The following is a 144179-nucleotide window of genomic DNA, read 5'->3' on the forward strand; positions in this document are numbered from 1 at the left end:
TAGCCAAGACACCTTAGCCAAGACACCTTAGCCAAGACACATTAGCCAAGACACCTTAGCCAAGACACATTAGCCAAGACACCTTAGCCAAGACACCTTAGCCAAGACACCTTAGCCAAGACACATTAGCCAAAACACCTTAGCCAAGACACCTTAGCCAAGACACATTAGCCAAGACACCTTAGCCAAGACACCTTAGCCAAGACACTTTAGCCAAGACACTTTAGCCAAGACACCTTAGCCAAGACACCTTAGCCACGACACATTAGCCAAGACACCTTAGCCGAGACACATTACCCAAGACACCTTAGCCAAGACACCTTAGCCAAGACACCTTAGCCAAGACACCTTAGCCAAGACACATTAGCCAAGACACATTAGCCAAGACACATTAGCCAAGACACATTAGCCAAGACACATTAGCCAAGACACCTTAGCCAAGACACCTTAGCCAAGACACCTTAGCCAAGACACCTTAGCCAAGACACCTTAGCCAAGACACCTTAGCCGAGACACATTAGCCAAGACACCTTAGCCAAGACACCTTAGCCAAGACACCTTAGCCAAGACACCTTAGCCAAGACACCTTAGCCAAGACACATCAGCCGAGACACCTTAGCCAAGACACATCAGCCGAGACACATTAGCCAAGACACATTAGCCGAGACACATTAGCCAAGACACCTTAGCCAAGACACCTTAGCCAAGACACCTTAGCCAAGACACCTTAGCCAAGACACCTTAGCCAAGACACCTTAGCCAAGACACATTAGCCAAGACACCTTAGCCAAGACACTTTAGCCAAGACACTTTAGCCAAGATACATTAGCCAAGACACCTTAGCCGAGACACATTAGCCAAGACACCTTAGCCAAGACACCTTAGCCAAGACACATTAGCCAAGACACCTTAGCCGAGACACATTAGCCAAGACACATTAGCCAAGACACCTTAGCCGAGACACTTTGGCCGAGACACATTAGCCAAGACACCTTAGCCAAGACACCTTAGCCAATACACCTTAGCCAAGACACATTAGCCAAGACACCTTAGCCAAGACACCTTAGCCAAGACACCTTAGCCAAGACACCTTAGCCAAGACACCTTAGCCGAAACACCTTAGCCAAGACACATTAGCCAAGACACATTAGCCAAGACACCTTAGCCAAGACACCTTAGCCAAGACACCTTAGCCGAGACACATTAGCCAAGACACCTTAGCCAAGACACATTAGCCAAGACACATTAGCCAAGACACATTAGCCAAGACACATTAGCCAAGACACATTACCCAAGACACATTACCCAAGACACCTTAGCCAAGAAACCTTAGCCAAGACACCTTAGCCAAGACACCTTAGAAAAGACACATTAGCCAAGACACCTTAGCCAAGACACATTAGCCAAGACACATTAGCCAAGACACCTTAGCCAAGACACCTTAGCCAAGACACCTTAGCCAAGACACCTTAGCCAAGACACATTAGCCAAGACACCTTAGCCAAGACACCTTAGCCAAGACACCTTAGCCAAGACACCTTAGCCAAGACACATTAGCCAAGACACCTTAGCCAAGACACATTAGCCAAGACACCTTAGCCAAGACACATTAGCCAAGACACCTTAGCCAAGACACCTTAACCAAGACACCTTAGCCAAGACACATTAGCCAAGACACCTTAGCCAAGACACCTTAGCCAAGACACCTTAGCCGAAACACCGTAGCCAAGACACATTAGCCAAGACACATTAGCCAAGACACCTTAGCCAAGACACCTTAGCCAAGACACCTTAGCCGAGACACATTAGCCAAGACACCTTAGCCAAGACACATAAGCCAAGACACATTAGCCAAGACACATTAGCCAAGACACCTTAGCCAAGACACCTTAGCCAAGACACTTTAGCCAAGACACATTAGCCAAGACACCTTAGCCGAGACACATTAGCCAAGACACATTAGCCAAGACACCTTAGCCAAGACACCTTAGCCAAGACACCTTAGCCAAGACACATTAGCCAAGACACCTTAGCCAAGACACATTAGCCAAGACACCTTAGCCAAGACACATTAGCCAAGACACCTTAGCCAAGACACCTTAACCAAGACACATTAGCCAAGACACCTTAGCCAAGACACATTAGCCAAGACACCTTAGCCAAGACACCTTAACCAAGACACCTTAGCCAAGACACATTAGCCAAGACACCTTAGCCAAGACACCTTAGCCAAGACACCTTAGCCGAAACACCGTAGCCAAGACACATTAGCCAAGACACATTAGCCAAGACACCTTAGCCAAGACACCTTAGCCAAGACACCTTAGCCGAGACACATTAGCCAAGACACCTTAGCCAAGACACATAAGCCAAGACACATTAGCCAAGACACATTAGCCAAGACACCTTAGCCAAGACACCTTAGCCAAGACACTTTAGCCAAGACACATTAGCCAAGACACCTTAGCCAAGACACCTTAGCCGAGACACATTAGCCAAGACACATTAGCCAAGACACCTTAGCCAAGACACCTTAGCCAAGACACCTTAGCCAAGACACATTAGCCAAGACACCTTAGCCAAGACACATTAGCCAAGACACCTTAGCCAAGACACATTAGCCAAGACACCTTAGCCAAGACACCTTAGCCAAGACACCTTAGCCAAGACACATTAGCCAAGACACATTAGCCAAGACACATTAGCCAAGACACATTAGCCAAGACACCTTAGCCAAGACACATTAGCCAAGACACCTTAGCCAAGACACATAAGCCAAGACACCTTAGCCAAGACACATTAGCCAAGACACCTTAGCCGAGACACATTAGCCGAGACACATTAGCCAAGACACCTTAGCCAAGACACCTTAGCCAAGACACCTTAGCCAAGACACATTAGCCGAGACACATTAGCCAAGACACCTTAGCCAAGACACATTAGCCAAGACACATTAGCCAAGACACCTTAGCCAAGACACCTTAGCCAAGACACCTTAGCCGAGACACATTAGCCGAGACACATTAGCCAAGACACCTAAGCCAAGACACCTTAGCCAAGACACATTAGCCAAGACACATTAGCCAAGACACCTTAGCCGAGACACATTAGCCAAGACACCTTAGCCAAGACACATTAGTCAAGACACTTTAGCCGAGACACATTAGCCAAGACACCTTAGCCAAGACACCTTAGCCAAGACACCTTAGCCAAGACACCTTAGCCAAGACACCTTAGCCAAGACACATTAGCCAAGACACATTAGCCAAGACACATTAGCCAAGACACCTTAGCCAAGACACCTTAGCCAAGACACCTTAGCCGAGACACATTAGCCGAGACACATTAGCCAAGACACCTAAGCCAAGACACCTTAGCCAAGACATCTTAGCCAAGACACAATAGCCAAGACACCTTAGCCGAGACACATTAGCCAAGACACCTTAGCCAAGACACATTAGCCAAGACACTTTAGCCGAGACACATTGGCCAAGACACCTTAGCCAAGACACCTTAGCCAAGACACCTTAGCCAAGACACCTTAGCCAAGACACCTTAGCCAAGACACCTTAGCCAAGACACATTAGCCAAGACACATTAGCCAAGACACCTTAGCCTAGACACATTAGCCAAGACACATTAGCCAAGACACCTTAGCCAAGACACATTAGCCAAGACACTTTAGCCGAGACACATTAGCCAAGACACATTAGCCAAGACACCTTAGCCAAGACACCTTAGCCAAGACACCTTAGCCTAGACACATTAGCCAAGACACATTAGCCGAGACACCTTAGCCAAGACACATTAGCCAAGACACTTTAGCCGAGACACATTAGCCAAGACACATTAGCCAAGACACCTTAGCCAAGACACCTTAGCCAAGACACCTTAGCCAAGACACCTTAGCCAAGACACATTAGCCAAGACACATTAGCCAAGACACCTTAGCCAAGACACCTTAGCCAAGACACCTTAGCCAAGACACCTTAGCCAAGACACATTAGCCAAGACACTTTAGCCAAGACACCTTAGCCAAGACACATTAGCCAAGACACCTTAGCCAAGACACCTTAACCAAGACACCTTAGCCAAGACACATTAGCCAAGACACCTTAGCCTAGACACATTAGCCAAGACACATTAGCCAAGACACCTTAGCCTAACACCTTAGCCAAGACACATTAGCCAAGACACCTTAGCCAAGACACCTTAGCCAAGACACCTTAGCCGAAACACCTTAGCCAAGACACATTAGCCAAGACACATTAGCCAAGACACCTTAGCCAAGACACCTTAGCCAAGACACCTTAGCCGAGACACATTAGCCAAGACACCTTAGCCAAGACACATTAGCCAAGACACATTAGCCAAGACACATTAGCCAAGACACCTTAGCCAAGACACTTTAGCCAAGACACATTAGCCGAGACACATTAGCCAAGACACCTTAGCCAAGACACCTTTACCAAGACACCTTAGCCAAGACACATTAGCCAAGACACCTTAGCCTAGACACATTAGCCAAGACACCTTAGCCTAGACACCTTAGCCAAGACACATTAGCCAAGACACCTTAGCCAAGACACCTTAGCCAAGACACCTTAGCCAAGACACCTTAGCCGAAACACCTTAGCCAAGACACATTAGCCAAGACACATTAGCCAAGACACCTTAGCCAAGACACCTTAGCCAAGACACCTTAGCCGAGACACATTAGCCAAGACACCTTAGCCAAGACACATTAGCCAAGACACATTAGCCAAGACACATTAGCCAAGACACCTTAGCCAAGACACTTTAGCCAAGACACATTGGCCGAGACACATAAGCCAAGACACCTTAGCCAAGACACCTTAGCCAAGACACCTTAGCCGAGACACATTAGCCAAGACACCTTAGCCAAGACACCTTAGCCAAGACACCTTAGCCAAGACACCTTAGCCGAGACACATTAGCCAAGACACCTTAGCCAAGACACCTTAGCCGAGACACATTAGCCGAGACACCTTAGCCAAGACACCTTAGCCAAGACACCTTAGCCAAGACACATTAGCCAAGACACCTTAGCCAAGACACCTTAGCCAAGACACTTTAGCCAAGACACATTAGCCAAGACACCTTAGCCAAGACACCTTAGCCGAGACACATTAGCCAAGACACCTTAGCCAAGACACCTTAGCCAAGACACCTTAGCCAAGACACCTTAGCCGAGACACATTAGCCAAGACACCTTAGCCAAGACACATTAGCCAAGACACATTAGCCAAGACACATTAGAAAAGACACCTTAGCCAAGACACTTTAGCCAAGACACTTTAGCCAAGACACATTAGCCAAGACACCTTAGCCAAGACACCTTAGCCAAGACACATTAGCCAAGACACATTAGCCAAGACACCTTAGCCGAGACACATTAGCCAAGACACTTTAGCCAAGACACCTTAGCCAAGACACATTAGCCAAGACACCTTAGCCAAGACACCTTAGCCAAGACACCTTAGCCAAGATACATTAGCCAAGACACCTTAGCCAAGACACCCTAGCCAAGACACCTTAGCCAAGACACATTAGCCAAGACACCTTAGCCAAGACACCTTAGCCAAGACACCTTAGCCAAGACACCTTAGCCAAGACACATTAGCCAAGACACATTAGCCAAGACACATTAGCCAAGACACCTTAGCCAAGACACATTAGCCGAGACACCTTAGCCAAGACACATAAGCCAAGACACCTTAGCCAAGACACATTAGCCAAGACACATTAGCCAAGACACCTTAGCCAAGACACATTAGCCAAGACACATTAGCCAAGACACCTTAGCCAAGACACATTAGCCAAGACACATTAGCCAAGACACATTAGTCAGGATACATAAGCCAAGACACATAAACCAAGACACATTAGCCAAGACACCTTAGCCAAGACACCTTCGCCAAGACACCTTAGCCGAGACACATTAGCCAAGACACATTAGCCGAGACACTTTAGCCAAGACACATTAGCCAAGACACCTTAGCCAAGACACCTTAGCCAAGACACCTTAGCCAAGACACATTAGCCAAGACACATTATCCAAGACACCTTAGCCAAGACACCTTAGCCAAGACACATTAGCCGAGACACATTAGCCAAGACACCTTAGCCAAGACACATTAGCCAAGACACCTTAGCCAATACACCTTAGCCAAGACACATTAGCCAAGACACCTTAGCCAAGACACCTTAGCCAAGACACCTTAGCCGAGACACATTAGCCAAGACACCTTAGCCAAGACACATTAGCCAAGACACCTTAGCCAAGACACCTTAGCCAAGACACCTTAGCCGAGACACTTTAGCCAAGACATTTTAGCCAAGACACATTAGCCAAGACACCTTAGCCAAGACACATTAGCCGAGACACCTTAGCCAAGACACCTTAGCCGAGACACCTTAGCCAAGACACATTAGCCGAGACACCTTAGCCAAGACACATTAGCCAAGACACATTAGCCAAGACACCTTAGCCAAGACACCTTAGCCAAGACACCTTAGCCAAGACACTTTGGCCGAGACACATTAGCCAAGACACCTTAGCCAAGACACATTAGCCAAGACACCTTAGCCGAGACACATTAGCCAAGACACCTTAGCCAAGACACCTTAGCCAAGACACCTTAGCCAAGACACCTTAGCCAAGACACCTTAGCCGAGACACATTAGCCAAGACACCTTAGCCAAGACACATTAGCCAAGACACCTTAGCCAAGACACCTTAGCCGAGACACCTTAGCCAAGACACATTAGCCGAGACACATTAGCCAAGACACATTAGCCGAGACACATTAGCCAAGACACCTTAGCCAAGACACATTAGCCAAGACACCTTAGCCAAGACACCTTAGCCAAGACACATTAGCCAAAACACCTTAGCCAAGACACCTTAGCCAAGACACATTAGCCAAGACACCTTAGCCAAGACACCTTAGCCAAGACACTTTAGCCAAGACACTTTAGCCAAGACACATTAGCCAAGACACCTTAGCCAAGACACATTAGCCGAGACACATTAGCCAAGACACCTTAGCCAAGACACATTAGCCAAGACACCTTAGCCAAGACAACTTAGCCAAGACACCTTAGCCAAGACACCTTAGCCGAGACACATTAGTCAAGACACCTTAGCCAAGACACCTTAGCCAAGACACCTTAGCCAAGACACCTTAGCCAAGACACATTAGCCAAGACACATTAGCCAAGACACATTAGCCAAGACACCTTAGCCAAGACACCTTAGCCAAGACACCTTAGCCAAGACACATTAGCCAAGACACCTTAGCCAAGACACATTAGCCAAGACACCTTAGCCAAGACACCTTAGCCGAGACACCTTAGCCAAGACGCATTAGCCAAGACACCTTAGCCAAGACACATTAGCCGAGACACATTAGCCAAGACACCTTAGCCAAGACACATTAGCCAAGACACCTTAGCCAAGACACCTTAGCCAAGACACCTTAGCCAAGACACATTAGCCAAAACACCTTAGCCAAGACACATTAGCCAAGACACATTAGCCAAGACACCTTAGCCAAGACACCTTAGCCAAGACACTTTAGCCAAGACACTTTAGCCAAGACACATTAGCCAAGACACCTTAGCCAAGACACATTAGCCGAGACACATTAGCCAAGACACCTTAGCCAAGACACATTAGCCAAGACACCTTAGCCAAGACACCTTAGCCAAGACACCTTAGCCGAGACACATTAGCCAAGACACCTTAGCCAAGACACCTTAGCCAAGACACCTTAGCCAAGACACCTTAGCCAAGACACATTAGCCAAGACACATTAGCCAAGACACATTAGCCAAGACACCTTAGCCAAGACACCTTAGCCAAGACACCTTAGCCAAGACACCTTAGCCAAGACACCTTAGCCGAGACACATTAGCCAAGACACCTTAGCCAAGACACATTAGCCAAGACACCTTAGCCAAGACACCTTAGCCGAGACACCTTAGCCAAGACACATTAGCCGAGACACATTAGCCAAGACACATTAGCCGAGACACATTAGCCAAGACACCTTAGCCAAGACACATTAGCCAAGACACCTTAGCCAAGACACCTTAGCCAAGACACATTAGCCAAGACACATTAGCCAAAACACCTTAGCCAAGACACCTTAGCCAAGACACCTTAGCCAAGACACATTAGCCAAGACACCTTAGCCAAGACACTTTAGCCAAGACACTTTAGCCAAGACACATTAGCCAAGACACCTTAGCCAAGACACATTAGCCGAGACACATTAGCCAAGACACCTTAGCCAAGACACATTAGCCAAGACACCTTAGCCAAGACACCTTAGCCAAGACACCTTAGCCAAGACACCTTAGCCGAGACACATTAGCCAAGACACCTTAGCCAAGACACATTAGCCAAGACACCTTAGCCAAGACACCTTAGCCAAGACACATTAGCCAAGACACATTAGCCAAGACACATTAGCCAAGACACCTTAGCCAAGACACCTTAGCCAAGACACATTAGCCAAGACACCTTAGCCAAGACACATTAGCCAAAACACCTTAGCCAAGACACCTTAGCCAAGACACATTAGCCAAGACACCTTAGCCAAGACACCTTAGCCAAGACACCCTAGCCAAGACACTTTAGCCAAGACACATTAGCCAAGACACCTTAGCCAAGACACATTAGCCGAGACACATTAGCCGAGACACATTAGCCAAGACACCTTAGCCAAGACACATTAGCCAAGACACCTTAGCCAAGACACCTTAGCCAAGACACCTTAGCCGAGACACATTAGCCAAGACACCTTAGCCAAGACACCTTAGCCAAGACACCTTAGCCAAGACACCTTAGCCAAGACACATTAGCCAAGACACATTAGCCAAGACACATTAGCCAAGACACCTTAGCCAAGACACCTTAGCCAAGACACCTTAGCCAAGACACATTAGCCAAGACACCTTAGCCAAGACACCTTAGCCAAGACACATTAGCCAAGACACATTAGCCAAGACACATTAGCCAAGACACCTTAGCCAAGACACCTCAGCCAAGACACAGTAGCCAAGACACCTTAGCCGAGACACATTAGCCAAGACACCTTAGCCAAGACACCTTAGCCAAGACACCTTAGCCAAGACACATTAGCCAAGACACCTTAGCCAAGACACATTAGCCAAGACACCTTAGCCGAGACACATTAGCCAAGACAACCAAGCCAAGACACCTTAGCCAAGACACCTTAGCCAAAACACCTTAGCCAAGACACCTTAGCCAAGACACCTTAGCCAAGACACATCAGCCGAGACACCTTAGCCAAGACACATTAACCGAGACACATTAGCCAAGACACCTTAGCCAAGACACATTAGCCAAGACACCTTAGCCAAGACACCTTAGCCAAGACACCTTAGCCAAGACACCTTAGCCAAGACACTTTGGCCGAGACACATTAGCCAAGACACCTTAGCCAAGACACCTTAGCCAAGACACCTTAGCCAAGACACCTTAGCCAAGACACCTTAGCCGTGACACATTAGCCAAGACACCTTAGCCAAGACACCTTAGCCAAGACACATTAGCCAAGACACCTTAGCCAAGACACCTTAGCCAAGACACCTTAGCCAAGACACATTAGCCAAGACACCTTAGCCAAGACACCTTAGCCAAGACACCTTGGCCAAGACACCTTAGCCAAGACACATTAGCCAAGACACCTTAGCCAAGACACTTTAGCCAAGATACTTTAGCCAAGATACATTAGCCAAGACACCTTAGCCGAGACACATTAGCCAAGACACCTTAGCCAAGACACCTTAGCCAAGACACATTAGCCAAGACACCTTAGCCAAGACACCTTAGCCAAGACACCTTAGCCAAGACACATTAGCCAAGACACCTTAGCCAAGACACATTAGCCAAGACACCTTAGCCAAGACACCTTAGCCAAGACACCTTAGCCAAGACACATTAGCCAAAACACCTTAGCCAAGACACCTTAGCCAAGACACATTAGCCAAGACACCTTAGCCAAGACACCTTAGCCAAGACACTTTAGCCAAGACACTTTAGCCAAGACACCTTAGCCAAGACACCTTAGCCACGACACATTAGCCAAGACACCTTAGCCGAGACACATTACCCAAGACACCTTAGCCAAGACACCTTAGCCGAGACACATTAGCCAAGACACCTTAGCCAAGACACCTTAGCCAAGACACCTTAGCCAAGACACCTTAGCCGAGACACATTAGCCAAGACACCTTAGCCGAGACACATTAGCCAAGACACCTTAGCCAAGACACCTTAGCCAAGACACCTTAGCCGAGACACATTAGCCAAGACACCTTAGCCAAGACACCTTAGCCAAGACACCTTAGCCAAGACACTTTAGCCAAGACACTTTAGCCAAGACACATTAGCCAAGACACCTTAGCCAAGACACATTAGCCGAGACACATTAGCCAAGACACCTTAGCCGAGACACATTAGCCAAGACACCTTAGCCAAGACACCTTAGCCAAGACACCTTAGCCAAGACACCTTAGCCAAGACACCTTAGCCGAGGCACATTAGCCAAGACACCTTAGCCGAGACACATTAGCCAAGACACCTTAGCCAAGACACCTTAGCCAAGACACCTTAGCCAAGACACCTTAGCCGAGACACATTAGCCAAGACACCTTAGCCAAGACACCTTAGCCAAGACACCTTAGCCAAGACACTTTAGCCAAGACACTTTAGCCAAGACACATTAGCCAAGACACCTTAGCCAAGACACATTAGCCGAGACACATTAGCCAAGACACCTTAGCCAAGACACATTAGCCAAGACACCTTAGCCAAGACACCTTAGCCAAGACACCTTAGCCAAGACACCTTAGCCGAGACACATTAGCCAAGACACCTTAGCCAAGACACCTTAGCCAAGACACCTTAGCCAAGACACCTTAGCCAAGACACCTTAGCCAAGACACATTAGCCAAGACACATTAGCCAAGACACCTTAGCCAAGACACCTTAGCCAAGACACATTAGCCAAGACACATTAGCCAAGACACATTAGCCAAGACAAATTAGCCAAGACACATTAGCCAAGACACATTAGCCAAGACACCTTAGCCAAGACACCTTAGCCAAGACACAGTAGCCAAGACACCTTAGCCGAGACACATTAGCCAAGACACCTTAGCCAAGACACCTTAGCCAAGACACCTTAGCCAAGACACATTAGCCAAGACACCTTAGCCAAGACACATTAGCCAAGACACCTTAGCCGAGACACATTAGCCAAGACAACCAAGCCAAGACACCTTAGCCAAGACACCTTAGCCAAGACACCTTAGCCAAGACACCTTAGCCAAGACACCTTAGCCAAGACATTTTAGCCAAGACACATTAGCCAAGACGCATTAGCCAAGACACCTTAGCCAAGACACATTAGCCGAGACACATTAGCCAAGACACCTTAGCCAAGACACATTAGCCAAGACACCTTAGCCAAGACACATTAGCCAAGACACCTTAGCCAAGACACCTTAGCCAAGACACATTAGCCAAGACACCTTAGCCAAGACACCTTAGCCAAGACACTTTAGCCAAGACACTTTAGCCAAGACACATTAGCCAAGACACATTAGCCGAGACACATTAGCCAAGACACCTTAGCCAAGACACATTAGCCAAGACACCTTAGCCAAGACACCTTAGCCAAGACACCTTAGCCAAGACACATTAGCCAAGACACATTAGCCAAGACACCTTAGCCAAGACACCTTAGCCAAGACACCTTAGCCAAGACTTATTAGCCAAGACACATTAGCCAAGACACCTTAGCCAAGACACCTTAGCCAAGACACCTTAGCCAAGACACATTAGCCAAGACACATTAGCCAAGACACATTAGCCAAGACACATTAGCCAAGACACATTAGCCAAGACACATTAGCCAAGACACCTTAGCCAAGACACCTAAGCCAAGACACCTTAGCCAAGACACAGTAGCCAAGACACCTTAGCCGAGACACATTAGCCAAGACACCTTAGCCAAGACACCTTAGCCAAGACACCTTAGCCAAGACACATTAGCCAAGACACCTTAGCCAAGACACATTAGCCAAGACACCTTAGCCGAGACACATTAGCCAAGACAACCAAGCCAAGACATCTTAGCCAAGACACCTTAGCCAAGACACCTTAGCCAAGACACCTTAGCCAAGACACCTTAGCCAAGACACCTTAGCCAAGACACCTTAGTCAAGACACATCAGCCGAGACACCTTAGCCAAGACACATTAGCCGAGACACATTAGCCAAGACACCTTAGCCAAGACACATTAGCCAAGACACCTTAGCCAAGACACCTTAGCCAAGACACCTTAGCCAAGACACTTTGGCCGAGACACATTAGCCAAGACACCTTAGCCAAGACACCTTAGCCAAGACACCTTAGCCAAGACACCTTAGCCAAGACACCTTAGCCGAGACACATTAGCCAAGACACCTTAGCCAAGACACCTTAGCCAAGACACATTAGTAAAGACACCTTAGCCAAGACACCTTAGCCAAGACACCTTAGCCAAGACACATTAGCCAAGACACCTTAGCCAAGACACATTAGCCAAGACACCTTAGCCAAGACACCTTAGCCAAGACACATTAGCCAAGACACCTTAGCCAAGACACCTTAGCCAAGACACTTTGGCCGAGACACATTAGCCAAGACACCTTAGCCAAGACACCTTAGCCAAGACACCTTAGCCAAGACACCTTAGCCAAGACACCTTAGCCAAGACACCTTAGCCAAGACACATTAGCCAAGACACCTTAGCCAAGACACCTTAGCCAAGACACCTTAGCCAAGACACCTTAGCTAAGACACATTAGCCGAGACACCTTAGCCAAGACACATTAGCCGAGACACATTAGCCAATACACCTTAGCCAAGACACCTTAGCCAAGACACCTTAGCCAAGACACATTAGCCAAGACACATTAGCCAAGACACATTAGCCAAGACACCTTAGCCAAGACACATTAGCCAAGACACATTAGCCAAGACACATTACCCAAGACACCTTAGCCAAGACACCTTAGCCAAGACACCTTAGCCAAGACACATTAGCCAAGACACCTTAGCCAAGACACCTTAGCCAAGACACCTTAGCCAAGACACATTAGCCAAGACACCTTAGCCAAGACACCTTAGCCAAGACACCTTAGCCAAGACACATTAGCCAAGACACCTTAGCCAAGACACCTTAGCCAAGACACCTTAGCCAAGACACCTTAGCCAAGACACCTTAGCCAAGACACATTAGCCGAGACAACTTAGCCAAGACACCTTAGCCAAGACACTTTGGCCGAGACACATTAGCCAAGACACCTTAGCCAAGACACCTTAGCCAAGACACCTTAGCCAAGACACCTTAGCCAAGACACCTTAGCCAAGACACCTTAGCCAAGACACCTTAGCCAAGACACATTAGCCAAGACACATTAGCCAAGACACCTTAGCCAAGACACCTTAGCCAAGACACCTTAGCCGAGACACATTAGCCGAGACACCTTAGCCAAGACACATTAGCCGAGACACATTAGTCAATACACCTTAGCCAAGACACCTTAGCCAAGACACCTTAGCCAAGACACATTAGCCAAGACACATTAGCCAAGACACATTAGCCAAGACACCTTAGCCAAGACACATTAGCCAAGACACATTAGCCAAGACACATTACCCAAGACACCTTAGCCAAGACACCTTAGCCAAGACACCTTAGCCAAGACACCTTAGCCAAGACACATTAGCCAAGACACCTTAGCCAAGACACCTTAGCCAAGACACCTTAGCCAAGACACCTTAGCCAAGACACATTAACCAAGACACCTTAGCCAAGACACCTTAGCCAAGACACCTTAGCCAAGACACATTAGCCAAGACACCTTAGCCAAGACACCTTAGCCAAGACACCTTAGCCAAGACACCTTAGCCGAGACACATTAGCCAAGACACCTTAGCCAAGACACATTAGCCAAGACACATTAGCCAAGACACCTTAGCCAAGACACCTTAGCCAAGACACCTTAGCCGAGACACATTAGCCAAGACACCTTAGCCAAGACACATTAGCCAAGACACCTTAGCCAAGACACCATAGCCAAGACACCTTAGCCAAGACACATTAGCCAAGACACCTTAGCCAAGACACCTTAGCCAAGACACCTTAGCCAAGACACCTTAGCCAAGACACATTAGCCGAGACACCTTAGCCAAGACACCTTAGCCAAGACACCTTAGCCAAGACACCTTAGCCAAGACACATAAGCCAATACACCTTAGCCAAGACACCTTAGCCAAGACACCTTAGCCAAGACACCTTAGCCAAGACACCTTAGCCAAGACACCTTAGCCAAGACACCTTGACCAAGACACCTTAGCCAAGACACCTTAGCCGAGACACATTAGCCGAGACACATTAGCCAAGACACCTTAGCCAAGACACCTTAGCCAAGACACCTTAGCCAAGACACCTTAGCCAAGACACATTAGCCAAGACACCTTAGCCAAGACACCTTAGCCAAGACACCTTGACCAAGACACCTTAGCCAAGACACCTTAGCCGAGACACATTAGCCGAGACACATTAGCCAAGACACCTTAGCCAAGACACCTTAGCCAAGACACCTTAGCCAAGACACCTTAGCCAAGACACCTTAGCCAAGACACCTTAGCCGAGACACATTAGCCAAGACACCTTAGCCAAGACACATTAGCCAAGACACATTAGCCAAGACACCTTAGCCAAGACACCTTAGCCAAGACACCTTAGCCGAGACACATTAGCCAAGACACCTTAGCCAAGACACATTAGCCAAGACACATTAGCCAAGACACATTAGCCAAGACACCTTAGCCAAAACACTTTTGCCAAGACACATTAGCCAAGACACCTTAGCCAAGACACCTTAGCCAAGACACCTTAGCCGAGACACATTAGCCAAGACACCTTAGCCAAGACACCTTAGCCAAGACACCTTAGCCAAGACACCTTAGCCAAGACACATTAGCCGAGACACATTAGCCAAGACACCTTAGCCAAGACACCTTAGCCAAGACACCTTAGCCAAGACACAATAGCCAAGACACCTTAGCCAAGACACCTTAGCCAAGACACCTTAGCCAAGACACCTTAGCCAAGACACATTAGCCAAGACACATTAGCCAAGACACCTTAGCCAAGACACCTTAGCCAAGACATCTTAGCCGAGACACATTAGCCAAGACACCTTAGCCAAGACACCTTAGCCAAGACACCTTAGCCAAGACATATTAGCCAAGACACATTAGCCGAGACACATTAGCCAAGACACCTTAGCCAAGACACCTTAGCCAAGACACCTTAGCCAAGACACCTAAGCCAAGACACATTAGCCAAGACACCTTAGCCAAGACACCTTAGCCAAGACACCTTAGCCAAGACACCTTAGCCAGGACACCTTAGCCGAGACACATTAGCCAAGACACCTTAGCCAAGACACCTTAGCCAAGACACCTTAGCCAAGACACATTAGCCAAGACACCTTAGCCAAGACACCTTAGCCAAGACACATTAGCCAAGACACATTAGCCAAGACACCTTAGCCAAGACACCTTAGCCGAGACACCTTAGCCAAGACACCTTAGCCAAGACACATTACCCAAGACACCTTAGCCAAGACACCTTAGCCAAGACACCTTAGCCGAGACACATTAGCCAAGACACCTTAGCCAAGACACCTTAGCCAAGACACCTTAGCCAAGACACATTAGCCAAGACACCTTAGCCAAGACACCTTAGCCAAGACACCTTAGCCAAGACACCTTAGCCGAGACACATTAGCCGAGACACATTAGCCAAGACACCTTAGCCAAGACACCTTAGCCAAGACACCTTAGCCAAGACACCTTAGCCGAGACACATTAGCCAAGACACCTTAGCCAAGACACATTAGCCAAGACAGCTTAGCCAAGACACCTTAGCCAAGACACCTTAGCCGAGACACATTAGCCGAGACACATTAGCCAAGACACCTAAGCCAAGACACCTTAGCCAAGACACCTTAGCCAAGACACCTTAGCCGAGACACATTAGCCAAGACACCTTAGCCAAGACACATTAGCCAAGACACATTAGCCAAGACACCTTAGCCAAGACACCTTAGCCAAGACACCTTAGCCGAGACACATTAGCCAAGACACCTTAGCCAAGACACATTAGCCAAGACACATTAGCCAAGACACATTAGCCAAGACACCTTAGCCAAGACACATTAGCCAAGACACTTTAGCCAAGACACCTTAGCCAAGACACCTTAGCCAAGACACCTTAGCCGAGACACATTAGCCAAGACACCTTAGCCAAGACACCTTAGCCAAGACACATTAGCCAAGACACATTAGCCAAGACACCTTAGCCAAGACACCTTAGCCAAGACACCTTAGCCAAGACACATTAGCCAAGACACCTTAGCCAAGACACCTTAGCCAAGACACCTTAGCCAAGACACCTTAGCCAAGACATCATAGCCAAGACACATTAGCCAAGACACCTTAGCCGAGACACATTAGCCAAGACACCTTAGCCAAGACACATTAGCCAAGACACTTTAGCCGAGACACATTAGCCAAGACACATTAGCCAAGACACCTTAGCCAAGACACCTTAGCCAAGACACCTTAGCCAAGACACCTTAGCCAAGACACATTAGCCAAGACACTTTAGCCAAGACACCTTAGAAAAGACACATTAGCCAAGACACCTTAGCTAAGACACCTTAACCAAGACACCTTAGCCAAGACACCTTAGCCAAGACACCTTAGCCTAGACACATTAGCCAAGACACATTAGCCAAGACACCTCAGCCTAGACACCTTAGCCAAGACACATTAGCCAAGACACCTTAGCCAAGACACATTAGCCGAGACACATTAGCCAAGACACATAAGCCAAGACACCTTAGCCTAGACACATTAGCCAAGACACATTAGCCAAGACACCTTAGCCTAGACACCTTAGCCAAGACACATTAGCCAAGACACCTTAGCCAAGACACCTTAGCCAAGACACCTTAGCCAAGACACATTAGCCAAGACACCTTAGCCAAGACACCTTAGCCAAGACACCTTAGCCAAGACACCTTAGCCAAGACATCTTAGCCAAGACACATTAGCCAAGACACCTTAGCCGAGACACATTAGCCAAGACACCTTAGCCAAGACACATTAGCCGAGACACATTAGCCAAGACACCTTAGCCAAGACACCTTAACCAAGACACCTTAGCCAAGACACATTAGCCAAGACACCTTAGCCTAGACACATTAGCCAAGACACCTTAGCCTAGACACCTTAGCCAAGACACCTTAGCCAAGACACCTTAGCCAAGACACCTTAGCCAAGACACCTTAGCCGAAACACCTTAGCCAAGACACATTAGCCAAGACACATTAGCCAAGACACCTTAGCCAAGACACCTTAGCCAAGACACCTTAGCCGAGACACATTAGCCAAGACACCTTAGCCAAGACACATTAGCCAAGACACATTAGCCAAGACACATTAGCCAAGACACCTTAGCCAAGACACTTTAGCCAAGACACATTAGCCGAGACACATAAGCCAAGACACCTTAGCCAAGACACCTTAGCCAAGACACCTTAGCCGAGACACATTAGCCAAGACACCTTAGCCAAGACACATTAGCCAAGACACATTAGCCGAGACACATTAGCCAAGACACCTTAGCCAAGACACCTTAGCCAAGACACCTTAGCCAAGACACATTAGCCAAGACACATTAGCCAAGACACATTAGCCAAGACACCTTAGCCAAGACACATTAGCCAAGACACATTAGCCAAGACACCTTAGCCAAGACACCTTAGCCAAGACACCTTAGCCAAGACACCTTAGCCAAGACACATTAGCCAAGACACTTTAGCCAAGACACCTTAGCCGAGACACATTAGCCAAGACACCTTAGCCAAGACACCTTAACCAAGACACCTTAGCCGAGACACTTTAGCCAAGACACTTTAGCCAAGACACATTAGCCAAGACACCTTAGCCAAGACACCTTAGCCAAGACACATTAGCCAAGACACCTTAGCCAAGACACATTAGCCGAGACACATTAGCCAAGACACATAAGCCAAGACACCTTAGCCAAGACACATTAGCCAAGACACCTAAGCCAAGACACCTTAGCCAAGACACCTTAGCCAAGACACATTAGCCAAAACACCTTAACCAAGACACATTAACCAAGACACATTAGCCAAGACACATTAGCCGAGACACATTAGCCAAGACATCTTAGCCAAGACACATTAGCCAAGACACATTAGCCGAGACACATTAGCCAAGACACCTTAGCCAAGACACCTTAGCCAAGACACATTAGCCAAGACACCTTAGCCAAGACACCTTAGCCAAGACACCTTAGCCAAGACACCTTAGCCAAGACACCTTAGCCAAGACACATTAGCCAAGACACATTAGCCAAGACACCTTAGCCAAGACACTTTAGCCAAGACACATTAGCCAAGACACATTAGCCAAGACACATTAGCCGAGACACCTTAGCCAAGACACATTAGCCAAGACACATTAGCCAAGACACCTTAGCCAAGACACCTTGGCCGAGACACCTTAGCCAAGACACCTTAGCCAAGACACCTTAGCCGAGACACATTAGCCAAGACACCTTAGCCAAGACACCTTAGCCAAGACACCTTAGCCAGGACACATTAGCCAAGACACCTTAGCCAAGACACTTTAGCCAAGACACATTAGCCGAGACACATAAGCCAAGACACCTTAGCCAAGACACCTTAGCCAAGACACCTTAGCCGAGACACATTAGCCAAGACACCTTAGCCAAGACACATTAGCCAAGACACATTAGCCGAGACACATTAGCCAAGACACCTTAGCCAAGACACCTTAGCCAAGACACCTTAGCCAAGACACATTAGCCAAGACACATTAGCCAAGACACATTAGCCAAGACACCTTAGCCAAGACACATTAGCCAAGACACATTAGCCAAGACACCTTAGCCAAGACACCTTAGCCAAGACACCTTAGCCAAGACACCTTAGCCAAGACACATTAGCCAAGACACTTTAGCCAAGACACCTTAGCCGAGACACATTAGCCAAGACACCTTAGCCAAGACACCTTAACCAAGACACCTTAGCCGAGACACTTTAGCCAAGACACTTTAGCCAAGACACATTAGCCAAGACACCTTAGCCAAGACACCTTAGCCAAGACACATTAGCCAAGACACCTTAGCCAAGACACATTAGCCGAGACACATTAGCCAAGACACATAAGCCAAGACACCTTAGCCAAGACACATTAGCCAAAACACCTAAGCCAAGACACCTTAGCCAAGACACCTTAGCCAAGACACATTAGCCAAAACACCTTAACCAAGACACATTAACCAAGACACATTAGCCAAGACACATTAGCCGAGACACATTAGCCAAGACATCTTAGCCAAGACACATTAGCCAAGACACATTAGCCGAGACACATTAGCCAAGACACCTTAGCCAAGACACCTTAGCCAAGACACATTAGCCAAGACACCTTAGCCAAGACACCTTAGCCAAGACACCTTAGCCAAGACACCTTAGCCAAGACACCTTAGCCAAGACACATTAGCCAAGACACATTAGCCAAGACACCTTAGCCAAGACACTTTAGCCAAGACACATTAGCCAAGACACATTAGCCAAGACACATTAGCCGAGACACCTTAGCCAAGACACATTAGCCAAGACACATTAGCCAAGACACCTTAGCCAAGACACCTTAGCCGAGACACCTTAGCCAAGACACCTTAGCCAAGACACCTTAGCCGAGACACATTAGCCAAGACACCTTAGCCAAGACACCTTAGCCAAGACACCTTAGCCAGGACACCTTAGCCGAGACACCTTAGCCAAGACACCTTAGCCAAGACACATTAGCCAAGACACCTTAGCCAAGACACCTTAGCCAAGACACCTTAGCCAAGACACCTTAGCCAAGACACATTAGCCAAGACACATTAGCCAAGACACATTAGCCAAGACACCTTAGCCAAGACACATTAGCCAAGACACCTTAGCCAAGACACATAAGCCAATACACCTTAGCCAAGACACCTTAGCCAAGACACCTAAGCCAAGACACCTTAGCCAAGACACCTTAGCCAAGACACCTTAGCCAAGACACCTAAGCCAAGACACCTTAGCCAAGACACATTAGCCAAGACACCTTAGCCAAGACACCTTAGCCAAGACACATTAGCCAAGACACATTAGCCTAGACACCTTAGCCAAGACACCTTAGCCGAGACACATTAGCCAAGACACCTTAGCCAAGACACATTAGCCAAGACACATTAGCCAAGACACATTAGCCAAGACACCTTAGCCAAGACACCTTAGCCGAGACACCTTAGCCAAGACACCTTAGCCAAGACACATTAGCCAAGACACCTTAGCCAAGACACCTTAGCCAAGACACATTAGCCAAGACACCTTAGCCAAGACACATTAGCCAAGACACATTAGCCAAGACACCTTAGCCAAGACACCTTAGCCAAGACACATTAGCCAAGACACCTTAGCCAAGACACATAAGCCAAGACACCTTAGCCAAGACACCTTAGCCAAGACACCTAAGCCAAGACACCTTAGCCAAGACACCTTAGCCAAGACACCTTAGCCAAGACACCTAAGCCAAGACACCTTAGCCAAGACACATTAGCCAAGACACCTTAGCCAAGACACCTTAGCCAAGACACATTAGCCAAGACACATTAGCCAAGACACCTTAGCCAAGACACCTTAGCCGAGACACATTAGCCAAGACACCTTAGCCAAGACACATTAGCCAAGACACATTAGCCAAGACACATTAGCCAAGACACCTTAGCCAAGACACTTTAGCCAAGACACCTTAGCTAAGACACATAAGCCAAGACACCTTAGCCAAGACACCTTAGCCAAGACTTATTAGCCAAGACACATTAGCCAAGACACCTTAGCCAAGACACCTTAGCCAAGACACCTAAGCCAAGACACCTTAGCCAAGACACCTTAGCCAAGACACATTAGCCAAGACACCTTAGCCAAGACACCTTAGCCAAGACACCTTAGCCAAGACACCTTAGCCAAGACACCTTAGCCAAGACACCTTAGCCAAGACACCTTAGCCAAGACACCTTAGCCAAGACACATTAGCCAAGACACATTAGCCGAGACAAATTAGCCAAGACACCTTAGCCAAGACACCTTAGCCAAGACACCTTAGCCAAGACACCTTAGCCGAGACACATTAGCCAAGACACCTTAGCCAAGACACATTAGCCAAGACATATTAGATAAGACACATTAGCCAAGACACCTTAGCCAAGACACCTTAGCCAAGACACCTTAGCCTAGACACCTAAGCCAAGACACCTTAGCCGAGACACTTGGGCCGAGACACATTAGCCAAGACACCTTAGCCAAGACACATTAGCCAAGACACCTTAGCCAAGACACCTTAGCCAAGACACATTAGCCGAGACACATTAGCCAAGACACCTTAGCCAAGACACATTAGCCAAGACACATTAGCCAAGACACATTAGCCAAGACACCTTAGCCAAGACACATTAGCCAAGACACCTTAGCCAAGACACCTTAGCCAAGACACCTTAGCCAAGACACCTTAGCCAAGACACATTAGCCAAGACACCTTAGCCAAGACACATTAGCCAAGACACCTTAGCCAAGACACCTTAGCCAAGACACTTTAGCCAAGACACATTATCCAAGACACCTTAGCCAAGACACATTAGCCAAGACACCTTAGCCAAGACACCTTAACCAAGACACCTTAGCCGAGACACTTCAGCCAAGACACTTTAGCCAAGACACATTAGCCAAGACACCTTAGCCAAGACACCTTAGCCAAGACACATTAGCCAAGACACCTTAGCCAAGACACCTTAGCCAAGACACCTTAGCCGAGACACATTAGCCAAGACACATTAGCACAGACACCTTAGCCAAGACACATTAGCCAAGACACCTAAGCCAAGACACCTTAGCCAAGACACCTTAGCCAAGACACATTAGCCAAGACACCTTAGCCAAGACACCTTAGCCAAGACACATTAGCCAAGACACATTAGCCGAAACACCTTAGCCAAGACACATTAGCCAAGACACCTTAGCCGAGACACATTAGCCAAGACACCTTAGCCAAGACACTTAAGATAAGACACATTAGCCGAGACACATTAGCCAAGACACTTTAGCCAAGACACCTTAGCCAAGACACTTTAGCCAAGACACCTTAGCCAAGACACCTTAGCCAAGACACATTAGCCAAGACACCTTAGCCAAGACACCTTAGCCAAGACACCTTAGCCAAGACATCTTAGCCAAGACACATTAGCCAAGACACCTTAGCCAAGACACCTTAGCCGAGACACCTTAGCCAAGACACCTTAGCCAAGACACCTTAGCCAAGACACCTTAGCCAAGACACCTTAGCCGAGACACCTTAGCCAAGACACCTTAGCCAAGACACCTTAGCCAAGACACCTTAGCCAAGACACCTTAGCCGAGACACATTAGCCAAGACACTTTAGCCAAGACACCTTAGCCAAGACACTTTGGCCGAGACTCATTAGCCAAGACACCTTAGCCAAGACACCTTAGCCAAGACACCTTAGCCAAGACACCTTAGCCAAGACACCTTAGCCAAGACACCTTAGCCAAGACACCTTAGCCAAGACACATTAGCCAAGACACCTTAGCCAAGACACCTTAGCCAAGACACCTTAGCCAAGACACATTAGCCAAGACACATTAGCCAAGACACCTTAGCCGAGACACCTTAGCCAAGACACTTTAGCCAAGACACCTTAGCCAAGACACCTTAGCCGAGACACATTAGCCAAGACACCTTAGCCAAGACACCTTAGCCAAGACACCTTAGAAAAGACACCTTAGCCGAGACACCTTAGCCAAGACACCTTAGCCAAGACACCTTAGCCGAGACACATTAGCCAAGACACTTTAGCCAAGACACCTTAGCCAAGACACCTTAGCCAAGACACCTTAGCCAAGACACCTTAGCCGAGACACCTTAGCCAAGACACCTTAGCCAAGACACCTTAGCCGAGACACATTAGCCAAGACACTTTAGCCAAGACACCTTAGCCAAGACACCTTAGCCAAGACACCTTAGCCGAGACACATTAGCCAAGACACTTTAGCCAAGACACCTTAGCCAAGACACTTTAGCCAAGACACCTTAGCCAAGACACCTTAGCCAAGACACATTAGCCGAGACACATTAGCCAAGACACATTAGCCAAGACACCTTAGCCAAGACATCTTAGCCAAGACACATTAGCCAAGACACCTTAGCCAAGACACCTTAGCCGAGACACCTTAGCCAAGACACCTTAGCCAAGACACCTTAGCCAAGACACCTTAGCCGAGACACATTAGCCAAGACACTTTAGCCAAGACACCTTAGCCAAGACACTTTGGCCGAGACTCATTAGCCAAGACACCTTAGCCAAGACCCCTTAGCCAAGACACCTTAGCCAAGACACCTTAGCCAAGACACCTTAGCCAAGACACCTTAGCCAAGACACATTAGCCAAGACACCTTAGCCAAGACACCTTAGCCAAGACACCTTAGCCAAGACACCTTAGCCAAGACAACTTATCCAAGACACCTTAGCCAAGACACTTTAGCCAAGATACATTAGCCAAGACACCTTAGCCGAGACACATTAGCCAAGACACCTTAGCCAAGACACCTTAGCCAAGACACCTTAGCCAAGACACCTTATCCAAGACACTTTAGCAAAGACACATTAGCCAAGATACATTAGCCAAGACACCTTAGCCGAGACACATTAGCCAAGACACCTTAGCCAAGACACCTTAGCCGAGACACCTTAGCCAAGACACTTTAGCCAAGACACCTTAGCCAAGACACCTTAGCCGATACACATTAGCCAAGACACCTTAGCCAAGACACCTTAGCCAAGACACCTTAGCCAAGACACCTTAGCCGAGACACCTTAGCCAAGACACCTTAGCCAAGACACCTTAGCCAAGACACATTAGCCAAGACATATTAGCCAAGACACATTAGCCAAGACACCTTAGCCAAGACACTTTAGCCAAGACACCTTAGCCAAGACACTTTAGCCAAGACACATTATCCAAGACACCTTAGAAAAGACACCTTAGCCAAGACACATTAGCCAAGACACCTTAGCCAAGACACCTTAGCCAAGACACCTTAGCCAAGACACCTTAGAAAAGACACCTTAGCCAAGACACATTAGCCAAGACACCTTAGCCAAGACACATTAGCCAAGACACATTAGCCAAGACACCTTAGCCAAGACACCTTAGCCAAGACACATTATCCAAGACACCTAAGACAAGACACCTTAGCCGAGACACCTTAGCCGAGACACCTTAGCCAAGACACATTAGCCAAGACACATTAGCCAAGACACCTTAGCCAAGACACCTTAGCCAAGACACCTTAGCCAAGACACCTTAGCCAAGACACCTTAGCCAAGACACCTTAGCCAAGACACATTAGCCAAGACACCTTAGCCAAGACACATTAGCCAAGACACCTTAGCCAAGACACATTAGCCAAGACACATTAGCCAAGACACCTTAGCCAAGACACTTTAGCCAAGACACATTATCCAAGACACCTTAGCCAAGACACCTTAGCCGAGACACCTTAGCCGAGACACCTTAGCCAAGACACATTAGCCAAGACACATTAGCCAAGACACCTTAGCCAAGACACCTTAGCCAAGACACTTTAGCCAAGACACTTTAGCCAAGACACTTTAGCCAAGACACCTTAGCCAAGACACCTTAGCCAAGACACATTAGCCGAGACACCTTAGTCAAGACACCTTAGCCGAGACACATTAGCCAAGACACATTAGCCAAGACACCTTAGCCAAGACACCTTAGCCAAGACACTTTAGCCAAGACACTTTAGCCAAGACACATTAGCCGAGACACCTTAGCCAAGACACCTTAGCCGAGACACCTTAGCCAAGACACATTAGCCAAGACACATTAGCCAAGACACCTTAGCCAAGACACTTTAGCCAAGACACATTATCCAAGACACCTTAGCCAAGACACCTTAGCCGAGACACCTTTGCCGAGACACCTTAGCCAAGACACTTTAGCCAAGACACCTTAGCCAAGACACCTTAGCCGAGACACCTTAGCCGAGACACCTTAGCGAAGACACATTATCCAAGACACCTTAGACAAGACACCTTAGCCAAGACACCTTAGCCAAGACACTTTAGCCAAGACACTTTAGCCAAGACACCTTAGCCAAGACACCTTAGCCAAGACACCTTAGCCGAGACACCTTAGCCAAGACACCTTAGCCGAGACACCTTAGCCAAGACACATTAGCCGAGACACATTAGCCAAGACACCTTAGCCAAGACACATTAGCCAAGACACCTTAGCCAAGACACATTAGCCGAGACACCTTAGCCAAGACACATTAGCCGAGACACATTAGCCAAGACACCTTAGCCAAGACACCTTAGCCAAGACACCTTAGCCAAGACACCTTAGCCAAGACACCTTAGCCAAGACACATGAGCCGAGACACCTTAGCCAAGACACCTTAGCCGAGACACCTTAGCCAAGACACATTAGCCGAGACACATTAGCCAAGACACCTTAGCCAAGACACATTAGCCAAGACACCTTAGCGAAGACACCTTAGCCAAGACACCTTAGCCGAGACACCTTAGCCAAGACACCTTAGCCAAGACACCTTAGCCAAGACACCTTAGCCAAGACACCTTAGCCGAGACACATTAGCCAAGACACTTTAGCCAAGACACCTTAGCCAAGACACTTTAGCCAAGACACCTTAGCCAAGACACCTTAGCCAAGACACATTAGCCAAGACACCTTAGCCAAGACACCTTAGCCAAGACACCTTAGCCAAGACATCTTAGCCAAGACACATTAGCCAAGACACCTTAGCCAAGACACCTTAGCCGAGACACCTTAGCCAAGACACCTTAGCCAAGACACCTTAGCCAAGACACCTTAGCCAAGACACCTTAGCCGAGACACCTTAGCCAAGACACCTTAGCCAAGACACCTTAGCCAAGACACCTTAGCCAAGACACCTTAGCCGAGACACATTAGCCAAGACACTTTAGCCAAGACACCTTAGCCAAGACACTTTGGCCGAGACTCATTAGCCAAGACACCTTAGCCAAGACACCTTAGCCAAGACACCTTAGCCAAGACACCTTAGCCAAGACACCTTAGCCAAGACACCTTAGCCAAGACACCTTAGCCAAGACACATTAGCCAAGACACCTTAGCCAAGACACCTTAGCCAAGACACCTTAGCCAAGACACATTAGCCAAGACACATTAGCCAAGACACCTTAGCCGAGACACCTTAGCCAAGACACTTTAGCCAAGACACCTTAGCCAAGACACCTTAGCCGAGACACATTAGCCAAGACACCTTAGCCAAGACACCTTAGCCAAGACACCTTAGCCAAGACACCTTAGCCGAGACACCTTAGCCAAGACACCTTAGCCAAGACACCTTAGCCGAGACACATTAGCCAAGACACTTTAGCCAAGACACCTTAGCCAAGACACCTTAGCCAAGACACCTTAGCCAAGACACCTTAGCCGAGACACCTTAGCCAAGACACCTTAGCCAAGACACCTTAGCCGAGACACATTAGCCAAGACACTTTAGCCAAGACACCTTAGCCAAGACACCTTAGCCAAGACACCTTAGCCGAGACACATTAGCCAAGACACTTTAGCCAAGACACATTAGCCGAGACACATTAGCCAAGACACCTTTGCCGAGACACCTTAGCCAAGACACTTTAGCCAAGACACCTTAGCCAAGACACCTTAGCCGAGACACCTTAGCCGAGACACCTTAGCGAAGACACATTATCCAAGACACCTTAGACAAGACACCTTAGCCAAGACACCTTAGCCAAGACACTTTAGCCAAGACACTTTAGCCAAGACACCTTAGCCAAGACACCTTAGCCAAGACACCTTAGCCGAGACACCTTAGCCAAGACACCTTAGCCGAGACACCTTAGCCAAGACACATTAGCCGAGACACATTAGCCAAGACACCTTAGCCAAGACACATTAGCCAAGACACCTTAGCCAAGACACATTAGCCGAGACACCTTAGCCAAGACACATTAGCCGAGACACATTAGCCAAGACACCTTAGCCAAGACACCTTAGCCAAGACACCTTAGCCAAGACACCTTAGCCAAGACACCTTAGCCAAGACACATGAGCCGAGACACCTTAGCCAAGACACCTTAGCCGAGACACCTTAGCCAAGACACATTAGCCGAGACACATTAGCCAAGACACCTTAGCCAAGACACATTAGCCAAGACACCTTAGCGAAGACACCTTAGCCAAGACACCTTAGCCGAGACACCTTAGCCAAGACACCTTAGCCAAGACACCTTAGCCAAGACACCTTAGCCAAGACACCTTAGCCGAGACACATTAGCCAAGACACTTTAGCCAAGACACCTTAGCCAAGACACTTTAGCCAAGACACCTTAGCCAAGACACCTTAGCCAAGACACATTAGCCAAGACACCTTAGCCAAGACACCTTAGCCAAGACACCTTAGCCAAGACATCTTAGCCAAGACACATTAGCCAAGACACCTTAGCCAAGACACCTTAGCCGAGACACCTTAGCCAAGACACCTTAGCCAAGACACCTTAGCCAAGACACCTTAGCCAAGACACCTTAGCCGAGACACCTTAGCCAAGACACCTTAGCCAAGACACCTTAGCCAAGACACCTTAGCCAAGACACCTTAGCCGAGACACATTAGCCAAGACACTTTAGCCAAGACACCTTAGCCAAGACACTTTGGCCGAGACTCATTAGCCAAGACACCTTAGCCAAGACACCTTAGCCAAGACACCTTAGCCAAGACACCTTAGCCAAGACACCTTAGCCAAGACACCTTAGCCAAGACACCTTAGCCAAGACACATTAGCCAAGACACCTTAGCCAAGACACCTTAGCCAAGACACCTTAGCCAAGACACATTAGCCAAGACACATTAGCCAAGACACCTTAGCCGAGACACCTTAGCCAAGACACTTTAGCCAAGACACCTTAGCCAAGACACCTTAGCCGAGACACATTAGCCAAGACACCTTAGCCAAGACACCTTAGCCAAGACACCTTAGCCAAGACACCTTAGCCGAGACACCTTAGCCAAGACACCTTAGCCAAGACACCTTAGCCGAGACACATTAGCCAAGACACTTTAGCCAAGACACCTTAGCCAAGACACCTTAGCCAAGACACCTTAGCCAAGACACCTTAGCCGAGACACCTTAGCCAAGACACCTTAGCCAAGACACCTTAGCCGAGACACATTAGCCAAGACACTTTAGCCAAGACACCTTAGCCAAGACACCTTAGCCAAGACACCTTAGCCGAGACACATTAGCCAAGACACTTTAGCCAAGACACATTAGCCGAGACACATTAGCCAAGACACATTAGCCAAGACACCTTAGCCAAGACATCTTAGCCAAGACACATTAGCCAAGACACCTTAGCCAAGACACCTTAGCCGAGACACCTTAGCCAAGACACCTTAGCCAAGACACCTTAGCCGAGACACATAAGCCAAGACACTTTAGCCAAGACACCTTAGCCAAGACACCTTAGCCAAGACACTTTAGCCAAGACACCTTAGCCAAGACACCTTAGCCAAGACACATTAGCCGAGACACATTAGCCAAGACACATTAGCCAAGACACCTTAGCCAAGACATCTTAGCCAAGACACATTAGCCAAGACACCTTAGCCAAGACACCTTAGCCGAGACACCTTAGCCAAGACACCTTAGCCAAGACACCTTAGCCAAGACACCTTAGCCGAGACACATTAGCCAAGACACTTTAGCCAAGACACCTTAGCCAAGACACTTTGGCCGAGACTCATTAGCCAAGACACCTTAGCCAAGACCCCTTAGCCAAGACACCTTAGCCAAGACACCTTAGCCAAGACACCTTAGCCAAGACACCTTAGCCAAGACACATTAGCCAAGACACCTTAGCCAAGACACCTTAGCCAAGACACCTTAGCCAAGACACCTTAGCCAAGACAACTTATCCAAGACACCTTAGCCAAGACACTTTAGCCAAGATACATTAGCCAAGACACCTTAGCCGAGACACATTAGCCAAGACACCTTAGCCAAGACACATTAGCCAAGACACCTTAGCCAAGACACCTTAGCCAAGACACCTTATCCAAGACACTTTAGCAAAGACACATTAGCCAAGATACATTAGCCAAGACACCTTAGCCGAGACACATTAGCCAAGACACCTTAGCCAAGACACCTTAGCCGAGACACCTTAGCCAAGACACTTTAGCCAAGACACCTTAGCCAAGACACCTTAGCCGATACACATTAGCCAAGACACCTTAGCCAAGACACCTTAGCCAAGACACCTTAGCCAAGACACCTTAGCCGAGACACCTTAGCCAAGACACCTTAGCCAAGACACCTTAGCCAAGACACATTAGCCAAGACATATTAGCCAAGACACATTAGCCAAGACACCTTAGCCAAGACACTTTAGCCAAGACACATTATCCAAGACACCTTAGCCAAGACACATTAGCCAAGACACATTAGCCAAGACACATTAGCCAAGACACATTAGCCAAGACACCTTAGCCAAGACACTTTAGCCAAGACACATTATCCAAGACACCTTAGCCAAGACACCTTAGCCAAGACACCTTAGCCAAGACAACTTAGCCAAGACACCTTAGCCAAGACACTTTAGCCAAGACACTTTAGCCAAGACACCTTAGCCAAGACACCTTAGCCAAGACACCTTAGCCAAGACACCTTAGCCAAGACACATTAGCCAAGACACCTTAGCCGAGACACATTAGCCAAGACACTTTAGCCAAGACACCTTAGCCGAGACACATTAGCCAAGACACCTTAGCCAAGACACCTTAGCCAAGACACATTAACCAAGACACATTAGCCGAGACACTTTAGCCAAGACACCTTAGCCAAGACGCCTTAGCCAAGACACATTAGCCAAGACACCTTAGCCAAGACACCTTAGCCAAGACACCTTATCCAAGACACTTTAGCCAAGACACTTTAGCCAAGATACATTAGCCAAGACACCTTAGCCGAGACACATTAGCCAAGACACCTTAGCCAAGACACCTTAGCCAACACACCTTAGCCGAGACACCTTAGCCAAGACACCTTAGCCAAGACACCTTAGCCAAGACACCTTAGCCGAGACACCTTAGCCAAGACACCTTAGCCAAGACACCTTAGCCAAGACACCTTAGCCGAGACACCTTAGCCAAGACACCTTAGCCAAGACACATTAGCCAAGACACCTTAGCCAAGACACATTAGCCAAGACACATTAGCCGAAATACCTTAGCCAAGACACATTAGCCGAGACACATTAGCCAAGACACCTTAGCTAAGACACATTAGCCAAGACACCTTAGCCAAGACACCTTAGCCAAGACACCTTAGCCAAGACACCTTAGCCAAGACACATTAGCCAAGACACCTTAGCCAAGACACCTTAGCCAAGACACCTTAGCCAAGACACATTAGCCAAGACACCTTAGCCAAGACACTTTAGCCAAGACACATAAGCCAAGACACCTTAGCCGAGACACATTAGCCAAGACACTTTAGCCAAGACACCTTAGCCGAGACACATTAGCCAAGACACCTTAGCCAAGACACCTTAGCCAAGACACATTAACCAAGACACATTAGCCGAGACACATTAGCCAAGACACCTTAGCCAAGACGCCTTAGCCAAGACACATTAGCCAAGACACCTTAGCCAAGACACCTTAGCCAAGACACCTTAGCCAAGACACATTAGCCAAGACACCTTAGCCAAGACACGTTACCCAAGACACCTTAGCCAAGACACATTAGCCAAGACACATTAGCCAAGACACTTTAGCCAAGACACATTAGCCAAGACACCTTAGCCAAGACACATTAGCCAAGACACCTTAGCCAAGACACATAAGCCAAGACACCTTAGCCGAGACACATTAGCCAAGACACTTTAGCCAAGACACCTTAGCCGAGACACATTAGCCAAGACACCTTAGCCAAGACACCTTAGCCAAGACACATTAACCAAGACACATTAGCCGAGACACATTAGCCAAGACACCTTAGCCAAGACGCCTTAGCCAAGACACATTAGCCAAGACACCTTAGCCAAGACACCTTAGCCAAGACACCTTATCCAAGACACTTTAGCCAAGACACTTTAGCCAAGATACATTAGCCAAGACACCTTAGCCGAGACACATTAGCCAAGACACCTTAGCCAAGACACCTTAGCCAACACACCTTAGCCGAGACACCTTAGCCAAGACACCTTAGCCAAGACACCTTAGCCAAGACACCTTAGCCGAGACACCTTAGCCAAGACACCTTAGCCAAGACACCTTAGCCAAGACACCTTAGCCGAGACACCTTAGCCAAGACACCTTAGCCAAGACACATTAGCCAAGACACCTTAGCCAAGACACATTAGCCAAGACACATTAGCCGAAATACCTTAGCCAAGACACATTAGCCGAGACACATTAGCCAAGACACCTTAGCCAAGACACATTAGCCAAGACACATTAGCCAAGACACATTAGCCAAGACACATTAGCCAAGACACCTTAGCCAAGACACATTAGCCAAGACACCTTAGCCAAGACACCCTAGCCAAGACACCTTAGCCAAGACACATTAGCCAAGACACCTTAGCCAAGACACCTTAGCCAAGACACCTTAGCCAAGACACCTTAGCCAAGACACATTAGCCAAGACACATTAGCCAAGACACTTTAGCCAAGACACATTAGCCAAGACACCTTAGCCAAGACACATTAGCCAAGACACCTTAGCCAAGACACATTAGCCAAGACACCTTAGCCAAGACACATTAGCCAAGACACATTAGCCGAGACACATTAGCCAAGACACCTTAGCCAAGACACCTTAGCCAAGACACATTAGCCAAGACACCTTAGCCAAGACACCTTAGCCAAGACACCTTAGCCAAGACACCTTAGCCAAGACACATTAGCCAAGACACATTAGCCAAGACACATTACCCAAGACACCTTAGCCAAGACACTTTAGCCAAGACACATTATCCAAGACACCTTAGCCAAGACACATTAGCCAAGACACATTAGCCAAGACACATTAGCCAAGACACCTTAGCCAAGACACCTTAGCCAAGACACCTTAGCCAAGACACATTAGCCGAGACACATTAGCCAAGACACCTTAGCCAAGACACCTTAGCCAAGACACCTTAGCCAAGACACCTTAGCCAAGACACCTTAGCCGAGACACATTTGCCAAGACAAATTAGAAAAGACACCTTAGCCAAGACACCTTAGCCAAGACACCTTAGCCAAGACACATTAGCCAAGACACCTTAGCCAAGACACATAAGCCAAGACACCTTAGCCAAGACACATTAGCCAAGACACATTAGCCGAGACACATTAGCCAAGACACCTTAGCCAAGACACCTTAGCCGAGACACCTTAGCCAAGACACCTTAGCCAAGACACCTTAGCCAAGACACCTTAGCCAAGACACCTTAGCCAAGACACATTAGCCAAGACACATTAGCCAAAACACATTACCCAAGACACCTTAGCCAAGACACTTTAGCCAAGACACATTATCCAAGACACCTTAGCCAAGACACATTAGCCAAGACACATTAGCCAAGACACATTAGCCAAGACACCTTAGCCAAGACACCTTAGCCAAGACACCTTAGCCAAGACACCTAAGCCAAGACACCTTAGCCAAGACACTTTAGCCAAGACACATTAGCCAAGACACCTTAGCCAAGACACATTAGCCAAGACACCTTAGCCAAGACACATAAGCCAAGACACCTTAGCCAAGACACATTAGCCAAGACACATTAGCCGAGACACATTAGCCAAGACACCTTAGCCAAGACACCTTAGCCAAGACACATTAGCCAAGACACCTTAGCCAAGACACCTTAGCCAAGACACCTTAGCCAAGACACCTTAGCCAAGACACATTAGCCAAGACACATTAGCCAAGACACATTACCCAAGACACCTTAGCCAAGACACTTTAGATAAGACACATTATCCAAGACACCTTAGCCAAGACACATTAGCCAAGACACATTAGCCAAGACACCTTAGCCAAGACACCTTAGCCAAGACACCTTAGCCAAGACACATTAGCCGAGACACATTAGCCAAGACACCTTAGCCAAGACACCTTAGCCAAGACACCTTAGCCAAGACACCTTAGCCGAGACACATTTGCCAAGACAAATTAGAAAAGACACCTTAGCCAAGACACCTTAGCCAAGACACCTTAGCCAAGACACATTAGCCAAGACACCTTAGCCAAGACACATAAGCCAAGACACCTTAGCCAAGACACATTAGCCAAGACACATTAGCCGAGACACATTAGCCAAGACACCTTAGCCAAGACACCTTAGCCAAGACACCTTAGCCAAGACACCTTAGCCAAGACACCTTAGCCAAGACACCTTAGCCAAGACACCTTAGCCAAGACACCTTAGCCAAGACACATTAGCCAAGACACATTAGCCAAAACACATTACCCAAGACACCTTAGCCAAGACACTTTAGCCAAGACACATTATCCAAGACACCTTAGCCAAGACACATTAGCCAAGACACATTAGCCAAGACACATTAGCCAAGACACCTTAGCCAAGACACCTTAGCCAAGACACCTTAGCCAAGACACCTAAGCCAAGACACCTTAGCCAAGACACCTTAGCCAAGACACCTTAGCCAAGACACCTTAGCCAAGACACCTTAGCCAAGACACCTTAGCCAAGACACATTAGCCAAGACACCTTAGCCAAGACACATTAGCCAAGACACCTTAGCCAAGACACCTTAGCCAAGACACCTTAGCCAAGACACCTTAGCCGAGACACATTAGCCAAGACACATTAGCCAAGACACATTAGCCAAGACACATTAGCCAAGACACCTTAGCCAAGACACATTAGCCAAGACATATTAGCCAAGACACATTAGCCAAGACACCTTAGCCAAGACACCTTAGCCAAGACACCTTAGCCAAGACACATTACCCAAGACACCTTAGCCAAGACACCTTAGCCAAGACACATTAGCCAAGACACCTTAGCCAAGACACCTTAGCCAAGACACCTTAGCCAAGACACATTAGCCAAGACACCTTAGCCAAGACACATTAGCCAAGACACCTTAGCCAAGACACCTTAGCCAAGACACCTTAGCCGAGACACATTAGCCAAGACACCTTAGCCAAGACACATTAGCCAAGACACCTTAGCCAAGACACATTAGCCAAGACACCTTAGCCAAGACACCTTAGCCAAGACACCTTAGCCAAGACACCTTAGCCAAGACACATTAGCCAAGACACCTTAGCCAAGACACATTAGCCAAGACACATAAGCCGAGACACCTCAGCCAAGACACTTTAGCCAAGACACATTATCCAAGACACCTTAGCCAAGACACATTAGCAAAGACACATTAGCCAAGACACATTAGCCAAGACACCTTAGCCAAGACACCTTAGCCAAGACACCTTAGCCAAGACACATTAGCCGAGACACATTAGCCAAGACACCTTAGCCAAGACACCTTAGCCAAGACACCTCAGCCAAGACACATTAGCCGAGACACATTAGCCAAGACACCTTAGCCAAGACACCTTAGCCAAGACACCTTAGCCAAGACACCTTAGCCAAGACACCTTAGCCAAAACACAATAGCCAAAACACATTAGCCAAGACACCTTAGCCAAGACACCTTAGCCAAGACACCTTAGCCAAGACACCTAAGCCAAGACACCTTAGCCAAGACACCTTAGCCAAGACACCTTAGCCAAGACACCTTAGCCGAGACACCTTAGCCAAGACACCTTAGCCAAGACACAATAGCCAAGACACCTTAGCCTAGACACATTAGCCAAGACACCTTAGCCAAGACACCTTAGCCAAGACACCTTAGCCGAGACACATTAGCCAAGACACCTTAGCCAAGACACCTTAGCCAAGACACATTAGCCAAGACACATTACCCAAGACACCTTAGCCAAGACACCTTAGCCAAGACACATTAGCCAAGACACCTTAGCCAAGACACATTAGCCAAGACACCTTAGCCAAGACACCTTAGCCAAGGCACATTACCCAAGACACCTTAGCCAAGACACCTTAGCCAAGACACATTAGCCAAGACACCTTAGCCAAGACACCCTAGCCAAGACACCTTAGCCAAGACACATTAGCCAAGACACCTTAGCCAAGACACCTTAGCCAAGACACCTTAGCCAAGACACCTTAGCCAAGACACATTAGCCAAGACACATTAGCCAAGACACATTAGCCAAGACACATTAGCCAAGACACCTTAGCCAAGACACATTAGCCAAGACACCTTAGCCAAGACACATAAGCCAAGACACCTTAGCCAAGACACATTAGCCAAGACACATTAGCCAAGACACCTTAGCCAAGACACATTAGCCAAGACACATTAGCCAAGACACCTTAGCTAAGACACATTAGCCAAGACACATTAGCCAAGACACCTTAGCCAAGACACATTAGCCAAGACACATTAGCCAAGACACCTTAGCTAAGACACCTTAGCCAAGACACATTAGCCAAGACACATTAGTCAGGATAAATAAGCCAAAACACCTAAGCCAAGACACTTTAGCCAAGACACATTAGCCAAGACACCTTAGCCAAGACACCTTAGCCAAGACACCTTAGACAAGACACATTAGCCAAGACACATTAGCCAAGACACCTTAGCCAAGACACCTTAGCCAAGACACATTAGCCGAGACACATTAGCCAAGACACCTTAGCCAAGACACACTAGCCAAGACACCTTAGCCAAGACACCTTAGCCAAGACACATTAGCCAAGACACCTTAGCCAAGACACCTTAGCCAAGACACCTTAGCCGAGACACATTAGCCAAGACACCTTAGCCAAGACACCTTAGCCAAGACACCTTAGCCAAGACACCTTAGCCAAGACACTTTAGCCAAGACACCTTAGCCAAGACACCTTAGCCAAGACACCTTAGCCAAGACACCTTAGCCAAGACACATTAGCCAAGACACCTTAGCCAAGACACCTTAGCCAAGACACATTAGCCAAGACACCTTAGCCGGGACACATTAGCCAAGACACTTTAGCCAAGACACCTTAGCCGAGACACATTAGCCAAGACACCTTAGCCAAGACACCTTAGCCAAGACACCTTAGCCAAGACACCATAGCCAAGACACCTTAGCCAAGACACCTTAGCCAAGACACATTAGCCAAGACACCTTAGCCGATACACATTAGCCAAGACACTTTTGCCAAGACACCTTAGCCAAGACACTTTGGCCGAGACACATTAGCCAAGACACCTTAGCCAAGACACATTAGCCAAGACACCTTAGCCAAGACACCTTAGCCAAGACACCTTAGCCAAGACACCTTAGCCAAGACACATTAGCCAAGACACATTAGCCAAGACACCTTAGCCAAGACACCTTAGCCAAGACACTTTAGCCAAGACACATTAGCCAAGACACCTTAGCCAAGACACATTAGCCAAGACACTTTAGCCAAGACACCTTAGCCAAGACACTTTGGCCGAGACACATTAGCCAAGACACCTTAGCCAAGACACCTTAGCCAAGACACCTTAGCCAAGACACCTTAGCCAAGACACCTTAGCCAAGACACCTTAGCCAAGACACATTAGCCAAGACACCTTAGCCAAGACACCTTAGACAAGACACATTAGCCAAGACACATTAGCCAAGACACCTTAGCCAAGACACCTTAGCCAAGACACATTAGCCGAGACACATTAGCCAAGACACCTTAGCCAAGACACACTAGCCAAGACACCTTAGCCAAGACACATTAGCCAAGACACCTTCGCTAAGACACATTAGCCAAGACACATTAGCCAAGACACCTTAGCCGATACACATTAGCCAAGACACTTTAGCCAAGACACCTTAGCCAAGACACTTTGGCCGAGACACATTAGCCAAGACACCTTAGCCAAGACACATTAGCCGAGACACATTAGCCAAGACACCTTAGCCAAGACACCTTAGCCAAGACACACTAGCCAAGACACCTTAGCCAAGACACATTAGCCAAGACACCTTAGCTAAGACACATTAGCCAAGACACATTAGCCAAGACACCTTAGCCAAGACACATTAGCCAAGACACATTAGCCAAGACACCTTAGCTAAGACACCTTAGCCAAGACACATTAGCCAAGACACATTAGTCAGGATAAATAAGCCAAGACACCTAAGCCAAGACACTTTAGCCAAGACACATTAGCCAAGACACCTTAGCCAAGACACCTTAGCCAAGACACCTTAGACAAGACACATTAGCCAAGACACATTAGCCAAGACACCTTAGCCAAGACACCTTAGCCAAGACACATTAGCCGAGACACATTAGCCAAGACACCTTAGCCAAGACACACTAGCCAAGACACCTTAGCCAAGACACCTTAGCCAAGACACATTAGCCAAGACACCTTAGCCAAGACACCTTAGCCAAGACACCTAAGCCGAGACACATTAGCCAAGACACCTTAGCCAAGACACCTTAGCCAAGACACCTTAGCCAAGACACCTTAGCCAAGACACTTTAGCCAAGACACCTTAGCCAAGACACCTTAGCCAAGACACCTTAGCCAAGACACCTTAGCCAAGACACATTAGCCAAGACACCTTAGCCAAGACACCTTAGCCAAGACACATTAGCCAAGACACCTTAGCCGAGACACATTAGCCAAGACACTTTAGCCAAGACACCTTAGCCGAGACACATTAGCCAAGACACCTTAGCCAAGACACCTTAGCCAAGACACCTTAGCCAAGACACCTTAGCCAAGACACCTTAGCCAAGACACCTTAGCCAAGACACATTAGCCAAGACACCTTAGCCGATACACATTAGCCAAGACACTTTAGCCAAGACACCTTAGCCAAGACACTTTGGCCGAGACACATTAGCCAAGACACCTTAGCCAAGACACATTAGCCGAGACACATTAGCCAAGACACCTTAGCCAAGACACCTTAGCCAAGACACCTTAGCCAAGACACATTAGCCAAGACACATTAGCCAAGACACCTTAGCCAAGACACCTTAGCCAAGACACTTTAGCCAAGACACATTAGCCAAGACACCTTAGCCAAGACACATTAGCCAAGACACTTTAGCCAAGACACCTTAGCCAAGACACTTTGGCCGAGACACATTAGCCAAGACACCTTAGCCAAGACACCTTAGCCAAGACACCTTAGCCAAGACACCTTAGCCAAGACACCTTAGCCAAGACACCTTAGCCAAGACACCTTAGCCAAGACACCTTAGCCAAGACACATTAGCCAAGACACCTTAGCCAAGACACATTAGCCAAGACACCTTAGCCGAGACACTTTAACCAAGACACCTTAACCAAGACACCTTAGCCAAGACACCTTAGCCAAGACACCTTAGCCAAGACACCTTAGCCAAGACACCTTAGCCAAGACACCTTAGCCAAGACACCTTAGCCAAGACACATTAGCCAAGACACCTTAGCCAAGACACATTAGCCAAGACACATTAGAAGAGACACCTCAGCCAAGACACATTAGCCAAGACACCTTAGCCAAGACACCTTAGCCAAGACACCTTAGCCAAGACACCTTAGCCAAGACACCTTAGCCAAGACACTTTAGCCAAGACACATTAGCCAAGACACCTTAGCCAAGACACCTTAGCCGAGACACATTAGCCAAGACACCTTAGCCAAGACACCTTAGCCAAGACACCTTAGCCAAGACACCTTAGCCGAGACACATTAGCCAAGACACCTTAGCCGAGACACATTAGCCAAGACACGTTAGCCAAGACACCTTAGCCAAGACACCTTAGCCAAGACACCTTAGCCAAGACACCTTAGCCAAGACACATTAGCCAAGACACCTTAGCCAAGACACATTAGCCGAGACACATTAGCCAAGACACCTTAGCCAAGACACATTAGCCAAGACACCTTAGCCAAGACACCTTAGCCGAGACACATTAGCCAAAACACATTAGCCAAGACACCTTAGCCAAGACACATTAGCCAAGACACCTTAGCCAAGACACCTTAGCCAAGACACTTTAGCCAAGACACTTTAGCCAAGACACATTAGCCGAGACACATTAGCCAAGACACCTTAGCCAAGACACATTAGCCAAGACACCTTAGCCAAGACACCTTAGCCAAGACACCTTAGCCGAGACACTTTAGCCAAGACATTTTAGCCAAGACACATTAGCCAAGACACCTTAGCCAAGACACATTAGCCGAGACACCTTAGCCAAGACACCTTAGCCGAGACACCTTAGCCAAGACACATTAGCCGAGACACCTTAGCCAAGACACATTAGCCGAGACACATTAGCCAAGACACATTAGCCAAGACACCTTAGCCAAGACACCTTAGCCAAGACACATTAGCCAAGACACCTTAGCCAAGACACCTTAGCCAAGACACCTTAGCCAAGACACCTTAGCCAAGACACCTTAGCCAAGACACATTAGCCAAGACACCTTAGCCAAGACACATTAGCCAAGACACATTAGCCAAGACACCTTAGCCAAGACACCTTAGCCAAGACACATTAGCCAAGACACATTAGTCAGGATACATAAGCCAAGACACATAAGCCAAGACACATTAGCCAAGACACCTTAGACAAGACACCTTAGCCAAGACACATTAGCCAAGACACATTAGCCAAGACACCTTAGCCAAGACACCTTAGCCAAGACACATTAGCCAAGACACCTTAGCCAAGACACATTAGCCAAGACACCTTAGCCAAGACACCTTAGCCAAGGCACATTACCCAAGACACCTTAGCCAAGACACCTTAGCCAAGACACATTAGCCAAGACACCTTAGCCAAGACACCCTAGCCAAGACACCTTAGCCAAGACACATTAGCCAAGACACCTTAGCCAAGACACCTTAGCCAAGACACCTTAGCCAAGACACCTTAGCCAAGACACATTAGAAAAGACACATTAGCCAAGACACATTAGCCAAGACACCTTAGCCAAGACACATTAGCCAAGACACCTTAGCCAAGACACATAAGCCAAGACACATTAGCCAATACACATTAGCCAAGACACATTAGCCAAGACACCTTAGCCAAGACACATTAGCCAAGACACATTAGCCAAGACACCTTAGCCAAGACACCTTAGCCAAGACACATTAGCCAAGACACATTAGTCAGGATACATAAGCCAAGACACATAAGCCAAGACACATTAGCCAAGACACCTTAGCCAAGACACCTTAGCCAAGACACCTTAGCCGAGACACATTAGCCAAAACACCTAAGCCAAGACACTTTAGCCAAGACACATTAGCCAAGACACCTTAGCCAAGACACCTTAGCCAAGACACCTTAGCCAAGACACATTAGCCAAGACACATTAGCCAAGACACCTTAGCCAAGACACCTTAGCCAAGACACATTAGCCGAGACACATTAGCCAAGACACCTTAGCCAAGACACATTAGCCAAGACACCTTAGCCAATACACATTAGCCGAGACACATTAGCCGAGACACCTCAGCCAAGACACATTAGCCAAGACACATTAGCCAAGACACATTAGCCAAGACACCTTAGCCAAGACACCTTAGCCAAGACACATTAGCCGAGACACATTAGCCAAGACACCTTAGCCAAGACACATTAGCCAAGACACATTAGCCAAGACACATTAGCCAAGACACATTAGCCAAGACACATTAGCCAAGACACATTAGCCAAGACACATTAGCCAAGACACCTTAGCCAAGACACCTTAGCCGAGACACATTAGCCAAGACACCTTAGCCAAGACACCTTAGCCAAGACACCTTAGCCGAGACACATTAGCCAAGACACCTTAGCCAAGACACCTTACCCAAGACACCTTAGCCAAGACACATTAGCCAAGACACCTTAGCCAAGACACCTTAGCCAAGACACCTTAGCCAAGACACCTTAGCCAAGACACCTTAGCCGATACACATTAGCCAAGACACTTTAGCCAAGACACCTTAGCCAAGACACTTTGGCCGAGACACATTAGCCAAGACACCTTAGCCAAGACACCTTAGCCAAGACACCTTAGCCAAGACACCTTAGCCAAGACACCTTAGCCAAGACACCTTAGCCAAGACACATTAGCCGAGACACATTAGCCAAGACACCTTAGCCAAGACACATTAGCCAAGACATTTTAGCCAAGACACCTTAGCCGAGACACATTAGCCAAGACACCTTAGCCAAGACACATTAGCCAAAACACATTAGCCAAGACACTTTAGCCAAGACACCTTAGCCAAGACACTTTGGCCGAGACACCTTAGCCAAGACACATTAGCCAAGACACCTTAGCCAAGACACCTTAGCCAAGACACCTTAGCCAAGACACCTTAGCCAAGACACTTTAGCAAAGACACCTTAGCCAAGACACCTTAGAAAAGACACATTAGCCAAGACACCTTAGCCAAGACACATTAGCCAAGACACCTTAGCCAAGACACCTTAGCCAAGACACATTAGCCAAGACACCTTAGCCGATACACATTAGCCAAGACACCTTAGCCAAGACACCTTAGCCAAGACACCTTAGCCAAGACACCTTAGCCAAGACACCTTAGCCAAGACACATCAGCCGAGACACCTTAGCCAAGACACATTAGCCGAGACACATTAGCCAAGACACCTTAGCCAAGACACATTAGCCAAGACACCTTAGCCAAGACACCTTAGCCAAGACACCATAGCCAAGACACCTTAGCCAAAACACTTTGGCCGAGACACATTAGCCAAGACACCTTAGCCAAGACACCTTAGCCAAGACACCTTAGCCAAGACACCTTAGCCAAGACACATTAGCCAAGACACCTTAGCCAAGACACCTTAGCCAAGACACCTTAGCCAAGACACCTTAGCCAAGACACCTTAGCCAAGACACCTTAGCCAAGACACATTAGCCAAGACACCTTAGCCGAGACACCTTAGCCAAGACACTTTAGCCAAGACACCTTAGCCAAGACACCTTAGCCAAGACACCTTAGCCAAGACACCTTAGCCAAGACACCTTAGCCAAGACACCTTAGCCAAGACACCTTAGCCAAGACACATTAGCCAAGACACCTTAGCCGAGACACCTTAGCCAAGACACATTAGCCGAGACACATTAGCCAAGACACCTTAGCCAAGACACATTAGCCAAGACACCTTAGCCAAGACACATTAGCCAAGACACTTTAGCCAAGACACCTTAGCCAAGACACTTTGGCCGAGACACATTAGCCAAGACACATTAGCCAAGACACCTTAGCCAAGACACCTTAGCCAAGACACCTTAGCCAAGACACCTTAGCCAAGACACTTTAGCCAAGACACCTTAGCCAAGACACCTTAGCCAAGACACCTTAGCCAAGACACATTAGCCAAGACACCTTAGCCGATACACATTAGCCAAGACACTTTAGCCAAGACACCTTAGCCAAGACACTTTGGCCGAGACACATTAGCCAAGACACCTTAGCCAAGACACATTAGCCGAGACACATTAGCCAGGACACCTTAGCCAAGACACCTTAGCCAAGACACCTTAGCCAAGACACATTAGCCAAGACACATTAGCCAAGACACCTTAGCCAAGACACCTTAGCCAAGACACATTAGCCAAGACACATTAGCCAAGACACCTTAGCCAAGACACCTTAGCCAAGACACCTTAGCCAAGACACCTTAGCCAAGACACCTTAGCCAAGACACCTTAGCCAAGACACCTTAGCAAAAACACATTAGCCAAGACACTTTAGCCAAGACACCTTAGCCAAGACACTTTGGCCGAGACACATTAGCCAAGACACCTTAGCCAAGACACCTTAGCCAAGACACCTTAGCCAAGACACCTTAGCCAAGACACCTTAGCCAAGACACCTTAGCCAAGACACATTAGCCAAGACACCTTAGCCAAGACACCTTAGACAAGACACCTTAGCCAAGACACATTAGCCAAGACACCTTAGCCAAGACACCTTAGCCAAGACACATTAGCCGAGACACATTAGTCAAGACACCTTAGCCAAGACACCTTAGCCAAGACACCTTAGCCAAGACACATTAGCCAAGACACCTTAGCCAAGACACCTTAGCCAAGACACCTTAGCCAAGACACCTTAGCCAAGACACCTTAGCCAAGACACCTTAGCCAAGACACCTTAGCCAAGACACCTTAGCCAAGACACATTAGCCAAGACACATTAGCCGAGACACCTCAGCCAAGACACATTAGCCGAGACACCTTAGCCAAGACACCTTAGCCAAGACACCTTAGCCAAGACACCTTAGCCAAGACACCTTAGCCAAGACACCTTAGCCAAGACACTTTAGCCAAGACACATTAGCCAAGACACCTTAGCCAAGACACCTTAGCCGAGACACATTAGCCAAGACACCTTAGCCAAGACACCTTAGCCAAGACACCTTAGCCAAGACACCTTAGCCGAGACACATTAGCCAAGACACCTTAGCCAAGACACATTAGCCAAGACACATTAGCCAAGACACATTAGCCAAGACACCTTAGCCAAGACACTTTAGCCAAGACACTTTAGCCAAGACACATTAGCCAAGACACCTTAGCCAAGACACCTTAGCCAAGACACCTTAGCCAAGACACATTAGCCAAGACACATTAGCCAAGACACCTTAGCCAAGACACATTAGCCAAGACACCTTAGCCAAGACACATTAGCCAAGACACATTAGCCAAGACACATTAGCCAAGACACATTAGCCAAGACACATTAGCCAAGACACCTAAGCCAAGACACATTAGCCAAGACACATAAGCCAAGACACCTTAGCCAAGACACCTTAGCCAAGACACCTTAGCCAAGACACATTAGCCAAGACACATTAGCCGAGACACCTCAGCCAAGACACCTTAGCCGATACACATTAGCCAAGACACTTTAGCCAAGACACCTTAGCCAAGACACATTAGCCAAGACACCTTAGCCAAGACACCTTAGCCAAGACACCTTAGCCAAGACACATTAGCCAAGACACCTTAGCCAAGACACCTTAGCCAAGACACATTAGCCAAGACACCTTAGCCAAGACACATTAGCCAAGACACCTTAGCCAAGACACATTAGCCAAGACACATTAGCCAAGACACATTAGCCAAGACACCTTAGCCAAGACACATTAGCCAAGACACCTTAGCCAAGACACATTAGCCAAGACACATTAGCCAAGACACATTAGCCAAGACACATTAGCCAAGACACCTTAGCCAAGACACATTAGCCAAGACACATTAGCCAAGACACCTTAGCCAAGACACCTTAGCCAAGACACATTAGCCAAGACACATTAGTCAGGATACATAAGCCAAGACACATAAGCCAAGACACTATAGCCAAGACACCTTAGCCAAGACACCTTCGCCAAGACACCTTAGCCGAGACACATTAGCCAAGACACCTAAGCCAAGACACTTTAGCCAAGACACATTAGCCAAGACACCTTAGCCAAGACACCTTAGCCAAGACACCTTAGCCAAGACACATTAGCCAAGACACATTAGCCAAGACACCTTAACCAAGACACCTTAGCCAAGACACATTAGCCGAGACACATTAGCCAAGACACCTTAGCCAAGACACATTAGCCAAGACACCTTAGCCAATACACCTTAGCCAAGACACATTAGCCAAGACACCTTAGCCAAGACACCTTAGCCAAGACACCTTAGCCGAGACACATTAGCCAAGACACCTTAGCCAAGACACATTAGCCAAGACACCTTAGCCAAGACACCTTAGCCAAGACACCTTAGCCGAGACACTTTAGCCAAGACATTTTAGCCAAGACACATTAGCCAAGACACCTTAGCCAAGACACATTAGCCGAGACACCTTAGCCAAGACACCTTAGCCGAGACACCTTAGCCAAGACACATTAGCCAAGACACTTTGGCCGAGACACATTAGCCAAGACACCTTAGCCAAGACACATTAGAAAAGACACCTTAGCCGAGACACATTAGCCAAGACACCTTAGCCAAGACACCTTAGCCAAGACACCTTAGCCAAGACACCTTAGCCAAGACACCTTAGCCGAGACACATTAGCCAAGACACCTTAGCCAAGACACATTAGCCAAGACACATTAGCCAAGACACATTAGCCAAGACACCTTAGCCAAGACACTTTAGCCAAGACACTTTAGCCAAGACACATTAGCCAAGACACCTTAGCCAAGACACATTAGCCGAGACACATTAGCCAAGACACCTTAGCCAAGACACATTAGCCAAGACACCTTAGCCAAGACACCTTAGCCAAGACACCTTAGACAAGACACATTAGCCAAAACACCTTAGCCAAGACACCTTAGCCAAGACACCTTAGCCAAGACACCTTAGCCAAGACACATTAGCCACGACACCTTAGCCAAGACACCTTAGCCAAGACACTTTAGCCAAGACACTTTAGCCAAGACACATTAGCCAAGACACCTTAGCCAAGACACCTTAGCCAAGACACCTTAGCCAAGACACCTTAGCCAAGACACATTAGCCACGACACCTTAGCCAAGACACACTAGCCGAGACACATTAGCCAAGACACCTTAGCCAAGACACATTAGCCAAGACACCTTAGCCAAGAAACCTTAGCCAAGACACCTTAGCCAAGACACCTTAGCCGAGACACATTAGCCAAGACACCTTAGCCAAGACACCTTAGCCAAGACACCTTAGCCAAGACACCTTAGCCAAGACACATTAGCCAAGACACATTAGCCAAGACACATTAGCCAAGACACCTTAGCCAAGACACCTTAGCCAAGACACCTTAGCCAAGACACATTAGCCAAGACACATTAGCCAAGACACATTAGCCAAGACACATTAGCCAAAACACATTAGCCAAGACACCTTAGCCAAGACACCTTAGCCAAGACACCTTAGCCAAGACACATTAGCCAAGACACCTTAGCCGAGACACCTCAGCCAAGACACCTTAGCCAAGACACCTTAGCCAAGACACCTTAGCCAAGACACATTAGCCAAGACACCTTAGCCAAGACACCTTAGCCAAGACACCTTAGCCAAGACACCTTAGCCGAGACAACCAAGCCAAGACACTTTAGCCAAGACACCTTAGCCAAGACACATTAGCCGAGACACATTAGCCAAGACACCTTAGCCAAGACACCTTAGCCAAGACACCTTAGCCAAGACACTTTGGCCGAGACACATTAGCCAAGACACCTTAGCCAAGACACATTAGAAAAGACACCTTAGCCGAGACACATTAGCCAAGACACCTTAGCCAAGACACCTTAGCCAAGACACCTTAGCCAAGACACCTTAGCCAAGACACCTTAGCCGAGACACATTAGCCAAGACACCTTAGCCAAGACACATTAGCCAAGACACATTAGCCAAGACAAATTAGCCAAGACACCTTAGCCAAGATACATTAGCCAAGACACCTTAGCCAAGACACCTTAGCCGAGACACATTAGCCAAGACACATTAGCCAAGACACCTTAGCCAAGACACATTAGCCAAGACACCTTAGCCAAGACACATTAGCCAAGACACTTTAGCCAAGACACCTTAGCCAAGACACCTTAGCCAAGACACATTAGCCAAGACACATTAGCCAAGACACATTAGCCAAGACACCTTAGCCAAGACACCTTAGCCAAGACACCTTAGCCAAGACACATTAGCCAAGACACATTAGCCAAGACACATTAGCCAAGACACATTAGCCAAGACACCTTAGCCAAGACACCTTAGCCAAGACACCTTAGCCAAGACACAGTAGCCAAGACACCTTAGCCGAGACACCTCAGCCAAGACACCTTAGCCAAGACACCTTAGCCAAGACACCTTAGCCAAGACACATTAGCCAAGACACCTTAGCCAAGACACCTTAGCCAAGACACCTTAGCCGAGACAACCAAGCCAAGACACTTTAGCCAAGACACCTTAGCCAAGACACATTAGCCGAGACACATTAGCCAAGACACCTTAGCCAAGACACCTTAGCCAAGACACCTTAGCCAAGACACTTTGGCCGAGACACATTAGTAAAGACACATTAGCCAAGACACATTAGAAAAGACACCTTAGCCGAGACACATTAGCCAAGACACCTTAGCCAAGACACCTTAGCCAAGACACCTTAGCCAAGACACCTTAGCCAAGACACCTTAGCCGAGACACATTAGCCAAGACACCTTAGCCAAGACACATTAGCCAAGACACATTAGCCAAGACACATTAGCCAAGACACCTTAGCCAAGACACTTTAGCCAAGACACTTTAGCCAAGACACATTAGCCAAGACACCTTAGCCAAGACACATTAGCCGAGACACATTAGCCAAGACACCTTAGCCAAGACACATTAGCCAAGACACCTTAGCCAAGACACCTTAGCCAAGACACCTTAGCCAAGACACCTTAGCCAAGACACCTTAGCCAAGACACCTTAGCCAAGACACCTTAGCCAAGACACCTTAGCCAAGACACATTAGCCACGACACCTTAGCCAAGACACCTTAGCCAAGACACTTTAGCCAAGACACTTTAGCCAAGACACATTAGCCAAGACACCTTAGCCAAGACACACTAGCCGAGACACATTAGCCAAGACACCTTAGCCAAGACACATTAGCCAAGACACCTTAGCCAAGACACCTTAGCCAAGACACCTTAGCCAAGACACCTTAGCCGAGACACATTAGCCAAGACACCTTAGCCAAGACACCTTAGCCAAGACACCTTAGCCAAGACACATTAGCCAAGACACATTAGCCAAGACACATTAGCCAAGACACCTTAGCCAAGACACATTAGCCAAGACACCTTAGCCAAGACACCTTAGCCAAGACACCTTAGCCAAGACACCTTAGCCAAGACACCTTAGCCAAGACACCTTAGCCAAGACACCTTAGCCAAGACACCTTAGCCAAGACACATTAGCCACGACACCTTAGCCAAGACACCTTAGCCAAGACACTTTAGCCAAGACACTTTAGCCAAGACACATTAGCCGAGACACCTCAGCCAAGACACATTAGCCGAGACACTTTAGCCAAGACACCTTAGCCAAGACACCTTAGCCAAGACACATTAGCCAAGACACATTAGCCGAGACACCTCAGCCAAGACACATTAGCCGAGACACCTTAGCCAAGACACCTTAGCCAAGACACCTTAGCCAAGACACCTTAGCCAAGACACTTTAGCCAAGACACATTAGCCAAGACACCTTAGCCAAGACACCTTAGCCGAGACACATTAGCCAAGACACCTTAGCCAAGACACCTTAGCCAAGACACCTTAGCCAAGACACCTTAGCCGAGACACATTAGCCAAGACACCTTAGCCAAGACACATTAGCCAAGACACATTAGCCAAGACACATTAGCCAAGACACCTTAGCCAAGACACTTTAGCCAAGACACTTTAGCCAAGACACATTAGCCAAGACACCTTAGCCAAGACACCTTAGCCAAGACACCTTAGCCAAGACACATTAGCCAAGACACCTTAGCCGAGACACATTAGCCAAGACACTTTAGCCAAGACACCTTAGCCAAGACACATTAGCCAAGACACCTTAGCCAAGACACCTTAGCCAAGACACCTTAGCCAAGACACATTAGCCAAGACACCTTAGCCAAGACACCTTAGCCAAGACACATTAGCCAAGACACCTTAGCCAAGACACATTAGCCAAGACACCTTAGCCAAGACACATTAGCCAAGACACATTAGCCAAGACACATTAGCCAAGACACCTTAGCCAAGACACATTAGCCAAGACACCTTAGCCAAGACACATTAGCCAAGACACATTAGCCAAGACACATTAGCCAAGACACATTAGCCAAGACACCTTAGCCAAGACACATTAGCCAAGACACATTAGCCAAGACACCTTAGCCAAGACACCTTAGCCAAGACACATTAGCCAAGACACATTAGTCAGGATACATAAGCCAAGACACATAAGCCAAGACACAATAGCCAAGACACCTTAGCCAAGACACCTTCGCCAAGACACCTTAGCCGAGACACATTAGCCAAGACACCTAAGCCAAGACACTTTAGCCAAGACACATTAGCCAAGACACCTTAGCCAAGACACCTTAGCCAAGACACCTTAGCCAAGACACATTAGCCAAGACACATTAGCCAAGACACCTTAACCAAGACACCTTAGCCAAGACACATTAGCCGAGACACATTAGTCAAGACACCTTAGCCAAGACACATTAGCCAAGACACCTTAGCCAATACACCTTAGCCAAGACACATTAGCCAAGACACCTTAGCCAAGACACCTTAGCCAAGACACCTTAGCCGAGACACATTAGCCAAGACACCTTAGCCAAGACACATTAGCCAAGACACCTTAGCCAAGACACCTTAGCCAAGACACCTTAGCCGAGACACCTTAGCCAAGACATTTAAGCCAAGACACATTAGCCAAGACACCTTAGCCAAGACACATTAGCCGAGACACCTTAGCCAAGACACCTTAGCCGAGACACCTTAGCCAAGACACATTAGCCGAGACACCTTAGCCAAGACACATTAGCCGAGACACATTAGCCAAGACACCTTAGCCAAGACACCTTAGCCAAGACACCTTAGCCAAGACACTTTGGCCGAGACACATTAGCCAAGACACCTTAGCCAAGACACATTAGAAAAGACACCTTAGCCGAGACACATTAGCCTAGACACCTTAGCCAAGACACCTTAGCCAAGACACCTTAGCCAAGACACCTTAGCCAAGACACCTTAGCCGAGACACATTAGCCAAGACACCTTAGCCAAGACACATTAGCCAAGACACATTAGCCAAGACACATTAGCCAAGACACCTTAGCCAAGACACTTTAGCCAAGACACTTTAGCCAAGATACATTAGCCAAGACACCTTAGCCAAGACACATTAGCCGAGACACATTAGCCAAGACACCTTAGCCAAGACACATTAGCCAAGACACCTTAGCCAAGACACCTTAGCCAAGACACCTTAGCCAAGACACATTAGCCAAAACACCTTAGCCAAGACACCTTAGCCAAGACACCTTAGCCAAGACACCTTAGCCAAGACACATTAGCCACGACACCTTAGCCAAGACACCTTAGCCAAGACACTTTAGCCAAGACACTTTAGCCAAGACACATTAGCCAAGACACCTTAGCCAAGACACACTAGCCGAGACACATTAGCCAAGACACCTTAGCCAAGACACATTAGCCAAGACACCTTAGCCAAGACACCTTAGCCAAGACACCTTAGCCAAGACACCTTAGCCGAGACACATTAGCCAAGACACCTTAGCCAAGACACCTTAGCCAAGACACCTTAGCCAAGACACCTTAGCCAAGACACATTAGCCAAGACACATTAGCCAAGACACATTAGCCAAGACACCTTAGCCAAGACACCTTAGCCAAGACACCTTAGCCAAGACACATTAGCCAAGACACATTAGCCAAGACACATTAGCCAAGACACATTAGCCAAGACACATTAGCCAAGACACCTTAGCCAAGACACCTTAGCCAAGACACCTTAGCCAAGACACAGTAGCCAAGACACCTTAGCCGAGACACCTCAGCCAAGACACCTTAGCCAAGACACCTTAGCCAAGACACCTTAGCCAAGACACATTAGCCAAGACACCTTAGCCAAGACACCTTAGCCGAGACAACCAAGCCAAGACACTTTAGCCAAGACACCTTAGCCAAGACACATTAGCCGAGACACATTAGCCAAGACACCTTAGCCAAGACACCTTAGCCAAGACACCTTAGCCAAGACACATTAGCCAAGACACATTAGCCAAGACACATTAGCCAAGACACCTTAGCCAAGACACCTTAGCCAAGACACCTTAGCCAAGACACATTAGCCAAGACACATTAGCCAAGACACATTAGCCAAGACACATTAGCCAAGACACATTAGCCAAGACACCTTAGCCAAGACACCTTAGCCAAGACACCTTAGCCAAGACACAGTAGCCAAGACACCTTAGCCGAGACACCTCAGCCAAGACACCTTAGCCAAGACACCTTAGCCAAGACACCTTAGCCAAGACACCTTAGCCAAGACACCTTAGCCAAGACACCTTAGCCGAGACAACCAAGCCAAGACACTTTAGCCAAGACACCTTAGCCAAGACACATTAGCCGAGACACATTAGCCAAGACACCTTAGCCAAGACACCTTAGCCAAGACACCTTAGCCAAGACACTTTGGCCGAGACACATTAGCCAAGACACCTTAGCCAAGACACATTAGAAAAGACACCTTAGCCGAGACACATTAGCCAAGACACCTTAGCCAAGACACCTTAGCCAAGACACCTTAGCCAAGACACCTTAGCCAAGACACCTTAGCCGAGACACAATAGCCAAGACACCTTAGCCAAGACACATTAGCCAAGACACATTAGCCAAGACACATTAGCCAAGACACCTTAGCCAAGACACTTTAGCCAAGACACTTTAGCCAAGACACATTAGCCAAGACACCTTAGCCAAGACACATTAGCCGAGACACATTAGCCAAGACACCTTAGCCAAGACACATTAGCCAAGACACCTTAGCCAAGACACCTTAGCCAAGACACCTTAGCCAAGACACCTTAGCCAAGACACCTTAGCCAAGACACCTTAGCCAAGACACCGTAGCCAAGACACCTTAGCCAAGACACATTAGCCACGACACCTTAGCCAAGACACCTTAGCCAAGACACTTTAGCCAAGACACTTTAGCCAAGACACATTAGCCAAGACACCTTAGCCAAGACACACTAGCCGAGACACATTAGCCAAGACACCTTAGCCAAGACACATTAGCCAAGACACCTTAGCCAAGACACCTTAGCCAAGACACCTTAGCCAAGACACCTTAGCCGAGACACATTAGCCAAGACACCTTAGCCAAGACACCTTAGCCAAGACACCTTAGCCAAGACACCTTAGCCAAGACACATTAGCCAAGACACATTAGCCAAGACACATTAGCCAAGACACCTTAGCCAAGACACCTTAGCCAAGACACCTTAGCCAAGACACATTAGCCAAGACACATTAGCCAAGACACATTAGCCAAGACACATTAGCCAAGACACATTAGCCAAGACACCTTAGCCAAGACACCTTAGCCAAGACACAGTAGCCAAGACACCTTAGCCGAGACACCTCAGCCAAGACACCTTAGAAAAGACACCTTAGCCAAGACACATTAGCCAAGACACCTTAGCCAAGACACCTTAGCCAAGACACCTTAGCCGAGACAACCAAGCCAAGACACTTTAGCCAAGACACCTTAGCCAAGACACATTAGCCAAGACACCTTAGCCAAGACACCTTAGCCAAGACACCTTAGCCAAGACACCTTAGCCAAAACACTTTGGCCGAGACACATTAGCCAAGACACCTTAGCCAAGACACCTTAGCCAAGACACCTTAGCCAAGACACCTTAGCCAAGACACCTTAGCCAAGACACCTTAGCCGAGACACATTAGCCAAGACACCTTAGCCAAGACACCTTAGCCAAGACACATTAGCCAAGACACCTTAGCCGAGACACATTAGCCAAGACACTTTAGCCAAGACACCTTAGCCGAGACACTTTGGCCGAGACACATTAGCCAAGACACCTTAGCCAAGACACATTAGCCAAGACACCTTAGCCAAGACACCTTAGCCAAGACACCTTAGCCAAGACACATTAGCCAAGACACCTTAGCCAAGACACCTTAGCCAAGACACCTTAGCCAAGACACCTAAGCCAAGACACATTAGCCAAGACACCTTAGCCAAGACACTTTAGCCAAGATACTTTAGCCAAGATACATTAGCCAAGACACCTTAGCCGAGACACATTAGCCAAGACACCTTAGCCAAGACACCTTAGCCAAGACACCTTAGCCACGACACATTAGCCAAGACACCTTAGCCGAGACACATTAGCCAAGACACCTTAGCCAAGACACCTTAGCCAAGACACCTTAGCCAAGACACCTTAGCCAAGACACCTTAGCCAAGACACCTTAGCCAAGACACATTAGCCAAGACACATTAGCCAAGACACATTAGCCAAGACACATTAGCCAAGACACCTTAGCCAAGACACCTTAGCCAAGACACAGTAGCCAAGACACCTTAGCCGAGACACATTAGCCAAGACACCTTAGCCAAGACACCTTAGCCAAGACACCTTAGCCAAGACACATTAGCCAAGACACCTTAGCCAAGACACCTTAGCCAAGACACCTTAGCCAAGACACATTAGCCAAGACACATTAGCCAAGACACCTTAGCCAAGACACCTTAGCCAAGACACCTTAGCCAAGACACCTTAGCCAAGACACCTTAGCCAAGACACCTTAGCCAAGACACATCAGCCGAGACACCTTAGCCAAGACACATCAGCCGAGACACATTAGCCAAGACACATTAGCCGAGACACATTAGCCAAGACACCTTAGCCAAGACACCTTAGCCAAGACACCTTAGCCAAGACACCTAAGCCAAGACACCTTAGCCAAGACACATTAGCCAAGACACCTTAGCCAAGACACTTTAGCCAAGACACTTTAGCCAAGATACATTAGCCAAGACACCTTAGCCGAGACACATTAGCCAAGACACCTTAGCCAAGACACCTTAGCCAAGACACATTAGCCAAGACACCTTAGCCGAGACACATTAGCCAAGACACATTAGCCAAGACACATTAGCCAAGACATTTTAGCCAAGACACATTAGCCAAGACACCTTAGCCAAGACACATTAGCCAAGACACCTTAGCCAAGACACTTTAGCCAAGACACTTTAGCCAAGATACATTAGCCAAGACACCTTAGCCGAGACACCTTAGCCAAGACACATTAGCCAAGACACATTAGCCAAGACATTTTAGCCAAGACACATTAGCCAAGACACCTTAGCCAAGACACATTAGCCAAGACACCTTAGCCAAGACACCTTAGCCAAGACACATTAGCCAAGACACCTTAGCCAAGACACCTTAGCCAAGACACCTTAGCCAAGACACATTAGCCAAGACACCTTAGCCAAGACACTTTAGCCAAGACACTTTAGCCAAGATACATTAGCCAAGACACCTTAGCCGAGACACATTAGCCAAGACACATTAGCCAAGACACCTTAGCCAAGACACCTTAGCCAAGACACCTTAGCCAAGACACATCAGCCAAGACACCTTAGCCGAGACACATTAGCCAAGACACTTTAGCCAAGACACCTTAGCCAAGACACTTTGGCCGAGACACTTTAGCCAAGACACCTTATCCAAGACACCTTAGCCAAGACACCTTAGCCAAGACACCTTAGCCAAGACACCTTAGCCAAGACACATTAGCCAAGACACATTAGCCAAGACACCTTAGCCAAGACACCTTAGCCAAGACACCTTAGCCAAGACACATTAGCCAAGACACATTAGCCAAGACACCTTAGCCAAGACACCTTAGCCAAGACACCTTAGCCAAGACACCTTAGCCAAGACACCTTAGCCGAGACACATTAGCCGAGACACATTAGCCAAGACACCTTAGCCAAGACACCTTAGCCAAGACACTTTAGCCAAGACACTTTAGCCAAGATACATTAGCCAAGACACCTTAGCCGAGACACATTAGCCAAGACACCATAGGCAAGACACCTTAGCCAAGACACCTTAGCCAAGACACCTTAGCCAAGACACCTTAGCCAAGACACCTTAGCCAAGACACCTTAGCCAAGACACATTAGCCAAGACACCTTAGCCAAGACACCTTAGCCAAGACACCTTAGCCAAGACACCTTAGCCAAGACACCTTAGCCAAGACACATTAGCCAAGACACCTTAGCCAAGACACCTTAGCCAAGACACCTTAGCCAAGACACCTTAACCAAGACACATTAGCCAAGACACCTTAGCCGAGACACATTAGCCAAGACACTTTAGCCGAGACACCTTAGCCGAGACACTTTGGCCGAGATACATTAGCCAAGACACCTTAGCCAAGACACCTTAGCCAAGACACATTAGCCAAGATACCTTAGCCAAGACATTTTAGCAAGGACACATTAGCCAAGACACCTTAGCCAAGACACCTTAGCCAAGACACCTTAGCCAAGACACCTTAGCCAAGACACATTAGCCAAGACACCTTAGCCAAGACACCTTAGCCAAGACACCTTAGCCAAGACACCTTAGCCAAGACACATTAGCCAAGACACCTTAGCCAAGACACTTTAGCCGAGACACTTTGGCCGAGACACATTAGCCAAGACACCTTAGCCGAGACACATTAGCCAAGACACATTAGCCAAGACACCTTAGCCAAGACACCTTAGCCAAGACACATTAGCCAAGACACCTTAGCCGAGACACATTAGCCAAGACACTTTAGCCAAGACACCTTAGCCAAGACACTTTGGCCGAGACACATTAGCCAAGACACCTTAGCCAAGACACCTTAGCCAAGACACCTTAGCCAAGACACCTTAGCCAAGACACCTTAGCCAAGACACCTTAGCCAAGACACATTAGCCAAGACACCTTAGCCAAGACACCTTAGCCAAGACACCTTAGCCAAGACACCTTAGCCAAGACACCTTAGCCAAGACACCTTAGCCAAGACACTTTAGCCGAGACACATTAGCCGAGACACATTAGCCAAGACACCTTAGCCAAGACACCTTAGCCAAGACACTTTAGCCAAGACACTTTAGCAAAGATACATTAGCCAAGACACCTTAGCCGAGACACATTAGCCAAGACACCTTAGGCAAGACACCTTAGCCAAGACACCTTAGCCAAGACACATTAGCCAAGACACCTTAGCCAAGACACTTTAGCCAAGACACTTTAGCCAAGATACATTAGCCAAGACACCTTAGCCGAGACACATTAGCCAAGACACATTAGCCAAGACACCTTAGCCAAGACACCTTAGCCAAGACACATTAGCCAAGACACATTAGGCAAGACACCTTAGCCGAGACACATTAGCCAAGACACTTTAGCCAAGACACCTTAGCCAAGACACTTTGGCCGAGACACATTAGCCAAGACACCTTAGCCAAGACACCTTAGCCAAGACACCTTAGCCAAGACACCTTAGCCAAGACACATTAGCCAAGACACCTTAGCCAAGACACCTTAGCCAAGACACCTTAGCCAAGACACCTTAGCCAAGACACATTAGCCAAGACACCTTAGCCAAGACACCTTAGCCAAGACACCTTAGCCAAGACACCTTAGCCAAGACACCTTAGCCAAGACACCTTAGCCGAGACACATTAGCCGAGACACATTAGCCAAGACACCTTAGCCAAGACACCTTAGCCAAGACACTTTAGCCAAGACACTTTAGCCAAGACACTTTAGCCAAGACACATTAGCCAAGACACCTTAGCCGAGACACATTAGCCAAGACACCTTAGGCAAGACACCTTAGCCAAGACACCTTAGCCAAGACACCTCAGCCAAGACACCTTAGCCAAGACACCTTAGCCAAGACACATTAGCCAAGACACCTTAGCCGAGACACATTAGCCAAGACACTTTAGCCAAGACACCTTAGCCGAGACACATTAGCCAAGACACCTTAGCCAAGACACCTTAGCCAAGACACCTTAGCCAAGACACATAAGCCAAGACACCTTGGCCAAGACACTTTAGCCAAGACACCTTAGCCAAGACACCTTAGCCAAGACACCTTAGCCGAGACACATTAGCCAAGACACCTTAGCCAAGACACCTTAGCCAAGACACATTAGCCAAGACACCTTAGCCAAGACACCTTAGCCAAGACACCTTAGCCAAGACACATTAGCCAAGACACCTTAGCCAAGACACCTTTGCCAAGACACCTTAGCCAAGACACCTTAGCCAAGACACCTTAGCCAAGACACCTTAGCCAAGACACCTTAGCCAAGACACCTTAGCCGAGACACATTAGCCAAGACACATTAGCCAAGACACCTTAGCCAAGACACCTTAGCCAAGACACATAAGCCAAGACACCTTAGCCAAGACACCTTAGCCAAGACACCTTAGCCAAGACACCTTAGCCAAGACACCTTAGCTAAGACACATTAGCCGAGACACCTTAGCCAAGACACATTAGCCAAGACACATTAGCCAAGACACCTTAGCCAAGACACATTAGCCAATACACCTTAGCCAAGACACCTTAGCCAAGACACCTTAGCCAAGACACATTAGCCAAGACACATTAGCCAAGACACATTAGCCAAGACACCTTAGCCAAGACACATTAGCCAAGACACATTAGCCAAGACACATTACCCAAAACACCTTAGCCAAGACACCTTAGCCAAGACACCTTAGCCAAGACACCTTAGCCAAGACACATTAGCCAAGACACCTTAGCCAAGACACCTTAGCCAAGACACCTTAGCCAAGACACCTTAGCCAAGACACATTAGCCAAGACACCTTAGCCAAGACACATCAGCCAAGACACCTTATCCAAGACACCTTAGCCAAGACACATTAGCCAAGACACCTTAGCCGAGACACATTAGCCAAGACACCTTAGCCAAGACACATTAGCCAAGACACATTAGCCAAGACACCTTAGCCAAGACACCTTAGCCAAGACACCTTAGCCGAGACACATTAGCCAAGACACCTTAGCCAAGACACATTAGCCAAGACACCTTAGCCAAGACACCATAGCCAAGACACCTTAGCCAAGACACATTAGCCAAGACACCTTAGCCAAGACACCTTAGCCAAGACACCTTAGCCAAGACACCTTAGCCAAGACACATTAGCCGAGACACCTTAGCCAAGACACCTTAGCCAAGACACCTTAGCCAAGACACCTTAGCCAAGACACATTAGCCAAGACACATTAGCCAAGACACCTTAGCCAAGACACCTTAGCCAAGACACCTTAGCCGAGACACATTAGCCAAGACACCTTAGCCAAGACACATTAGCCAAGACACCTTAGCCAAGACACCATAGCCAAGACACCTTAGCCAAGACACATTAGCCGAGACACATTAGCCAAGACACCTTAGCCAAGACACCTTAGCCAAGACACCTTAGCCAAGACACCTTAGCCAAGACACCTTAGCCAAGACACATTAGCCAAGACACCTTAGCCAAGACACCTTAGCCGAGACACATTAGCCAAGACACCTTAGCCAAGACACATTAGCCAAGACACATTAGCCAAGACACCTTAGCCAAGACACCTTAGCCAAGACACCTTAGCCGAGACACATTAGCCAAGACACCTTAGCCAAGACACATTAGCCAAGACACCTTAGCCAAGACACCATAGCCAAGACACATTAGCCAAGACACCTTAGCCAAGACACCTTAGCCAAGACACATTAGCCAAGACACCTTAGCCAAGACACATTAGCCGAGACACCTTAGCCAAGACACCTTAGCCAAGACACCTTAGCCAAGACACCTTAGCCAAGACACCTTAGCCAAGACACATTAGCCAATACACCTTAGCCAAGACACCTTAGCCAAGACACCTTAGCCAAGACACATTAGCCAAGACACATTACCCAAAACACCTTAGCCAAGACACCTTAGCCAAGACACCTTAGCCAAGACACCTTAGCCAAGACACATTAGCCAAGACACCTTAGCCAAGACACCTTAGCCAAGACACCTTAGCCAAGACACCTTAGCCAAGACACATTAGCCAAGACACCTTAGCCAAGACACCTTAGCCAAGACACATTAGCCAAGACACCTTAGCCAAGACACCTTAGCCAAGACACCTTGACCAAGACACCTTAGCCAAGACACCTTAGCCGAGACACATTAGCCGAGACACATTAGCCAAGACACCTTAGCCAAGACACCTTAGCCAAGACACCTTAGCCAAGACACCTTAGCCAAGACACATTAGCCAAGACACCTTAGCCAAGACACCTTAGCCAAGACACCTTGACCAAGACACCTTAGCCAAGACACCTTAGCCGAGACACATTAGCCGAGACACATTAGCCAAGACACCTTAGCCAAGACACCTTAGCCAAGACACCTTAGCCAAGACACCTTAGCCAAGACACATTAGCCAAGACACATTAGCCAAGACACCTTAGCCAAGACACATTAGCCAAGACACCTTAGCCAAGACACCTTAGCCAAGACACCTTAGCCAAGACACCTTAGCCAAGACACCTTAGCCAAGACACCTTAGCCAAGACACATTAGCCAAGACACATTAGCCAAGACACATTAGCCAAGACACCTTAGCCAAAACACTTTTGCCAAGACACATTAGCCGAGACACATTAGCCAAGACACCTTAGCCAAGACACCTTAGCCAAGACACCTTAGCCGAGACACCTTAGCCAAGACACCTTAGCCAAGACACCTTAGCCAAGACACCTTAGCCAAGACACCTTAGGCAAGACACCTTAGCCAAGACACCTTAGCCAAGACACATTAGCCAAGACACATTAGCCAAGACACCTTAGCCAAGACACCTTAGCCAAGACACCTTAGCCAAGACACCTTAGCCAAGACACATAAGCCAAGACACATTAGCCAAGACACCTTAGCCAAGACACATTAGCCAAGACACATTAGCCAAGACACCTTAGCCAAGACACCTTAGCCAAGACACCTTAGCCGAGACACATTAGCCAAGACACCTTAGCCAAGACACCTTAGCCAAGACACCTTAGCCAAGACATATTAGCCAAGACACATTAGCCGAGACACATTAGCCAAGACACCTTAGCCAAGACACCTTAGCCAAGACACCTTAGCCAAGACACCTAAGCCAAGACACCTTAGCCAAGACACCTTAGCCAAGACACCTTAGCCAAGACACCTTAGCCAAGACACCTTAGCCAGGACACCTTAGCCGAGACACATTAGCCAAGACACCTTAGCCAAGACACCTTAGCCAAGACACCTTAGCCAAGACACCTTAGCCAAGACACCTTAGCCAAGACACATAAGCCAAGACACCTTAGCCAAGACACATTAGCCAAGACACCTTAGCCAAGACACCTTAGCCAAGACACATTAGCCAAGACACCTTAGCCAAGACACCTTAGCCAAGACACCTTAGCCAAGACACCTTAGCCGAGACACATTAGCCGAGACACATTAGCCAAGACACCTTAGCCAAGACACCTCAGCCAAGACACCTTAGCCAAGACACATTAGTCGAGACACATCAGCCAAGACACCTTAGCCAAGACACATTAGCCAAGACACATTAGCCAAGACACCTTAGCCAAGACACCTTAGCCAAGACACCTTAGCCGAGACACATTAGCCGAGACACATTAGCCAAGACACCTAAGCCAAGACACATTAGCCAAGACACCTTAGCCAAGACACCTTAGCCAAGACACCTTAGCCGAGACACATTAGCCAAGACACCTTAGCCAAGACACATTAGCCAAGACACATTAGCCAAGACACATTAGCCAAGACACCTTAGCCAAGACACATTAGCCAAGACACATTAGCCAAGACACCTTAGCCAAGACACCTTAGCCAAGACACCTTAGCCGAGACACATTAGCCAAGACACCTTAGCCAAGACACCTTAGCCAAGACACCTTAGCCAAGACACATTAGCCAAGACACCTTAGCCAAGACACATTAGCCGAGACACATTAGCCAAGACACATTAGCCAAGACACCTTAGCCAAGACACCTTAGCCAAGACACCTTAGCCAAGACACATTAGCCAAGACACCTTAGCCAAGACACCTTAGCCAAGACACCTTAGCCAAGACACCTTAGCCAAGACATCTTAGCCAAGACACATTAGCCAAGACACCTTAGCCGAGACACATTAGCCAAGACACCTTAGCCAAGACACATTAGCCAAGACACTTTAGCCGAGACACATTAGCCAAGACACATTAGCCAAGACACCTTAGCCAAGACACCTTAGCCAAGACACATTAGCCAAGACACCTTAGCCAAGACACATTAGCCAAGACACATTAGCCAAGACACCTTAGCCAAGACACCTTAGCCAAGACACCTTAGCCAAGACACATTAGCTAAGACACCTTAGCCAAGACACATTAGCCAAAACACTTTAGCCAAGACACATTAGCTAACACACCTTAGCCAAGACACCTTAGCCAAGACACATTAGCCAAGACACATTAGCCAAGACACCTTAGCCAAGACATCTTAGCCAAGACACATTAGCCAAGACACCTTAGCCAAGACACCTTAGCCGAGACACATTAGCCAAGACACCTTAGGCAAGACACATTAGCCAAGACACATTAGCCAAGACACCTTAGCCAAGACACCTTAGCCAAGACACCTTAGCCGAGACACATTAGCCAAGACACCTTAGCCAAGACACATTAGCCAAGACACCTTAGCCAAGACACCTTAGCCAAGACACCTTAGCCAAGACACATTAGCCGAGACACATTAGCCAATACACCTTAGCCAAGACACCTTAGCCAAGACACCTTAGCCAAGACACATTAGCCAATACACCTTAGCCAAGACACCTTAGCCAAGACACCTTAGCCAAGACACCTTAGCCAAGACACTTTAGCCAAGACACCTTAGCCAAGACACCTTAGCCAAGACACCTTAGCCAAGACACATTAGCCGAGACACATTAGCCAATACACCTTAGCCAAGACACCTTAGCCAAGACACCTTAGCCAAGACACATTAGCCAAGACACATTAGCCAAGACACATTAGCCAAGACACATTACCCAAGACACCTTAGCCAAGACACCTTAGCCAAGACACCTTAGCCAAGACACCTTAGCCAAGACACATTAGCCAAGACACCTTAGCCAAGACACCTTAGCCAAGACACCTTAGCCAAGACACCTTAGCCGAGACACATTAGCCAAGACACATTAGCCAAGACACCTTAGCCAAGACACCTTAGCCAAGACACCTTAGCCAAGGCACCTTAGCCGAGACACATTAGCCAAGACACCTTAGCCAAGACACATTAGCCAAGACACATTAGCCAAGACACCTTAGCTAAGACACCTTAGCCAAGACACCTTAGCCGAGACACATTAGCCAAGACACCTTAGCCAAGACACATTAGCCAAGACACATTAGCCAAGACACATTAGCCAAGACACCTTAGCCAAGACACTTTAGCCAAGACACATTAGCCAAGACACCTTAGCCAAGACACCTTAGCCAAGACACATTAGCCGAGACACATTAGCCAATACACCTTAGCCAAGACACCTTAGCCAAGACACCTTAGCCAAGACACATTAGCCAAGACACATTAGCCAAGACACATTAGCCAAGACACATTACCCAAGACACCTTAGCCAAGACACCTTAGCCAAGACACCTTAGCCAAGACACCTTAGCCAAGACACATTAGCCAAGACACCTTAGCCAAGACACCTTAGCCAAGACACCTTAGCCAAGACACCTTAGCCGAGACACATTAGCCAAGACACATTAGCCAAGACACCTTAGCCAAGACACCTTAGCCAAGACACCTTAGCCAAGGCACCTTAGCCGAGACACATTAGCCAAGACACCTTAGCCAAGACACATTAGCCAAGACACATTAGCCAAGACACCTTAGCCAAGACACCTTAGCCAAGACACCTTAGCCGAGACACATTAGCCAAGACACCTTAGCCAAGACACATTAGCCAAGACACATTAGCCAAGACACATTAGCCAAGACACCTTAGCCAAGACACTTTAGCCAAGACACATTAGCCAAGACACCTTAGCCAAGACACCTTAGCCAAGACACCTTAGCCAAGACACCTTAGCCAAGACACATTAGCCAAGACACCTTAGCCAAGACACATTAGCCAAGACACCTTAGCCAAGACACCTTAGCCAAGACACCTTAGCCAAGACACCTTAGCCAAGACACATTAGCCAAGACACCTTAGCCAAGACACCTTAGCCAAGACACCTTAGCCAAGACACATTAGCCAAGACACATTAGCCAAGACACATTAGCCAAGACACCTTAGCCAAGACACCTTAGCCAAGACACCTTAGCCAAGACACATTAGCCAAGACACATTAGCCAAGACACCTTAGCCAAGACACATTAGCCGAGACACATTAGCCAATACACCTTAGCCAAGACACCTTAGCCAAGACACCTTAGCCAAGACACATTAGCCAAGACACCTTAGCCAAGACACCTTAGCCAAGACACCTTAGCCAAGACACCTTAGCTAAGACACATTAGCCAAGACACCTTAGCCAAGACACCTTAGCCAAGACACATTAGCCGAGACACATTAGCCAATACACCTTAGCCAAGACACCTTAGCCAAGACACCTTAGCCAAGACACATTAGCCAAGACACCTTAGCCAAGACACATTAGCCAAGACACATTAGCCAAGACACCTTAGCCAAGACACATTAGCCAAGACACCTTAGCCAAGACACCTTAGCCAAGACACCTTAGCCAAGACACATTAGCCAAGACACCTTAGCCAAGACACATTAGCCAAGACACCTTAGCCAAGACACCTTAGCCAAGACACCTTAGCCAAGACACCTTAGCCAAGACACATTAGCCGAGACACCTTAGCCAAGACACCTTAGCCAAGACACCTTAGTCAAGACACATTAGCCAAGACACCTTAGCCGAGACACCTTAGCCAAGACACCTTAGCCAAGACACCTTAGCCAAGACACCTTAGCCGAGACACATTAGCCAAGACACCTTAGCCAAGACACATTAGCCAAGACACTTTAGCCAAGACACCATAGCCAAGACACATTAGCCAAGACACCTTAGCCAAGACACCTTAGCCAAGACACCTTAGCCAAGACACCTTAGCCAAGACACATTAGCCGAGACACCTTAGCCAAGACACCTTAGCCAAGACACCTTAGCCAAGACACCTTAGCCAAGACACCTTAGCCAAGACACATTAGCCAATACACCTTAGCCAAGACACCTTAGCCAAGACACCTTAGCCAAGACACATTAGCCAAGACACCTTAGCCAAGACACCTTAGCCAAGACACCTTGACCAAGACACCTTAGCCAAGACACCTTAGCCGAGACACATTAGCCGAGACACATTAGCCGAGACACATTAGCCAATACACCTTAGCCAAGACACATTAGCCAAGACACATTAGCCAAGACACATTAGCCAAGACATCTTAGCCAAGACACATTAGCCAAGACACATTAGCCAAGACACATTACCCAAAACACCTTAGCCAAGACACCTTAGCCAAGACACCGTAGCCAAGACACCTTAGCCAAGACACATTAGCCAAGACACCTTAGCCAAGACACCTTAGCCAAGACACCTTAGCCAAGACACCTTAGCCAAGACACATTAGCCAAGACACCTTAGCCAAGACACCTTAGCCAAGACACCTTAGCCAAGACACATTAGCCAAGACACCTTAGCCAAGACACCTTAGCCAAGACACCTTAGCCAAGACACCTTAGCCGAGACACATTAGCCAAGACACCTTAGCCAAGACACATTAGCCAAGACACATTAGCCAAGACACCTTAGCCAAGACACCTTAGCCAAGGCACCTTAGCCGAGACACATTAGCCAAGACACCTTAGCCAAGACACATTAGCCAAGACACCTTAGCCAAGACACCATAGCCAAGACACCTTAGCCAAGACACCATAGCCAAGACACCTTAGCCAAGACACATTAGCCAAGACACCTTAGCCAAGACACCTTAGCCAAGACACCTTAGCCAAGACACCTTAGCCAAGACACATTAGCCAAGACACCTTAGCCAAGACACATTAGCCAAGACACATGAGCCAAGACACCTTAGCCAAGACACCTTAGCCAAGACACATTAGCCAAGACACCTTAGCCAAGACACATTAGCCAAGACACCTTAGCCAAGACACCTTAGCCAAGACACCTTAGCCAAGACACCTTAGCCAAGACACCTTAGCCAAGACACCTTAGCCAAGACACCTTAGCCAAGACACCTTAGCCAAGACACCTTAGCCAAGACACATTAGCCAAGACACATGAGCCAAGACACCTTAGCCAAGACACCTTAGCCAAGACACATTAGCCAAGACACCTTAGCCAAGACACCTTAGCCAAGACACCTTAGCCAAGACACCTTAGCCAAGACACATTAGCCAAGACACCTTAGCCAAGACACCTTAGCCAAGACACATTAGCCAAGACACCTTAGCCAAGACACATTAGCCAAGACACCTTAGCCAAGACACCTTAGCCAAGACACCTTAGCCAAGACACCTTAGCCAAGACACATTAGCCAAGACACCTTAGCCAAGACACCTTAGCCAAGACACATTAGCCAACACACCTTAGCCAAGACACCTTAGCCAAGACACCTTAGCCAAGACACCTTAGCCAAGACACATTAGCCAAGACACATTAGCCAAGACACCTTAGCCAAGACACCTTAGCCAAGACACCTTAGTCAAGACACCTTAGCCAAGACACATTAGCCAAGACACCTTAGCCAAGACACCTTAGCCAAGACACCTTAGCCAAGACACCTTAGCCAAGACACATTAGCCAAGACACCTTAGCCAAGACACCTTAGCCAAGACACATTAGCCAAGACACCTTAGCCAAGACACATTAGCCAAGACACCTTAGCCAAGACACATTAGCCAACACACCTTAGCCAAGACACCTTAGCCAAGACACCTTAGCCAAGACACCTTAGCCAAGACACCTTAGCCAAGACACCTTAGCCAAGACACCTTAGCCAAGACACCTTAGCCAAGACACATTAGCCAAGACACATGAGCCAAGACACCTTAGCCAAGACACATTAGACAAGACACCTTAGCCAAGACACCTTAGCCAAGACACCTTAGCCAAGACACCTTAGCCAAGACACATTAGCCAAGACACCTTAGCCAAGACACCTTAGCCAAGACACATTAGCCAAGACACCTTAGCCAAGACACATTAGCCAAGACACATTAGCCAAGACACCTTAGCCAAGACACCTTAGCCAAGACACATTAGCCAAGACACCTTAGCCAAGACACATTAGCCAAGACACCTTAGCCAAGACACCTTAGCCAAGACACATTAGCCAAGACACCTTAGCCAAGACACCTTAGCCAAGACACCTTAGCCAAGACACCTTAGCCAAGACACATTAGCCAAGACACCTTAGCCAAGACACATTAGCCAAGACACCTTAGCCAAGACACATTAGCCAAGACACATTAGCCAAGACACATTAGCCAAGACACATGAGCCAAGACACCTTAGCCAAGACACCTTAGCCAATACACATTAGCCAAGACACCTTAGCCAAGACACCTTAGCCAAGACACCTTAGCCAACACACCTTAGCCAAGACACATTAGCCAAGACACATTAGCCAAGACACCTTAGCCAAGACACATTAGCCAAGACACCTTAGCCAAGACACCTTAGCCAAGACACATTAGCCAAGACACCTTAGCCAAGACACCTTAGCCAAGACACCTTAGCCAAGACACATTAGCCAAGACACCTTAGCCAAGACACATTAGCCAAGACACCTTAGCCAAGACACCTTAGCCAAGACACATTAGCCAAGACACCTTAGCCAAGACACCTTAGCCAAGACACATTAGCCAAGACACCTTAGCCAAGACACATTAGCCAAGACACCTTAGCCAAGACACCTTAGCCAAGACACATTAGCCAAGACACCTTAGCCAAGACACATTAGCCAAGACACCTTAGCCAAGACACCTTAGCCAAGACACATTAGCCAAGACACCTTAGCCGAGACACATTAGCCAAGACACCTTAGCCAAGACACATTAGCCAAGACACCTTAGCCAAGACACATTAGCCAAGACACCTTAGCCAAGACACCTTAGCCAAGACACATTAGCCAAGACACCTTAGCCAAGACACCTTAGCCAAGACACCTTAGCCAAGACACCTTAGCCAAGACACATTAGCCAAGACACCTTAGCCAAGACACATTAGCCAAGACACCTTAGCCAAGACACATTAGCCAAGACACATTAGCCAAGATACCTTAGCCAAGACACCTTAGCCAAGACACCTTAGCCAAGACACCTTAGCCAAGACACCTTAGCCAAGACACCTTAGCCAAGACACATTAGCCAAGACACATTAGCCAAGACACCTTAGCCAAGACACATTAGCCAAGACACCTTAGCCAAGACACATTAGCCAAGACACATTAGCCAAGACACCTTAGCCAAGACACCTTAGCCAAGACACCTTAGCCAAGACACATTAGCCAAGACACCTTAGCCAAGACACATTAGCCAAGACACATGAGCCAAGACACCTTAGCCAAGACACCTTAGCCAAGACACATTAGCCAAGACACATGAGCCAAGACACCTTAGCCAAGACACCTTAGCCAAGACACATTAGCCAAGACACCTTAGCCAAGACACCTTAGCCAAGACACCTTAGCCAAGACACCTTAGCCAAGACACATTAGCCAAGACACCTTAGCCAAGACACATTAGCCAAGACACATTAGCCAAGACACCTTAGCCAAGACACATTAGCCAAGACACCTTAGCCAAGACACATTAGCCAAGACACCTTAGCCAAGACACCTTAGCCAAGACACCTTAGCCAAGACACCTTAGCCAAGACACCTTAGCCAAGACACCTTAGCCAAGACACATTAGCCAAGACACCTTAGCCAAGACACATTAGCCAAGACACATTAGCCAAGACACCTTAGCCAAGACACCTTAGCCAAGACACATTAGCCAAGACACCTTAGCCAAGACACATTAGCCAAGACACCTTAGCCAAGACACATTAGCCAAGACACATTAGCCAAGACACATTAGCCAAGACACATGAGCCAAGACACCTTAGCCAAGACACCTTAGCCAATACACATTAGCCAAGACACCTTAGCCAAGACACCTTAGCCAAGACACCTTAGCCAAGACACATTAGCCAAGACACCTTAGCCAAGACACATTAGCCAAGACACATTAGCCAAGACACATTAGCCAAGACACCTTAGCCAAGACACCTTAGCCAAGACACATTAGCCAAGACACCTTAGCCAAGACACCTTAGCCAAGACACATTAGCCAACACACCTTAGCCAAGACACCTTAGCCAAGACACCTTAGCCAAGACACCTTAGCCAAGACACATTAGCCAAGACACATTAGCCAAGACACATTAGCCAAGACACCTTAGCCAAGACACCTTAGCCAAGACACCTTAGCCAAGACACCTTAGCCAAGACACATTAGCCAAGACACCTTAGCCAAGACACCTTAGCCAAGACACCTTAGCCAAGACACCTTAGCCAAGACACATTAGCCAAGACACCTTAGCCAAGACACCTTAGCCAAGACACCTTAGCCAAGACACCTTAGCTAAGACACATTAGCCAAGACACCTTAGCCAAGACACATTAGCCAAGACACCTTAGCCAAGACACCTTAGCCAAGACACCTTAGCCAAGACACATTAGCCAAGACACCTTAGCCAAGACACATTAGCCAAGACACCTTAGCCAAGACACATTAGCCAAGACACCTTAGCCAAGACACCTTAGCCAAGACACCTTAGCCAAGACACCTTAGCCAAGACACCTTAGCCAAGACACCTTAGCCAAGACACCTTAGCCAACACACCTTAGCCAAGACACATTAGCCAAGACACCTTAGCCAAGACACCTTAGCCAAGACACATTAGCCAAGACACCTTAGCCAAGACACCTTAGCCAAGACACCTTAGCCAACACACCTTAGCCAAGACACATTAGCCAAGACACCTTAGCCAAGACACATTAGCCAAGACACCTTAGCCAAGACACCTTAGCCAAGACACCTTAGCCAAGACACCTTAGCCAAGACACATTAGCCAAGACACCTTAGCCAAGACACATTAGCCAAGACACCTTAGCCAAGACACATTAGCCAAGACACCTTAGCCAAGACACCTTAGCCAAGACACCTTAGCCAAGACACATTAGCCAAGACACCTTAGCCAAGACACATTAGCCAAGACACCTTAGCCAAGACACATTAGCCAAGACACCTTAGCCAAGACACCTTAGCCAAGACACCTTAGCCAAGACACATTAGCCAAGACACCTTAGCCAAGACACATTAGCCAAGACGCATGAGCCAAGACACCTTAGCCAAGACACCTTAGCCAAGACACCTTAGCCAAGACACATTAGCCAAGACACATTAGCCAAGACACATTAGCCAAGACACCTTAGCCAAGACACCTTAGCCAAGACACATTAGCCAAGACACCTTAGCCAAGACACCTTAGCCAACACACCTTAGCCAAGACACCTTAGCCAAGACACCTTAGCCAAGACACCTTAGCCAAGACACCTTAGCCAAGACACATTAGCCAAGACACCTTAGCCAAGACACATTAGCCAAGACACATTAGCCAAGACACATTAGCCAAGACACATGAGCCAAGACACCTTAGCCAAGACACCTTAGCCAATACACATTAGCCAAGACACCTTAGCCAAGACACCTTAGCCAAGACACCTTAGCCAACACACCTTAGCCAAGACACATTAGCCAAGACACCTTAGCCAAGACACCTTAGCCAAGACACATTAGCCAAGACACCTTAGCCAAGACACATTAGCCAAGACACCTTAGCCAAGACACATTAGCCAACACACCTTAGCCAAGACACCTTAGCCAAGACACCTTAGCCAAGACACCTTAGCCAAGACACCTTAGCCAAGACACATTAGCCAAGACACATTAGCCAAGACACCTTAGCCAAGACACATTAGCCAAGACACCTTAGCCAAGACACCTTAGCCAAGACACATTAGCCAAGACACATTAGCCAAGATACCTTAGCCAAGACACCTTAGCCAAGACACCTTAGCCAAGACACCTTAGCCAAGACACCTTAGCCAAGACACATTAGCCAAGACACCTTAGCCAAGACACCTTAGCCAAGACACCTTAGCCAAGACACATTAGCCAAGACACCTTAGCCAAGACACATTAGCCAAGACGCATGAGCCAAGACACCTTAGCCAAGACACCTTAGCCAAGACACCTTAGCCAAGACACATTAGCCAAGACACATTAGCCAAGACACCTTAGCCAAGACACCTTAGCCAAGACACATTAGCCAAGACACCTTAGCCAAGACACCTTAGCCAACACACCTTAGCCAAGACACCTTAGCCAAGACACCTTAGCCAAGACACCTTAGCCAAGACACCTTAGCCAAGACACATTAGCCAAGACACCTTAGCCAAGACACATTAGCCAAGACACATTAGCCAAGACACATTAGCCAAGACACATGAGCCAAGACACCTTAGCCAAGACACCTTAGCCAATACACATTAGCCAAGACACCTTAGCCAAGACACCTTAGCCAAGACACCTTAGCCAACACACCTTAGCCAAGACACATTAGCCAAGACACCTTAGCCAAGACACCTTAGCCAAGACACATTAGCCAAGACACCTTAGCCAAGACACATTAGCCAAGACACCTTAGCCAAGACACATTAGCCAACACACCTTAGCCAAGACACCTTAGCCAAGACACATTAGCCAAGACACCTTAGCCAAGACACCTTAGCCAAGACACATTAGCCAAGACACATTAGCCAAGACACCTTAGCCAAGACACATTAGCCAAGACACCTTAGCCAAGACACATTAGCCAAGACACATTAGCCAAGACACATTAGCCAAGATACCTTAGCCAAGACACCTTAGCCAAGACACCTTAGCCAAGACACCTTAGCCAAGACACCTTAGCCAAGACACCTTAGCCAAGACACATTAGCCAAGACACATTAGCCAAGACACCTTAGCCAAGACACATTAGCCAAGACACCTTAGCCAAGACACATTAGCCAAGACACATTAGCCAAGACACCTTAGCCAAGACACCTTAGCCAAGACACCTTAGCCAAGACACCTTAGCCAAGACACCTTAGCCAAGACACATTAGCCAAGACACCTTAGCCAAGACACCTTAGCCAATACACATTAGCCAAGACACCTTAGCCAAGACACCTTAGCCAAGACACCTTAGCCAAGACACCTTAGCCAACACACCTTAGCCAAGACACATTAGCCAAGACACCTTAGCCAAGACACATTAGCCAAGACACCTTAGCCAAGACACCTTAGCCAAGACACCTTAGCCAAGACACCTTAGCCAAGACACCTTAGCCAAGACACGTTAGCCAAGACACCTTAGCCAAGACACATTAGCCAAGACACCTTAGCCAAGACACATTAGCCAAGACACCTTAGCCAAGACACCTTAGCCAAGACACCTTAGCCAAGACACCTTAGCCAAGACACATTAGCCAAGACACCTTAGCCAAGACACATTAGCCAAGACACATTAGCCAAGACACATGAGCCAAGACACCTTAGCCAAGACACCTTAGCCAAGACACCTTAGCCAAGACACCTTAGCCAAGACACATTAGCCAAGACACCTTAGCCAAGACACATTAGCCAAGACACATTAGCCAAGACACCTTAGCCAAGACACATTAGCCAAGACACCTTAGCCAAAACACCTTAGCCAAGACACCTTAGCCAAGACACCTTAGCCAATACACATTAGCCAAGACACATTAGCCAAGACACCTTAGCCAAGACACCTTAGCCAAGACACATTAGCCAAGACACCTTAGCCAAGACACATTAGCCAAGACACCTTAGCCAAGACACCTTAGCCAAGACACATTAGCCAAGACACCTTAGCCAAGACACCTTAGCCAAGACACCTTAGCCAAGACACCTTAGCCAAGACACATTAGCCAAGACACCTTAGCCAAGACACATTAGCCAAGACACCTTAGCCAAGACACCTTAGCCAAGACACCTTAGCCAAGACACATTAGCCAAGACACCTTAGCCAAGACACATGAGCCAAGACACCTTAGCCAAGACACCTTAGCCAAGACACATTAGCCAAGACACATGAGCCAAGACACCTTAGCCAAGACACCTTAGCCAAGACACATTAGCCAAGACACCTTAGCCAAGACACCTTAGCCAAGACACCTTAGCCAAGACACCTTAGCCAAGACACATTAGCCAAGACACCTTAGCCAAGACACATTAGCCAAGACACATTAGCCAAGACACCTTAGCCAAGACACATTAGCCAAGACACATTAGCCAAGACATATTAGCCAAGACACCTTAGCCAAGACACCTTAGCCAAGACACCTTAGCCAAGACACCTTAGCCAAGACACCTTAGCCAAGACACCTTAGCCAAGACACATTAGCCAACACACATTAGCCAAGACACCTTAGCCAAGACACATTAGCCAAGACACCTTAGCCAAGACACCTTAGCCAAGACACATTAGCCAAGACACCTTAGCCAAGACACATTAGCCAAGACACCTTAGCCAAGACACATTAGCCAAGACACATTAGCCAAGACACATTAGCCAAGACACATGAGCCAAGACACCTTAGCCAAGACACCTTAGCCAATACACATTAGCCAAGACACCTTAGCCAAGACACCTTAGCCAAGACACCTTAGCCAAGACACCTTAGCCAACACACCTTAGCCAAGACACATTAGCCAAGACACCTTAGCCAAGACACCTTAGCCAAGACACATTAGCCAAGACACCTTAGCCAAGACACATTAGCCAAGACACATTAGCCAAGACACATTAGCCAAGACACCTTAGCCAAGACACCTTAGCCAAGACACATTAGCCAAGACACCTTAGCCAAGACACCTTAGCCAAGACACATTAGCCAACACACCTTAGCCAAGACACCTTAGCCAAGACACCTTAGCCAAGACACCTTAGCCAAGACACATTAGCCAAGACACATTAGCCAAGACACCTTAGCCAAGACACCTTAGCCAAGACACCTTAGCCAAGACACCTTAGCCAAGACACATTAGCCAAGACACCTTAGCCAAGACACCTTAGCCAAGACACCTTAGCCAAGACACCTTAGCCAAGACACATTAGCCAAGACACCTTAGCCAAAACACCTTAGCCAAGACACCTTAGCCAAGACACCTTAGCTAAGACACATTAGCCAAGACACCTTAGCCAAGACACATTAGCCAAGACACCTTAGCCAAGACACCTTAGCCAAGACACCTTAGCCAAGACACATTAGCCAAGACACCTTAGCCAAGACACATTAGCCAAGACACCTTAGCCAAGACACCTTAGCCAAGACACCTTAGCCAAGACACCTTAGCCAAGACACATTAGCCAAGACACCTTAGCCAAGACACCTTAGCCAAGACACCTTAGCCAAGACACATTAGCCAAGACACCTTAGCCAAGACACATTAGCCAAGACACCTTAGCCAAGACACATTAGCCAAGACACATTAGCCAAGACACCTTAGCCAAGACACATTAGCCAAGACACCTTAGCCAAGACACCTTAGCCAAGACACATTAGCCAAGACACCTTAGCCAAGACACATTAGCCAAGACACCTTAGCCAAGACACCTTAGCCAAGACACATTAGCCAAGACACCTTAGCCAAGACTCCTTAGCCAAGACACCTTAGCCAAGACACCTTAGCCTAGACACATTAGCCAAGACACCTTAGCCAAGACACCTTAGCCAAGACACATTAGCCAAGACACCTTAGCCAAGACACATTAGCCAAGACACCTTAGCCAAGACACATTAGCCAAGACACATTAGCCAAGACACATTAGCCAAGACACATGAGCCAAGACACCTTAGCCAAGACACCTTAGCCAATACACATTAGCCAAGACACCTTAGCCAAGACACCTTAGCCAAGACACCTTAGCCAACACACCTTAGCCAAGACACATTAGCCAAGACACCTTAGCCAAGACACCTTAGCCAAGACACATTAGCCAAGACACCTTAGCCAAGACACATTAGCCAAGACACATTAGCCAAGACACATTAGCCAAGACACCTTAGCCAAGACACCTTAGCCAAGACACATTAGCCAAGACACCTTAGCCAAGACACCTTAGCCAAGACACATTAGCCAACACACCTTAGCCAAGACACATTAGCCAAGACACCTTAGCCAAGACACCTTAGCCAAGACACCTTAGCCAAGACACCTTAGCCAAGACACATTAGCCAAGACACCTTAGCCAAGACACCTTAGCCAAGACACCTTAGCCAAGACACCTTAGCCAAAACACCTTAGCCAAGACACCTTAGCCAAGACACCTTAGCTAAGACACATTAGCCAAGACACCTTAGCCAAGACACATTAGCCAAGACACCTTAGCCAAGACACCTTAGCCAAGACACCTTAGCCAAGACACATTAGCCAAGACACCTTAGCCAAGACACATTAGCCAAGACACCTTAGCCAAGACACCTTAGCCAAGACACATTAGCCAAGACACCTTAGCCAAGACTCCTTAGCCAAGACACCTTAGCCAAGACACCTTAGCCAAGACACCTTAGCCAAGACACATTAGCCAAGACACCTTAGCCAAGACACATTAGCCAAGACACCTTAGCCAAGACACATTAGCCAAGACACATTAGCCAAGACACATTAGCCAAGACACATGAGCCAAGACACCTTAGCCAAGACACCTTAGCCAATACACATTAGCCAAGACACCTTAGCCAAGACACCTTAGCCAAGACACCTTAGCCAACACACCTTAGCCAAGACACATTAGCCAAGACACCTTAGCCAAGACACCTTAGCCAAGACACATTAGCCAAGACACCTTAGCCAAGACACATTAGCCAAGACACATTAGCCAAGACACATTAGCCAAGACACCTTAGCCAAGACACCTTAGCCAAGACACATTAGCCAAGACACCTTAGCCAAGACACCTCAGCCAAGACACATTAGCCAACACACCTTAGCCAAGACACCTTAGCCAAGACACCTTAGCCAAGACACCTTAGCCAAGACACATTAGCCAAGACACATTAGCCAAGACACATTAGCCAAGACACCTTAGCCAAGACACCTTAGCCAAGACACCTTAGCCAAGACACCTTAGCCAAGACACATTAGCCAAGACACCTTAGCCAAGACACCTTAGCCAAGACACCTTAGCCAAGACACCTTAGCCAAGACACATTAGCCAAGACACCTTAGCCAAAACACCTTAGCCAAGACACCTTAGCCAAGACACCTTAGCTAAGACACATTAGCCAAGACACCTTAGCCAAGACACATTAGCCAAGACACCTTAGCCAAGACACCTTAGCCAAGACACCTTAGCCAAGACACATTAGCCAAGACACCTTAGCCAAGACACATTAGCCAAGACACCTTAGCCAAGACACCTTAGCCAAGACACCTTAGCCAAGACACCTTAGCCAAGACACATTAGCCAAGACACCTTAGCCAAGACACCTTAGCCAAGACACCTTAGCCAAGACACCTTAGCCAAGACACCTTAGCCAAGACACCTTAGCCAAGACACATTAGCCAAGACATCTTAGCCAAGACACATTAGCCAAGACACCTTAGCCAAGACATCTTAGCCAAGACACCTTAGCCAAGAAACCTTAACCAAGACACTTTGGCCGAGACACATTAGCCAAGACACCTTAGCAAAGACACCTTAGCCAAGACACCTTAGCCAAGACACCTTAGCCAAGACACTTTAGCCAAGAAACCTTAACCAAGACACCTTAGCCAAGACACATTAGCCAAGACATCTTAGCCAAGACACATTAGCCAAGACACCTTAGCCAAGACATCTTAGCCAAGACACTTTAGCCAAGAAACCTTAACCAAGACACTTTGGCCGAGACACATTAGCCAAGACACCTTAGCAAAGACACCTTAGCCAAGACACCTTAGCCAAGACACCTTAGCCAAGACACCTTAGCCAAGACACCTTAGCCAAGACACCTTAGCCAAGACACATTAGCCAAGACATCTTAGCCAAGACACCTTAGCCAAGACACCTTAGCCAAGACACCTTAGCCAAGACACTTTAGCCAAGACACCTTAGCCGAGACACCTTAGCCAAGACACCTTAGCCAAGACACCTTAGCCAAGACACCTTAGCCAAGACACCTTAGCCAAGACACATTAGCCAAGACATCTTAGCCAAGACACATTAGCCAAGACACCTTAGCCAAGACATCTTAGCCAAGACACCTTAGCCAAGAAACCTTAACCAAGACACTTTGGCCGAGACACATTAGCCAAGACACCTTAGCAAAGACACCTTAGCCAAGACACCTTAGCCAAGACACATTAGCCAAGACACCTTAGCCAAGACACCTTAGCCAAGACACCTTAGCCAAGACACATTAGCCAAGACATCTTAGCCAAGACACATTAGCCAAGACACCTTAGCCAAGACATCTTAGCCAAGACACTTTAGCCAAGAAACCTTAACCAAGACACTTTGGCCGAGACACATTAGCCAAGACACCTTAGCCAAGACACCTTAGCCAAGACACCTTAGCCAAGACACATTAGCCAAGACATCTTAGCCAAGACACCTTAGCCAAGACACCTTAGCCAAGACACCTTAGCCAAGACACCTTAGCCGAGACACATTAGCCGAGACACATTAGCCAAGACACCTTGGCCAAGACACCTTAGCCAAGACACCTTAGCCAAGACACCTTAGCCAAGACACTTTAGCCAAGAAACCTTAACCAAGACACTTTGGCCGAGACACATTAGCCAAGACACCTTAGCCAAGACACCTTAGCCAAGACACCTTAGCCAATACACCTTAGCCAAGACACCTTAGCCAAGACACCCTAGCCAAGACACCTTAGCCAAGACACCTTAGCCAAGACACCTTAGCCAAGACACCTTAGCCAAGACACCTTAGCCAAGACACATTAGCCAAGACATCTTAGCCAAGACACCTTAGCCAAGACACCTTAGCCAAGACACCTTAGCCAAGACACCTTAGCCGAGACACATTAGCCAAGACACCTTAGCCAAGACACATTAGCCAAGACACATTAGCCAAGACACCTTAGCCAAGACACTTTAGCCAAGACTCCTTAGCCGAGACACCTTAGCCAAGACACCTTAGCCAAGACACCTTAGCCAAGACACCTTAGCCAAGACACCTTAGCCAAGACACCTTAGCCAAGACACCTTAGCCAAGACACCTTAGCCAAGACACCTTAGCCAAGACACATAAGCCAAGACACCTTAGCCAAGACACCTTAGCCGAGACACATTAGCCGAGACACATTAGCCAAGACACCTTAGCCAAGACACCTTAGCCAAGACACCTTAGCCAAGACACCTTAGCCGAGACACATTAGCCAAGACACCTTAGCCAAGACACATTAGCCAAGACACATTAGCCAAGACACCTTAGCCAAGACACCTAAGCCAAGACACCTTAGCCGAGACACATTAGCCAAGACACCTTAGCCAAGACACATTAGCCAAGACACATTAGCCAAGACACCTTAGCCAAGACACTTTAGCCAAGACACCTTAGCCGAGACACCTTAGCCAAGACACCTTAGCCAAGACACCTTAGCCAAGACACCTTAGGCAAGACACCTTAGCCAAGACACATTAGCCAAGACATCTTAGCCAAGACACCTTAGCCAAGACACTTTAGCCAAGAAACCTTAGCCAAGACACTTTGGCCGAGACACATTAGCCAAGACACCTTAGCCAAGACACCTTAGCCAAGACACCTTAGCCAAGACACCTTAGAAAAGACACCTTAGCCAAGACACCTTAGCCAAGACACCTTAGCCAATACACCTTAGCCAAGACACCTTAGCCAAGACACCTTAGCCGAGACACATTAGCCAAGACACCTTAGCCAAGACACATAAGCCAAGACATCTTAGCCAAGACACCTTAGCCAAGACACTTTAGCCAAGACACCTTAGCCGAGACACCTTAGCCAAGACACCTTAGCCAAGACACCTTAGCCAAGACACCTTAGCCAAGACACCTTAGCCAAGACACATTAGCCAAGACACCTTAGCCAAGACACCTTAGCCAAGACACCTTAGCCAAGACATCTTAGCCGAGACACATTAGCCGAGACACATTAGCCAAGACACCTTGGCCAAGACACCTTAGCCAAGACACCTTAGCCAAGACACCTTAGCCAAGACACCTTAGCCAAGACACCTTAGCCAAGACACCTTAGCCGAGACACTTTAGCCAAGAAACCTTAGCCAAGACACTTTGGCCGAGACACATTAGCCGAGACACCTTAGCCAAGACACCTTAGCCAAGACACATTAGCCAAGACACATTAGCCAAGACACCTTAGCCAAGACACCTTAGCCAAGACACCTTAGCCGAGACACATTAGCCAAGACACCTTAGCCAAGACACATTAGCCAAGACACATTAGCCAAGACACCTTAGCCAAGACACCTTAGCCAAGACACCTTAGCCAAGACACATTAGCCAACACACCTTAGCCAAGACACATTAGCCAAGACACCTTAGCCAAGACACCTTAGCCAAGACACCTTAGCCAAGACACCTTAGCCAAGACACATTAGCCAAGACACCTTAGCCAAGACACCTTAGCCAAGACACCTTAGCCAAGACACCTTAGCCAAAACACCTTAGCCAAGACACCTTAGCCAAGACACCTTAGCTAAGACACATTAGCCAAGACACCTTAGCCAAGACACATTAGCCAAGACACCTTAGCCAAGACACCTTAGCCAAGACACCTTAGCCAAGACACATTAGCCAAGACACCTTAGCCAAGACACATTAGCCAAGACACCTTAGCCAAGACACCTTAGCCAAGACACATTAGCCAAGACACCTTAGCCAAGACTCCTTAGCCAAGACACCTTAGCCAAGACACCTTAGCCAAGACACCTTAGCCAAGACACATTAGCCAAGACACCTTAGCCAAGACACATTAGCCAAGACACCTTAGCCAAGACACATTAGCCAAGACACATTAGCCAAGACACATTAGCCAAGACACATGAGCCAAGACACCTTAGCCAAGACACCTTAGCCAATACACATTAGCCAAGACACCTTAGCCAAGACACCTTAGCCAAGACACCTTAGCCAACACACCTTAGCCAAGACACATTAGCCAAGACACCTTAGCCAAGACACCTTAGCCAAGACACATTAGCCAAGACACCTTAGCCAAGACACATTAGCCAAGACACATTAGCCAAGACACATTAGCCAAGACACCTTAGCCAAGACACCTTAGCCAAGACACATTAGCCAAGACACCTTAGCCAAGACACCTTAGCCAAGACACATTAGCCAACACACCTTAGCCAAGACACCTTAGCCAAGACACCTTAGCCAAGACACCTTAGCCAAGACACATTAGCCAAGACACATTAGCCAAGACACATTAGCCAAGACACCTTAGCCAAGACACCTTAGCCAAGACACCTTAGCCAAGACACCTTAGCCAAGACACATTAGCCAAGACACCTTAGCCAAGACACCTTAGCCAAGACACCTTAGCCAAGACACCTTAGCCAAGACACATTAGCCAAGACACCTTAGCCAAAACACCTTAGCCAAGACACCTTAGCCAAGACACCTTAGCTAAGACACATTAGCCAAGACACCTTAGCCAAGACACATTAGCCAAGACACCTTAGCCAAGACACCTTAGCCAAGACACCTTAGCCAAGACACATTAGCCAAGACACCTTAGCCAAGACACATTAGCCAAGACACCTTAGCCAAGACACCTTAGCCAAGACACCTTAGCCAAGACACCTTAGCCAAGACACATTAGCCAAGACACCTTAGCCAAGACACCTTAGCCAAGACACCTTAGCCAAGACACCTTAGCCAAGACACCTTAGCCAAGACACCTTAGCCAAGACACATTAGCCAAGACATCTTAGCCAAGACACATTAGCCAAGACACCTTAGCCAAGACATCTTAGCCAAGACACCTTAGCCAAGAAACCTTAACCAAGACACTTTGGCCGAGACACATTAGCCAAGACACCTTAGCAAAGACACCTTAGCCAAGACACCTTAGCCAAGACACCTTAGCCAAGACACTTTAGCCAAGAAACCTTAACCAAGACACCTTAGCCAAGACACATTAGCCAAGACATCTTAGCCAAGACACATTAGCCAAGACACCTTAGCCAAGACATCTTAGCCAAGACACTTTAGCCAAGAAACCTTAACCAAGACACTTTGGCCGAGACACATTAGCCAAGACACCTTAGCAAAGACACCTTAGCCAAGACACCTTAGCCAAGACACCTTAGCCAAGACACCTTAGCCAAGACACCTTAGCCAAGACACCTTAGCCAAGACACATTAGCCAAGACATCTTAGCCAAGACACCTTAGCCAAGACACCTTAGCCAAGACACCTTAGCCAAGACACTTTAGCCAAGACACCTTAGCCGAGACACCTTAGCCAAGACACCTTAGCCAAGACACCTTAGCCAAGACACCTTAGCCAAGACACCTTAGCCAAGACACATTAGCCAAGACATCTTAGCCAAGACACATTAGCCAAGACACCTTAGCCAAGACATCTTAGCCAAGACACCTTAGCCAAGAAACCTTAACCAAGACACTTTGGCCGAGACACATTAGCCAAGACACCTTAGCAAAGACACCTTAGCCAAGACACCTTAGCCAAGACACATTAGCCAAGACACCTTAGCCAAGACACCTTAGCCAAGACACCTTAGCCAAGACACATTAGCCAAGACACCTTAGCCAAGACACATTAGCCAAGACACCTTAGCCAAGACACCTTAGCCAAGACACTTTAGCCAAGAAACCTTAACCAAGACACTTTGGCCGAGACACATTAGCCAAGACACCTTAGCCAAGACACCTTAGCCAAGACACCTTAGCCAAGACACATTAGCCAAGACATCTTAGCCAAGACACCTTAGCCAAGACACCTTAGCCAAGACACCTTAGCCAAGACACCTTAGCCGAGACACATTAGCCGAGACACATTAGCCAAGACACCTTGGCCAAGACACCTTAGCCAAGACACCTTAGCCAAGACACCTTAGCCAAGACACTTTAGCCAAGAAACCTTAACCAAGACACTTTGGCCGAGACACATTAGCCAAGACACCTTAGCCAAGACACCTTAGCCAAGACACCTTAGCCAATACACCTTAGCCAAGACACCTTAGCCAAGACACCCTAGCCAAGACACCTTAGCCAAGACACCTTAGCCAAGACACCTTAGCCAAGACACCTTAGCCAAGACACCTTAGCCAAGACACATTAGCCAAGACATCTTAGCCAAGACACCTTAGCCAAGACACCTTAGCCAAGACACCTTAGCCAAGACACCTTAGCCGAGACACATTAGCCAAGACACCTTAGCCAAGACACATTAGCCAAGACACATTAGCCAAGACACCTTAGCCAAGACACTTTAGCCAAGACTCCTTAGCCGAGACACCTTAGCCAAGACACCTTAGCCAAGACACCTTAGCCAAGACACCTTAGCCAAGACACCTTAGCCAAGACACCTTAGCCAAGACACCTTAGCCAAGACACCTTAGCCAAGACACCTTAGCCAAGACACATAAGCCAAGACACCTTAGCCAAGACACCTTAGCCGAGACACATTAGCCGAGACACATTAGCCAAGACACCTTAGCCAAGACACCTTAGCCAAGACACCTTAGCCAAGACACCTTAGCCGAGACACATTAGCCAAGACACCTTAGCCAAGACACATTAGCCAAGACACATTAGCCAAGACACCTTAGCCAAGACACCTAAGCCAAGACACCTTAGCCGAGACACATTAGCCAAGACACCTTAGCCAAGACACATTAGCCAAGACACATTAGCCAAGACACCTTAGCCAAGACACTTTAGCCAAGACACCTTAGCCGAGACACCTTAGCCAAGACACCTTAGCCAAGACACCTTAGCCAAGACACCTTAGGCAAGACACCTTAGCCAAGACACATTAGCCAAGACATCTTAGCCAAGACACCTTAGCCAAGACACTTTAGCCAAGAAACCTTAGCCAAGACACTTTGGCCGAGACACATTAGCCAAGACACCTTAGCCAAGACACCTTAGCCAAGACACCTTAGCCAAGACACCTTAGAAAAGACACCTTAGCCAAGACACCTTAGCCAAGACACCTTAGCCAATACACCTTAGCCAAGACACCTTAGCCAAGACACCTTAGCCGAGACACATTAGCCAAGACACCTTAGCCAAGACACATAAGCCAAGACATCTTAGCCAAGACACCTTAGCCAAGACACTTTAGCCAAGACACCTTAGCCGAGACACCTTAGCCAAGACACCTTAGCCAAGACACCTTAGCCAAGACACCTTAGCCAAGACACCTTAGCCAAGACACATTAGCCAAGACACCTTAGCCAAGACACCTTAGCCAAGACACCTTAGCCAAGACATCTTAGCCGAGACACATTAGCCGAGACACATTAGCCAAGACACCTTGGCCAAGACACCTTAGCCAAGACACCTTAGCCAAGACACCTTAGCCAAGACACCTTAGCCAAGACACCTTAGCCAAGACACCTTAGCCGAGACACTTTAGCCAAGAAACCTTAGCCAAGACACTTTGGCCGAGACACATTAGCCGAGACACCTTAGCCAAGACACCTTAGCCAAGACACATTAGCCAAGACACATTAGCCAAGACACCTTAGCCAAGACACCTTAGCCAAGACACCTTAGCCGAGACACATTAGCCAAGACACCTTAGCCAAGACACATTAGCCAAGACACATTAGCCAAGACACCTTAGCCAAGACACCTTAGCCAAGACACTTTAGCCAAGACACATTAGCCAAGACACCTTAGCCAAGACACCTTAGCCAAGACACCTTAGCCAAGACACCTTAGCCAAGACACCTTAGCCAAGACACCTTAGCCAAGACACCTTAGCCAAGACACATTAGCCAAGACACATTAGCCAAGACACATTAGCCGAGACACATTAGCCAAGACACCTTAGCCAAGACACCTTAGCCAAGACACCTTAGCCAAGACACCTTAGCCGAGACACATTAGCCAAGACACCTTAGCCAAGACACATTAGCCAAGACACATTAGCCAAGACACCTTAGCCAAGACACCTAAGCCAAGACACCTTAGCCGAGACACATTAGCCAAGACACCTTAGCCAAGACACATTAGCCAAGACACATTAGCCAAGACACCTTAGCCAAGACACTTTAGCCAAGACACCTTAGCCGAGACACCTTAGCCAAGACACCTTAGCCAAGACACCTTAGCCAAGACACCTTAGCCAAGACACCTTAGCCAAGACACATTAGCCAAGACATCTTAGCCAAGACACCTTAGCCAAGACACTTTAGCCAAGAAACCTTAGCCAAGACACTTTGGCCGAGACACATTAGCCAAGACACCTTAGCCAAGACACATTAGCCAAGACACCTTAGCCAAGACACCTTAGCCAAGACACCTTAGCCAAGACATCTTAGCCAAGACACCTTAGCCAAGACACCTTAGCCAAGACACCTTAGCCAAGACATCTTAGCCAAGACACCTTAGCCAAGACACCTTAGCCAAGACACCTTAGCCGAGACACATTAGCCAAGACACCTTAGCCAAGACACATTAGCCAAGACACATTAGCCAAGACACTTTAGCCAAGACACCTTAGCCGAGACACCTTAGCCAAGACACCTTAGCCAAGACACCTTAGCCAAGACACCTTAGCCAAGACACTTTAGCCAAGACACCTTAGCCGAGACACCTTAGCCAAGACACCTTAGCCAAGACACCTTAGCCAAGACACCTTAGCCAAGACATCTTAGCCAAGACACCTTAGCCAAGACACCTTAGCCAAGACATCTTAGCCAAGACACCTTAGCCAAGACACCTTAGCCAAGACACCTTAGCCGAGACACATTAGCCAAGACACCTTAGCCGAGACACATTAGCCAAGACACCTTAGCCAAGACACCTTAGCCGAGACACATTAGCCAAGACACTTTAGCCAAGACACATTAGCCAAGACACATTAGCCAAGACACCTTAGCCAAGACACTTTAGCCAAGACACCTTAGCCGAGACACCTTAGCCAAGACACATTAGCCAAGACACCTTAGCCAAGACACCTTAGCCAAGACACCTTAGCCAAGACACCTTAGCCAAAACACATTAGCCAAGACTTCTTAGCCAAGACACTTTAGCCAAGACACCTTAGCCAAGACACCTTAGCCAAGACACCTTAGCCGAGACACATTAGCCGAGACACATTAGCCAAGACATCTTAGCCAAGACACCTTAGCCAAGACACCTTAGCCAAGACACATTAGCCAAGACATCTTAGCCAAGACACCTTAGCCAAGACACCTTAGCCAAGACACCTTAGCCAAGACACCTTAGCCGAGACACATTAGCCGAGACACATTAGCCAAGACACCTTGGCCAAGACACCTTAGCCAAGACACATTTGCCAAGACACCTTAGCCAAGACACCTTAGCCAAGACACTTTAGCCAAGAAACCTTAGCCAAGACACTTTGGCCGAGACACATTAGCCAAGACACCTTAGCCAAGACACCTTAGCCAAGACACCTTAGCCAAGACACCTTAGCCAAGACACCTTAGCCAAGACACCCTAGCCAAGACACCTTAGCCAAGACACCTTAGCCAAGACACCTTAGCCAAGACACCTTAGCCAAGACACCTTAGCCAAGACACATTAGCCAAGACATCTTAGCCAAGACACCTTAGCCAAGACACCTTAGCCAAGACACCTTAGCCGAGACACATTAGCCAAGACACATTAGCCAAGACACATTAGCCAAGACACATTAGCCAAGACACCTTAGCCAAGACACCTTAGCCAAGACACCTTAGCCGAGACACCTTAGCCAAGACACCTTAGCCAAGACACCTTAGCCAAGACACCTTAGCCAAGACACCTTAGCCAAGACACATTAGCCAAGACATCTTAGCCAAGACACCTTAGCCAAGACACTTTAGCCAAGAAACCTTAGCCAAGACACTTTGGCCGAGACACATTAGCCAAGACACCTTAGCCAAGACACCTTAGCCAAGACACCTTAGCCAAGACACCTTAGCCAAGACACCTTAGCCAAGACACCTTAGCCAAGACACCTTAGCCAAGACACATTAGCCAAGACATCTTAGCCAAGACACCTTAGCCAAGACACCTTAGCCAAGACACCTTAGCCAAGACACCTTAGCCAAAACACATTAGCCAAGACACATTAGCCAAGACACCTTAGTCAAGACACATTAGCCAAGACACCTTAGCCAAGACACATAAGCCAAGACACAATAGCCAAGACACATTAGCCAAGACATCTTAGCCAAGACACCTTAGCCAAGACACCTTAGCCAAGACACCCTAGCCAAGACACCTTAGCCGAGACACATTAGCCGAGACACATTAGCCAAGACACCTTGGCCAAGACACCTTAGCCAAGACACATTTGCCAAGACACCTTAGCCAAGACACCTTAGCCAAGACACTTTAGCCAAGAAACCTTAGCCAAGACACTTTGGCCGAGACACATTAGCCAAGACACCTTAGCCAAGACACTTTAGCCAAGAAACCTTAGCCAAGACACTTTGGCCGAGACACATTAGCCAAGACACCTTAGCCAAGACACCTTAGCCAAGACACCTTAGCCAAGACACCTTAGCCAAGACACCTTAGCCAAGACACATTAGCCAAGACATCTTAGCCAAGACACCTTAGCCAAGACACCTTAGCCAAGACACCTTAGCCAAGACACCTTAGCCGAGACACATTAGCCGAGACACATTAGCCAAGACACCTTGGCCAAGACACCTTAGCCAAGACACATTAGCCAAGACACCTTAGCCAAGACACCTTAGCCAAGACACCTTAGCCAAGACACTTTAGCCAAGAAACCTTAGCCAAGACACTTTGGCCGAGACACATTAGCCAAGACACCTTAGCCAAGACACCTTAGCCAAGACACCTTAGCCAAGACACCTTAGCCAAGACACCTTAGCCAAGACACCCTAGCCAAGACACCTTAGCCAAGACACCTTAGCCAAGACACCTTAGCCAAGACACCTTAGCCAAGACACCTTAGCCAAGACACATTAGCCAAGACATCTTAGCCAAGACACCTTAGCCAAGACACCTTAGCCAAGAGACCTTAGCCGAGACACATTAGCCAAGACACATTAGCCAAGACACATTAGCCAAGACACATTAGCCAAGACACCTTAGCCAAGACACCTTAGCCAAGACACCTTAGCCGAGACACCTTAGCCAAGACACCTTAGCCAAGACACCTTAGCCAAGACACCTTAGCCAAGACACCTTAGCCAAGACACATTAGCCAAGACATCTTAGCCAAGACACCTTAGCCAAGACACTTTAGCCAAGAAACCTTAGCCAAGACACTTTGGCCGAGACACATTAGCCAAGACACCTTAGCCAAGACACCTTAGCCAAGACACATTAGCCAAGACATCTTAGCCAAGACACCTTAGCCAAGACACTTTAGCCAAGAAACCTTAGCCAAGACACTTTGGCCGAGACACATTAGCCAAGACACCTTAGCCAAGACACATTAGCCAAGACACCTTAGCCAAGACACCTTAGCCAAGACACCTTAGCCAAGACATCTTAGCCAAGACACCTTAGCCAAGACACCTTAGCCAAGACATCTTAGCCAAGACACCTTAGCCAAGACACCTTAGCCAAGACACCTTAGCCGAGACACATTAGCCAAGACACCTTAGCCAAGACACATTAGCCAAGACACATTAGCCAAGACACCTTAGCCAAGACACTTTAGCCAAGACACCTTAGCCGAGACACCTTAGCCAAGACACCTTAGCCAAGACACCTTAGCCAAGACACCTTAGCCAAGACATCTTAGCCAAGACACCTTAGCCAAGACACCTTAGCCAAGACATCTTAGCCAAGACACCTTAGCCAAGACACCTTAGCCAAGACACCTTAGCCGAGACACATTAGCCAAGACACCTTAGCCGAGACACATTAGCCAAGACACCTTAGCCAAGACACATTAGCCAAGACACATTAGCCAAGACACCTTAGCCAAGACACTTTAGCCAAGACACCTTAGCCGAGACACCTTAGCCAAGACACCTTAGCCAAGACACCTTAGCCAAGACACCTTAGCCAAGACACCTTAGCCAAGACACATTAGCCAAGACATCTTAGCCAAGACACCTTAGCCAAGACACTTTAGCCAAGAAACCTTAGCCAAGACACTTTGGCCGAGACACATTAGCCAAGACACCTTAGCCAAGACACCTTAGCCAAGACACCTTAGCCAAGACACCTTAGCCAAGACACCTTAGCCAAGACATCTTAGCCAAGACACCTTAGCCAAGACACCTTAGCCAAGACATCTTAGCCAAGACACCTTAGCCAAGACACCTTAGCCAAGACACCTTAGCCGAGACACATTAGCCAAGACACCTTAGCCAAGACACATTAGCCAAGACACATTAGCCAAGACACCTTAGCCAAGACACTTTAGCCAAGACACCTTAGCCGAGACACCTTAGCCAAGACACCTTAGCCAAGACACCTTAGCCAAGACACCTTAGCCAAGACATCTTAGCCAAGACACCTTAGCCAAGACACCTTAGCCAAGACATCTTAGCCAAGACACCTTAGCCAAGACACCTTAGCCAAGACACCTTAGCCGAGACACATTAGCCAAGACACCTTAGCCGAGACACATTAGCCAAGACACCTTAGCCAAGACACATTAGCCAAGACACATTAGCCAAGACACCTTAGCCAAGACACTTTAGCCAAGACACCTTAGCCGAGACACCTTAGCCAAGACACCTTAGCCAAGACACCTTAGCCAAGACACCTTAGCCAAGACACCTTAGCCAAGACACATTAGCCAAGACATCTTAGCCAAGACACCTTAGCCAAGACACTTTAGCCAAGAAACCTTAGCCAAGACACTTTGGCCGAGACACATTAGCCAAGACACCTTAGCCAAGACACCTTAGCCAAGACACCTTAGCCAAGACACCTTAGCCAAGACACCTTAGCCAAGACACCTTAGCCAAGACACCTTAGCCAAGACACATTAGCCAAGACATCTTAGCCAAGACACCTTAGCCAAGACACCTTAGCCAAGACACCTTAGCCAAGACACCTTAGCCGAGACACATTAGCCGAGACACATTAGCCAAGACACCTTGGCCAAGACACCTTAGCCAAGACACATTTGCCAAGACACCTTAGCCAAGACACCTTAGCCAAGACACTTTAGCCAAGAAACCTTAGCCAAGACACTTTGGCCGAGACACATTAGCCAAGACACCTTAGCCAAGACACCTTAGCCAAGACACCTTAGCCAAGACACCTTAGCCAAGACACCTTAGCCAAGACACCCTAGCCAAGACACCTTAGCCAAGACACCTTAGCCAAGACACCTTAGCCAAGACACCTTAGCCAAGACACCTTAGCCAAGACACATTAGCCAAGACATCTTAGCCAAGACACCTTAGCCAAGACACCTTAGCCAAGACACCTTAGCCGAGACACATTAGCCAAGACACATTAGCCAAGACACATTAGCCAAGACACATTAGCCAAGACACCTTAGCCAAGACACCTTAGCCAAGACACCTTAGCCGAGACACCTTAGCCAAGACACCTTAGCCAAGACACCTTAGCCAAGACACCTTAGCCAAGACACCTTAGCCAAGACACATTAGCCAAGACATCTTAGCCAAGACACCTTAGCCAAGACACTTTAGCCAAGAAACCTTAGCCAAGACACTTTGGCCGAGACACATTAGCCAAGACACCTTAGCCAAGACACCTTAGCCAAGACACCTTAGCCAAGACACCTTAGCCAAGACACCTTAGCCAAGACACCTTAGCCAAGACACATTAGCCAAGACATCTTAGCCAAGACACCTTAGCCAAGACACCTTAGCCAAGACACCTTAGCCAAGACACCTTGGCCAAGACACATTAGCCAAGACATCTTAGCCAAGACACCTTAGCCAAGACACCTTAGCCAAGACACCCTAGCCAAGACACCTTAGCCGAGACACATTAGCCGAGACACATTAGCCAAGACACCTTGGCCAAGACACCTTAGCCAAGACACATTTGCCAAGACACCTTAGCCAAGACACCTTAGCCAAGACACTTTAGCCAAGAAACCTTAGCCAAGACACTTTGGCCGAGACACATTAGCCAAGACACCTTAGCCAAGACACTTTAGCCAAGAAACCTTAGCCAAGACACTTTGGCCGAGACACATTAGCCAAGACACCTTAGCCAAGACACCTTAGCCAAGACACCTTAGCCAAGACACCTTAGCCAAGACACCTTAGCCAAGACACCTTAGCCAAGACACCTTAGCCAAGACACATTAGCCAAGACATCTTAGCCAAGACACCTTAGCCAAGACACCTTAGCCAAGACACCTTAGCCAAGACACCTTAGCCGAGACACATTAGCCAAGACACATTAGCCAAGACACCTTGGCCAAGACACCTTAGCCAAGACACATTTGCCAAGACACCTTAGCCAAGACACCTTAGCCAAGACACTTTAGCCAAGAAACCTTAGCCAAGACACTTTGGCCGAGACACATTAGCCAAGACACCTTAGCCAAGACACCTTAGCCAAGACACCTTAGCCAAGACACATTAGCCAAGACACCTTAGCCAAGACACCCTAGCCAAGACACCTTAGCCAAGACACCTTAGCCAAGACACCTTAGCCAAGACACCTTACCAAGACACCTTAGCCAAGACACATTAGCCAAGACATCTTAGCCAAGACACCTTAGCCAAGACACCTTAGCCAAGACACCTTAGCCGAGACACATTAGCCAAGACACATTAGCCAAGACACATTAGCCAAGACACATTAGCCAAGACACCTTAGCCAAGACACCTTAGCCAAGACACCTTAGCCGAGACACCTTAGCCAAGACACCTTAGCCAAGACACCTTAGCCAAGACACCTTAGCCAAGACACCTTAGCCAAGACACATTAGCCAAGACATCTTAGCCAAGACACCTTAGCCAAGACACTTTAGCCAAGAAACCTTAGCCAAGACACTTTGGCCGAGACACATTAGCCAAGACACCTTAGCCAAGACACCTTAGCCAAGACACATTAGCCAAGACATCTTAGCCAAGACACATTAGCCAAGACACCTTAGCCAAGACACCTTAGCCAAGACACCTTAGCCGAGACACATTAGCCAAGACACCTTAGCCAAGACACATTAGCCAAGACACATTAGCCAAGACACCTTAGCCAAGACACCTTAGCCAAGACACTTTAGCCAAGACACATTAGCCAAGACACCTTAGCCAAGACACCTTAGCCAAGACACCTTAGCCAAGACACCTTAGCCAAGACACCTTAGCCAAGACACCTTAGCCAAGACACCTTAGCCAAGACACATTAGCCAAGACACATTAGCCAAGACACATTAGCCAAGACACCTTAGCCAAGACACTTTAGCCAAGACACATTAGCCAAGACACCTTAGCCAAGACACCTTAGCCAAGACACCTTAGCCGAGACACATTAGCCAAGACACCTTAGCCAAGACACCTTAGCCGAGACACATTAGCCAAGACACCTTAGCCAAGACACATAAGCCAAGACATCTTAGCCAAGACACCTTAGCCAAGACACTTTAGCCAAGACACCTTAGCCGAGACACCTTAGCCAAGACACCTTAGCCAAGACACCTTAGCCAAGACACCTTAGCCAAGACACCTTAGCCAAGACACATTAGCCAAGACATCTTAGCCAAGACACCTTAGCCAAGACACCTTAGCCAAGACACCTTAGCCGAGACACATTAGCCGAGACACATTAGCCAAGACACCTTGGCCAAGACACCTTAGCCAAGACACCTTAGCCAAGACACCTTAGCCAAGACACCTTAGCCAAGACACCTTAGCCAAGACACCTTAGCCGAGACACTTTAGCCAAGAAACCTTAGCCAAGACACTTTGGCCGAGACACATTAGCCGAGACACCTTAGCCAAGACACCTTAGCCAAGACACATTAGCCAAGACACATTAGCCAAGACACCTTAGCCAAGACACCTTAGCCAAGACACCTTAGCCGAGACACATTAGCCAAGACACCTTAGCCAAGACACATTAGCCAAGACACATTAGCCAAGACACCTTAGCCAAGACACCTTAGCCAAGACACTTTAGCCAAGACACATTAGCCAAGACACCTTAGCCAAGACACCTTAGCCAAGACACCTTAGCCAAGACACCTTAGCCAAGACACCTTAGCCAAGACACCTTAGCCAAGACACCTTAGCCAAGACACATTAGCCAAGACACATTAGCCAAGACACATTAGCCGAGACACATTAGCCAAGACACCTTAGCCAAGACACCTTAGCCAAGACACCTTAGCCAAGACACCTTAGCCGAGACACATTAGCCAAGACACCTTAGCCAAGACACATTAGCCAAGACACATTAGCCAAGACACCTTAGCCAAGACACCTAAGCCAAGACACCTTAGCCGAGACACATTAGCCAAGACACCTTAGCCAAGACACATTAGCCAAGACACATTAGCCAAGACACCTTAGCCAAGACACTTTAGCCAAGACACCTTAGCCGAGACACCTTAGCCAAGACACCTTAGCCAAGACACCTTAGCCAAGACACCTTAGCCAAGACACCTTAGCCAAGACACATTAGCCAAGACACCTTAGCCAAGACACCTTAGCCAAGACACTTTAGCCAAGAAACCTTAGCCAAGACACTTTGGCCGAGACACATTAGCCAAGACACCTTAGCCAAGACACATTAGCCAAGACACCTTAGCCAAGACACCTTAGCCAAGACACCTTAGCCAAGACATCTTAGCCAAGACACCTTAGCCAAGACACCTTAGCCAAGACATCTTAGCCAAGACACCTTAGCCAAGACACCTTAGCCAAGACACCTTAGCCGAGACACATTAGCCAAGACACCTTAGCCAAGACACATTAGCCAAGACACATTAGCCAAGACACCTTAGCCAAGACACTTTAGCCAAGACACCTTAGCCGAGACACCTTAGCCAAGACACCTTAGCCAAGACACCTTAGCCAAGACACCTTAGCCAAGACACTTTAGCCAAGACACCTTAGCCGAGACACCTTAGCTAAGACACCTTAGCCAAGACACCTTAGCCAAGACACCTTAGCCAAGACATCTTAGCCAAGACACCTTAGCCAAGACACCTTAGCCAAGACATCTTAGCCAAGACACCTTAGCCAAGACACCTTAGCCAAGACACCTTAGCCGAGACACATTAGCCAAGACACCTTAGCCGAGACACATTAGCCAAGACACCTTAGCCAAGACACCTTAGCCGAGACACATTAGCCAAGACACCTTAGCCAAGACACATTAGCCAAGACACATTAGCCAAGACACCTTAGCCAAGACACTTTAGCCAAGACACCTTAGCCGAGACACCTTAGCCAAGACACATTAGCCAAGACACCTTAGCCAAGACACCTTAGCCAAGACACCTTAGCCAAGACACCTTAGCCAAAACACATTAGCCAAGACTTCTTAGCCAAGACACTTTAGCCAAGACACCTTAGCCAAGACACCTTAGCCAAGACACCTTAGCCGAGACACATTAGCCGAGACACATTAGCCAAGACATCTTAGCCAAGACACCTTAGCCAAGACACCTTAGCCAAGACACATTAGCCAAGACATCTTAGCCAAGACACCTTAGCCAAGACACCTTAGCCAAGACACCTTAGCCAAGACACCTTAGCCGAGACACATTAGCCGAGACACATTAGCCAAGACACCTTGGCCAAGACACCTTAGCCAAGACACATTTGCCAAGACACCTTAGCCAAGACACCTTAGCCAAGACACTTTAGCCAAGAAACCTTAGCCAAGACACTTTGGCCGAGACACATTAGCCAAGACACCTTAGCCAAGACACCTTAGCCAAGACACCTTAGCCAAGACACCTTAGCCAAGACACCTTAGCCAAGACACCCTAGCCAAGACACCTTAGCCAAGACACCTTAGCCAAGACACCTTAGCCAAGACACCTTAGCCAAGACACCTTAGCCAAGACACATTAGCCAAGACATCTTAGCCAAGACACCTTAGCCAAGACACCTTAGCCAAGACACCTTAGCCGAGACACATTAGCCAAGACACATTAGCCAAGACACATTAGCCAAGACACATTAGCCAAGACACCTTAGCCAAGACACCTTAGCCAAGACACCTTAGCCGAGACACCTTAGCCAAGACACCTTAGCCAAGACACCTTAGCCAAGACACCTTAGCCAAGACACCTTAGCCAAGACACATTAGCCAAGACATCTTAGCCAAGACACCTTAGCCAAGACACTTTAGCCAAGACACTTTGGCCGAGACACATTAGCCAAGACACCTTAGCCAAGACACCTTAGCCAAGACACCTTAGCCAAGACACCTTAGCCAAGACACCTTAGCCAAGACACTTTAGCCAAGACACCTTAGCCGAGACACCTTAGCTAAGGCACCTTAGCCAAGACACCTTAGCCAAGACACCTTAGCCAAGACATCTTAGCCAAGACACCTTAGCCAAGACACCTTAGCCAAGACATCTTAGCCAAGACACCTTAGCCAAGACACCTTAGCCAAGACACCTTAGCCGAGACACATTAGCCAAGACACCTTAGCCGAGACACATTAGCCAAGACACCTTAGCCAAGACACCTTAGCCGAGACACATTAGCCAAGACACCTTAGCCAAGACACATTAGCCAAGACACATTAGCCAAGACACCTTAGCCAAGACACTTTAGCCAAGACACCTTAACCGAGACACCTTAGCCAAGACACATTAGCCAAGACACCTTAGCCAAGACACCTTAGCCAAGACACCTTAGCCAAGACACCTTAGCCAAGACACCTTAGCCAAAACACATTAGCCAAGACTTCTTAGCCAAGACACTTTAGCCAAGACACCTTAGCCAAGACACCTTAGCCAAGACACCTTAGCCGAGACACATTAGCCGAGACACATTAGCCAAGACATCTTAGCCAAGACACCTTAGCCAAGACACCTTAGCCAAGACACATTAGCCAAGACATCTTAGCCAAGACACCTTAGCCAAGACACCTTAGCCAAGACACCTTAGCCAAGACACCTTAGCCGAGACACATTAGCCGAGACACATTAGCCAAGACACCTTGGCCAAGACACCTTAGCCAAGACACATTTGCCAAGACACCTTAGCCAAGACACCTTAGCCAAGACACTTTAGCCAAGAAACCTTAGCCAAGACACTTTGGCCGAGACACATTAGCCAAGACACCTTAGCCAAGACACCTTAGCCAAGACACCTTAGCCAAGACACCTTAGCCAAGACACCCTAGCCAAGACACCTTAGCCAAGACACCTTAGCCAAGACACCTTAGCCAAGACACCTTAGCCAAGACACCTTAGCCAAGACACCTTAGCCAAGACACATTAGCCAAGACATCTTAGCCAAGACACCTTAGCCAAGACACCTTAGCCAAGACACCTTAGCCGAGACACATTAGCCAAGACACATTAGCCAAGACACATTAGCCAAGACACATTAGCCAAGACACCTTAGCCAAGACACCTTAGCCAAGACACCTTAGCCGAGACACCTTAGCCAAGACACCTTAGCCAAGACACCTTAGCCAAGACACCTTAGCCAAGACACCTTAGCCAAGACACATTAGCCAAGACATCTTAGCCAAGACACCTTAGCCAAGACACTTTAGCCAAGAAACCTTAGCCAAGACACTTTGGCCGAGACACATTAGCCAAGACACCTTAGCCAAGACACCTTAGCCAAGACACCTTAGCCAAGACACCTTAGCCAAGACACCTTAGCCAAGACACCTTAGCCAAGACACATTAGCCAAGACATCTTAGCCAAGACACCTTAGCCAAGACACCTTAGCCAAGACACCCTAGCCAAGACACCTTAGCCGAGACACATTAGCCGAGACACATTAGCCAAGACACCTTGGCCAAGACACCTTAGCCAAGACACATTTGCCAAGACACCTTAGCCAAGACACCTTAGCCAAGACACTTTAGCCAAGAAACCTTAGCCAAGACACTTTGGCCGAGACACATTAGCCAAGACACCTTAGCCAAGACACTTTAGCCAAGAAACCTTAGCCAAGACACCTTAGCCAAGACACCTTAGCCAAGACACCTTAGCCAAGACACCTTAGCCAAGACACCTTAGCCAAGACACCTTAGCCAAGACACATTAGCCAAGACATCTTAGCCAAGACACCTTAGCCAAGACACCTTAGCCAAGACACCTTAGCCGAGACACATTAGCCGAGACACATTAGCCAAGACACCTTGGCCAAGACACCTTAGCCAAGACACATTTGCCAAGACACCTTAGCCAAGACACCTTAGCCAAGACACTTTAGCCAAGAAACCTTAGCCAAGACACTTTGGCCGAGACACATTAGCCAAGACACCTTAGCCAAGACACCTTAGCCAAGACACCTTAGCCAAGACACCTTAGCCAAGACACCTTAGCCAAGACACCCTAGCCAAGACACCTTAGCCAAGACACCTTAGCCAAGACACCTTAGCCAAGACACCTTAGCCAAGACACCTTAGCCAAGACACATTAGCCAAGACATCTTAGCCAAGACACCTTAGCCAAGACACCTTAGCCAAGACACCTTAGCCGAGACACATTAGCCAAGACACATTAGCCAAGACACATTAGCCAAGACACATTAGCCAAGACACCTTAGCCAAGACACCTTAGCCAAGACACCTTAGCCGAGACACCTTAGCCAAGACACCTTAGCCAAGACACCTTAGCCAAGACACCTTAGCCAAGACACCTTAGCCAAGACACATTAGCCAAGACATCTTAGCCAAGACACCTTAGCCAAGACACTTTAGCCAAGAAACCTTAGCCAAGACACTTTGGCCGAGACACATTAGCCAAGACACCTTAGCCAAGACACCTTAGCCAAGACACATTAGCCAAGACATCTTAGCCAAGACACCTTAGCCAAGACACTTTAGCCAAGAAACCTTAGCCAAGACACTTTGGCCGAGACAGCCAAGACACATTAGCCAAGACATCTTAGCCAAGACACCTTAGCCAAGACACTTTAGCCAAGAAACCTTAGCCAAGACACTTTGGCCGAGACACATTAGCCAAGACACCTTAGCCAAGACACCTTAGCCAAGACACCTTAGCCAAGACACCTTAGCCAAGACACCTTAGCCAAGACATCTTAGCCAAGACACCTTAGCCAAGACACCTTAGCCAAGACATCTTAGCCAAGACACCTTAGCCAAGACACCTTAGCCAAGACACCTTAGCCGAGACACATTAGCCAAGACACCTTAGCCAAGACACATTAGCCAAGACACATTAGCCAAGACACCTTAGCCAAGACACTTTAGCCAAGACACCTTAGCCGAGACACCTTAGCCAAGACACCTTAGCCAAGACACCTTAGCCAAGACACCTTAGCCAAGACATCTTATCCAAGACACCTTAGCCAAGACACCTTAGCCAAGACATCTTAGCCAAGACACCTTAGCCAAGACACCTTAGCCAAGACACCTTAGCCGAGACACATTAGCCAAGACACCTTAGCCAAGACACATTAGCCAAGACACATTAGCCAAGACACCTTAGCCAAGACACTTTAGCCAAGACACCTTAGCCGAGACACCTTAGCCAAGACACCTTAGCCAAGACACCTTAGCCAAGACACCTTAGCCAAGACACCTTAGCCAAGACACATTAGCCAAGACATCTTAGCCAAGACACCTTAGCCAAGACACTTTAGCCAAGAAACCTTAGCCAAGACACTTTGGCCGAGACACATTAGCCAAGACACCTTAGCCAAGACACCTTAGCCAAGACACCTTAGCCAAGACACCTTAGCCAAGACACCTTAGCCAAGACACCTTAGCCAAGACACCTTAGCCAAGACACATTAGCCAAGACATCTTAGCCAAGACACCTTAGCCAAGACACCTTAGCCAAGACACCTTAGCCAAGACACCTTAGCCGAGACACATTAGCCGAGACACATTAGCCAAGACACCTTGGCCAAGACACCTTAGCCAAGACACATTTGCCAAGACACCTTAGCCAAGACACCTTAGCCAAGACACTTTAGCCAAGAAACCTTAGCCAAGACACTTTGGCCGAGACACATTAGCCAAGACACCTTAGCCAAGACACCTTAGCCAAGACACCTTAGCCAAGACACCTTAGCCAAGACACCCTAGCCAAGACACCTTAGCCAAGACACCTTAGCCAAGACACCTTAGCCAAGACACCTTAGCCAAGACACCTTAGCCAAGACACATTAGCCAAGACATCTTAGCCAAGACACCTTAGCCAAGACACCTTAGCCAAGACACCTTAGCCGAGACACATTAGCCAAGACACATTAGCCAAGACACATTAGCCAAGACACATTAGCCAAGACACCTTAGCCAAGACACCTTAGCCAAGACACCTTAGCCGAGACACCTTAGCCAAGACACCTTAGCCAAGACACCTTAGCCAAGACACCTTAGCCAAGACACCTTAGCCAAGACACATTAGCCAAGACATCTTAGCCAAGACACCTTAGCCAAGACACTTTAGCCAAGAAACCTTAGCCAAGACACTTTGGCCGAGACACATTAGCCAAGACACCTTAGCCAAGACACCTTAGCCAAGACACCTTAGCCAAGACACCTTAGCCAAGACACCTTAGCCAAGACACCTTAGCCAAGACACATTAGCCAAGACATCTTAGCCAAGACACCTTAGCCAAGACACCTTAGCCAAGACACCTTAGCCAAGACACCTTGGCCAAGACACATTAGCCGAGACACATTAGCCAAGACACCTTGGCCAAGACACCTTAGCCAAGACACATTAGCCAAGACACCTTAGCCAAGACACATTAGCCAAGACACATTAGCCAAGACACCTTAGCCAAGACACCTAAGCCAAGACACCTTAGCCGAGACACCTTAGCCAAGACACCTTAGCCAAGACACATTAGCCAAGACACATTAGCCAAGACACCTTAGCCAAGACACTTTAGCCAAGACACCTTAGCCGAGACACCTTAGCCAAGACACCTTAGCCAAGACACCTTAGCCAAGACACCTTAGCCAAGACACCTTAGCCAAGACACATTAGCCAAGACATCTTAGCCAAGACACCTTAGCCAAGACACTTTAGCCAAGAAACCTTAGCCAAGACACTTTGGCCGAGACACATTAGCCAAGACACCTTAGCCAAGACACCTTAGCCAAGACACCTTAGCAAAGACACCTTAGCCAAGACACCTTAGCCAAGACACCTTAGCCAAGACACCTTAGCCAAGACACATTAGCCAAGACATCTTAGCCAAGACACCTTAGCCAAGACACCTTAGCCAAGACACCTTAGCCAAGACACCTTAGCCGAGACACATTAGCCAAGACACCTTAGCCAAGACACATTAGCCAAGACACATTAGCCAAGATACCTTAGCCAAGACACTTTAGCCAAGACACCTTAGCCGAGACACCTTAGCCAAGACACCTTAGCCAAGACACCTTAGCCAAGACACCTTAGCCAAGACACCTTAGCCAAGACACATTAGCCAAGACATCTTAGCCAAGACACCTTAGCCAAGACACTTTAGCCAAGAAACCTTAGCCAAGACACTTTGGCCGAGACACATTAGCCAAGACACCTTAGCCAAGACACCTTAGCCAAGACACCTTAGCCAAGACACCTTAGCCAAGACACCTTAGCCAAGACACCTTAGCCAAGACACATTAGCCAAGACATCTTAGCCAAGACACCTTAGCCAAGACACCTTAGCCAAGACACCTTAGCCAAGACACCTTAGCCGAGACACATTAGCCAAGACACCTTAGCCAAGACACATTAGCCAAGACACATTAGCCAAGACACCTTAGCCAAGACACTTTAGCCAAGACACCTTAGCCGAGACACCTTAGCCAAGACACCTTAGCCAAGACACCTTAGCCAAGACACCTTAGCCAAGACACCTTAGCCAAGACACATTAGCCAAGACATCTTAGCCAAGACACCTTAGCCAAGACACTTTAGCCAAGAAACCTTAGCCAAGACACTTTGGCCGAGACACATTAGCCAAGACACCTTAGCCAAGACACCTTAGCCAAGACACCTTAGCCAAGACACCTTAGCCAAGACACCTTAGCCAAGACACCTTAGCCAAGACACATTAGCCAAGACATCTTAGCCAAGACACCTTAGCCAAGACACCTTAGCCAAGACACCTTAGCCAAGACACCTTAGCCGAGACACATTAGCCGAGACACATTAGCCAAGACACCTTGGCCAAGACACCTTAGCCAAGACACCTTAGCCAAGACACCTTAGCCAAGACACCTTAGCCAAGACACCTTAGCCAAGACACCTTAGCCAAGACACCTTAGCAAAGACACCTTAGCCGAGACACTTTAGCCAAGAAACCTTAGCCAAGACACTTTATCCGAGACACATTAGCCGAGACACCTTAGCCAAGACACCTTAGCCAAGACACATTAGCCAAGACACATTAGCCAAGACACCTTAGCCAAGACACCTTAGCCAAGACACCTTAGCCGAGACACATTAGCCAAGACACCTTAGCCAAGACACATTAGCCAAGACACATTAGCCAAGACACCTTAGCCAAGACACCTTAGCCAAGACACTTTAGCCAAGACACATTAGCCAAGACACCTTAGCCAAGACACCTTAGCCAAGACACCTTAGCCAAGACACCTTAGCCAAGACACCTTAGCCAAGACACCTTAGCCAAGACACCTTAGCCAAGAAACCTTAGCCAAGACACATTAGCCAAGACACATTAGCCAAGACACATTAGCCGAGACACATTAGCCAAGACACCTTAGCCAAGACACCTTAGCCAAGACACCTTAGCCAAGACACCTTAGCCGAGACACATTAGCCAAGACACCTTAGCCAAGACACATTAGCCGAGACACATTAGCCAAGACACCTTAGCCAAGACACCTAAGCCAAGACACCTTAGCCGAGACACATTAGCCAAGACACCTTAGCCAAGACACATTAGCCAAGACACATAAGCCAAGACACCTTAGCCAAGACACTTTAGCCAAGACACCTTAGCCGAGACACCTTAGCCAAGACACCTTAGCCAAGACACATTAGCCAAGACACCTTAGCCAAGACACATTAGCCAAGACATCTTAGCCAAGACACCTTAGCCAAGACACTTTAGCCAAGAAACCTTAGCCAAGACACTTTGGCCGAGACACATTAGCCAAGACACCTTAGCCAAGACACCTTAGCCAAGACACCTTAGCCAAGACACCTTAGCCAAGACACATTAGCCAAGACATCTTAGCCAAGACACCTTAGCCAAGACACCTTAGCCAAGACACCTTAGCCAAGACACCTTAGCCGAGACACATTAGCCAAGACACCTTAGCCAAGACACCTTAGCCAAGACACATTAGCCAAGACACCTTAGCCAAGACACTTTAGCCAAGACACCTTAGCCGAGACACCTTAGCCAAGACACCTTAGCCAAGACACCTTAGCCAAGACACCTTAGCCAAGACACCTTAGCCAAGACACATTAGCCAAGACATCTTAGCCAAGACACCTTAGCCAAGACACCTTAGCCAAGACACCTTAGCCAAGACACATTAGCCAAGACACATTAGCCAAGACACATTAGCCGAGACACATTAGCCAAGACACCTTAGCCAAGACACCTTAGCCAAGACACCTAAGCCAAGACACCTTAGCCGAGACACCTTAGCCAAGACACCTTAGCCAAGACACCTTAGCCAAGACACCTTAGCCAAGACACCTTAGCCAAGACACCTTAGCCAAGACACATTAGCCAAGACATCTTAGCCAAGACACCTTAGCCAAGACACTTTAGCCAAGAAACCTTAGCCAAGACACTTTGGCCGAGACACATTAGCCAAGACACCTTAGCCAAGACACCTTAGCCAAGACACCTTAGCCAAGACACCTTAGCCAAGACACCTTAGCCAAGACACCTTAGCCAAGACACATTAGCCAAGACATCTTAGCCAAGACACCTTAGCCAAGACACCTTAGCCAAGACACCTTAGCCAAGACACCTTAGCCGAGACACATTAGCCGAGACACATTAGCCAAGACACCTTGGCCAAGACACCTTAGCCAAGACACCTTAGCCAAGACACCTTAGCCAAGACACCTTAGCCAAGACACCTTAGCCAAGACACCTTAGCCAAGACACCTTAGCCGAGACACTTTAGCCAAGAAACCTTAGCCAAGACACTTTGGCCGAGACACATTAGCCGAGACACCTTAGCCAAGACACCTTAGCCAAGACACATTAGCCAAGACACATTAGCCAAGACACCTTAGCCAAGACACCTTAGCCAAGACACCTTAGCCGAGACACATTAGCCAAGACACCTTAGCCAAGACACATTAGCCAAGACACATTAGCCAAGACACCTTAGCCAAGACACCTTAGCCAAGACACTTTAGCCAAGACACATTAGCCAAGACACCTTAGCCAAGACACCTTAGCCAAGACACCTTAGCCAAGACACCTTAGCCAAGACACATTAGCCAAGACACCTTAGCCAAGACACATTAGCCAAGACACCTTAGCCAAGACACCTTAGCCGAGACACCTTAGCCAAGACACCTAAGCCAAGACACCTTAGCCAAGACACCTTAGCCAAGACACCTAAGCCAAGACACCTTAGCCAAGACACCTTAGCCAAGACACCTTAGCCAAGACACCTTAGCCAAGACACCTTAGCCAAGACACATTAGCCAAGACACATTAGCCAAGACACATTAGCCGAGACACATTAGCCAAGACACCTTAGCCAAGACACCTTAGCCAAGACACCTTAGCCAAGACACCTTAGCCGAGACACATTAGCCAAGACACCTTAGCCAAGACACCTTAGCCGAGACACTTTAGCCAAGAAACCTTAGCCAAGACACTTTGGCCGAGACACATTAGCCGAGACACCTTAGCCAAGACACCTTAGCCAAGACACATTAGCCAAGACACATTAGCCAAGACACCTTAGCCAAGACACCTTAGCCAAGACACCTTAGCCGAGACACATTAGCCAAGACACCTTAGCCAAGACACATTAGCCAAGACACATTAGCCAAGACACCTTAGCCAAGACACCTTAGCCAAGATACTTTAGCCAAGACACATTAGCCAAGACACCTTAGCCAAGACACCTTAGCCAAGACACCTTAGCCAAGACACCTTAGCCAAGACACCTTAGCCAAGACACCTTAGCCAAGACACCTTAGCCAAGACACATTAGCCAAGACACATTAGCCAAGACACATTAGCCGAGACACATTAGCCAAGACACCTTAGCCAAGACACCTTAGCCAAGACACCTTAGCCAAGACACCTTAGCCGAGACACATTAGCCAAGACACATTAGCCAAGACACCTTAGCCAAGACACATTAGCCAAGACACCTTAGCCAAGACACCTAAGCCAAGACACCTTAGCCGAGACACATTAGCCAAGACACCTTAGCCAAGACACATTAGCCAAGACACATTAGCTAAGACACCTTAGCCAAGACACTTTAGCCAAGACACCTTAGCCGAGACACCTTAGCCAAGACACCTTAGCCAAGACACCTTAGCCAAGACACCTTAGCCAAGACACATTAGCCAAGACATCTTAGCCAAGACACCTTAGCCAAGACACTTTAGCCAAGACACCTTAGCCAAGACACCTTAGCCAAGACACATTAGCTAAGACATCTTAGCCAAGACACCTTAGCCAAGACACCTTAGCCAAGACACCTTAGCCAAGACACCTTAGCCGAGACACATTAGCCGAGACACATTAGCCAAGACACCTTGGCCAAGACACCTAAGCCAAGACACCTTAGCCAAGACACCTTAGCCAAGACACCTTAGCCAAGACACCTTAGCCAAGACACCTTAGCCGAGACACTTTAGCCAAGAAACCTTAGCCAAGACACTTTGGCCGAGACACATTAGCCGAGACACCTTAGCCAAGACACCTTAGCCAAGACACATTAGCCAAGACACCTTAGCCAAGACACATTAGCCAAGACACCTTAGCCAAGACACCTTAGCCGAAACACATTAGCCAAGACACCTTAGCCAAGACACATTAGCCAAGACACATTAGCCAAGACACCTTAGCCAAGACACCTTAGCCAAGACACTTTAGCCAAGACACATTAGCCAAGACACCTTAGCCAAGACACCTTAGCCAAGACACCTTAGCCAAGACACCTTAGCCAAGACACCTTAGCCAAGACACCTTAGCCAAGACACATTAGCCAAGACACCTTAGCCAAGACACCTTAGCCAAGACACCTTAACCAAGACACATTAGCCAAGACACCTTAGCCAAGACACCTTAGCCGAGACACTTTAGCCAAGAAACCTTAGCCAAGACACTTTGGCCGAGACACCTTAGCCAAGACACCTTAGCCAAGACACATTAGCCAAGACACCTTAGCCAAGACACATTAGCCAAGACACATTAGCCAAGACACCTTAGCCAAGACACCTTAGCCAAGACACCTTAGCCAAGACACATTAGCTAAGACACCTTAGCCAAGACACATTAGCCAAGACACCTTAGCCAAGACACCTTAGCCAAGACACTTTAGCCAAGACACATTAGCCAAGACACCTTAGCCAAGACACCTTAGCCAAGACACCTTAGCCAAGACACATTAGCCAAGACACCTTAGCCAAGACATCTTAGCCAAGACACCTTAGCCAAGACACCTTAGCCAAGACACCTTAGCCAAGACACATTAGCCAAGACACATTGGCCAAGACACCTTAGCCAAGACACCTTAGCCAAGACACCTTAGCCAAGACACCTTAGCCAAGACACCTTAGCCGAGACACATTAGCCAAGACACCTTAGCCAAGACACATTAGCCAAGACACCTTAGCCAAGACACCTTAGCCAAGACACCTTAGCCAAGACACATTAGCCGAGACACATTAGCCAATACACCTTAGCCAAGACACCTTAGCCAAGACACCTTAGCCAAGACACATTAGCCAAGACACCTTAGCCAAGACACCTTAGCCAAGACACCTTAGCCAAGACACCTTAGCCAAGACACCTTAGCCAAGACACTTTAGCCAAGACACCTTAGCCAAGACACCTTAGCCAAGACACCTTAGCCAAGACACATTAGCCGAGACACATTAGCCAATACACCTTAGCCAAGACACCTTAGCCAAGACACCTTAGCCAAGACACCTTAGCCAAGACACATTAGCCAAGACACATTAGCCAAGACACATTAGCCAAGACACCTTAGCCAAGACACATTAGCCAAGACACATTAGCCAAGACACATTACCCAAGACACATTACCCAAGACACCTTAGCCAAGACACCTTAGCCAAGACACCTTAGCCAAGACACCTTAGCCAAGACACATTAGCCAAGACACCTTAGCCAAGACACCTTAGCCAAGACACCTTAACCAAGACACCTTAGCCGAGACACATTAGCCAAGACACATTAGCCAAGACACCTTAGCCAAGACACCTGTAGGGTTCTACAATTTATTTGCACGTTTCTTATTTGAACTTTTAATTAAGTCACAGTAGATTGGTTGTTCGCACACGTAGGGACTGAAACCGAGAGAGGGCTTGTACGATCAGACACCTAATTTATATCTATCACGATCTCCCTATCGTATTCTCGCTCTTTGGTAAGCTTCCGCTCACGCACCTATCCTTTCTAATGCACCTACGCATTTCTCGCGCTAATCGTGTCCTACCCGACTCTCCCGTTAATCGTTTACTGTCTCACTGTATTCTAGTTAACCCTTAATATCGCGGACCTCAAGTGATGGGCAAAGATTGTAATTACTTTGTACAGGCGAACACCACAGGACTCCCCCCCAGTGACGGAGTTACGATAGAAAAGGAACTGTGAGATTGTTTATCTCTTAATTTGAAATTTCTTTTAGTTATGTGCAAAGTGAACACATTTTCGGTTATTTGTGGTTTTGCCTGTTTTGGAAACACCTTCCATCTCGAAAGCAGGTTTGAGTCGATCAATCGAAATTGATTCATTCTTGTCTTTAATTTTGACCGAGAAAAATTTTCTGCACCGCCGCACTACCTCGTAAGGTCCTTCATACGGTGCTTGTAAACCCGTTTTTACTATATCTACCCGTACGAAAACATGTTTACAGGTTTGCAGGGTTTTTGGTAAATAAACCGTAGTTGTGTGTTTGGGTTTTGGTGGATTCGGTTCGATGTACCTTAATGCTTTTTTTACATCCTGAACAAATTCAGGTACGTCCTCAACGGATTTTGCAGCAGATGGTATGAATACTTCGGCAGGAAGTCGCAAACTTTCTCCGTATACCATCTCTGCTGGCGAGCCTCTTAATGAATCTCTGTAAGCCACTCGAATGCCCAACAGTATCAACGGCAATCGAGAAATCCAATGCGCAGTGTCTTCACAGGCTTTTAACGCTCCTTTTAGATGTCGATGGAGCCTTTCAACCATTCCATTGGCTTGAGGGTGATAAGCAGTCGTCTTTATGTGATGTGTTCCAAGCAACCTTGTTAGCTCTTCAAAAAGTCTGGACTGAAATTGTCTACCTCTATCCGTTGTTATCGTAGATGGACAACCAAACCGCGGAATATAGTTCCTGACGAATGTTTCAGCTAGTGTTTTAGCTGAAATATCAGGCATCGGGTAGCATTCCGGCCAACGAGTAAAACGGTCCACAATGGTCAGTAAGTAGCTCTTCTCTTCGGATGGTGGCAATGGACCAACGATGTCCATGTGCACGTGTTCAAACCTTCCTTTTGGAATTGGTAATTCTTCTAAAGGCGAGCGAGTATGTCGACAAATTTTGGCTTTTTGGCATCCAATGCATGCACGAGTCCAATTTCCCACGTCCTTGTTCATGGACGGCCAGAAGAATCTTTCGGATACCAATTTGCGTGAGGCACGAATGCCCGGATGCGATAGGTTGTGCAGGCTGTCAAAAGTACATCTCCTTAGAGATTGGGGAACATACAACCTATTCTGTCCGGTTGATGACTCGAATATCAGTGTGTTTTTATCCAATATTAATTTATTTAATTTGAATTTGGAGTTTGCCTCGGAGCCTTGCAATAACTTTTGTAGCTGTTCGTCTTCCTGCTGTTGTTTTGCTATTGTTTCATAAGTGAGGTCTGTGATTCCATTTGTTTCTCCTATTCGGGATAAGGCATCCGCCACTACGTTGCTCTCGCCAGTGATGTATTTTATATCTGTTGTAAATTGTGAAATAAAGTCTAGTTGTCGGCATTGTCTTGGAGATTTTTCCGTTTTTGAAGTTAGGGCATGGATCAATGGTTTGTGATCTGTATAAACCGTGAACGATCTACCTTCTAAGAAGTGCCGGAAATGCTTTATTCCAAGAGTGATAGCAAGTAATTCTCTATCGAATGTGGAATACCTCTGTTCCGTGGGCGTCATTGTTTTAGAAAAAAACGCAAGAGGTTCCAAAATGCCTTCACTAATTTGTTGTAACACTGCCCCTACAGCGACATTTGAAGCGTCTGTTGTTAGTGTGTACGTGGCATCACTTTTCGGATGCACGAGCATGGTGGCGTTTGAAAGTTCCTTCTTTATTAGGTTTAGTGCTTGCTCACTTGCATCGGACCATTCAAATTTGGCTTTTTTATTTTTGCTATGGTCTTTTACTGATTGGTGCAGGACTCTTAGCTTATCGGAGATGTTGGGAATGAAACGGTGATAATAATTCACCATTCCCAAAACCCTTTGAAGCTGTTTCACCGTGCATGGTGATGGAAAATTTTGAATTGCCAGTATTTTTTCCGACGATGGTCTTATCCCTTTCGCGGAAATAGTGTGGCTAAGGAATTCTATTTCATTCACACCAAGAACGCATTTTGATGGCTTTAGTTTTATATCATGATCCGTTAAACGTTTTAGAACAATATGCAAGTGTTCTAAATGGGATTCACGCGATGAACTAGCTATTAGGATGTCATCTATGTATACAAATACGAAATCTAAATCATGAAAAATATTATTCATGAGACGTTGAAAACATTGGCTTGCATTTCTAAGTCCGAAAGGCATCCTCAGAAACTCAAATAATCCGAATGGCGTGGTTATCGCCGTTTTATGGATGTCTTCCTCGGCAACGGGTATGATGTGATACGCCCGTATAATATCCAACTTAGAAAAGAATTTGCAACCATCCAAGTTCATCGTAAAATCCTGCACGTGAGGGATCGGATAACGATCAGGTATTGTGATGGCATTTAAACGCCTATAATCGCCACAAGGTCTCCAATCTGAATCAGGTTTGGGTACCATGTGTAGCGGTGACGAAGTTGGCGATGAGGATACTCTGCAGATTCCTAGATCTAACATATGTTGAAATTCTGCTTTGGCAATCTTGAGCTTCTTCGGATCCAGACGGCGGGGTTTTGCAAATGGCAAGCTTCCTTTGGTTTCGATATGATGTACTATCGAGTGCCTAACTGGTTTTTTGTAATCTGGTGGATCCCTTAAGGTTGGATATTGTTTAAAAATATCTCCAAATTCGCTTGATTCGATCATCCAGTTTTTAGGTGTTGGTGTATCCACCAAAGCGATGGTTGCGACCGTTTCTTGACCTGTAAAATGATCGATCAACCTTTTTCTTTTTAAATCGACCCACAAATCGTGTTTCGCCAAAAAATCAGCCCCTATAATTGGTCGGTTTACTTCAGCCAGTATAAAACAGTGCATAAACACTCTTCTGAGGCCAAGACTTACTTGTAGCATCTTGGTTCCATAGGTAGCAATAGGGCTACCATTAGCTGCTACTAGTAAATTTTCCGTTTGTTTATTTACTATGCCAAACAGATTGAACGGTAAGACGGACACGTCGGCTCCTGTATCCACAAGGAAAGTGAATTTGGTTTCTTCATCGTCAATGAAAAGACGATAGGAGCCTAATGTTGCTCTCGGGTTGCCCGGCACCGTTGAGCAAATTAGTTTTTTTGCTGCATAAAGTTGCACGGTTTTTGGCACTTTCGTGCTTCTTCACCAAAACGAAAATGAAAATAGCACATAGGGTGCTTTCGAACCTGTGATGGAGTCCTACCACGGTTTCGACTCTGAGATCTTTCTCGCTGTCGTCCTCTATTATTTCCTGTTCTTAGGGAAAGTCTCCTTAGTGTGTTACGTAGTTCAGAAATTTCCTGTCTTAACATCGTAGTTTCATTCGAGGGATTTCTTCCCGAGCTTTCACTAGAAGAAACGCCTACGATTGATGATACCGCTCCGGCTTGGGTTGCTTCCCATAGCCTGTCTGCGATTTTAATCAGCTCATTGATTTTTCGGCTTCCGACGGCAATGAGTGCTACTTCGATAGTTTTTGGCAACCTTGATAACCAAAGCTTGCGAATAAGCTCGGAAGTGAGGTTTGCAGAATCGCCGGCCAACTGAACCATGTGTCTATAGAAATCAGACGGACTACGATCACCCATTTGTACATGATACAACAGCTGAGTGATCCGCTGTTCTTCGCTCACATTGAGCCTTTCTAGCAGTTGGCTTTTTAAATATGAGTACGGGTTGGTTGGTAATGGCGTAGTTATTATGTCCATTATTTTTGGCAAGACGTTTTTCGGGAGCACGCTTAGAACATGTGAATATTTCGAGCGTTCCCTTGTAACGTTTGAAACGTCGAACTCAGCTTCCGCTGCCACAAACCATGCGGTTGGAGCGTCTTCCCAAAAACTTGGCAGCTTTGTAGAAATCTTTTCAATAACCAAATGAGAATTTTCCGGTTCTATCGTTCTCGCCACCGGTGACGGCGCCGTGGCTTGCACTGGAATTGCACTAGGACCAACATTTTTATCATCACTTTCGTTCTTTGACATTTTTGGGTTTACAAATATTCCCTATCTAATAAAAAAAATTGTTTGTAACTAATTTTCGCTATATTGCTTGCACTATTGAATTGTTATTTTAATATACAAAAAAAAAATTAAAAAAAAAATCGTATAATGAAATTGATTGTATTGTGCACAAAGTATACCGTAACAATTATGCATGTATATGTAAATGTATAAAGATAGGCAGATAAAATTTAACGCGGGTGAGAAAACATCTTATGATTTCGGAAATGTTATAAAATTATAATAATCGAGAAAAATACGTGATAGTAAGAAAATAAAGGAACGAGCTCACCGATGTTGTGGCGTATTGCGGGAGCATCCGGTGGTTACCACGAGGTTCTCAGCCCATTGTTATCGATGGCGGCTGCGGCGTCGTAGACCATGCAATGCAGATGATGCTGCACCATCAAAAAGAAACTCAAGACGTCATCCACGATGGCTGCTCCGATGAAGGATTTTACACGTCGTCCACGATGGCTGCTCCACGTGGTTTGTCATATAGGAGATCGCGATGGCTGCTCCACGTTGTTCGTCAAATAGGAGATCGCGATGGCTGCTCCACGTTGTTCGTCATATAGGAGATCGCGATGGCTGCTCCACGTTGTGCTTAATTTGGCAGATCACGATGCTTTCTCCGTCTTGTCCTTCACACGGAAAAAACTATTCCGATGTAGCTCCGGCGTTGTAACGTGTGTCATTCGTTGGTTTTTCGGAGGACTGGCTTCTTCCCGCTTCGTAGGACTTCCTCAACGAAAAATAACCCGTGCGAAATTTGCTTTGCGACACTCACAATATGGACTACCGCATGGTTGGGAATGCGGGTTTCACGATGACATTCACACGATGCGTGGCGTTTACGGGATTCTCAGTAATGATCGTGCACCGTCTAATCTGTAACGCGCTGCGCTCTCCTTAATGTCTCGTTACACAAATGTGTGTGTGTTTGTTCCAGTCCTATGGCTGTAGCGCGATAATATGATGGGATGCGATCCGCCAGAAAGGTTGGATAGTGATGTGCGTTGGCAAAGGCTGTTGTCGAATCTTCTATTCACCAGCGAAGCACTTAGCACTTGATTGCACCAATCGCGACACTTTTCACCGCGCGCTTCAGATCACGTCGGGGTCACCAATTTGTAGGGTTCTACAATTTATTTGCACGTTTCTTATTTGAACTTTTAATTAAGTCACAGTAGATTGGTTGTTCGCACACGTAGGGACTGAAACCGAGAGAGGGCTTGTACGATCAGACACCTAATTTATATCTATCACGATCTCCCTATCGTATTCTCGCTCTTTGGTAAGCTTCCGCTCACGCACCTATCCTTTCTAATGCACCTACGCATTTCTCGCGCTAATCGTGTCCTACCCGACTCTCCCGTTAATCGTTTACTGTCTCACTGTATTCTAGTTAACCCTTAATATCGCGGACCTCAAGTGATGGGCAAAGATTGTAATTACTTTGTACAGGCGAACACCACACACCTTAGCCAAGACACCTTAGCCAAGGCACCTTAGCCGAGACACATTAGCCAAGACACCTTAGCCAAGACACCTTAGCCAAGACACATTAGCCAAGACACCTTAGCCAAGACACCTTAGCCAAGACACCTTAGCCGAGACACATTAGCCAAGACACATTAGCCAAGACACCTTAGCCAAGACACTTTAGCCAAGACACCTTAGCCAAGACACATTAGCCAAGACACCTTAGCCAAGACACTTTAGCCAAGACACCTTAGCCAAGGCACCTTAGCCAAGACACATTAGCCGAGACACATTAGCCAAGACACATAAGCCAAGACACATTAGCCAAGACACCTTAGCCAAGACACATTAGCCAAGACACCTTAGCCAAGACACTTTAGCCAAGACACCTTAGCCAAGACACATTAGCCAAGACACCTTAGCCAAGACACATTAGCCAAGACACCTTAGCCAAGACACATTAGCCAAGACACCTTAGCCAAGACACATTAGCCAAGACACCTTAGCCAAGACACCTTAGCCAAGACACCTTAGCCAAGACACTTTAGCCAAGACACCTTAGCCAAGACACCTTAGCCAAGACACATTAGCCAAGACACCTTAGCCAAGACACATTAGCCGAGACACATTAGCCAAGACACATAAGCCAAGACACATTAGCCAAGACACCTTAGCCAAGACACATTAGCCAAGACACCTTAGCCAAGACACTTTAGCCAAGACACCTTAGCCAAGACACATTAGCCAAGACACCTTAGCCAAGACACATTAGCCAAGACACCTTAGCCAAGACACATTAGCCAAGACACCTTAGCCAAGACACATTAGCCAAGACACATTAGCCAAGACACATTAGCCAAGACACCTTAGCCAAGACACATTAGCCAAGACACCTTAGCCAAGACACTTTAGCCAAGACACCTTAGCCAAGACACCTTAGCCAAGACACCTAAGCCAAGACACCTTAGCCAAGACACATTAGCCAAGACACCTTAGCCAAGACACTTTAGCCAAGACACCTTAGCCAAGACACCTTAGCCAAGACACCTAAGCCAAGACACCTTAGCCAAGACACATTAGCCAAGACACCTTAGCCAAGACACATTCGCCGAGACACATTAGCCAAGACACATAAGCCAAGACACATTAGCCAAGACACCTTAGCCAAGACACCTAAGCCAAGACACCTTAGCCAAGACACATTAGCCAAGACACCTTAGCCAAGACACCTTAGCCAAGACACCTTAGCCAAGACACCTAAGCCAAGACACCTTAGCCAAGACACATTAGCCAAGACACCTTAGCCAAGACACATTAGCCGAGACACATTAGCCAAGACACATAAGCCAAGACACATTAGCCAAGGCACATTAGCCAAGACACCTTAGCCAAGACACTTTAGCCAAGACACCTTAGCCAAGACACCTTAGCCAAGACACCTTAGCCAAGACACTTTAGCCAAGACACCTTAGCCAAGACACTTTAGCCACGACACCTTAGCCAAGACACATTAGCCAAGACACCTTAGCCAAGACACATTAGCCAAGACACCTTAGCCAAGACACATTAGCCAAGACACCTTAGCCAAGACACATTAGCCAAGACACATTAGCCAAGACACCTTAGCCAAGACACATTAGCCAAGACACCTTAGCCAAGACACTTTAGCCAAGACACCTTAGGCAATACACCTTAGCCAAGACACCTTAGCCAAGACACCTTAGCCAAGACACATTAGCCAAGACACCTTAGCCAAGACACTTTAGCCAAGACACCTTAGCCAAGACACCTTAGCCAAGACACCTAAGCCAAGACACCTTAGCCAAGACACATTAGCCAAGACACCTTAGCCAAGACACTTTAGCCGAGACACATTAGCCAAGACACATAAGCCAAGACACATTAGCCAAGACACCTTAGCCAAGACACATTAGCCAAGACACCTTAGCCAAGACACTTTAGCCAAGACACCTTAGCCAAGACACATTAGCCAAGACACCTTAGCCAAGACACATTAGCCAAGACACCTTAGCCAAGACACTTTAGCCAAGACACCTTAGCCAAGACACCTTAGCCAAGACACTTTAGCCAAGACACCTTAGCCAAGACACCTTAGCCAAGACACATTAGCCAAGACACCTTAGCCAAGACACCTTAGCCAAGACACCTTAGCCAAGACACCTTAGCCAAGACACCTTAGCCAAGACACATTAGCCAAGACACCTTAGCCAAGACACATTAGCCAAGACACCTTAGCCAAGACACCTTAGCCAAGACACCTAAGCCAAGACACCTTAGCCAAGACACATTAGCCAAGACACCTTAGCCAAGACACCTTAGCCAAGACACCTTAGCCAAGACACATTAGCCAAGACACCTTAGCCAAGACACATTAGCCGAGACACATTAGCCAAGACACATAAGCCAAGACACATTAGCCAAGACACCTTAGCCAAGACACATTAGCCAAGACACCTTAGCCAAGACACTTTAGCCAAGACACCTTAGCCAAGACACATTAGCCAAGACACCTTAGCCAAGACACATTAGCCAAGACACCTTAGCCAAGACACATTAGCCAAGACACATTAGCCAAGACACATTAGCCGAGACACCTTAGCCAAGACACATTAGCCAAGACACCTTAGCCAAGACACTTTAGCCAAGACACCTTAGCCAAGACACCTTAGCCAAGACACCTAAGCCAAGACACCTTAGCCAAGACACATTAGCCAAGACACCTTAGCCAAGACACTTTAGCCAAGACACCTTAGCCAAGACACCTTAGCCAAGACACCTTAGCCAAGACACATTAGCCAAGACACCTTAGCCAAGACACCTTAGCCAAGACACCTTAGCCAAGACACATTAGCCGAGACACATTAGCCAAGACACATAAGCCAAGACACATTAGCCAAGACACATTAGCCAAGACACCTTAGCCAAGACACATTAGCCAAGACACATAAGCCAAGACACATTAGCCAAGACACCTTAGCCAAGACACATTAGCCAAGACACCTTAGCCAAGACACTTTAGCCAAGACACCTTAGCCAAGACACATTAGCCAAGACACCTTAGCCAAGACACATTAGCCAAGACACCTTAGCCAAGACACATTAGCCAAGACACCTTAGCCAAGACACATTAGCCAAGACACATTAGCCAAGACACATTAGCCAAGACACCTTAGCCAAGACACTTTAGCCAAGACACCTTAGCCAAGACACCTTTGCCAAGACACTTTAGCCAAGACACATTAGCCAAGACACCTTAGCCAAGACACATAAGCCAAGACACATTAGCCAAGACACATTAGCCAAGACACCTTAGCCAAGACACATTAGCCAAGACACATAAGCCAAGACACATTAGCCAAGACACCTTAGCCAAGACACATTAGCCAAGACACCTTAGCCAAGACACTTTAGCCAAGACACCTTAGCCAAGACACATTAGCCAAGACACCTTAACCAAGACACATTAGCCAAGACACCTTAGCCAAGACACATTAGCCAAGACACCTTAGCCAAGACACATTAGCCAAGACACATTAGCCAAGACACCTTAGCCAAGACACCTAAGCCAAGACACCTTAGCCAAGACACATTAGCCAAGACACCTTAGCCAAGACACTTTAGCCAAGACACCTTAGCCAAGACACCTTAGCCAAGACACCTAAGCCAAGACACCTTAGCCAAGACACATTAGCCAAGACACCTTAGCCAAGACACTTTAGCCAAGACACCTTAGCCAAGACACATTAGCCAAGACACCTTAGCCAAGACACTTTAGCCAAGACACCTTAGCCAAGACACATTAGCCAAGACACCTTAGCCAAGACACATTAGCCAAGACACCTTAGCCAAGACACATTAGCCAAGACACCTTAGCCAAGACACATTAGCCAAGACACATTAGCCAAGACACATTAGCCAAGACACCTTAGCCAAGACACATTAGCCGAGACACATTAGCCAAGACACATAAACCAAGACACATTAGCCAAGACACCTTAGCCAAGACACATTAGCCAAGACACCTTAGCCAAGACACTTTAGCCAAGACACCTTAGCCAAGACACATTAGCCAAGACACCTTAGCCAAGACACATTAGCCAAGACACCTTAGCCAAGACACTTTAGCCAAGACACCTTAGCCAAGACACCTTAGCCAAGACACTTTAGCCAAGACACCTTAGCCAAGACACCTTAGCCAAGACACCTTAGCCAAGACACCTTAGCCAAGACACCTTAGCCAAGACACCTTAGCCAAGACACCTTAGCCAAGACACCTTAGCCAAGACACATTAGCCAAGACACCTTAGCCAAGACACTTTAGCCAAGACACCTTAGCCAAGACACCTTAGCCAAGACACCTAAGCCAAGACACCTTAGCCAAGACACATTAGCCAAGACACCTTAGCCAAGACACCTTAGCCAAGACACCTTAGCCAAGACACATAAGCCAAGACACCTTAGCCAAGACACATTAGCCAAGACACCTTAGCCAAGACACATTAGCCAAGACACCTTAGCCAAGACACTTTAGCCAAGACACCTTAGCCAAGACACATTAGCCAAGACACCTTAGCCAAGACACATTAGCCAAGACACCTTAGCCAAGACACATTAGCCAAGACACCTTAGCCAAGACACATTAGCCAAGACACATTAGCCAAGACACTTTAGCCAAGACACCTTAGCCAAGACACATTAGCCAAAACACGTTAGCCAAGACACCTTAGCCAAGACACTTTAGCCAAGACACCTTAGCCAAGACACTTTAGCCAAGACACCTTAGCCAAGACACCTTAGCCAAGACACATTAGCCAAGACACCTTAGCCAAGACACATTAGCCGAGACACATTAGCCAAGACACATAAGCCAAGACACATTAGCCAAGACACTTTAGCCAAGACACCTTAACCAAGACACATTAGCCAAGACACCTTAGCCAAGACACCTTAGCCAAGACACCTTAGCCAAGACACATTAGCCAAGACACCTTAGCCAAGACACATTAGCCAAGACACATTAGCCAAGACACCTTAGCCAAGACACATTAGCCAAGACACCTTAGCCAAGACACCTTAGCCAAGACACCTAAGCCAAGACACCTTAGCCAAGACACATTAGCCAAGACACCTTAGCCAAGACACTTTAGCCAAGACACCTTAGCCCAGACACATTAGCCAAGACACGTTAGCCAAGACACCTTAGCCAAGACACTTTAGCCAAGACACCTTAGCCAAGACACATTAGCCAAGACACCTTAGCCAAGACACTTTAGCCAAGACACCTTAGCCAAGACACCTTAGCCAAGACACATTATCCAAGACACCTTAGCCAAGACACATTAGCCAAGACACCTTAGCCAAGACACCTAAGCCAAGACACCTTAGCCAAGACACCTTAGCCAAGACACCTTAGCCAAGACACCTTAGCCAAGACACTTTTGCCAAGACACCTTAGCCAAGACACATTAGCCAAGACACATAAGCCAAGACACATTAGCCAAGACACCTTAGCCAAGACACATTAGCCAAGACACATTAGCCAAGACACCTTAGCCAAGACACTTTAGCCAAGACACCTTAGCCAAGACACATTAGCCAAGACACATTAGCCAAGACACCTTAGCCACGACACATTAGCCAAGACACCTTAGCCAAGACACCTTAGCCAAGACACCTAAGCCAAGACACCTTAGCCAAGACACCTTAGCCAAGACACTTTAGCCAAGACACCTTAGCCAAGACACCTTAGCCAAGACACATTAGCCAAGACACCTTAGCCAAGACACATTAGCCGAGACACATTAGCCAAGACACATAAGCCAAGACACATTAGCCAAGACACCTTAGCCAAGACACATTAGCCAAGACACCTTAGCCAAGACACTTTAGCCAAGACACCTTAGCCAAGACACATTAGCCAAGACACCTTAGCCAAGACACATTAGCCAAGACACCTTAGCCAAGACACATTAGCCAAGACACCTTAGCCAAGACACATTAGCCAAGACACATTAGCCAAGACACATTAGCCAAGACACCTTAGCCAAGACACATTAGCCAAGACACCTTAGCCAAGACACTTTAGCCAAGACACCTTAGCCAAGACACCTTAGCCAAGACACCTAAGCCAAGACACCTTAGCCAAGACACATTAGCCAAGACACCTTAGCCAAGACACTTTAGCCAAGACACCTTAGCCAAGACACCTTAGCCAAGACACCTAAGCCAAGACACCTTAGCCAAGACACATTAGCCAAGACACCTTAGCCAAGACACATTAGCCGAGACACATTAGCCAAGACACATAAGCCAAGACACATTAGCCAAGACACATTAGCCAAGACACCTTAGCCAAGACACATTAGCCAAGACACCTTAGCCAAGACACCTTAGCCAAGACACCTTAGCCAAGACACTTTAGCCAAGACACCTTAGCCAAGACACTTTAGCCAAGACACCTTAGCCAAGACACATTAGCCAAGACACCTTAGCCAAGACACATTAGCCAAGACACCTTAGCCAAGACACATTAGCCAAGACACCTTAGCCAAGACACATTAGCCAAGACACATTAGCCAAGACACATTAGCCAAGACACCTTAGCCAAGACACATTAGCCAAGACACCTTAGCCAAGACACTTTAGCCAAGACACCTTAGCCAAGACACCTTAGCCAAGACACCTAAGCCAAGACACCTTAGCCAAGACACCTTAGCCAAGACACCTTAGCCAAGACACTTTAGCCAAGACACCTTAGCCAAGACACCTTAGCCAAGACACCTAAGCCAAGACACCTTAGCCAAGACACATTAGCCAAGACACCTTAGCCAAGACACATTAGCCGAGACACATTAGCCAAGACACATAAGCCAAGACACATTAGCCAAGACACCTTAGCCAAGACACATTAGCCAAGACACCTTAGCCCAGACACTTTAGCCAAGACACCTTAGCCAAGACACATTAGCCAAGACACCTTAGCCAAGACACATTAGCCAAGACACCTTAGCCAAGACACTTTAGCCAAGACACCTTAGCCAAGACACCTTAGCAAAGACACTTTAGCCAAGACACCTTAGCCAAGACACCTTAGCCAAGACACATTAGCCAAGACACCTTAGCCAAGACACCTTAGCCAAGACACCTTAGCCAAGACTCCTTAGCCAAGACACCTTAGCCAAGACACATTAGCCAAGACACCTTAGCCAAGACACATTAGCCAAGACACCTTAGCCAAGACACCTTAGCCAAGACACCTAAGCCAAGACACCTTAGCCAAGACACATTAGCCAAGACACCTTAGCCAAGACACCTTAGCCAAGACACCTTAGCCAAGACACATAAGCCAAGACACCTTAGCCAAGACACATTAGCCAAGACACCTTAGCCAAGACACCTTAGCCAAGACACCTTAGCCAAGACACATTAGCCAAGACACCTTAGCCAAGACACTTTAGCCAAGATACCTTAGCCAAGACACATTAGCCAAGACACCTTAGCCAAGACACATTAGCCAAGACACCTTAGCCAAGACACCTTAGCCAAGACACCTTAGCCAAGACACATAAGCCAAGACACCTTAGCCAAGACACATTAGCCAAGACACCTTAGCCAAGACACCTTAGCCAAGACACCTTAGCCAAGACACATTAGCCAAGACACCTTAGCCAAGACACTTTAGCCAAGATACCTTAGCCAAGACACATTAGCCAAGACACCTTAGCCAAGACACATTAGCCAAGACACCTTAGCCAAGACACATTAGCCAAGACACCTTAGCCAAGACACATTAGCCAAGACACATTAGCCAAGACACATTAGCCAAGACACATTAGCCAAGACACTTTAGCCAAGACACTTTAGCCAAGACACCTTAGCCAAGACACATTAGCCAAGACACGTTAGCCAAGACACCTTAGAAAAGACACTTTAGCCAAGACACCTTAGCCAAGACACATTAGCCAAGACACCTTAGCCAAGACACTTTAGCCAAGACACCTTAGCCAAGACACCTTAGCCAAGACACATTAGCCAAGACACCTTAGCCAAGACACATTAGCCGAGACACATTAGCCAAGACACATAAGCCAAGACACATTAGCCAAGACACCTTAGCCAAGACACATTAGCCAAGACACCTTAGCCATGACACCTTAGCCAAGACACCTTAGCCAAGACACATTAGCCAAGACACCTTAGCCGAGACACATTAGCCAAGACACCTTAGCCAAGACACTTTAGCCAAGACACCTTAGCCAAGACACATTAGCCAAGACACCTTAGCCAAGACACATTAGCCAAGACACATTAGCCAAGACACATTAGCCAAGACACCTTAGCCAAGACACATTAGCCAAGACACCTTAGCCAAGACACTTTAGCCAAGACACCTTAGCCAAGACACATTAGCCAAGACACCTTAGCCAAGACACATTAGCCAAGACACCTTAGCCAAGACACCTTAGCCAAGACACCTAAGCCAAGACACCTTAGCCAAGACACATTAGCCAAGACACCTTAGCCAAGACACTTTAGCCAAGACACCTTAGCCAAGACACCTTAGCCAAGACACCTAAGCCAAGACACCTTAGCCAAGACACATTAGCCAAGACACCTTAGCCAAGACACATTAGCCGAGACACATTAGCCAAGACACCTTAGCCAAGACACCTTAGCCAAGACACCTTAGCCAAGACACATAAGCCAAGACACATTAGCCAAGACACCTTAGCCAAGACACATTAGCCAAGACACCTTAGCCAAGACACTTTAGCCAAGACACCTTAGCCAAGACACATTAGCCAAGACACATTAGCCAAGACACATTAGCCAAGACACCTTAGCCAAGACACATTAGCCAAGACACCTTAGCCAAGACACATTAGCCAAGACACCTTAGCCAAGACACCTTAGCCAAGACACCTAAGCCAAGACACCTTAGCCAAGACACATTAGCCAAGACACCTTAGCCAAGACACTTTAGCCAAGACACCTTAGCCAAGACACATTAGCCAAGACACGTTAGCCAAGACACCTTAGCCAAGACACTTTAGCCAAGACACCTTAGCCAAGACACATTAGCCAAGACACCTTAGCCAAGACACATTAGCCAAGACACATTAGCCAAGACACCTTAGCCAAGACACATTAGCCAAGACACCTTAGCCAAGACACATAAGCCAAGACACTTTAGCCAAGACACATTAGCCAAGACACCTTAGCCAAGACACATTAGCCAAGACACCTTAGCCAAGACACTTTCGCCAAGACACCTTAGCCAAGACACATTAGCCAAGACACCTTAGCCAAGACACATTAGCCGAGACACATTAGCCAAGACACATAAGCCAAGACACATTAGCCAAGACACCTTAGCCAAGACACATTAGCCAAGACACCTTAGCCAAGACACATTAGCCAAGACACCTTAGCCAAGACAATTTAGCCAAGACACCTTAGCCAAGACACTTTAGCCAAGGCACATTAGCCAAGACACCTTAGCCAAGACACATTAGCCAAGACACCTTAGCCAAGACACTTTAGCCAAGACACCTTAGCCAAGACACATTAGCCAAGACACCTTAGCCAAGACACATTAGCCAAGACACCTTAGCCAAGACACATTAGCCAAGACACCTTAGCCAAGACACTTTAGCCAAGACATTTTAGCCAAGACACCTTAGCCAAGACACCTTAGCCAAGACACCTTAGCCAAGACACCTTAGCCAAGACACATTAGCCAAGACACCTTAGCCAAGACACTTTAGCCAAGACACATTAGCCAAGACACCTTAGCCAAGACACATTAGCCAAGACACTTTAGCCAAGACACCTTAGCCAAGACACCTTAGCCAAGACACATTAGCCAAGACACCTTAGCCAAGACACCTTAGCCAAGACACCTTAGCCAAGACACCTTAGCCAAGACACATTAGCCAAGACACCTTAGCCAAGACACATTAGCCAAGACACATTAGCCAAGACACATTAGCCAAGACACCTTAGCCAAGACACATTAGCCAAGACACCTTAGCCAAGACACATTAGCCAAGACACCTTAGCCAAGACACTTTAGCCAAGACACCTTAGCCAAGACACATTAGCCAAGACACCTTAGCCAAGACACATTAGCCAAGACACCTTAGCCAAGACACATTAGCCAAGACACCTTAGCCAAGACACATTAGCCAAGACACCTTAGCCAAGACACATTAGCCAAGACACCTTAGCCAAGACACCTTAGCCAAGACACCTTAGCCAAGACACTTTAGCCAAGACACCTTAGCCAAGACACATTAGCCAAGACACCTTAGCCAAGACACTTTAGCCAAGACACCTTAGCCAAGACACCTTAGCCAAGACACATTAGCCAAGACACCTTAGCCAAGACACATTAGCCGAGACACATTAGCCAAGACACATAAGCCAAGACACATTAGCCAAGACACCTTAGCCAAGACACATTAGCCAAGACACCTTAGCCAAGACACTTTAGCCAAGACACCTTAGCCAAGACACATTAGCCAAGACACCTTAGCCAAGACACATTAGCCAAGACACCTTAGCCAAGACACCTTAGCCAAGACACCTTAGCCAAGACACATTAGCCAAGACACCTTAGCCAAGACACATTAGCCAAGACACCTTAGCCAAGACACATTAGCCAAGACACATTAGCCAAGACACTTTAGCCAAGACACCTTAGCCAAGACACATTAGCCAAAACACGTTAGCCAAGACACCTTAGCCAAGACACTTTAGCCAAGACACCTTAGCCAAGACACATTAGCCAAGACACCTTAGCCAAGACACTTTAGCCAAGACACCTTAGCCAAGACACCTTAGCCAAGACACATTAGCCAAGACACCTTAGCCAAGACACATTAGCCGAGACACATTAGTAAAGACACATAAGCCAAGACACATTAGCCAAGACACCTTAGCCAAGACACATTAGCCAAGACACCTTAGCCAAGACACTTTAGCCAAGACACCTTAGCCAAGACACATTAGCCAAGACACCTTAGCCAAGACACATTAGCCAAGACACCTTAGCCAAGACACATTAGCCAAGACACCTTAGCCAAGACACATTAGCCAAGACACCTTAGCCAAGACACCTTAGCCAAGACACCTAAGCCAAGACACATTAGCCAAGACACCTTAGCCAAGACACATTAGCCAAGACACATTAGCCAAGACACATTAGCCAAGACACCTTAGCCAAGACACATTAGCCAAGACACCTTAGCCAAGACACTTTAGCCAAGACACCTTAGCCAAGACACATTAGCCAAGACACCTTAGCCAAGACACATTAGCCAAGACACCTTAGCCAAGACACCTTAGCCAAGACACCTAAGCCAAGACACCTTAGCCAAGACACATTAGCCAAGACACCTTAGCCAAGACACTTTAGCCAAGACACCTTAGCCAAGACACCTTAGCCAAGACACCTAAGCCAAGACACCTTAGCCAAGACACATTAGCCAAGACACATTAGCCAAGACACATTAGCCAAGACACATTAGCCAAGACACCTTAGCCAAGACACCTTAGCCAAGACACCTTAGCCAAGACACCTTAGCCAAGACACCTTAGCCAAGACACATTAGCCAAGACACATTAGCCGAGACACATTAGCCAAGACACCTTAGCCGCGACACATTAGCCAAGACACCTTAGCCGAGACACATTAGCCAAGACACCTTAGCCAAGACACCTTAGCCAAGACACCTTAGCCAAGACACATTAGCCAAGACACATTAGCCGAGACACATTAGCCAAGACACCTTAGCCAAGACACCTTAGCCAAGACACCTTAGCCAAGACACCTTAGCCAAGACACCTTAGCCAAGACACCTTAGCCAAGACACCTTAGCCGAGACACATTAGCCAAGACACCTTAGCCAAGACACCTTAGCCAAGACACCTTAGCCAAGACACATTAGCCAAGACACCTTAGCCAAGACACCTTAGCCAAGACACCTTAGCCGAGACACCTTAGCCAAGACACCTTAGCCAAGACACATTAGCCAAGACACATTATCCAAGACACCTTAGCCAAGACACCTTAGCCGCGACACATTAGCCAAGACACCTTAGCCGAGACACATTAGCCAAGACACCTTAGCCAAGACACCTTAGCCAAGACACCTTAGCCAAGACACCTTAGCCAAGACACATTAGCCAAGACACCTTAGCCAAGACACCTTAGCCACGACACATTAGCCAAGACACCTTAGCCAAGACACCTTAGCCAAGACACCTTAGCCAAGACACCTTAGCCAAGACACCTTAGCCAAGACACATTAGCCAAGACACATTAGCCGAGACACATTAGCCAATACACATTAGCCGAGACACATTAGCCAAGACACCTTAGCCAAGACACATTAGCCAAGACACCTTAGCCGAGACACATTAGCCAAGACACCTTAGCCAAGACACCTTAGCCAAGACACCATAGCCAAGACACCTTAGCCAAGACACATTAGCCAAGACACCTTAGCCGAGACACATTAGCCAAGACACCTTAGCCAAGACACCTTAGCCAAGACACATTAGCCAAGACACCTTAGCCGAGACACCTTAGCCAAGACACTTTAGCCAAGACACCTTAGCCAAGACACTTTAGCCAAGACACATTAGCCAAGACACCTTAGCCAAGACACCTTAGCCAAGACACATTAGCCAAGACACCTTAGCCGAGACACATTACCCAAGACACCTTAGCCAAGACACATTAGCCAAGACACATTAGCCGAGACACATTAGCCAAGACACATTAGCCGAGACACATTAGCCAAGACACCTTAGCCAAGACACATAAGCCAAGACACCTTAACCGAGACACATTAGCCAAGACACCTTAGCCAAGACACATTAGCCAAGACACCTTAGCCGAGACACATTAGCCAAGACACATAAGCCAAGACACCTTAGCCAAGACACCTTAGCCAAGACACATTAGCCAAGACACCTTAGCCAAGACACATTAGCCAAGACACATTAGCCAAGACACAATAGCCAAGACACCTTAGCCGAGACACCGTAGCCGAGACACCTTAGCCAAGACACCTTAGCCAAGACACATTAGCCAAGACACTTTAGCCGAGACACATTAGCCAAGACACATTAGCCAAGACACCTTAGCCGAGACACATTAGCCAAGACACCTTAGCCAAGACACATTAGCCAAGACACATTAGCCAAGACACCTTAGCCAAGACACCTTAGCCACAACACATTAGCCAAGACACCTTAGCCGAGACACATTAGCCAAGACACCTTAGCCAAGACACCTTAGCCAAGACACATTAGCCAAGACACCTTAGCCAAGACACCTTAGCCAAGACACCTTAGCCAAGACACCTTAGCCAAGACACCTTAGCCAAGACACCTTAGCCAAGACACATTAGCCAAGACACATTAGCCAAGACACATTAGCCAAGACACCTTAGCCGCGACACATTAGCCAAGACACATTAGCCGAGACACATTAGCCAAGACACCTTAGCCAAGGCACCTTAGCCAAGACACCTTAGCCAAGACACATTAGCCAAGACACCTTAGCAAAGACACTTTAGCCGAGACACATTAGCCTAGACACCTTAGCCAAGGCACCTTAGCCAAGACACCTTAGCCAAGACACCTTAGCCAAGACACCTTAGCCAAGACACATTAGCCAAGACACCTTAGCCAAGACACATTAGCCAAGACACATTAGCCGAGACACATTAGCCAAGACACCTTAGCCAAGACACCTTAGCCAAGACACCTTAGCCAAGACACCTTAGCCAAGACACCTTAGCCAAGACACCTTAGCCGAGACACATTAGCCAAGACACCTTAGCCAAGACACCTTAGCCAAGACACCTTAGCCAAGACACATTAGCCAAGACACCTTAGCCAAGACACCTTAGCCAAGACACCTTAGCCGAGACACCTTAGCCAAGACACCTTAACCAAGACACATTAGCCAAGACACCTTAGCCAAGACACCTTAGCCAAGACACCTTAGCCAAGACACCTTAGCCAAGACACCTTAGCCAAGACACATTAGCCGAGACACATTAGCCAATACACATTAGCCGAGACACATTAGCCAAGACACCTTAGCCAAGACACATTAGCCAAGACACCTTAGCCGAGACACATTAGCCAAGACACCTTAGCCAAGACACCTTAGCCAAGACACCTTAGCCAAGACACATTAGCCAAGACACCTTAGCCGAGACACATTAGCCAAGACACCTTAGCCAAGACACCTTAGCCAAGACACATTAGCCAAGACACCTTAGCCGAGACACCTTAGCCAAGACACTTTAGCCAAGACACCTTAGCCAAGACACTTTAGCCAAGACACATTAGCCAAGACACCTTAGCCAAGACACCTTAGCCAAGACACATTAGCCAAGACACCTTAGCCGAGACATATTAGCCAAGACACCTTAGCCAAGACACATTAGCCAAGACACATTAGCCGAGACACATTAGCCAAGACACATTAGCCGAGACACATTAGCCAAGACACCTTAGCCAAGACACATAAGCCAAGACACCTTAACCGAGACACATTAGCCAAGACACCTTAGCCAAGACACCTTAGCCAAGACACCTTAGCCAAGACACCTTAGCCAAGACACATTAGCCAAGACACCTTAGCCGAAACACATTAGCCAAGACACCTTAGCCAAGACACATTAGCCAAGACACCTTAGCCAAGACACCTTAGCCACAACACATTAGCCAAGACACCTTAGCCGAGACACATTAGCCAAGACACCTTAGCCAAGACACCTTAGCCAAGACACATTAGCCAAGACACCTTAGCCGAGACATATTAGCCAAGACACCTTAGCCAAGACACATAAGCCAAGACACCTTAACCGAGACACATTAGCCAAGACACCTTAGCCAAGACACATTAGCCAAGACAGCTTAGCCGAGACACATTAGCCAAGACACATAAGCCAAGACACCTTAGCCAAGACACCTTAGCCAAGACACATTAGCCAAGACACCTTAGCCAAGACACATTAGCCAAGACACATTAGCCAAGACACATTAGCCAAGACACCTTAGCCGAGACACCGTAGCCGAGACACCTTAGCCAAGACACCTTAGCCAAGACACATTAGCCAAGACACTTTAGCCGAGACACATTAGCCAAGACACATTAGCCAAGACACCTTAGCCGAGACACATTAGCCAAGACACCTTAGCCAAGACACATAAGCCAAGACACCTTAACCGAGACACATTAGCCAAGACACCTTAGCCAAGACACATTAGCCAAGACACCTTAGCCGAGACACATTAGCCAAGACACATAAGCCAAGACACCTTAGCCAAGACACCTTAGCCAAGACACATTAGCCAAGACACCTTAGCCAAGACACATTAGCCAAGACACATTAGCCAAGACACATTAGCCAAGACACCTTAGCCGAGACACCGTAGCCGAGACACCTTAGCCAAGACACCTTAGCCAAGACACATTAGCCAAGACACTTTAGCCGAGACACATTAGCCAAGACACATTAGCCAAGACACCTTAGCCGAGACACATTAGCCAAGACACCTTAGCCAAGACACCTTAGCCAAGACACATTAGCCAAGACACCTTAGCCAAGACACATTAGCCAAGACACCTTAGCCAAGACACATTAGCCAAGACACCTTAGCCAAGACACTTTAGCCAAGACACCTTAGCCAAGACACCTTAGCCAAGACACATTATCCAAGACACCTTAGCCAAGACACATTAGCCAAGACACCTTAGCCAAGACACCTAAGCCAAGACACCTTAGCCAAGACACCTTAGCCAAGACACCTTAGCCAAGACACCTTAGCCAAGACACTTTTGCCAAGACACCTTAGCCAAGACACATTAGCCAAGACACCTTAGCCGAGACACATTAGCCAAGACACCTTAGCCACGACACCTTAGCCAAGACACCTTAGCCAAGACACATTAGCCAAGACACCTTAGCCAAGACACATTAGCCGAGACACATTAGCCAAGACACCTTAGCCAAGACACCTTAGCCAAGACACCTTAGCCAAGACACCTTAGCCAAGACACCTTAGCCAAGACACCTTAGCCAAGACACCTTAGCCAAGACACCTTAGCCGAGACACATTAGCCAAGACACCTTAGCCAAGACACATTAGCCAAGACACCTTAGCCAAGACACCTTAGCCAAGACACCTTAGCCAAGACACCTTAGCCAAGACACCTTAGCCGAGACACATTAGCCAAGACACCTTAGCCAAGACACCTTAGCCAAGACACCTTAGCCAAGACACATTAGCCAAGACACCTTAGCCAAGACACCTTAGCCAAGACACCTTAGCCAAGACACATTAGCCAAGACACCTTAGCCAAGACACCTTAGCCAAGACACCTTAGCCAAGACACCTTAGCCAAGACACATTAGCCAAGACACATTAGCCGAGACACATTAGCCGAGACACATAAGCCAAGACACCTTAGCCAAGGCACCTTAGCCAAGACACCTTAGCCAAGACACCTTAGCCAAGACACCTTAGCCAAGACACATTAGCCAAGACACCTTAGCCGAGACACATTAGCCAAGACACCTTAGCCAAGACACATAAGCCAAGACACCTTAGCCAAGACACATTAGCCAAGACACATTAGCCAAGACACCTTAGCCAAGACACCTTAGCCAAGACACCTTAGCCAAGACACCTTAGCCAAGACACATTAGCCAAGACACCTTAGCCAAGACACATTAGCCAAGACACATTAGCGAAGACACCTTAGCCAAGACACCTTAGCCAAGACACATTAGCCAAGACACCTTAGCCAAGACACATTAGCCAAGACACCTTAGCCAAGACACCTTAGCCGAGACACATTAGCCAAGACACCTTAGCCAAGACACCTTAGCCAAGACACCTTAGCCAAGACACCTTACCCGAGACACCTTAGCCAAGACACCTTAGCCAAGACACCTTAGCCACAACACATTAGCCAAGACACCTTAGCCGAGACACATTAGCCAAGACACCTTAGCCAAGACACCTTAGCCAAGACACATTAGCCAAGACACCTTAGCCAAGACACCTTAGCCAAGACACCTTAGCCAAGACACCTTAGCCAAGACACCTTAGCCAAGACACCTTAGCCAAGACACATTAGCCAAGACACATTAGCCAAGACACATTAGCCAAGACACCTTAGCCGCGACACATTAGCCAAGACACATTAGCCGAGACACATTAGCCAAGACACCTTAGCCAAGGCACCTTAGCCAAGACACCTTAGCCAAGACACATTAGCCAAGACACCTTAGCAAAGACACTTTAGCCGAGACACATTAGCCTAGACACCTTAGCCAAGACACCTTAGCCAAGACACCTTAGCCAAGACACCTTAGCCAAGACACCTTAGCCAAGACACATTAGCCAAGACACCTTAGCCAAGACACATTAGCCAAGACACATTAGCCGAGACACATTAGCCAAGACACCTTAGCCAAGACACCTTAGCCAAGACACCTTAGCCAAGACACCTTAGCCAAGACACCTTAGCCAAGACACCTTAGCCAAGACACCTTAGCCGAGACACATTAGCCAAGACACCTTAGCCAAGACACCTTAGCCAAGACACCTTAGCCAAGACACATTAGCCAAGACACCTTAGCCAAGACACCTTAGCCAAGACACATTAGCCAAGACACCTTAGCCAAGACACCTTAGCCAAGACACATTAGCCAAGACACCTTAGCCAAGACACCTTAGCCAAGACACCTTAGCCAAGACACCTTAGCCAAGACACATAGCCAAGACACATTAGCCGAGACACATTAGCCAATACACATTAGCCAAGACACATTAGCCAAGACACCTTAGCCAAGACACATTAGCCAAGACACCTTAGCCGAGACACATTAGCCAAGACACCTTAGCCAAGACACCTTAGCCAAGACACCTTAGCCAAGACACCTTAGCCAAAACACATTAGCCAAGACACCTTAGCCGAGACACATTAGCCAAGACACCTTAGCCAAGACACCTTAGCCAAGACACATTAGCCAAGACACCTTAGCCGAGACACCTTAGCCAAGACACTTTAGCCAAGACACCTTAGCCAAGACACTTTAGCCAAGACACATTAGCCAAGACACCTTAGCCAAGACACCTTAGCCAAGACACATTAGCCAAGACACCTTAGCCGAGACATATTAGCCAAGACACCTTAGCCAAGACACATTAGCCGAGACACATTAGCCAAGACACATTAGCCGAGACACATTAGCCAAGACACCTTAGCCAAGACACATAAGCCAAGACACCTTAACCGAGACACATTAGCCAAGACACCTTAGCCAAGACACCTTAGCCAAGACACCTTAGCCAAGACACCTTAGCCAAGACACATTAGCCAAGACACCTTAGCCGAGACACATTAGCCAAGACACCTTAGCCAAGACACATTAGCCAAGACACCTTAGCCGAGACACCTTAGCCAAGACACATTAGCCAAGACACCTTAGCCAAGACACATTAGCCAAGACACCTTAGCCAAGACACCTTAGCCAAGACACATTAGCCGAGACACCTTAGCCAAGACACCTTAGCCAAGACACCTTAGCCAAGACACATTAGCCAAGACACCTTAGCCAAGACACCTTAGCCAAGACACATTAGCCGAGACACCTTAGCCAAGACACCTTAGCCGAGACACATTAGCCAAGACACCTTAGCCGAGACACATTAGCCAAGACACATAAGCCAAGACACCTTAGCCAAGACACCTTAGCCAAGACACATTAGCCAAGACACCTTAGCCAAGACACATTAGCCAAGACACGTTAGCCAAGACACATTAGCCAAGACACCTTAGCCGAGACACCGTAGCCGAGACACCTTAGCCAAGACACCTTAGCCAAGACACATTAGCCAAGACACTTTAGCCTAGACACATTAGCCAAGACACATTAGCCAAGACACCTTAGCCGAGACACATTAGCCAAGACACCTTAGCCAAGACACATTAGCCAAGACACATTAGCCAAGACACCTTAGCCAAGACACCTTAGCCACAACACATTAGCCAAGACACCTTAGCCGAGACACATTAGCCAAGACACCTTAGCCAAGACACCTTAGCCAAGACACATTAGCCAAGACACCTTAGCCAAGACACCTTAGCCAAGACACATTAGCCAAGACACCTTAGCCAAGACACCTTAGCCAAGACACCTTAGCCAAGACACATTAGCCAAGACACATTAGCCAAGACACATTAGCCAAGACACCTTAGCCGCGACACATTAGCCAAGACACATTAGCCGAGACACATTAGCCAAGACACCTTAGCCAAGGCACCTTAGCCAAGACACCTTAGCCAAGACACATTAGCCAAGACACCTTAGCAAAGACACTTTAGCCGAGACACATTAGCCTAGACACCTTAGCCAAGGCACCTTAGCCAAGACACCTTAGCCATGACACCTTAGCCAAGACACCTTAGCCAAGACACATTAGCCAAGACACCTTAGCCAAGACACATTAGCCAAGACACATTATCCGAGACACATTAGCCAAGACACCTTAGCCAAGACACCTTAGCCAAGACACCTTAGCCAAGACACCTTAGCCAAGACACCTTAGCCAAGACACCTTAGCCGAGACACATTAGCCAAGACACCTTAGCCAAGACACCTTAGCCAAGACACCTTAGCCAAGACACATTAGCCAAGACACCTTAGCCAAGACACCTTAGCCAAGACACCTTAGCCAAGACACATTAGCCAAGACACATTATCCAAGACACCTTAGCCAAGACACCTTAGCCGCGACACATTAGCCAAGACACCTTAGCCGAGACACATTAGCCAAGACACCTTAGCCAAGACACCTTAGCCAAGACACCTTAGCCAAGACACATTAGCCAAGACACCTTAGCCAAGACACCTTAGCCACGACACATTAGCCAAGACACCTTAGCCAAGACACCTTAGCCAAGACACCTTAGCCAAGACACCTTAGCCAAGACACCTTAGCCAAGACACATTAGCCAAGACACATTAGCCAAGACACCTTAGCCGAGACACATTAGCCAATACACATTAGCCGAGACACATTAGCCAAGACACCTTAGCCAAGACACATTAGCCAAGACACCTTAGCCGAGACACATTAGCCAAGACACCTTAGCCAAGACACCTTAGCCAAGACACCTTAGCCAAGACACCTTAGCCAAGACACATTAGCCAAGACACCTTAGCCGAGACACATTAGCCAAGACACCTTAGCCAAGACACCTTAGCCAAGACACATTAGCCAAGACACCTTAGCCGAGACACCTTAGCCAAGACACTTTAGCCAAGACACCTTAGCCAAGACACTTTAGCCAAGACACATTAGCCAAGACACCTTAGCCAAGACACCTTAGCCAAGACACATTAGCCAAGACACCTTAGCCGAGACACATTAGCCAAGACACCTTAGCCAAGACACATTAGCCAAGACACATTAGCCGAGACACATTAGCCAAGACACATTAGCCGAGACACATTAGCCAAGACACCTTAGCCAAGACACATAAGCCAAGACACCTTAACCGAGACACATTAGCCAAGACACCTTAGCCAAGACACCTTAGCCAAGACACCTTAGCCAAGACACCTTAGCCAAGACACATTAGCCAAGACACCTTAGCCGAGACACATTAGCCAAGACACCTTAGCCAAGACACATTAGCCAAGACACCTTAGCCGAGACACCTTAGCCAAGACACTTTAGCCAAGACACCTTAGCCAAGACACATTAGCCAAGACACATTAGCCAAGACACCTTAGCCAAGACACCTTAGCCAAGACACATTAGCCGAGACACCTTAGCCGAGACACATTAGCCAAGACACATAAGAAAAGACACCTTAGCCAAGACACCTTAGCCAAGACACATTAGCCAAGACACCTTAGCCAAGACACATTAGCCAAGACACATTAGCCAAGACACATTAGCCAAGACACCTTAGCCGAGACACCGTAGCCGAGACACCTTAGCCAAGACACCTTAGCCAAGACACATTAGCCAAGACACTTTAGCCGAGACACATTAGCCAAGACACATTAGCCAAGACACCTTAGCCGAGACACATTAGCCAAGACACCTTAGCCAAGACACATTAGCCAAGACACATTAGCCAAGACACCTTAGCCAAGACACCTTAGCCACAACACATTAGCCAAGACACCTTAGCCGAGACACATTAGCCAAGACACATAAGCCAAGACACCTTAGCCAAGACACATTAGCCAAGACACCTTAGCCAAGACACCTTAGCCAAGACACCTTAGCCAAGACACCTTAGCCAAGACACCTTAGCCAAGACACCTTAGCCAAGACACCTTAGCCAAGACACATTAGCCAAGACACATTAGCCAAGACACATTAGCCAAGACACCTTAGCCGCGACACATTAGCCAAGACACATTAGCCGAGACACATTAGCCAAGACACCTTAGCCAAGGCACCTTAGCCAAGACACCTTAGCCAAGACACATTAGCCAAGACACCTTAGCAAAGACACTTTAGCCGAGACACATTAGCCTAGACACCTTAGCCAAGGCACCTTAGCCAAGACACCTTAGCCAAGACACCTTAGCCAAGACACCTTAGCCAAGACACATTAGCCAAGACACATTAGCCGAGACACATTAGCCAAGACACATTAGCCAAGACACATTAGCCAAGACACCTTAGCCGAGACACATTAGCCAAGACACCTTAGCCAAGACACCTTAGCCAAGACACCTTAGCCAAGACACATTAGCCAAGACACCTTAGCCAAGACACCTTAGCCGAGACACCTTAGCCGAGAAACATAAGCCAAGACACCTTAGCCAAGACACATTAGCCAAGACACATTAGCCAAGACACCTTAGCCAAGACACCTTAGCCGCGACACATTAGCCAAGACACCTTAGCCGAGACACATAAGCCAAGACACCTTAGCCAAGACACCTTAGCCAGGACACCTAAGCCAAGACACATTAGCCAAGACACCTTAGCCAAGACACCTTAGCCAAGACACATTAGCCAAGACACCTTAGCCAAGACACCTTAGCCAAGACACCTTAGCCAAGACACCTTAGCCAAGACACATTAGCCAAGACACATTAGCCGAGACACATTAGCCAATACACATTAGTCGAGACACATTAGCCAAGACACATTAGCCAAGACACTTTAGCCAAGACACCTTAGCCAAGACACTTTAGCCAAGACACATTAGCCAAGACACCTTAGCCAAGACACCTTAGCCAAGACACATTAGCCAAGACACCTTAGCCGAGACACATTAGCCAAGACACATTAGCCAAGACACCTTAGCCAAAACACCTTAGCCAAGACACATTAGCCAAGACACCTTAGCCAAGACACATTAGCCAAGACACCTAAGCCAAGACACCTTAGCCAAGACACCTTAGCCAAGACACCTTAGCCAAGACACCTTAGCCGAGACACATTAGCCAAGACACCTTAGCCAAGACACATTAGCCAAGACACCTTAGCCAAGACACCTTAGCCGAGACACCTTAGCCAAGGCACATTAGCCAAGACACATTAGCCAAGACACCTTAGCCGAGACACATTAGCCAAGACACCTTAGCCAAGACACCTTAGCCAAGACACCTTAGCCAAGACACATTAGCCAAGACACCTTAGCCAAGACACCTTAGCCAAGACACCTTAACCAAGACACCTTAGCCAAGACACCTTAGCCAAGACACATTAGCCAAGACACCTTAGCCAAGACACCTTAGCCAAGACACCTTAGCCAAGACACATTAGCCAAGACACATTAGCCAAGACACCTTAGCCAAGACACCTAAGCCAAGACACCTTAGCCAAGACACCTTAGCCAAGACACCTTAGCCAAGACACATTAGCCAAGACACCTTAGCCAGGACACCTTAGCCAAGACACCTTAGCCAAGACACCTTAGCCAAGACACATTAGCCAAGAAACCTTAGCCAAGACACTTTAGCCGAGACACATAAGCCAAGACACCTTAGCCAAGGCACCTTAGCCAAGACACCTTAGCCAAGACACCTTAGCCAAGACACCTTAGCCAAGACACATTAGCCAAGACACCTTAGCCGAGACACATTAGCCAAGACACCTTAGCCAAGACACATAAGCCAAGACACCTTAGCCAAGACACATTAGCCAAGACACATTAGCCAAGACACCTTAGCCAAGACACCTTAGCCAAGACACCTTAGCCATGACACCTTAGCCAAGACACCTTAGCCAAGACACATTAGCCAAGACACATTAGCCGAGACACATTAGCCAAGACACATTAGCCAAGACACATTAGCCAAGACACCTTAGTCAAGACACTTTAGCCGAGACACATAAGCCAAGACACCTTAGCCAAGACACATAGGCCAAGACACCTTAGCCAAGACACATTAGCCAAGACACATTACCCAAGACACCTTAGCCAAGACACCTTAGCCAAGACACCTTAGCCATGACACCTTAGCCAAGACACCTTAGCCAAGACACATTAGCCAAGACACCTTAGCCAAGACACCTTAGCCAAGACACATTAGCCAAGACACCTTAGCCGAGACACATTAGCCAAGACACCTTAGCCAAGACACATTAGCCAAGACACATTAGCCAAGACACCTTAGCCAAGACACCTTAGCCAAGACACCTTAGCCATGACACCTTAGCCAAGACACCTTAGCCAAGACACATTAGCCAAGACACATTAGCCGAGACACATTAGCCAAGACACATTAGCCAAGACACATTAGCCAAGACACCTTAGTCAAGACACTTTAGCCGAGACACATTAGCCAAGACACCTTAGCCAAGACACATAGGCCAAGACACCTTAGCCAAGACACATTAGCCAAGACACATTACCCAAGACACCTTAGCCAAGACACCTTAGCCAAGACACCTTAGCCATGACACCTTAGCCAAGACACCTTAGCCAAGACACATTAGCCAAGACACCTTAGCCAAGACACCTTAGCCGAGACACATTAGCCAAGACACCTTAGCCAAGACACATAAGCCAAGACACCTTAGCCAAGACACATTAGCCAAGACACATTAGCCAAGACACCTTAGCCAAGACACCTTAGCCAAGACACCTTAGCCATGACACCTTAGCCAAGACACCTTAGCCAAGACACATTAGCCAAGACACATTAGCCGAGACACATTAGCCAGGACACATTAGCCAAGACACATTAGCCAAGACACCTTAGTCACGACACTTTAGCCGAGACACATTAGCCAAGACACCTTAGCCAAGACACATAGGCCAAGACACCTTAGCCAAGACACATTAGCCAAGACACATTACCCAAGACACCTTAGCCAAGACACCTTAGCCAAGACACCTTAGCCATGACACCTTAGCCAAGACACCTTAGCCAAGACACATTAGCCAAGACACCTTAGCCAAGACACATTAGCCAAGACACCTTAGCCAAGACACATTAGCCAAGACACATTAGCCAAGACACCTTAGCCAAGACACCTTAGCCGAGACACATTAGCCAAGACACATTAGCCAAGACACCTTAGCCGAGACACATTAGCCAAGACACCTTAGCCAAGACACATTAGCCAAGACACATTAGCCAAGACACCTTAGCCAAGACACCTTAGCCAAGACACATTAGCCAAGACACCTTAGCCGAGACACATTAGCCAAGACACCTTAGCCAAGACACATTAGCCAAGACACATTAGCCAAGACACCTTAGCCAAGACACCTTAGCCAAGACACTTTAGCCAAGACACCTTAGCCAAGACACATTAGCCAAGACACATTAGCCGAGACACATTAGCCAAGACACCTTAGCCAAGACACCTTAGCCAAGACTCATTAGCCAAGACACCTTAGCCAAGACACCTTAGCCAAGACACATTAGCCAAGACACTTTAGCCGAGACACATTAGCCAAGACACCTTAGCCAAGACACCTTAGCCAAGACACCTTAGCCAAGACACCTTAGCCAAGACACATTAGCCAAGACACATTAGCCGAGACACATTAGCCAAGACACATTAGCCAAGACACCTTAGCCAAGACACATTAGCCAAGACACCTTAGTCAAGACACTTTAGCTGAGACACATTAGCCAAGACACCTTAGCCAAGACACCTTAGCCAAGACACCTTAGCCAAGACACCTTAGCCAAGACACATTAGCCAAGACACATTAGCCGAGACACATTAGCCAAGACACCTTAGCCGAGACACCTTAGCCAAGACACATTAGCCAAGACACCTTAGCCAAGACACATTAGCCAAGACACCTTAGCCAAGACACTTTAGCCAAGACACCTTAGCCAAGACACCTTAGCCAAGACACCTTAGCCAAGACACATTAGCCAAGACACATTAGCCGAGACACATTAGCCAAGACACATTAGCCGAGACACATTAGCCAAGACACCTTAGCCAAGACACATAGGCCAAGACACATTAGCCAAGACACCTTAGCCAAGACACCTTAGCCAAGACACCTTAGCCAAGACACCTTAGCCAAGACACATTAGCCAAGACACATTAGCCGAGACACATTAGCCAAGACACCTTAGCCGAGACACGTTAGCCAAGACACCTTAGCCAAGACACCTTAGCCAAGACACATTAGCCAAGACACCTTAGCCAAGACACTTTAGCCGAGACACATTAGCCAAGACACCTTAGCCAAGACACTTTAGCCAAGACACCTTAGCCAAGACACCTTAGCCAAGACACCTTAGCCAAGACACATTAGCCAAGACACATTAGCCGAGACACATTAGCCAAGACACATTAGCCGAGACACATTAGCCAAGACACCTTAGCCAAGACACATAGGCCAAGACACCTTAGCCAAGACACATTAGCCAAGACACATTACCCAAGACACCTTAGCCAAGACACCTTAGCCAAGACACCTTAGCCATGACACCTTAGCCAAGACACCTTAGCCAAGACACATTAGCCAAGACACCTTAGCCGAGACACATTAGCGAAGACACCTTAGCCAAGACACCTTAGCCAAGACACATTAGCCAAGACACCTTAGCCAAGACACATTAGCCAAGACACATTACCCAAGACACCTTAGCCAAGACACCTTAGCCAAGACACCTTAGCCAAGACACCTTAGCCAAGACACATTAGCCAAGACACATTAGCCGAGACACATTAGCCTAGACACCTTAGCCAAGACACCTTAGCCAAGACACCTTAGCCAAGACACATAGGCCAAGACACCTTAGCCAAGACACCTTAGCCAAGACACCTTAGCCAAGACACCTTAGCCAAGACACCTTAGCCAAGACACATTAGCCAAGACACATTAGCCGAGACACATTAGCCAAGACACCTTAGCCGAGACACATTAGCCGAGACACGTTAGCCAAGACACCTTAGCCAAGACACTTTAGCCGAGACACCTTAGCCAAGACACATTAGCCAAGACACATTAGCCAAGACACATTAGCCAAGACACCTTAGTCAAGACACTTTAGCCGAGACACATTAGCCAAGACACCTTAGCCAAGACACCTTAGCCAAGACACCTTAGCCAAGACACCTTAGCCAAGACACATTAGCCAAGACTTATTAGCCGAGACACATTAGCCAAGACACCTTAGCCGAGACACCTTAGCCAAGACACATTAGCCAAGACACCTTAGCCAAGACACTTTAGCCGAGACACCTTAGCCAAGACACCTTAGCCAAGACACTTTAGCCAAGACACCTTAGCCAAGACACCTTAGCCAAGACACCTTAGCCAAGACACATTAGCCAAGACACATTAGCCGAGACACATTAGCCAAGACACATTAGCCGAGACACATTAGCCAAGACACCTTAGCCAAGACACATAGGCCAAGACACATTAGCCAAGACACCTTAGCCAAGACACCTTAGCCAAGACACCTTAGCCAAGACACCTTAGCCAAGACACATTAGCCAAGACACATTAGCCGAGACACATTAGCCAAGACACCTTAGCCGAGACACATTAGCCAAGACACCTTAGCCAAGACACCTTAGCCAAGACACATTAGCCAAGACACCTTAGCCAAGACACTTTAGCCGAGACACATTAGCCAAGACACCTTAGCCAAGACACTTTAGCCAAGACACCTTAGCCAAGACACCTTAGCCAAGACACCTTAGCCAAGACACATTAGCCAAGACACCTTAGCCAAGACACCTTAGCCAAGACACCTTAGCCGAGACATTAGCCAAGACACATTAGCCAAGACACCTTAGCCAAGACACCTTAGCCAAGACACCTTAGCCATGACACCTTAGCCAAGACACCTTAGCCAAGACACATTAGCCAAGACACCTTAGCCGAGACACATTAGCGAAGACACCTTAGCCAAGACACCTTAGCCAAGACACATTAGCCAAGACACCTTAGCCAAGACACATTAGCCAAGACACATTACCCAAGACACCTTAGCCAAGACACCTTAGCCAAGACACCTTAGCCAAGACACCTTAGCCAAGACACATTAGCCAAGACACATTAGCCGAGACACATTAGCCAAGACACATTAGCCGAGACACATTAGCCAAGACACCTTAGCCAAGACACATAGGCCAAGACACCTTAGCCAAGACACCTTAGCCAAGACACCTTAGCCAAGACACCTTAGCCAAGACACCTTAGCCAAGACACATTAGCCAAGACACATTAGCCGAGACACATTAGCCAAGACACCTTAGCCGAGACACATTAGCCAAGACACCTTAGCCAAGACACCTTAGCCAAGACACCTTAGCCAAGACACCTTAGCCAAGACACATTAGCCAAGACACCTTAGCCGAGACACCTTAGCCAAGACACTTTAGCCAAGACACCTTAGCCAAGACACTTTAGCCAAGACACATTAGCCAAGACACCTTAGCCAAGACACCTTAGCCAAGACACATTAGCCAAGACACCTTAGCCAAGACACATAGGCCAAGACACCTTAGCCAAGACACATTAGCCAAGACACATTACCCAAGACACCTTAGCCAAGACACCTTAGCCAAGACACCTTAGCCATGACACCTTAGCCAAGACACCTTAGCCAAGACACATTAGCCAAGACACCTTAGCCGAGACACATTAGCGAAGACACCTTAGCCAAGACACCTTAGCCAAGACACATTAGCCAAGACACATTAGCCAAGACACCTTAGCCAAGACACATTAGCCAAGACACATTAGCCGAGACACCTTAGCCAAGACACATTAGCCAAGACACATTACCCAAGACACCTTAGCCAAGACACCTTAGCCAAGACACCTTAGCCAAGACACCTTAGCCAAGACACATTAGCCAAGACACATTAGCCGAGACACATTAGCCTAGACACCTTAGCCAAGACACCTTAGCCAAGACACCTTAGCCAAGACACATAGGCCAAAACACCTTAGCCAAGACACCTTAGCCGAGACACATTAGCCAAGACACATTAGCCGAGACACATTAGCCAAGACACCTTAGCCAAGACACATAGGCCAAGACACCTTAGCCAACACACATTAGCCAAGACACATTACCCAAGACACCTTAGCCGAGACACCTTAGCCAAGACACCTTAGCCAAGACACATTAGCCAAGACACCTTAGCCAAGACACATAGGCCAAGACACCTTAGCCAAGACACATTAGCCAAGACACATTACCCAAGACACCTTAGCCAAGACACCTTAGCCAAGACACCTTAGCCATGACACCTTAGCCAAGACACCTTAGCCAAGACACATTAGCCAAGACACCTTAGCCGAGACACATTAGCGAAGACACCTTAGCCAAGACACCTTAGCCAAGACACCTTAGCCAAGACACCTTAGCCATGACACCTTAGCCAAGACACCTTAGCCAAGACACATTAGCCAAGACACCTTAGCCAAGACACATTAGCCAAGACACATTACCCAAGACACCTTAGCCAAGACACCTTAGCCAAGACACCTTAGCCAAGACACATTAGCCAAGACACATTAGCCAAGACACATTAGCCGAGACACATTAGCCTAGACACCTTAGCCAAGACACCTTAGCCAAGACACCTTAGCCAAGACACATAGGCCAAAACACCTTAGCCAAGACACCTTAGCCGAGACACATTAGCCAAGACACATTAGCCGAGACACATTAGCCAAGACACCTTAGCCAAGACACATAGGCCAAGACACCTTAGCCAACACACATTAGCCAAGACACATTACCCAAGACACCTTAGCCAAGACACCTTAGCCAAGACACCTTAGCCATGACACCTTAGCCAAGACACCTTAGCCAAGACACATTAGCCAAGACACCTTAGCCAAGACACATTAGCCAAGACACATTACCCAAGACACCTTAGCCAAGACACCTTAGCCAAGACACATTAGCCAAGACACCTTAGCCAAGACACATTAGCCAAGACACATTAGCCGAGACACATTAGCCAAGACACATTAGCCGAGACACATTAGCCAAGACACCTTAGCCAAGACACATAGGCCAAGACACCTTAGCCAAGACACCTTAGCCAAGACACCTTAGCCAAGACACCTTAGCCAAGACACCTTAGCCAAGACACATTAGCCAAGACACATTAGCCGAGACACATTAGCCAAGACACCTTAGCCGAGACACATTAGCCGAGACACATTAGCCAAGACACCTTAGCCAAGACACTTTAGCCGAGACACCTTAGCCAAGACACATTAGCCAAGACACATTACCCAAGACACCTTAGCCAAGACACCTTAGCCAAGACACCTTAGCCAAGACACATTAGCCAAGACACATTAGCCGAGACACATTAGCCAAGACACCTTAGCCGAGACACATTAGCCGAGACACATTAGCCAAGACACCTTAGCCAAGACACATTAGCCAAGACACCTTAGCCAAGACACATTAGCCAAGACACCTTAGCCAAGACACCTTAGCCAAGACACATTAGCCAAGACACATTAGCCGAGACACATTAGCCAAGACACCTTAGCCGAGACACATTAGCCAAGACACCTTAGCCAAGACACCTTAGCCAAGACACATTAGCCAAGACACCTTAGCCAAGACACTTTAGCCGAGACACATTAGCCAAGACACCTTAGCCAAGACACTTTAGCCAAGACACCTTAGCCAAGACACCTTAGCCAAGACACCTTAGCCAAGACACATTAGCCAAGACACATTAGCCGAGACACATTAGCCAAGACACATTAGCCGAGACACATTAGCCAAGACACCTTAGCCAAGACACATAGGCCAAGACACCTTAGCCAAGACACATTAGCCAAGACACATTACCCAAGACACCTTAGCCAAGACACCTTAGCCAAGACACCTTAGCCATGACACCTTAGCCAAGACACCTTAGCCAAGACACATTAGCCAAGACACCTTAGCCGAGACACATTAGCGAAGACACCTTAGCCAAGACACCTTAGCCAAGACACATTAGCCAAGACACCTTAGCCGAGACACTTTAGCCAAGACACCTTAGCCAAGACACCTTAGCCAAGACACATTAGCCAAGACACCTTAGCCGAGACACATTAGCCAAGACACCTTAGCCAAGACACCTTAGCCAAGACACATTAGCCAAGACACCTTAGCCAAGACACATTAGCCAAGACACATTAGCCAAGACACCTTAGCCGAGACACATTAGCCAAGACACCTTAGCCAAGACACCTTAGCCAAGACACCTTAGCCAAGACACATTAGCCAAGACACCTTAGCCAAGACACTTTAGCCGAGACACATTAGCCAAGACACCTTAGCCAAGACACCTTAGCCAAGACACCTTAGCCAAGACACCTTAGCCAAGACACCTTAGCCAAGACACATTAGCCAAGACACATTAGCCGAGACACATTAGCCAAGACACATTAGCCAAGACACATTAGCCAAGACACCTTAGCCAAGACACATTAGCCAAGACACCTTAGCCAAGACACTTTAGCCGAGACACATTAGCCTAGACACCTTAGCCAAGACACCTTAGCCAAGACACCTTAGCCAAGACACCTTAGCCAAGACACCTTAGCCAAGACACCTTAGCCAAGACACATTAGCCAAGACACCTTAGCCAAGACACCTTAGCCAAGACACATTAGCCAAGACACCTTAGCCAAGACACCTTAGCCAAGACACCTTAGCCGAGACACCGTAGCCGAGACACCTTAGCCAAGACACCTTAGCCAAGACACATTAGCCAAGACACCTTAGAAAAGACACATTAGCCAAGACACCTTAGCCAAGACACATTAGCCAAGACACATTAGCCAAGACACATTAGCCAAGACACCTTAGCCAAGACACCTTAGCCAAGACACATTAGCCAAGACACCTTAGCTAAGACACATTAGCCAGGACACCTTAGAAAAGACACATTAGCCAAGACAACTTAGCCAAGACACATTAGCCAAGACACATTAGCCAAGACACATTAGCCAAGACACCTTAGCCAAGACACCTTAGCCAAGACACATTAGCCAAGACACCTTAGCTAAGACACATTAGCCGAGACACATTAGCCAAGACACCTTAGCCAAGACACCTTAGCCAAGACACATTAGCCAAGACACCTTAGCCAAGACACCTTAGCCAAGACACATTAGCCAAGACACCTTAGCCGAGACACCGTAGCCGAGACACCTTAGCCAAGACACATTAGCCAAGACACCTTAGAAAAGACACATTAGCCAAGACACCTTAGCCAAGACACATTAGCCAAGACACATTAGCCAAGACACATTAGCCAAGACACCTTAGCCAAGACACCTTAGCCAAGACACATTAGCCAAGACACCTTAGCTAAGACACATTAGCCGAGACACATTAGCCAAGACACCTTAGCCAAGACACCTTAGCCAAGACACATTAGCCAAGACGCCTTAGCCGAGACACCTTAGCCAAGACACATTAGCCAAGACACCTTAGCCGAGACACATTAGCCAAGACACCTTAGCCAAGACACCTTAGCCAAGACACATTAGCCAAGACACCTTAGCCAAGACACCTTAGCCAAGACACCTTAGCCAAGACACCTTAGCCGAGACACATTAGCCAAGACACCTTAGCCAAGACTCCTTAGCCAAGACACCTTAGCCGAGACACATTAGCCGAGACACATTAGCCAAGACACCTTAGCCAAGACACATTAGCCAAGACACCTTAGCCAAGACACCTTAGCCAAGACACCTTAGCCAAGACACCTTAGCCAAGACACATTAGCCAAGACACATTAGCCGAGACACATTAGCCAAGACACATTAGCCAAGACTCCTTTGCCAAGACACATAAGCCAAGACACCTTAGCCAAGACACATTAGCCAAGACACATTAGCCAAGACACCTTAGCCAAGACACCTTAGCCAAGAAACCTTAGCCATGACACCTTAGCCAAGACACCTTAGCCAAGACACATTAGCCAAGACACATTAGCCAAGACACCTTAGCCAAGACACATTAGCCAAGACACCTTAGCCGAGACACATTAGCCGAGACACATTAGCCAAGACACCTTAGCCAAGACACATAAGCCAAGACACCTTAGCCGAGACACATTAGCCAAGACACCTTAGCCAAGACACCTTAGCCAAGACACATTAGCCAAGACACATTAGCCAAGACACCTTAGCCAAGACACCTTAGCGAAAGACACCTTAGCCGAGACACCTAAGCCAAGACACATTAGCCAAGACACATTAGCCAAGACACCTTAGCCAAGACACCTTAGCCAAGACACAATAGCCAAGACACCTTAGCCGAGACACATTAGCCAAGACACCTTAGCCAAGACACATTAGCCAAGACACCTTAGCCAAGACACATTAGCCAAGACACCTTAGCCAAGACACCTTAGCCGAGACACATTAGCCAAGACACCTTAGCCAAGACACCTTAGCCAAGACACATTAGCCAAGACACCTTAGCCGAGACACCTTAGCCAAGACACCTTAGCCAAGACACCTTAGCCAAGACACATTAGCCAAGACACCTTAGCCAAGACACCTTAGCCAAGACACCTTAGCCAAGACACATTAGCCAAGACACCTTAGCCAAGACACATTAGCCAAGACACCTTAGCCGAGACACATTAGCCAAGACACATTAGCCAAGACACCTTAGCCAAGACACCTTAGCCAAGACACATTAGCCGAGACACATTAGCCAAGACACCTTAGCCAAGACACCTTAGCCAAGACACATTAGCCAAGACACCTTAGCCGAGACACCGTAGCCGAGACACCTTAGC

General features: G+C 47.5%; 3 long non-coding RNA genes across 4 annotated transcripts; all 3 read right to left on the bottom strand.

Moving 5' to 3' along the window:
- Positions 1 to 10533: 10533 nt before the first annotated feature.
- Positions 10534 to 49006, bottom strand: LOC125774448 (uncharacterized). Of its 2 annotated transcripts, none has more exons than XR_007420905.1 (3): positions 48494 to 49006; positions 44182 to 44251; positions 10534 to 11981 (listed from the first exon to the last, which is right to left on the bottom strand). It is a non-coding gene; the product is annotated as an uncharacterized LOC125774448 (long non-coding RNA). The 2 variants fall into 2 exon arrangements; XR_007420906.1 differs by lacking the exon at positions 10534 to 11981 and adding an exon at positions 40667 to 41171.
- An 8138-nt stretch (positions 49007 to 57144) lies between these two features.
- LOC125774447 (uncharacterized) lies at positions 57145 to 71981 on the bottom strand. The gene is made up of 4 exons (XR_007420904.1): positions 70572 to 71981; positions 66232 to 70109; positions 64944 to 65083; positions 57145 to 58209 (listed from the first exon to the last, which is right to left on the bottom strand). It is a non-coding gene; the product is annotated as an uncharacterized LOC125774447 (long non-coding RNA).
- Positions 71982 to 112120: 40139 nt separating this feature from the next.
- Positions 112121 to 133447, bottom strand: LOC125774443 (uncharacterized). Its single transcript, XR_007420899.1, has 5 exons — positions 130679 to 133447; positions 129867 to 130482; positions 125948 to 126437; positions 123554 to 123861; positions 112121 to 114243 (listed from the first exon to the last, which is right to left on the bottom strand). It is a non-coding gene; the product is annotated as an uncharacterized LOC125774443 (long non-coding RNA).
- Positions 133448 to 144179: the final 10732 nt, after the last annotated feature.

This window comes from Anopheles funestus, unplaced genomic scaffold, assembly GCF_943734845.2.
Source record: "Anopheles funestus unplaced genomic scaffold, idAnoFuneDA-416_04 scaffold_8_ctg1, whole genome shotgun sequence".
NCBI lineage: Eukaryota > Metazoa > Arthropoda > Insecta > Diptera > Culicidae > Anopheles > Anopheles funestus.